Source organism: Asterias rubens, chromosome 9 (assembly GCF_902459465.1).
Source record: "Asterias rubens chromosome 9, eAstRub1.3, whole genome shotgun sequence".
Classification (NCBI taxonomy): Eukaryota; Metazoa; Echinodermata; class Asteroidea; order Forcipulatida; family Asteriidae; genus Asterias; species Asterias rubens.
Window position 1 is genome coordinate 10428777 of NC_047070.1, and position 121896 is coordinate 10550672.

Here is a 121896-nt window from a genome sequence, read left to right on the forward strand (position 1 = left end):
CGCGTGAGCTCGCTCTAACCTTAGTTATTTACGTAATCTAACAATACTCTCAAAAGAACCCGTTTTGTAGAAGAATACTTGAAATATCAAACAGCAAAAGTGATTTAAATCAACAGCACAACATTCAACTTAATAATAGGGCTTCGTTGTTAGTCGAAAATACAGCCGATTATGGCCCATCGGCGCGAGTTTCCTCATATCTTTCCTGTGCAGCTTTGTTTTTCTATAACAAAGTGAAAATAATATGATAAAAAAAATCACAAAAACAAAAAACCTGGCAGAAATGTACAAACAGTTTGACTACATATATTTAAGGGGTCTATGTATGATTGGGTCAAAGGTCACGATAACATATTAAAGATCACGGTACTTGTACAAAAATAGCCATAAAGTTTTAAATTTTGAAGAGCCCAACTGTTTCATAGGGATTCTGATACAGGAAGACATGCTCTATCAAGAGATTTTTATTTCATTGATTTTTGGAATGATACATTATTTCAAAAACTTGGTCAAAGGTCACGATAACATATTAAAGATTACAGTGACCTACATTTCAAAAAAATTTATTTTTGACAAAAGAACTGATTTGAGCATGCAATTCTCATCATTTTGATACCAAATTTGCATATATGTGATGAATATTGACATGGTTATGACATATTTTTACCAAAAAGGTGGTATTTTACCCTACAAATGTCAGATTTTAGTGGTTTCTGCCCTGACCACATGGTAAGTCCAATCGGGCTAAAATATGCTGTGCATTCATTGCTCATAAGGACCTACAATCACAGCAATTTTTATCGAAATGGAATGACCCATATGTTGGTTTTACAGCTAAACAAAGCAAACTTGGCTATTTGGCGCAATTGCAGGGACGAGTTGTTTTCAGACGCAGTGAACCACCTCGAAAATTTCACAGAATCTCACATTATTGTGTGTAATCATTGATGAAGACATTTTAACTCGCACAACAAATTTAAAATGCGACAATTGCCATGCCCTCACGTACAAAAACATAATGCCGTATTGCACTTGCACCCTTCAGCATCTGTGCGCCCCTACCCAGCATCTGCGCCCGTCCCAGCATCTATGGGTGAGACCAGCAAGCTTGAACCCAGCAAACTGTGTCCCTGGTGTGCCAAAGCAGGGGCTTGCTCTGTGTCCAAATGAACAGAGGAAACTTACCAAAGACAAACAAAATTGATCCAGTTGAATATTGAAATAAGGACTTCACATCATTCGGCCATCACAATCCTGTCCACTTGGGTTGCCTTTCTGACCATGATGTTGTCTTTGTTTCCTCGTAACTCAAATGTACAGGTTTTACGAAGAATACCATCAAAAGTCAACCCACGGGCTGGTCCAGGGAGACTGCAAACAAACTAGTGTCGGCACTGAAGGCTTTGTTTTAAAGAACTAGGAAGCTGACCGTAATACATACAGTGACCTCGAGAGCATTCACCCACCTGAAGTACGGTTTAAGATGACCAAGTATTGTAGTAAATTAACTTCGCCATTCTTTGTATGACGAACCACGAATGTTCTTTTGTTAAGGTTGGCATACTGCACAGCCATTTGGTGTTTGAGATGTATGTATGTATGTATACCCCCCCCCCCCGTCCTCATGTGTCTCCATTGTGTTCTGGGATCTCATGAATGAACTCCTTCGAGGATTTTTTAGAGGGTTTGGTATTTTGTGTACAAATGGGAAATAGTGTGTATTAGAACCATAGGGTCACCTTCTGTCACATACCAGCAGTGTTCAGCGTTTGGTTTCTTGCCAAAGTGATAGCAATTCAATGGCGTACGCCAACACAAAATTGTCATGAGTGGTGGACTCCCTGTGAAAGCAATCGCAAGCCCCCCTTTCTTCTTATTGTGTTTTCATTATGTTCTGTGTATGTCGATAATTAATTATTTCCACGAGTTTACAGGTTGTGAATAGATCTGTACAAGAGTAGATAGTATGTTAACTTATGAGATCATTATGGGCACACCTCCTGCCAAATTTCGGCCCGTGCAAAGTGGCGGCATTTCGTGTCAAACGCCACCACCAAATCTTGAAACAGTTATGGTCGACTCATTGTAAAAGCAATAGCAATTACCCCCACCCCTTCAATGCAGAGCCATTCGTTGATTGAAATATGTGTGTCCCCCCATATTTTGTCTTCGCTGTGTTCTGTGGAACTTAGAAATTAATTCTTTCGGGGATTTTAGAAGGGGATTGGGTAATTCTGTACATTAGAAAAATAGTGTGTTAAAGATTTTGAACATTGTGGACACACCTTCTTCAAGGCACACCCCACCCCTTAGGCATGTCGGGCAAAGCTCAACTTGGTTCCGGTTGCTTGCCACAGTGGAGGCAATTCGTGGCAAACGCCGACAATTTTTTTTAACAAAAGTGTTGAATCGGGGGGGGGGGGGCTATAGGCCTCGCCCCCAAAAAGTTTAAGGTTAAGGGGAATACGGGTAAAAAAAAAATCAAATTCCAGCTCTTTAAAATATCTAGCAAAATTCAATATGGCCGCCATTTTAAGTCCTAAATACGTTTTTCCTTGAAGGTTGTGTTTAAGTAGGTTTCCCTGTGCAAATGAATAGTACACACGGAATGGGATACTTTCAAGGAAAATATAGCTGAACTGTTTCACGCATAAATATTACCTTATAGCAAATAGGTAAATCCGATATGTTATGGAAAACACTCGAATGTTGTGATTACCTGGATGCATGTCTTTTTAATGAAGACGGGAATAAAAAATCTATCGCTCTTGCGGGTTGCTCAGAAACGATTTCAACAACCTCCGCTATGATACCGAAAATTAAAAGTAGGCGGCTGTTTTAAAAGTTTTAGAGCGGCTTCCAGACTTCTTGATACCGAAAATTAAAAGTAGGCGGCTGTGCTCCGAAACGAACTCAACAAGCCTCCCTACGGGATTTTTGTGCACAGAGAAAATCAAAAGTACAACGGGTCAATTTGACCCAAAATCATTGCTCAATCTAAAAGAGTATAGCACCATTGTTTGGACAATTTCAAGGGCTTTCCTCTCGTACACAAAATTAGTGCTATGAGGATTTTCAAAGCGACGCTAGAGGCCAAGGAGTATACCCGACACACATCATAAATTTGAGACATTTAAGGCATGAAACACACGGCATGTGGTCATTATTGGAGAAAACAAATATATGCGGTGGAAAAAAAGCCCGGACTTATACAAACTTTCAGCTATGCTTTTGAATCATTCTGGAACTAAAAACGATAGAGAGACGCAGTTTGTACCTGCGTCATCCTGGCATGTCCCTAAATTCAAATTTCAAAGTTTTAGAGCGGCTTCCAGACTTCTTGATACCGAAAATTAAAAATAGGCGGCTGTGCTCCGAAACGAACTCAACAAGCCTCCCCACGGGATTTTTGTGCACAGAGAAAATCAAAAGTACAATGGGTCAATTTGACCCAAAATCATTGCTCAATCTAAACAAGTTTGGACCCATTGGATGGACAATTTCAAGGGCTTTCCTCTCGTACACAAAATTAGTGCTATGAGGATTTTCAAAGCGACGCTAGAGGCCAGGGAGTACACCCGACACACCCCATTAAATTTGGGACATTTAATGCATTTAACACACGGCATGTGGTCATTATTGGAGAAAACAAATATATGTGGTGGAAAAAAGCCCGGACTTATACAAACTTTCAGCTATGCTTTTGAATCATTCTGGAACTAAAAACGATAGAGAGACGCAGTTTGTACCTGCGTCCTCCTGGCATGTCCCTTAATTCAAATTTCAAAGTTTTAGAGCGGCTTCCAGACTTCTTGATACCGAAAATTAAAAGTAGGCGGCTGTGCTCCGAAACAATTTATTCATTGAAAAAAAAGCCCGGACTTGTAAAACCTTCAGCTATACTCTTGAATCATTCTCGAACTAAAACTGCGAGGAAGACGGAATTTGTACCTGAATCATCATGGCATGTCCCTGCATACGAATTTCAAAGTTTTAGGGCGGCTTCCAGAGTTCTTGATACCGAAAAGACAAGTACGCAGCTCTGCTCAGAGACAAACTCAACAAGCCTCCCTGAGGGATTTTTGTGCGCAGAGAAAATCAAAAGTACAACGGGTCAATTTGACCTTTTGTGTCATGACATTTGTTTAAAACAAATCCGTAATTCTCGCTATCGATAGTTGATAGTGTTTTAATGTTTTCTCAAAAAGTAAAGCATTTCATGGAATAATATTTCAAGATAAGTCTTTTACCATTACCTTCTGTAAACCCTGTAAATTATTTGTAAATCTGTGAACTTAATTTGTTTTGTCTGTACCGAAATTGTATAATAAATTAAATATAGTTTTGGTTAAAGGCAGTGGACACTATTGGTAATTACTCAAAATAATTATTAGCATAAAACCTTTCTTGGTGACAAGTAATGGGGAGAGGTTGGTGGTATAAAACATTGTGAGAAACAGCTCCCTCTGAAGTGCCATAGTTTTGGAGAAAGAATTAATTTTCCACGAATTTGATTTCGAGACCTCAAGTTTAGAACTTGAGGTCTCGAAATCAACCATCTAAACGCACACAACTTCGTGTGACAAGGGTGTTTTCTTCTTTCATTATTACCTCGCAACTTTGATGACCGATTGAGCTCAAATTTTCACAGGTTTGTTATTTTATGCATTAGTTGAGATACAAAATTCAATATAGCCGCCATTTTGCATAAACAATTTTTTAGGCAAATTTGATTAGGAACAAACTTGGTTAAACAAAATTGTGGTGAAAAATATACACCCAAACATTTTGACATAAAAATGTGCAATAAGACATGTTGTTCATGAATCAAGATGCTGTAGTGATTGTCACATGTTTATGTACAACTATTCGGATGTGTATTTTCCACCACGTAGTCTGTTCAACCAAGTTTATTCTTAATTTTGTTCCTTCACAAATTTGGAAAAAAAAGATTTTTCCAAAGATTGCGTTTTTCAAATTTTTTATGCAAAATTGCGGCCTCATTGAAAGTTGAAATATTGTAAAATGCAAAATATACAAACCTTATACTTTCAGCCAAATTTGAGCTGAATCGTTCTCTGATTATGTCTATGGAAGTTGTTTATGGTTTCAGGGGGGAAACGTATACACGGAAATTGTATACACCATCTTGACTAACGATCAACATGTCTTACCGCACGTTTTTATGTGTATTTTTCACCACATATTCTGTTCAACTAAGTTTGTTCCTAACCGAGTATGCCTAAAGATTTCCCCAAATTGTGTGTTTTATCCAACATTTTTTATGTAAAATGGCGGCCATATTGAATTTTGAAATATTTAAAAGATTAAATGTTCGAACCTAATACTTTCAGCTAAATTTTGGCTTAATCGGACCCATAAATTTGTAGTTAATGACAATATTGGAGTTTTTAAATAAATTCAGGGGGAAAATGGCGGCCATTTTGTTTTTTACCCAAACATGCACTTTCGCCTGGTCAAAATTTTCTACACCATCTTGATTCATGTCTTACCACACATTGTTATGAACAAATATTCGGAAGTGTATTTTTCACCACATTCTGTTCAACCAAAACTATATTTAATTTTGATCCTGACCAAATTTACCTTAAAATTTTTCTCCCAAAATTGTCTTTTTCCAAATTTGTTTAAGCAAAATGGCGGCCATATTGAATTTTTAAATATTAAAATGTAAAATGTACAAACCTTTAACTTTCAGCCAGATTTGGGCTGAATCGGTCTCTTAATCTTCTAGTTATGTCAATGGGAGTTTTGTTATATGGTTCCAGGGGAAAAAACGGCGGCCATTTTCCAGTTTGACCCAAAAATGTTTTAAAGCATTTTTGTCACTGTCGAGCTTAGACTATAAATAAATAAATAAATAAATAAATAAATATAAAGAGAACATTTATTTTATTTTTTACCCATACACCGATGTGTGTTAGCACTGTATACTCAGTACTTTCCCGAGTCCTGTGACTCGAAAATCACATGCATGTTACTCGGGTGGGATTCGAACCCAGGACCCTTGCAATTCTAGAGCAGTGTCTTACCAACTAGACTACTGAGGTTGCCCGGGAGCTTGAGGCAGTTCGAATCCTATGTTTTGGCAGCGGGTACCGCGATATATTAGAGAAGTTTGAACACAAACAAATAAACAAATAAAGCCATTTATTAAAACAATGTAAATTTAATCTGGTGGAAAATCATAAAAGGTTACGCTCCGGAAGTGTCAGGCATTCAGGCGCCGGTTCAGTTAATGGCACACACTGGCCCCTCCCCATTGCCATATAGAACCCTTCAGGACTTGCATCCGACCCAGAGCACATCCCCCCCTGCCTCGAATCCTAGCCACCGCGCGGGCCCTGTCCCTTTAGGGGAGAAAACAAGGCAGATCCCAATCACACTGTCCCATCAGGGGCAGCAAAAAGCCTTGAATCTATATTAGAGACAGACGGTATTCGAACCCGGACCGGATGATCTGAGTTACTGAGACAGTCCCAGCACCCTTAACCCACTGCGCTAATGTGTTGGTGCTTAAAAACTGGTGTTTTCATGGTCATAATCAGTAGACCGATTGCGCCCCGTGCCTCAGGTGACCAATAGTGGGTAAAATGTAAACAAACACGGCGTACTGCATATAAACGTACGTTAAGAAGACATGGTTACTGTTATAAGGTGATTAAGCTGCGGTTGCTTTGTGTTTTTGTGCTATGGGGTCGGTGCTTAAAAACTGGTGTTTTCATGGTCATAATCAATAGACCGATTGCGCTCCGTGCCTCACGTGACCTATAGTGGGTAAAATGTAAACAAACACGGCGTACTGCATATAAACGTGCGTTAAGAAGACATGGTTACTGTTATAAGGTGATTAAGCTGCGGTTGCTTTTTGTTTCTGTTTACTACTTACTCTCAATTTGTTGTTAAATAAACCCTCAATTCTCGAAATCACTTGAGAGTATTCCTGAGTTTGTTAGATGAGACCTTACCCGTGGCTCAACAATGCCAGTAATGGGTAAAACCAACAGTCCACCAACTAGGAAATTCCACGAGAATGTTCACAAGATGTCATGTGTTTGTGCACGGAAAGTGTGGTTTAACATAGCCCTCATTGCGATGATTTTGTTGCCATATTAAAAAATAAAACGCCTGAAGAAGCTGCAAATTCGATTTATTTTCACCCTCAAATTATTTGATTAGAAGGGGTATAGCTGTCAGCTAGAGTGCGGTCTCCCTTGGCCCAGCCCGACTTCACTCCGTGCACACAGCGTAAAATCCACGGCGCGTGAGCTCGCTCAAACCTCATTTACGTAGTCTAACAATACTCTCAAAATAAACCTTTTTTTTGTAGTACAATACTTAAAATATCAAACAGCAAAATGGGATTTAAATCAATATAACAACATTCAACTTTTATAGAAAAAGGGCTTCGTTTTTAGTACAAGTTTTCTCATGTCTTTATTTTGTAGCTGTGATTTTCTATACCCACTATATAGGTCACTTGAACACATGTGAACATTGATAGCGCAATCGGTCTATCCCACATATTGAGGTGAAGCGCCCAAGTAAATGGGGAGAAAACGTTTAAAGGCACTGGATGCTATTGGTAATTACTCAAAATAGTTGTTACCACAAAAACTGCCTTGGTAACGAACAATGGAGAGCTGTTGATAGTTTAACAAAATGTACAAAAAATAACGAAAAACAAACAAACAAACAAACACCCCAACAAACTTAAAAAACACAAATACGATTGCTTATCTTTTTTTAAAGTTTTTTTAAAAATGTATATTGCTTTATATGTAGGAGATCCATGGAGGTGTGGAATTGAAGAACAAACTCCGTCAAATTCTGTAGTTTTGAATGAAATAACGCCGCATCAATTTTTTGGGTCACGTTTATGAGAAAACATAGAAACACATAACTGTTGACCTATATACGTTTTGCCAGGAATCGAATGTGTTCGTAGAAGGTTATGAAGGTTAAATATTGTATGGCGTCATGTGCGCTTAATTTGAACGATATATAATAGGTGCTGCTTTTCATATCACAATAGTGTTCAATAAAGTCCGTAATGATATCAAGGCTGTGATTTTACTTTTAAAGTATTTCAGACGAAACGATCTCTATGGAGGTTGGTAATGGTAAAACTTCAGATTATTGGCAATTATAGGTCTTACTGCTATTTTTAGGGCAAATAGTCGACCAGGTTTACCAAGTAAGGTTTTGTGCTAATAACTATTTTGAGTTATTACCAATAGTGTCCACTGCCTTTAAGGCAAATTTGCTCAGAAACACAGTTTAGAGTAAACTTTAATGAATATGGGGAAAAATCACATCCGGATATGTTTACATGAACAGGTGCGGTTAGACATGTTGATCTTGAATCAAGATCGTGTATCAAATTTTGACCCGGAGAAAGTGCATTTTTTGTCAAAAAACTTAATGGCCGCCGTTTTCCCCCAAAACCATTACAAAAACTCCTAGTGACATTAACGACAATCTAAGAGACAAATTCAGCCCAAATTTGGCTGAAAATTATTTAGGATGGTACATTTAACTTTTTAATTATTGCAAAATTCAAAACGGCCGCCATTTTGCTTAAAAACTATGGAAAATCAAATTTTGGGTTAATTTTTAAGGCCAATCGGGTCAAAACAAAATTAAAAGAATAAACTGTGTTGAACAGAATATATGGTGAAGTGTGGGCTGCGATAAGAGAGACGCAGTTTGTACCTGCGTCATCCTGGCATGTCCCTAAATTCAAATTTCAAAGTTTTAGAGCGGCTTCCAGAATTCTTGATACCGAAAATTAAAAGTAGGCGGCTGTGCTCCGAAACGAACTCAACAAGCCTCCCTACGGGATTTTTGTGCACAGAGAAAATCAAAAGTACAACGGGTCAATTTAACCCAAAATCATTGCTCAATCTAAACAAGTTTAGCACCAATGGATGGACAATTTCACGAGCTTACCTTTCATACAAAAACTTGTGCTATGGGGATTTTCGAAGCGACGCTAGAGGCCAGGGAGTAGACCCGACACACCCCATAAATTTGGGACATTTAATGCATGATACACACGGCATGTGGTGATTATTGGAGAAAACAAATATATGGGTTGAAAAAAAGCCCGGACTCATAAAAACTTTCAGCTATGCTTTTGAATCATTCTGGAACTAAAAACGATAGAGAGACGCAGTTTGTACCTGCGTCATCCTGGCATGTCCCTAAATTCAAATTTCAAAGTTTAGAGTGGCTTCCAGACTTCTTGATACCGAAAATTAAAAGTAGGCGGCTGTGCTCCGAAACGAACTCAACAAGCCTCCCTACGGGATTTTTGTGCACAGAGAAAATCAAAAGTACAACGGGTCAATTTAACCCAAAATCATTGCTCAATCTAAACAAGTTTAGCACCAATGGATGGACAATTTCACGAGCTTACCTTTCATACAAAAACTTGTGCTATGGGGATTTTCGAAGCGACGCTAGAGGCCAGGGAGTAGACCCGACACACCCCATAAATTTGGGACATTTAATGCATGATACACACGGCATGTGGTGATTATTGGAGAAAACAAATATATGTTGTGGAAAAAAAGCCCGGACTTATAAAAACTTTCAGCTATGCTTTCGAATAATTCTGGAACTAAAAACGATAGATAGACGCAGTTTGTACCTGCGTCATCCTGGCATGTCCCTAAATTCAAATTTCAAAGTTTTAGAGCGGCTTCCAGACTTCTTGATACCGAAAATTAAAAGTAGGCGGCTGTGCTCCGACCTCAACAAGTCTCCCTACGGGATTTTTGTGCACAGAGAAAATCAAAAGTACAACGGGTCAATTTGACCCAAAATCATTGCTCAATCTAAAAGAGTTAAGCACCATTGGATGGACAATTTCAAGGGCTTTCCTCTCGTACACAAAATTAGTGCTATGAGGATGTTCAAAGCGACGCTAGAGGCCAGGGAGTACACCCGACACACCCCATAAATTTGGGACATTTAATGCATGAAACACACGGCATGTGGTCATTATTGGAGAAAACAAATACGTGCGGTTAAAAAAAAAGCCCGGACTTATAAAAACTTTCAGCTATGCTTTTGAATCATTCTGGAACTAAAAACGATAGAGAGACGCAGTTTGTACCTGCGTCATCCTGGCATGTCCCCGAATTCAATGTTTCAAAGTTTTAGAGCGGCTTCCAGACTTCTTGATACCGAAAATTAAAAGTAGGCGGCTGTGCTCCGAAACGAACTCAACAAGCCTCCTTACGGGATTTTTGTGCACAGAGAAAATCAAAAGTACAACGGGTCAATTTGACCCAAAATCATTGCTCAATCTAAACAAGTTTAGACCCATTCGATGGACAATTTTAAGGGCTTTCCTCTCGTACAAAAATTAGTGCTATGGGGATTTTCAAAGCGACGCTAGAGGCCAAGGAGTAGACCCGACACACACCCCATAAATTTGGGACATTTAATGCAAGAAACACACGGCATGTGGTGACTATTGGAGAAAACAAATATATGCGTTGAAAAAAAAGCCCGGACTCATAAAAACTTTCAGCTATGCTTTCGAATAATTCTGGAACTAAAAACGATAGATAGACGCAGTTTGTACCTGCGTCATCCTGGCATGTCCCTAAATTCAAATTTCAAAGTTTTAGAGCGGCTTCCAGACTTCTTGATACCGAAAATTAAAAGGAGGCGGCTGTGCTCCGAAACGAACTCAACAAGCCTCCCTACGGGATTTTTGTGCACAGAGAAAATCAAAAGCACAACGGGTCAATTTGACCCAAAATCATTGCTCAATCTAAAAGAGTTAAGCACCATTGGATGGACAATTTCAAGGGCTTTCCTCTCGTACACAAAATTAGTGCTATGAGGATGTTCAAAGCGACGCTAGAGGCCAGGGAGTACACCCGACACACCCCATAAATTTGGGACATTTAATGCATGAAACACACGGCATGTGGTCATTATTGGAGAAAACAAACATATGCGGTTAAAAAAAAAGCCCGGACTTATAAAAACTTTCAGCTATGCTTTTGAATCATTCTGGAACTAAAAACGATAGAGAGACGCAGTTTGTACCTGCGTCATCCTGGCATGTCCCCGAATTCAATGTTTCAAAGTTTTAGAGCGGCTTCCAGACTTCTTGATACCGAAAATTAAAAGTAGGCGGCTGTGCTCCGAAACGAACTCAACAAGCCTCCTTACGGGATTTTTGTGCACAGAGAAAATCAAAAGTACAACGGGTCAATTTGACCCAAAATCATTGCTCAATCTAAACAAGTTTAGCACCAATGGATGGACAATTTCACGAGCTTACCTTTCATACAAACATTTGTGCTATGGGGATTTTCAAAGCGACGCTAGAGGCCAGGGAGTACACCCGACACACCCCATAAATTTGGGACATTTAATGCATGAAACACACGGCATGTGGTCATTATTGGAGAAAAACAAATATATGCGGTTAAAAAAAAAGCCCGGACTTATAAAAACTTTCAGCTATGCTTTTGAATCATTCTGGAACTAAAAACGATAGAGAGACGCAGTTTGTACCTGCGTCATCCTGGCATGTCCCCGAATTCAATGTTTCAAAGTTTTAGAGCGGCTTCCAGACTTCTTGATACCGAAAATTAAAAGTAGGCGGCTGTGCTCCGAAACGAACTCAACAAGCCTCCTTACGGGATTTTTGTGCACAGAGAAAATCAAAAGTACAACGGGTCAATTTGACCCAAAATCATTGCTCAATCTAAAAGAGTTAAGCACCATTCGATGGACAATTTTAAGGTCTTTCCTCTCGTACAAAAATTAGTACTATGGGGATTTTCAAAGCGACGCTAGAGGCCAAGAAGTAGACCCGACACACACCCCATAAATTTGGGACATTTAATGCAAGAAACACACGGCATGTGGTGACTATTGGAGAAAACAAATATATGCGTTGAAAAAAAAGCCCGGACTCATAAAAACTTTCAGCTATGCTTTCGAATAATTCTGGAACTAAAAACGATACATAGACGCAGTTTGTACCTGCGTCATCCTGGCATGTCCCTAAATTCAAATTTCAAAGTTTTAGAGCGGCTTCCAGACTTCTTGATACCGAAAATTAAAAGGAGGCGGCTGTGCTCCGAAACGAACTCAACAAGCCTCCCTACGGGATTTTTGTGCACAGAGAAAATCAAAAGCACAACGGGTCAATTTGACCCAAAATCATTGCTTAATCTAAACAAGTTTAGCACCAATGGATGGACAATTTCACGAGCTTACCTTTCATACAAACATTTGTGCTATGGGGATTTTCAAAGCGACGCTAGAGGCCAGGGAGTACACCCGACACACCCCATAAATTTGGGACATTTAATGCATGAAACACACGGCATGTGGTCATTATTGGAGAAAACAAATATATGTGGTGGAAAAAAAGCCCGGACTTATAAAAACTTTCAGCTATGCTTTTGAATCATTCTGGAACTAAAAACGATCGAGAGACGCAGTTTGTACCTGCGTCCTCCTGGCATGTCCCTGAATTCAATGTTTCAAAGTTTTAGAGCGGCTTCCAGACTTCTTGATACCGAAAATTAAAAGTAGGCGGCTGTGCTCCGAAACGAACTCAACAAGCCTCCCTACGGGATTTTTGTGCACAGAGAAAATCAAAAGTAAAACGGGTCAATTTGACCCAAAATCATTGCTCAATCTAAACAAGTTTAGACCCATTGGATGGACAATTTCAAGGGCTTTCCTCTCGTACAAAAATTAGTGCTATGAGGATTTTCAAAACGACGCTAGAGGCCAGGGAGTACACCCGACACACCCCATACATTTGGAACATTTAATGCATGAAACACACGGCCTGTGGTCATTATTGGAGAAAACAAATATATGCGGTTAAAAAAAAAGCCCGGACTTATAAAAACTTTCAGCTATGCTTTTGAATCATTCTGGAACTAAAAACGATAGAGAGACGCAGTTTGTACCTGCGTCCTCCTGGCATGTCCCTGAATTCAATGTTTCAAAGTTTTAGAGCGGCTTCCAGACTTCTTGATACCGAAAATTTAAAGTAGGCGGCTGTGCTCCGAAACGAACTCAACAAGCCTCCCTACGGGATTTTTGTGCACAGAGAAAATCAAAAGTAAAACGGGTCAATTTGACCCAAAATCATTGCTCAATCTAAACAAGTTTAGACCCATTGGATGGACAATTTCAAGGGCTTTCCTCTCGTACAAAAATTAGTGCTATGAGGATTTTCAAAGCGACGCTAGAGGCCAGGGAGTAGACCCGAGACACCCCATAAATTTGGGACATTTAATGCATGAAACACACGGCATGTGGTCATTATTGGAGAAAACAAATATATGCGGTTAAAAAAAAACCCGGACTTATGAAAACTTTCAGCTATGCTTTTGAATCATTCTGGAACTAAAAACGATAGAGAGACGCAGTTTGTACCTGCGTCATCCTGGCATGTCCCCGAATTCAAATTTCAAAGTTTTAGAGCGGCTTCCAGACTTCTTGATACCGAAAATTAAAAGTAGGCGGCTGTGCTCCGAAACGAACTCAACAAGCCTCCCTACGGGATTTTTGTGCACAGAGAAAATCAAAAGTACAACGGGTCAATTTGACCCAAAATCATTGCTCAATCTAAACAAGTGTAGACCCATTGGATGGACAACTTCAAGGGCTTTCCTCTCGTACACAAATTAGTGCTATGGGGATTTTCAAAGCGACGCTAGAGGCCAGCGAGTAGACCCGACACACCCCATAAATTTGGGACATTTAATGCATGAAACACACGGCATGTGGTGATTATTGGAGAAAACAAATATATGTGGTGGAAAAAAAGCCCGGACTTATAAAAACTTTCAGCTATGCTTTTGAATCATTCTGGAACTAAAAACGATAGAGAGACGCAGTTTGTACCTGCGTCCTCCTGGCATGTCCCTAAATTCAAATTTCAAAGTTTTAGAGCGGCTTCCAGACTTCTTGATACCGAAAATTAAAAGTAGGCGGCTGTGCTCCGAACTCAACAAGCCTCCCTACGGGATTTTTGTGCACAGAGAAAATCAAAAGTACAACGGGTCAATTTGACCCAAAATCATTGCTCAATCTAAAAGAGTTTAGCACCATTGGATGGACAATTTTAAGGGCTTTCCTCTCGTACACAAAATTAGTGCTATGAGGATTTTCAAAGCGACGCTAGAGGCTAGGGTGTACACCCGACATACCCCATAAATTTGGGACATTTAATGCATGAAACACACGGCATGTGGTCATTATTGGAGAAAACAAATATATGTTGTGGAAAAAAAGCCCGGACTTATAAAAACTTTCAGCTATGCTTTTGAATAATTCTGGAATTAAAAACGATAGAGAGACGCAGGTTGTACCTGCGTCATCCTGGCATGTCCCTGAATTCAAATTTCAAAGTTTTAGAGCGGCTTCCAGACTTCTTGATACCGAAAATTAAAAGTAGGCGGCTGTGCTCCGAAACGAACTCAACAAGCCTCCCTACGGGATTTTTGTGCACAGAGAAAATCAAACGTACAACGGGTCAATTTGACCCGAAATCATTGCTCAATCTAAACAAGTTTAGACCCATTGGATGGACAATTTCAAGGGCTTTCCTCTCGTACAAAAATTAGTGGTATGAGGATTTTCTAAGCGACGCTAGAGGCCAGGGAGTACACCCGACACACCCCATAAATTTGGGACATTTAATGCTTGAAACACACGGCATGTGGTCATTATTGGAGAAAACAAATAATGCGGTGAAAAAAAAGCCCGGACTTATAAAAACTTTCAGCTATGCTTTTGAATCATTCTGGAACTAAAAACGATAGAGAGACGCAGTTTGTACCTGCGTCATCCTGGCATGTCCCCGAATTCAATGTTTCAAAGTTTTAGAGTGGCTCCCAGACTTCTTGATACCGAAAATTAAAAGTAGGCGGCTGTGCTCCGAAACGAACTCAACAAGCCTCCCTACGGGATTTTTGTGCACAGAGAAAATCAAAAGTACAACGGGTCAATTTGACCCAAAATCATTGCTCAATCTAAACAAGTTTAGTTCCATTGGATGGACAATTTCAAGGGCTTTCCTCTCGTACACAAAATTAGTTCTTTGAGGATTTTCAAAGTGACGCTAGAGGCCAGGGAGTACACCCGACACACCCCATAAATTTGGGACATTTAATGCATGAAACACACGGCATGTGGTCATTATTGGAGAAAACAAATATATGCGGTGAAAAAAAAGCCCGGACTTATAAAAACTTTCAGCTATGCTTTTGAATCATTCTGGAACTAAAAACGATAGAGAGACGCAGTTTGTACCTGCGTCATCCTGGCATGTCCCCGAATTCAATGTTTCAAAGTTTTAGAGTGGCTCCCAGACTTCTTGATACCGAAAATTAAAAGTAGGCGGCTGTGCTCCGAAACGAACTCAACAAGCCTCCCTACGGGATTTTTGTGCACAGAGAAAATCAAAAGTACAACGGGTCAATTTGACCCAAAATCATTGCTCAATCTAAACAAGTTTAGACCCATTGGATGGACAATTTCAAGGGCTTTCCTCTCGTACACAAAATTAGTGCTTTGAGGATTTTCAAAGTGACGCTAGAGGCCAGGGAGTACACCCGACACACCCCATAAATTTGGGACATTTAATGCATGAAACACACGGCATGTGGTCATTATTGGAGAAAACAAATATATGCGGTTAAAAAAAAAGCCCGGACTTATAAAAACTTTCAGCTATGCTTTTGAATAATTCTGGAACTAAAAACGATAGAGAGACGCAGTTTGTACCTGCGTCCTCCTGGCATGTCCCTAAATTCAAATTTCAAAGTTTTAGAGCGGCTTCCAGACTTCTTGATACCGAAAATTAAAAGTAGGCGGCTGTGCTCCGAAACGAACTCAACAAGCCTCCCTACGGGACTTTTGTGCACAGAGAAAATATAAAGTACAACGGGTCAATTTGACCCAAAATCATTGCTCAATCTAAACAAGTTTAGACCCATTGGATGGACAATTTCAAGGGCTTTCCTTTCGTACAAAAATTAGTGCTATGAGGATTTTCAAAGCGACGCTAGAGGCCAGGGAGTACACCCGATACACCCCATAAGTTTGCCAGTTTGTACCTGCGTCATCCTGGCATGTCCCAAAATTCAAATTTCAAAGTTTTAGAGCGGCTTCCAGACTTCTTGATACCGAAATTTAAAAGTAGGCGGCTGTGCTCCGAAACGAACTCAACAAGCCTCCCTACGGGATTTTTGTGCACAGAGAAAATCAAGATTTTTCCAAAGATTGTGTTTTTCAATTTTTTTATGCAAAATTGCGGCCTTATTGAAAGTTGAAATAATGTAAAATGCAAAAAATACAAACCTTATACTTTCAGCCAAATTTGAGCTGAATCGTTCTTTGATTATGTCTATGGAAGTTGTTTATGGTTTCAGGGGGGAAACGTATACACGGAAATTGTATACACCATCTTGACTAATGATCAACATGTCTTACCGCACGTTTTTATGTGTATTTTTCACCACATATTCTGTTCAACTAAGTTTGTTCCTAACCGAGTATGCCTAAAGATTTCCCCAAATTGTGTGTTTTATCCAACATTTTTTATGTAAAATGGCGGCCATATTGAATTTTGAAATATTTAAAAGATTAAATGTTCAAACCTAATACTTTCAGCTAAATTTTGGCTTAATCGGACCCATAAATTTGTAGTTAATGACAATATTGGAGTTTTTAAATAAATTCAGGGGGAAAATGGCGGCCATTTTGTTTTTTGACCCAAACATGCACTTTCGCCTGGTCAAAATTTTCTACACCATCTTGATTCATGTCTTACCACACATTGTTATGAACAAATATTCGGAAGTGTATTTTTCACCACATTCTGTTCAACCAAAACTATATTTAATTTTGATCCTGACAAAATTTACCTTAAATATTTTCTCCCAAAATTGTCTTTTTCCAAATTTGTTTAAGCAAAATGGCGGCCATATTGAATTTTTAAATATTAAAATGTAAAATGTACAAACCTTTAACTTTCAGCCAGATTTGGGCTGAATCGGTCTCTTAATCTTCTAGTTATGTCAATGGGAGTTTTGTTATATGGTTCCAGGGGAAAAAACGGCGGCCATTTTCCAGTTTGACCTAAAAATGTTTTAAAGCATTTTTGTCACTGTGGAGCTTAGACTATAAATAAATAAATAAATGAATAAATAAATATAAAGAGAACATTTATTTTGTTTTTTACCCATACACCGATGTGTGTTAGCACTGTATACTCAGTACTTTCCCGAGTCCTGTGGAAAAAAAAATCACATGCATGTTACTCGGGTGGGATTCGAACCCAGGACTCTTGCAATTCTAGAGCAAGGTCTTACCAACTAGACTACAGAGGTTGCCCGGGAGCATGAGGCAGTTCGAATTCTATGTTTTGGCAGCGGGTACCGCGATATATTAGAGAAGTTTGAACACAAACAAATAAACAAATAAAGCCATTTATTAAAACAATGTAAATTTAATCTGGTGGAAAATCATAAAAGGTTACGCTCCGGAAGTGTCAGGCATTCAGGCGCCGGTTCAGTTAATGGCACACACTGGCCCCTCCCCATTGCCATATAGAACCCTTCAGGACTTGCATCCGACCCAGAGCACATCCCCCCCTGCCTCGAATCCTAGCCACCGCGCGGGCCCTGTCCCTTTAGGGGAGAAAACAAGGCAGATCCCAATCACACTGTCCCATCAGGGGCAGCAAAAAGCCTTGAATCTATATTAGAGACAGACGGTATTCGAACCCGGACCGGATGATCTGAGTTACTGAGACAGTCCCAGCACCCTTAACCCACTGCGCTAATGTGTTGGTGCTTAAAAACTGGTGTTTTCATGGTCATAATCAATAGACCGATTGCGCCCCGTGCCTCAGGTGACCAATAGTGGGTAAAATGTAAACAAACACGGCGTACTGCATATAAACGTACGTTAAGAAGACATGGTTACTGTTATAAGGTGATTAAGCTGCGGTTGCTTTGTGTTTTTGTGCTATGGGGTCGGTGCTTAAAAACTGGTGTTTTCATGGTCATAATCAATAGACCGATTGCGCTCCGTGCCTCACGTGACCTATAGTGGGTAAAATGTAAACAAACACGGCGTACTGCATATAAACGTGCGTTAAGAAGACATGGTTACTGTTATAAGGTGATTAAGCTGCGGTTGCTTTGTGTTTCTGTTTACTACTTACTCTCAATTTGTTGTTAAATAAACCCTCAATTCTCGAAATCACTTGAGAGTATTCCTGAGTTTGTTAGATGAGACCTTACCCGTGGCTGAACAATGCCAATAATGGGTAAAACCAACAGTCCACCAACTAGGAAATTCCACGAGAATGTTCACAAGATGTCATGTGTTTGTGCACGGAAAGTGTGGTTTTACATAGCCCTCATTGCGATGATATTGTTGACATATTAAAAAATAAAACTCCTGAAGAAGCTGCAAATTCGATTTATTTTCACCCTCAAATTATTTGATCAGAAGGGGTATAGCTGTTAGCTAGAGTGCGGTCTCCCTTGGCCCAGCCCGACTTCACTCCGTGCACACAGTGTAAAATCCACGGCGCGTGAGCTCGCTCAAACCTCATTTACGTAGTCTAACAATACTCTCAAAATAAACCTTTTTTTTTGTAGTACAATACTTAAAATATCAAACAGCAAAATGGGATTTAAATCAATATTACAACATTCAACTTTTATAGAAAAAGGGCTTCGTTTTTAGTACAAGTTTTCTCATGTCTTTATTTTGTAGCTGTGATTTTCTATACCCACTATATAGGTCACTTGAACACATGTGAACATTGATAGCGCAATCGGTCTATCCCACATATTGAGGTGAAGCGCCCAAGTAAATGGGGAGAAAACGTTTAAAGGCACTGGATGCTATTGGTAATTACTCAAAATAGTTGTTAGCACAAAAACTGCCTTGGTAACGAACAATGGAGAGCTGTTGATAGTTTAACAAAATGTACAAAAAACAACGAAAAACAAACAAACAAACAAACACCCCAACAAACTTAAAAAACACAAATACGATTGCTTATCTTTTTTTAATTTTTTTTTAAAAATGTATATTGCTTTATATGTAGGAGATCCATGGAGGTGTGGAATTGAAGAACAAACTCCGTGAAATTCTGTAGTTTTGAATGAAATAACGCCGCATAAATGTTTTGGGTCACGTTTATGAGAAAACATAGAAACACATAACTGTTGACCTATATACGTTTTGCCAGGAATCGAATGTGTTCGTAGAAGGTTATGAAGGTTAAATATTGTATGGCGTCATGTGCGCTTAATTTGAACGATATATAATAGGTGCTGCTTTTCATATCACAATAGTGTTCAATAAAGTCCGTAATGATATCAAGGCTGTGATTTTACTTTTAAAGTATTTCAGACGAAACGATCTCTATGGAGGTTGGTAATGGTATACTTCAGATTATTGCCAATTATAGGTCTTACTGCTAATTTTAGGGCAAATAGTCGACCAGGTTTACCAAGTAAGGTTTTGTGCTAATAACTATTTTGAGTTATTACCAATAGTGTCCACTGCCTTTAAGGCAAATTTGCTCAGAAACACAGTTTAGAGTAAACTTTAATGAATATGGGGAAAAATCACATCCGGATATTTTTACATGAACAGGTGCGGTTAGACATGTTGATCATGAATCAAGATGGTGTATCAAATTTTGACCCGGAGAAAGTGCATTTTTTGTCAAAAAACTTAATGGCCGCCGTTTTCCCCCAAAACCATTACAAAAACTCCTAGTGACATTAACCACAATCTAAGAGACAAATTCAGCCCAAATTTGGCTGAAAATTATTTAGGATGGTACATTTAACTTTTTAATTATTGCAAAATTCAAAACGGCCGCCATTTTGCTTAAAAAATATGGAAAAACAAATTTTGGGTTAATTTTTAAGGCCAATTGGGTCAAAACAAAATTAAAAGAATAAACTGTGTTGAACAGAATATATGGTGAAAATTCACATCGAATATTTTTACATGAAAATGTGCAGTTATACACTTTGAACATGAGTCAAGATGGTGTATCAAATTTTAACCCGGCGAAAGTGCATTTTTGAGTCAAAAACAAAGTGGCCGCCGTTTCCTCCACGAAACAATAAAAAAAATCGCCCATTGCAATAACTTCAAAATATAAACCGATTCAGCCCAAATTTTGCTAAAAATATTAGGTTGGTACTTGTTACATTTAAAATCATTTCAAAATTCAATATGGCCCTTTTTCATAAACATAAGGGGGAGAAAAATGGGGCAAGTTTTCAGGCAAAGGTTAGAAATAAAATTAAGAATCTTGCTTGGTTAAAGAGATAACGGGTGAAAAATCACATCCCAGATGTTTAAAATGATTGGCAAAATTCAATATGGCCGCCATTTTGAGTCCTAAAATACGTTTTTCCTTGAAGGTTGTGTTTAAGTAGGTTTCCCTGCGCAAATATATAATGCAAACGGAATGGGATACTTTCAGGGAAAATGTAGCTGAACTGTTGATGCAAAGTTTCACGGATCAATACACTAGACAAGCAATTAAGTAAATCCGATATGTTATGGAAAACACTAAAATGTTGTTTTTACCTGGATGCATGTTCCAACATTTGTTGTGTTTCACTTTTGAATGTTTTTGTTAATGAAGACGGGAATAAAACTCAGATTGGGAAAATTAAATTCAATCTATCGCTCTTGCAAGACGCTCTACAACTCTCGATGTGGTTTTACGTGTGAGGTCTCGAAATAAAGTCAAATATTTTACTGAGAAATTACTTCTTTCTAAAAAAAAAAAACACAAAAAACGCGTTACTTTAGCGGCTACCCAAACACAAGGGGGGGGGGGGGACTAATAACGAGCGGCGGCTAAAGCCTGCGGGCGGTTCGTTTGGTGGAGATGTACCACCACCTAGACTTAGATTAACCTCAAATTATAAACGAGCAGTTAGGAAACCTCAAATAACCTCACGAGGATTCATAGGTTCCAAGGCACAATTAAATGGTTTATTTCAAGTACAATAATCAATAGATAATTCACAGGTTTATAATCACAACACAACCCAATAACCTCGCCTAATAATAGTATCAGGCCCTTAGACAATGCAATCAATAAATGCACTAAACCTCATACACAAGTTATACACAATTGGGCCCAAGTGACAGGTGAACCTCACACCTCATACAAGTTACACAATCTTCTCAAATACAGACTATGCCTCACACGGCGTAACTTCTAACCCACAAAGGCTAAGCAGGAGGGAAATTCCCCAGGAACCTTCCAGCAGTGTGCCTCACCGAACCACATACAAGTCGTGAATTCCCCGGGCTACACTCAACCGTTTTCTCTACCCGAGATGCGGTTATTCGCCCTCACACGACCTCAGTATTCGCAGTTCCAACGTAAGGAAACACAACACACGCTCCCGTTCCCAAAATCCCGGTACTCAAACTTATTAGTTACCTCGCTCTTCTATCTATATGGTCGGCGGTTCAATCCTCGATCCCTCAACAACCCAGCAACACGTAACCTCAATCCCTAAATGCTAGACTAGCCCAAGAGCAACACGTGGAGAGATAAACTTCGAGATCAGATAACACAGCACGCCGCAGAGAGAGAGAGAGCACGCCTCCAGCGCCGCCTGTTTTATAGCCAACGCGCAGACCCCACGCGACGCAGAAAGGCGCAGTAGACTGGCCACAGTCCACCAACTACACTCAACTTACACCCTGCTCCGCCACAGTATATTATTTTAAATTTAATTCCAAACACTCGGGTAAAATCAGCCACAACTCGGCAATAAATCTTTGGCAGTCTCGGGGCATGTTAAACGATTTCCTTTTTTGTTTTTAACCTCTTTGTTTGGTGGTTGGTCTTTTAAAACCGTTTAAAGGGCGTGGCAACCCTTTGCTGACGCCCTATGCAGTAATGGGGCAAGTTAAACGATTTCCTTTTATTTCATTTTTAACCTCCGTTTGGTGGTTGGTCTTTTAAAACCCTTGAAGGGGCGTGGCTACCCTATGCTGAGTCTCAAAGGTTTAAATATTGACATCCAATAGCTCTCCATTGCTCGTTGCCAAGTAAGTTGTTATGCTAACAAATATTTTGAGTAATTACCAATAGTTTATTCTTAATTAGTACACAAAGACACGAACACACAAAATTATCAATTACCAATCTCAACTTTATTTCAAAAGTATAATTATTCTCTTCAACTCTTCAGAAGTGGGCAAGGTCTTACAGTTCCTGTCAGCATAACACTAAACATTGATTGATTTATTTATAGGGTAAAATGACAAATAATTTTAATAAATTAAATTGATTGTGATTTAGAGTTTTGATAAATAGCACAGCAGTACAAAAACAGATAAATGACAATTTTGCATTGAGGATTTGTGATCGAGTCTGTGTTTTTAATTTCCATGAATGGTTCGAATTCAAATCAGGGTTAAAAAACAATACAACAAAAACCCATATTATTTCACTTGAAGTGCAGACCAATTACTTTTTAAATCCTAAGCAGGAGCAATTACTTAAGTTGAGGAAACGGTGTTTTTAGTTTTGAATAAGGAAGTGATATTTGAATATTTTAGCTGAACTAACAAAACTGAGGATTTGCGGAAGAATTTTCTGTGGCCTTTGTCAGGAGACAAAGAATGCACTTCGGAAAATGTTCAAGAGATCTTTTGATATACTAATTAATTATCTTGATGTTTAAAAGGGAAGCTAAAATAGTTTGTTCACACATCTTTGTCTACGATCAGAACTCTACGATCAGTTTCCTTCCTCCATGTTTGTTAAAGGCACTAGACACATTCAATAATTGTCAAAGACCAGTATTCTCACTTAGTGTATCTCAACATGCATACAATAACAAACCTGAGAAAACTTCGACTCAATTGGTTGTCAAAGTTGCGAGAGAATAATGGAAGAAACAAACACCCTTGTCGCACAAGTTGTGTACTTTTAGATGCCTTGAATTTGAGACCTCAGATGAGGTCTCGAATTCAATTCAAATATGTTAGTGAGATATTACTTCTTTCTCAAATACGTTACTTCAGAGGGAGCAGTTTCTCAATGTTTTATACTGTCAACAACTCTCTATTGCTCGACACCAAGTAAGTTATATGCCAACAATTATGTTGAGTAATTACCAATAGTGTCAAGTACATTCTCCATGCTTTAAACAAAGGAAAAACGATAGATGTTATTGTTGTTTGTAAGAGCAGTGTCATATATTGATTATTGTCAGAGTCATGCTGATTTTTTTGGCAACTTTGTATCAAGAAAGATAACAAAACATTTTGTGAACGTTCCTGAATCAATGACTTGCTTTGAGGAAACGAATGCTTAAAGGCACTGGACACATTTGGTAATCAGATTATATATTAGCTAAACTTATTTGGTTATGAGCAATGGATAGATGTTGATAGTATGACACTTTGTGAGAAACGACTCCATCTGAAGTAAAGTAGTTTTTGAGAAAGAGGTTATTTGTCACTTATTTATTTGAATCTGAGAAAGACTTCAGGCCTGATGAAGCCTTCCTCAGACATCTGAAAGCAACAATTTCATTTGTGCAACGAGTCTGTTCAACAAAGGTGTTCCTATTACTTTCTTGCTACTTCGATGACCAATTGAGACAAACTTTTCACAATTATTTTATTGTATGCATATGTTGGGATACACCAAGTGAGAATACTGATCTTTGACAATTGCCAAATGTGTCCAGCGCCTTTAATTCCAATGAAAGTTGCTTATTTTAGCTGAGTTGGCATACAATTATCTGGGCCCTTTATCCAACAAAAGGAATTGACCCTTGTTATTGTTATTTTAAAGGCAGTGGAGCTAATATCGACTAGTCATTCTCAAACCCTGTTATATTTGTATATTAGCTCTCCAAGGTATTGGAAGTTGACAAACTAGTTCCCGAGGCGAAATAGAAGCCGAGGGAAATAGTTTGTCAACTTCCAATACCGAGGGGAGCTCATATCGACTAGTCACCCGAAATAAACCATGTTATATTTGTTTTACTATACTTCATACATAATTCAGTTATTTGGAGCAAGGGAAAATTACGACTGTGAAACAAAATGACCCATGAAACGTTTGTTCATGCGATGGATGTCGCTAGAGCGGTGTTCGTGCGTGTGTACAACAGCACCACGATCGTAAAGCGCATGACAAATTTAATAGCTCCCCGGTGTGGCGGCCTCAGCGCTCCGGCGGCACGCCAGAGATCTGAGACCGTGATTACTGCGTGATTACATGCGCTTTACGATCGTGGTGCTCTCCGGGATGACGTAGCATGCTGTCGTTGCGGGCGTGAGTCCCCGCCACCCCTACCGCCACGAACAAATCTTCGAGACCTGTTTTGTTATCGTACGAGTGCTTTTCCGATGGGCAACCCAAAACCCTTTTCTGGCTTTCAGAAGAACCTTCTTTGTAATTTCCACTCCTCAAATACTTATTATAAACGCCGATTACTTTTTTCACAATACTGTCGCATACGCTCCACTCGTTCACCACACGATATGGACGCCGACATTACAGCTACGAGAGTAGACATGTGGACAAGTCATTTATGGTCCCACGCGGTGAGATAGTCGAGTTGCAGCGAACTGCTGGTTGCGCGACTACTACGAGCTGCCTGCGGCATGGAGTCGGGCAGCGCAGTAGTTGCGCAACCAGCAGTTCGCGCGCCGAGAGCACCGTTGCAACTTGACTATCTCACCGCGTCGGACAATAAACGACTTGTCCCTAAAAGCTACTACGAGAGTGTACTCGGCACAGCGCTGACTACTTTCGCTTGGTGTGCGCAGGCACGGCATGACGTAATACTACCGTATTTGGTAATCTGGAGCTCTGAGACCGCCGGAGCTCCGAGACCGCCACACCGGGGATGACGTCGCACAAATGATAATGCGCATGACAAGTCGAATAGCTCCCGGGGATCTTTTACTTGTCGTGCGCGTTTACCACTTGCGTGAATACTCACCTGCGCGCTTGGTTATTACCTTGCACGTGATGATGAATGGACCAATGAGAACTCGACTCTCGTTCATGAATATGTATGAGGTATAGTATTAGTATTATTATTATTATTTATTCGACCAATACAAGGTACAACAAACAAGTTACAATAGCACAAGACAGAATTAAATAAAGGAACAAGTACTTAAATTAAATTAACTTAAATAAATTATTTGAAAAAGAAAACAAAAGCAAAAAATAAACACAATAAGAGGGCGGCTGAGGGCGGAGCATGCAGGAGGAAAACAGAACCAAACTGTTACTATAATACTATCCACCTCGGAGCCTCTTTAGTTTCCTATCGGTGTTTTAATTAATAACTTGTTCAATTTGTAAGTGAAAACCCTTCAAGTTCTATGAACAGACATGCCCGATTGATTGCCGACCATTTTAGGACCTCAGAGTTTGAAATCTCCAGTTAAAAAACACGTTATACAATAGACTTGTGCGCAAACAAAATACAGTGATTTTTTAGTGTAAACACGTTTTAAATAAGCGCGCCGCAAATTTGCTTAATTTAAGATCATGTTTAAGAAAATTACAATCGCAAACTACGGTTTAAATTTTGGCAAGAAGTGCCCATGAAAATATTTGGTTCACCTCCTATTGGCTAAAATTTAGAGCGATCATCCACTTTTAAGTCCCCGTACAATGGACCGATCCGGCCTGTCAATCAAACTGTGCGCGTTTACCCATTTGACCAATCACAGCAATGATTGTGGTCGGACATTCGGTCATGCGTGGGCGTAATATTTGGCACGCGCGGCAGAATCCTGCAGAATGTCATTGGGAGTGCTCGTACACGTGTCTTGCTCACGTGCGCGGTGGGCGGAGCTAAGTGGAAAGCCGGAACGGTCCATTATCTCGTTGAGTGTGGCTGACGCTGAGCCACTTTATATTCTGTAATGTGCTTACAAATCTTTGCAAACTTTTTCCATGTGAAGACTCTCCTTTTCGTCTTGATGTGCTAGTTTTTCCTCTTCAACAACGGTAAAGCATTTGAAGAAGTCACATTTCATTGGTATTTTATTGTTCCTGAATAAATAGTCTAGGGAGTAAGACACAACGAGAATGGTCACGAAGGACACAAGCATTGCCAAGGTCCTAAAAGGGAACAACTGCCCGTGGGTTTCATCGAAGAAGGGGTACTTAATAAGCGGCGGGATCATGAGGGTTGGATCCCCACCACCCAGCCGTAGAAACAGCCCAATGATGTAGCCGAGTAGAGAGCCGTATGTGTTGCTTTTGTAGAAATACACAACGCAGAAGAGCTGAGGAAAGAGGACCACGTAGACAAAATCCGAGCACAGAACGAAGAGGTCGTAAATAGAGGTGATAAGAAGGCCCAGTGTCGTTGCTAGAGTCCCAAAGACAACTATGCCTCCCCGCATTACCCAGATCAACTCATTCTCACTCGCCTGGTGGTTGAAAAAAGACACAAGGCTGGCATGTTATCGTTACCAACTTCAATACTGTTTGTCTCTTTTAGTGGGTCAGATAGGGAGACAATTGAGGTAGTTTCACAAGCATCTTGCTCTATAGAACACAGACATGTCAAGAACAGGTCTCGGACAGTTGGTCTATTAAAAAAAAAACAGCCTGAAGTCCGATGTGGACACACCACACCACTCAAGACTATCACATTAAAAAAATCTTTCACATTTTTCACAAAATGGGTTTGTCGATAGAGCTCAAGAAGTCTTTAAATCTTTGATAACAGTTACCCCCTCGTTTGCAATCTTTAGAAAAATTTGTGAAAACCGTTAAAGATATTTTGTGTTCCGTCTTGAGATTTGTCAATCACCCCGGTTGTATACCTTTGGTCTAAAGATCAATTTGTAGACGTTACGGGAGAACATGGAACTGGCCGAGAGAAGAGACGAATCTGCCGATGACATAACAGCAGCTGCCACGGCTCCCAGTCCGATAAAAGAAACGATTGGTGGAGTCAAGAACTGGATGACCAATGGCAGCACTAGACTGCTTTGATCGTACGGGTTCATAGTCTCCATATTCAACCCTGTTGCATTCCAATCTGAAAGAAAGATTTATATGATCTTACTCTTCCAAAAAATGTAGCACACTTTTAAAAGTTAATACTTTGAGATTGAATGATTCCTTTGTTTTCATGTCTAGATGTCAATGACTTGAATTAACGGTCAGCATTCTTACCTGTACTTGCACCAACAGCACCGATAAGAACAGAAGGAATGGACATGACGATGCAACCAACGCCTGCCGTGAAGGACAGGATTTGAGCCCCTTTAGCAGTCTTAGAAGACAGCACCCGTTGGAAATATGCCTGCCATGGAATACCTCCAAAAATCTGCAGCAAGGATTGAAAGGAAGGTAGTTTTAACCTGACGTCATTGGAACCATACTTTTAAACGTGGAGGTACACCTCCATTACAAACTGAACAATTAAACGCATGCCGCATGCTAGCCTGGAAGGTACGGCTTGTATTCCCATAACAAATGAAGATGGGATTCCTGTGGGATTCCTGTGGGATTCCTGTGGGATTCCTGCGGGATTCCTGTGGGATTCCTGTGGAATTCCTGTGGGATTCATGTGGGATTCCGCCGGGATTCTGCTTGGATTCCGACTGGATTCTGCCGGGATTCCGTCTGGGATTCTGACAAAAATCCCAGAAATATCCCAGTTTCTTTCCGGGATCCAAGTAATGGGGAGAGGTTGATAGTATAAAACATCGTGACAAACAGCACCCTCTGAAGTGACGTAGTTTTCGAGAAAGAAGTAATTTTCGACGAATTTGATTTCGAGACCTCAGATTTAGAATTTGAGGTCTCGAAATCAAGCATCTGAAAGCACACAACTTCGGGAAGAACCGGAATTCCTGGCGGAATTTTTTGGGTGGGGAGGGGGGGGGGATTTGTTGACCTATTTAGAAACTGCATTGTCATTTTTTATTAATTGAAATCACAGGGTGGAAGGTATGGTACTTTGTGGCAGTCAGTGGTTCCAGTGCCAGCTGTACAAACAAACAGAAGAGACCCATGATGCACCCAATGCTAGCTTAGAAGGTATGGTACTTTGTGGCAGTCTGTGGTACCAGTGTCAGCTGTACAAACATAAGAAACCCGTGTACCAATGCTAGCTTAGAAGGTATGGTACTTTGTGGCAGTCTGTGGTACCAGTGTCAGCTGTACAAACATAAGAAACCCGTGTACCAATGCTAGCTTAGAAGGTATGGTACTTTGTGGCAATGTGTGGTACCAGTGCCAGCTGTACAAACATAAGAAACCCATGCACCCAATGCTATAGCTTGGAAGGTATGGTACTTTGTGGCAGTCTGTGGTACCAGTGTCAGCTGTACAAACAGAAGAAACCCATACACCCAATGCTAGCTTGGAAGGTATGGTACTTTGTGGCAGTCTGTGCTACCAGTGCCAGCTGTACAAACAGAAGAAGCCCATATACCCAACGCTAGCCTGGATGGTATGGTACTTTGTGTCAGTCTGCGGTATAAGTGTGGAAGGGAGGATCGTTTTTAAATGACGATAATGCTTGAGACAAACAAATCTCGATAGATGTTGAAGGTCTCCAAACTTACACCTCATCAATGCAATTTTACGAGAGAAATAGAGTTAATAATAAACAATGTTAACATCTTCATTACATGAGCTCCATAGTGGGCATAGGCCTACTGTACACAAACATTGGTTTAGCGTGACCCGAGGTGCATGACGTCACCACGAGAGGACGAGTGGAATCGTTCGATTAGCTCTTGTCATGGGCTCACCCGAGTGAGCACCGCAGGGAAGCTAATCGAACGCACCCCATGGGCAATGAGGATCAAACCACACAATGGAATGGGAGACTTTTGGGACGCTTGGTGGCAGCAGACTTACCAGGTAAAGTCCATTGTTCTTGGTAATGTGCGCTTGCTCAGAACTACATAAACAATGGAAATTTACCTAGTAAGTCTGCTGCCACCTAGCGTCCTAAAGTCCCCTATTGCACTTTGTTTCCAAACCTAATCCAGGTAGGCCGTTGCGTATAAACGCAGACCATGGGGCGTCCTACCAGAGCTAGAACAAACCAGGGTGATCACATGGTATTGAAACTTACCAGAAGGAGACCGTGGTCGACCCAATTCCCGGCTAACTTCGGTTCCAAGGTTCCGACCCAACGGTCAGTTGTGTTCATTATTGGTTCCACTGCCTCATTGGTCATTGCAAATGGCACGGTTATCCACTGAAGAGAAATCAAAAATGTTTTTAGTTAAAAATCGCAACAAGCTTGAACCATTGCCCTAATAGATGTATAGCCTGAACATCTGACGTCACCCTTCGATGCTTGTGAATTACGCCAGATACCAGCCTTGAGCCTTGTATGTCAATCTTTTTCCAAAAGCACCTTTGACCTCTTATTAATTTCACATGGAGATGTACAAAAAATTACGCACATGTATGATGATGCACGTGCATTATGTACACACATTAGGGAGGTTTAGCTTCACGTTACGCGAGCAAAAACGTGAACGTGAACGTCAGAATTTTTTAAACGTGCAGACGTCATACGTGAGCATGAACTAAGCCCAAAGTGGTGACGTCACCTAGAAACGACACAATTGTCTGACAATCACGTTCACGCTTTTGCTCGCGTAACGTGCAGCTTAACCTCCCTATTTAGCACCCTGCATGCAGACGACCGAAAGTGCAGCTGAAAACATCACCTCGAACCAATCCAGACACAGAGATACAAAGTTGACGTCACTGCATGTTTATCCAATGGAGTCATTGGGTGCGTTTGATTAGATTCCCCGGGTCGACCCCAGTGTGCTCATCCGGGTGGCGTATTTTTTTCCCCAGGACGAACGTGGGCAGATAATACCCCGCTTGTGTATCGGGTCACTTGGGGCTGGCCCGAGCTCGAGGTGTACTGACGTCACCACGAGAAGGATGCGTATTTTTTTCCCAGGAACAAAACAGGCGACTTTTCCAGAACGAACGTGGGATAATTTTTTCGCCCACGTTCGTCCTGGAAAACAAATTCGCCACCCGGATGAGCCTTTTGGGGCGACCCGGGGAAGCTATCGAACGCAACCTTTTTTATCCAATGCAATCACTGGGTCTGTAAAACCAGTGCCCATACCTTTCTTTCGGATAAATACAGGGGACCAGTACACCAGACAGTATTAAATACACTCGACACTATTGGTAATTGTCAAAGACCAGTCGTCACAGTTGGTGTATCTCAACATACGCATAACATAACAAACCTGTGAAAATTGGTCGTCGAAGTTGCGAGATAACAATAAAGAAAAAACACCCTTGTCACACGAAGTTGTGTGCTTTCAGATGCTTGATTTCGAGACCTCAAATTCTAAATCTGAGGTGTCGAAATCAAATTCGTGGAAAATTACTTCTTTCTCAAAAACTACATCTTCAGAGGGAGTCGTTTCTCACAATGTGTTATACTACCGATCTCTCCTCATTAATCGTTACCAAGAGAGATTTTATGCTAATAATTATTTTGAGTAGTTACCAATAGTGTCCACTGCCTTTAAACCTAAACAGTGGCCTTAGAGGTAATTGAACTCCTTATTATAGTCCCCTGTCTTTGTCGCGAGGGTAAAGACGGGTGTGCGGCACCATAATCTAGGAGTGTGGAGTGGGTCACTTGGGGTGACCTGAGGTGCATGCCGTCACCACGAGAGGGCCCGAGTGTGATCGTTCGATTTGCTCTTGTCAGGGGGCTTACCCGAGTGAGCACTGCGGGGTCGGCCCAGGGAAGCTTATCGAACGCACCCTATGATTTCATTTGACACAATGATTTCATTGGATAAACCATGGAGGAGGTAGACCGTGCTTTCCATAAACTGTGTTTTGACTGGTCCGAATATGTCAGCTTAACTTTCGATCGCCGTCATGCATGCCTGTTTGCATTTGTTTGGTGAACCACCTAATGTTGTTTTTAATCAATATGTACAAAGTCGTCTATAATTATTTTTTTAAATAAAAGTCTCAAGGAGAAAACAAACAAAACTTACTTACCAGGCCAACAAATATGCAAAATAGCTGCACGACATCGGTGTATGCAACTGAGTAAAGACCACCAAAGAATGTATACACCACAGCAATACAGGCTGAAACAATAACCGACAATGTCCTGTCAAGATCGAGCACCACACTAACTGTTGATCCTAAAAAGTAGAAATACGTGAAATTGGTTAAAAACACTGTTCACATGACAAACCCTTTTGTGGGTGCATGCGATGACGTAATATGACGTATAAGCCCTTAAAGGCAATTACTTTTAAAATGATTGTTAGCAAAACAAAAAATTACTTGGTATCAAGCAGTGGAGAGCTATTGATAGTATAAAACATTGTGAGAAACGGCTCCCTCTGAAGTAACGAAGTTTTCGAGAAAGAAGCAATTTTCCACGAATTTGATTTTGAGACCTCAAAATTACATTTTGAGGTCCCGAAATCAAGCATCAGAAAGCACACAACTTCGTGTGACAAGAGTATTTTTTCTTCCATTATTATCTCGCAACTTCGCAGGTTTGTTATTTTATGCATGCAGTGTTGAGATACACTAAGTGAGAAGACTGGTCTTTGACAATTACCAATAGTGTCCAGTGTCTTTAAAGACAGTAGACACTATTGGTAATTGTCAAAGACCAGTCTTCTCACTTGGTGTATCTAAACATATGCATAAAATAACAAACATGTGACAATTTGAGCTCATTTGGGCGTCGAAGTTGCGAGATATGAATGCAGAATTCAATACCTATCTTTCTGAAAGTTTGTATATACTCAGCGCCTTGAGTACCTTGTTTGGTAGATACGTGCGCTATATAAGACTTCGATATTATTATAATTATTATTATTTTTAAATAAAAAACACCCTAAATATGGCTGCTAGCTAGACTGGTAACTCGGTCACCCAAGAGCTCACACATCACCCCTATCCTAAAGCAACTCCATTGGCTTCCAGTTGAACAAAGGATAGTCTTCAAACTCGGTCTCCTGGTCTTCAAATCATCGCACAACATGGCTCCATCCTACATCTCAGATCTCATCACTCGCGGGGGAGGTGTGGAATAGTCTTCCCTACCACATCAGGACTGCAAATACAACATCTTCTTTCAAAACTGTCCTCAAAACCCACCTCTTTGCAGTTAAACAATGACCAGCGACTCTCTACAAACTTTTTCTGTTCCTTTCTTTTGAACTGTTTTATTTTGTATCATGAGCGAGCGCCATGAGCGCCTTTTTTTGTGGCGGATACCGGCGCTATATAAGACTCCATTATTATTATGATATTATTATTTTTACGAGCAGATTGTTGGATTGACCCTACCTAGGGCATTCAAAATGGCCGCTGACCAGAAGAGCTCTCCGGTGAGGGCAGGAAGGAACAGAAGGCCTCCCATCCGGGACCCATATTTCAGCTGGAACGGGTCTAGCATGGTGAAGTAGCCTTGTTCCCGCATGGTTTTGGCAAACAACAACCCACCTATATGGGTAAGGTACAAAATGGTTAATTATGAAGTTTTTTCAACAGTGAATGGGAAAACAATTCAGTTCAAAAGTGAGCATGTTTCAAAAGTTAGCAACGGCCAAATGTATTTTTGTTATGAGGGAATAAAAGAGCAATGACTCGTTCACGGCCATTTAAAACCGGCAGGGTCGTGGCCGTTCGATAAAGGCCCTAGCCGAAAGCGAGGTCCTATCCCACGGTCACGACCCTGCAACGTCATATAATCGGGGAATAACAAGAATGACGACTAGTTCTTCAAGGCAGTGAACACTATTGGTAATTACTCAAAATAATTATCATCATAAAACCTTAATTGGTGACGAGTAATGGAGAGAGGTTGATGGTATAAAACATTGTGAGAAACGGCTCCCTCTGAAGTGACATAGTTTTCGAGAAAGAAGTAATTTTCCACGAATTTTAATTTCGAGACCTCAAGTTTAGAACTTGAGGTTTCGAAATCAAGCATCTGAACGCACACAATTTCGTGTGACAAGGGTGTTTTTTTATTTCATTATTATCTCGCAACTTCGACGACCGATTGAGCTCAATTTTTCACAGGTTTGTTATTTTATGCATATGCTGAGATACACCAAGTGTGAAGACTAGTCTTTGACAATTACCAATAGTGTCCACTGCCTTTAAACGACCGTTTCAAGCTGACAGGGTCGTCGTGGCCCCAGTCGATACTATTGCAGATTCAATGAAATTCTTTTAAACAAATTCTTTGACGAAGCAAACTTTCAGATGATATATAAATTAAACAAAACTAGGCCTAGATATTCAACTTGTATTGTACAAAAACAACAGCTGAGTTTTGGAAAGTGTGGCTTTATGATAAATATATACCCTACCTAGTATGAGACTCACGGCGTATCCCCATGGCGCTTGAGTCCATATCAACCCAGAACCGGGTGAAAATACGCTATCCGCCGTTCCGTTGATAAAACCTCCTCCAACCCAAGTAGCTGAATAAAAAGAAGCAAAATGGTTTTACTGCTAGTAGGATAAACCCCAAATAAGATAAGATGCTTGGATTCCTCTGCCGATTCCTCTTCCTCTTTGCACCGAAATATCCTAAAAGGTTTGCAGGCAATGAGTGGTATGACACACAATGAATGAACGACTGCAGAGGCAAATCAAACTCAAATTTAGACATTTAAAAATTGAAATGTTTAGAGAATGTTTATAGATAAATGTTTATGTACAAAGAAAGTGACGTTACTGGTTCAATCTCAGTGGGATCGAAAACGAACATTTTGTCTTGAAACTGCTTGGAATTAATGCTCTATCGTACTTGGAAATACAGGTGTTCTGAAATAGAAAATATCACTTAAAACGATTAGGGTCATAAATTGTACATGTACTGTATGTGACATTGTAGTAATAGGCTAGGGTCGATTTCACAAAGAGTTAAGACTAATCCTATCTCGAGTTAGGACAAGGCCTAGCCTGAAAGGAACGTTACTCAATTGGTAAGAAACAACAATAGTGAATATCACAGCTACAAAAAACTTACACGGTCTAATGATGATGATAGTTGAAAACATCCCTTGAAATTCTGTCTGAAATGTCATTATAGCTGTTGAGAAATTGAATAATCTAACTTCGCTCAGTGAGCGTTTTATTCATTTTTGTTTTGGCACCGATGCAATGCAAAATTTGTAATCGTTTTTTTTCACTTTCCTGTCGCGACCCAGAGGGCTGATCGATCTCAAATATCTACAGGTTGGTTAGTGTATGTATATGGTGGATTACATAAAGTGCTTACACTACCAGCAACTGTTTTGTTAGCAAAAGCCAATTCTGTATATGTTCCTTTAAGTTTTAATATCTCATAAGGACTAGTCCTAAATTAAGAATAGTCCCAACTCTTTGTGAAATCGACCCCCTGGTAAGCTTTATAACATGTTGTGCTTATCAAACATGCAGCTCGATGAAATTTGGCCAAATTGGTTGTTAAGGTTCCGTATCGGTTAGTATTTAGCATAGAAACGTGAAAGGCACAGCAGCACTTTGCAAGCTGAAAAGCTTACTACTTGTATAAACTTTAAAAAAATGTGTCTTGAGCTAGAAATACCCCTGTCTGAAAAAGATGAACAAAACATTTAAGTTCCAAATCCTACTTAAAACATTGTTTACTCCTTACTACTTACTCTATTTTGTACTTACTTCGATTTGATCTGAAGAATTTCCTGTGCATAACTCACTGTGATTACCAATTCGGATAACTGATTCTTAGAACCCTTTATATAAAACCTTAAAGCCATTATACACATTCGGTAAACAGTGTTGTCCAAGTCCCACAACGTATATATAAAATAACAAACCTGTGAAAATTTAGGCTCAATCGGTCATCGCAGTCGGGAGAAAATAACGGGAAAACCCACTCTTGTTTCCGCACGTTTCGCCGTGTTATGACATGTGTTTAAAATAAATCCGTAATTCTCGCTATCGAGAATTGATACTGTTTTAATGTTTTCTCAAAAAGTAAAGCATTTGATGGACTAATATTTCAAGAGAAGCCTTTCACCATTACCTTCTGTAAACCCTGTAAATTATTTGTAAATCTGTGAACTTTTATTTATTTTTCATTTTTTATTGTTTGTCACTGATGCTAGACCGTATCTGATTGGTTAATTTAAAGGTTCAATGAATATTTATACAAAATATGTTTGAATCTAGGCTAATTTCTATTGGTCGGTTTAATAACGCCTCATGAAATAGGTCACCTACCCTGGGGTGGTGTACCTTACGATTTTCCCGATAAAGACAATTCTCCTTGCACCCCGTTAAAAATTCTCAACTTGACCCATAAATTCAATTTAAAGGAACATTACAGAATCGGTTTTGCTAACAAAACAGTTGCTGGCAGTGTAGGCACATTATGTAATCCACCATATACATAAACTGACAAACTTGTAGAAGTTTGAGATCGATCGGTCATCCGTCTCACGAGAAAATAGTGAAAACCCGATTACACATTTTGCATGACATTGATGCAGAAAAAAAAATGAATAAGACGCTCACTGAGCGACACTGAACGATGAACTCCAAATGCAAAGTTAAATTATTTATTTCTCATCAAATATGGCATTTCAGGCAGAAATATTTCAAGGGATGTTTTCTACTATCATCATCATTAGACTGTGTAAATTTTATGTAAATCTGTGATCTTCACGATTTTGTTTTCTTACCAATTCTGTAACGTTCCTTTAAAGGTCACTGCTCATGACTAGCAGTCCTTAAGGGACACTAAAATTCTTCCATGACCCACAGAATAATATTGACCTCAAGGTTGTTATGTCGTAAAATCCCTTGAAGGCAATGGACATCTTTGGTAATATTGTCAAAGACCAGTCTTCTCACTTGAAAAAAAAATCGGTGACAATTTGAACTCAATTGGTCGTCGAAGCTGCGAGAGAAAATGGACGAAAAACACACTTGTCGCACAAGTCGTGTGCTTTCAGACGCTTGAATTCAAGAACTCAGCTGAGGCTCGAATTCAATTTAAATATTTTAGTGAGAATTTACTTCTTTCTCAAAAACTACGTTACTTCAGAGAAAGCCGTTCCTCACAATGTGTTATACTATCAACAGCTCTCCATTGCTCGTTACCAAGTCAGTTTTTATGATAGCAATTATTTTGAGTAATTACCAATAATGTCCAGTACCTTTAAGACTATAATATTTATAATTTTACGAAAACATTTACGTCACCCTTGCGGGGTTGGCATAATCAATTATGTTTTCAAAAGAATAATAATAATAAAAGAAGACGAAAAACAAATACAAATCTTGACAAAAAAACGATAATCTGACCTTGGTTGTGATTGATAAAACCCATCAATAACTAAACACTGATATCATTATTATAACCACACGATAAGCAAGCCCCGTCGATAACCAAAACAGACTTTGTATCTTCTTCCAATTCAGTACAATCGAGACGTACCAGTTAGTAGTAGGCCTAATTACTAAAACCAATGTTTAATTTTCTACTTAACAATCGGATTGAATTGTCTGACATAATCTTCTTTCATGGTAAACACTTGATTTGATCATACCCACCTTCAGAGTGAAAAGTAGGTCATATTATTTCTTTTGTCCAGAACAGACCGGCATCATGTGGTGAATTGCCATCGCACTCGCATTATAAACTGCGATGTGCAGGAACTATACCGTTGGGTTTCGAAACCGCCTATTTTATATGATACAAATATCTGAGAAGTTCATGTCAAAAGGTGGTCCAAGGTGGAAGAATGTTCCCTAGTACATAGGAAGCATTTTAGGAAGCACTTGTTATCTTTTACATAACCACATTCATACTTCGAAAAGAAACGTTTCTCAAATTGCTTTTTACTATCGAAAGCTGGTGGCTTCTTATCGACATTACCAGTAATTTGAAGAGTGAGTACCAAACGTATACATTCCTTTAGAACAATCTTTCTGGAGAAAGAAACAATATAACAAGTCGGGTTTGCGGTAACACCATGTAATGATAACCTCTAATGAATTGGGGTGGTTCCGAGAAGAACCGTATAGGTTTCAACTCGACGCTTTAATCAGTAGGCCTATGCTCTAATCGTCTTCTGGAGAGAAGCCTTGAAAAGGAACCGCTCAAACCTACCTGTCATTGTGAAGATACCAACAAAGATTCCAATATTTCTACCAGCCAACATGGTCTCCTCTGGATCCGTAGATCCCTTGCTCTTACGGGCGGCCCATAGTCCCACACCCAGAATCAACAAGTAGAAGACGATGATTCCCGCCACGCCTCCCCAGTTGACGGCCATTTTGTCTTATTGACAGCTAAAGACACTCACTGCGGTGTAGGAATTTAAAACCCCTCTGAAGAGCAAGGCACTGGTTCATGAAATTGCAAAGCATCAATGTTTCGGCTGGTTTTGCTTGGATTATTCTTTGGACTCTGGCCCCAACGTCCTAACCAATCACAAGTCAAAATTGTAATGTCGCGCTGCGTGATATCTGTACACCCACTGGGACCCCGTGCTTGCTCAGTCGAACCTGTGGTGGTGGCAATGTACGGAACGCCGAAAGCCCAAAACTATTTAATTCGATCGGCAAACGTTTAATCGGAGACAAGGAAACGTTCTCTTTTGCCTGATAATGTCTAGTGACAAAATGCTTTCTCTGACTGATTTCCACGAGTAATTCTTGCAATGGCCACAGAAACAATATTCTTATCATGATGACTTTGCCCGCGGCGCTCCATAAGGATTCCAATACAATCAAAACGTGATTCACTCGATTATCAGCACAAACAAACGAATAGAAACTTGTTGGCGATTGCCAGGAAAATTGATTTACCTAAATACACAGACCCCCCCCCCCACCACCACCAAGGATTGGTATAAACAAATTGTGTAAAGGGCAATTAATGGTAAAGCATATAATTATTCTCTTAGCGAATACACTTTAAAGGGAAGGTACACGTTCGATAATTATCAAAGACAAGTCTTGTCAATTGGTGTATCCCAAATAAGCTTAAAATAACAAGCCATCTACAAACATGACCAATTCGAGAAAATGGTGAGAGAAACAACACCCTTGTTGGACGAATTTGTGTGCATTCAGATAGGAATAAAAGACTTCTGGCTATAGAAGTCTGTTAGTATTTTAGTGAGAAATTACCTCTTTCTTAAATTCTATGCTACTTCAGAGGGAACCGTTTCTCACAATGTTTTATACTATCAACAGCTCTCCAATGCTCGTTACCAAGTCAGTTTTTAAGTTAATATTTGTTTTGAGTAATTACCAATGTGTACCTTTCCTTCAAAACAAGATATATCTTTCTCAATTTGAACCCACATACAAGAAGAACCCAGGCGATTATCATAAAACCGTGGTCAATTTCGGTTCATGTAATTATTGTCTCCAAACATTGCCAGCCAATCCTAAGAATATAACACTATTTCAATCATCCAGTTTTCGATAAAAGTACATCCTGAAACAAGAACAACCATTTTTTTCCCAGATGCGAATTTAACATCATACAAACATGACCAAAATTCACGAGGTTGTCTATAAAGTTTTGTGCATGTCCATTTGCTCATTTCTTATAACAAATCGAGTTATTTCTTTTAACAAATCAATTACTCGCACACGGCTGTAATAGAATGTTTCTCACAGCAACGGTTTGTGTATCAATCGAAAAGTTCTTTTTAGACTCCAATAACTTTGTTTTCTACATCAAGCTTTTCACCCATGAGTTGGGTAGATGACAAGGGTATAGGCCTAGTGGTGTAGGAGGTCAGTGTACAGTTGTGCACAATTATTGCGACCCTTGGGTTGATGACTTTGAACTTGAACTATTTTGGATGACCTATATCCTGAAAATGGTCCTATTTGCATTGGGGTGCAGTGTGGGGCCATTGTTAAAGATCGATGCTAAACAAGTTTATGTTTATACAAATGTTGTTAGCCTTTTATTTGAACTCGACTGGCCTTGTGACAACTCATGTAAAACTGAGCAAAATAGTTTAGGATTCAACGGACAATTTGCTCTTTATAGTAAAAAGTAGTGAGAATTCTTAGTATTTTAAACGAATTTCTGAACATTTAGCATTGTTAGCGTTATATAGTACGTAGGAGTTTATTTAGTCCTTTGGTCTACAGTAAATTAATATGGGCTGGAGGCATTTGTTTTAAAAGAGGACGCTACCAGACAGACAGGGGTGGGGGGGGGGGTCTCATTAGCAACGTCAGTTATTTTGACATGTGATTCCGGTATGGGCTGCTTCAAACAGGCCATCGAGTGGTCTCACCTATCCGTCGTGCTCAAATATGATAACATTGCGTCATGCCATGTTTGCGCACAGCACGCGAAACAGTTCAGTTTTTGTGCCGTGTGGACTCCTGAATGACTGTTTCTGCTCGATTAATTTTAGGATTATCGTTAGGATTGCGGTTTGTTCTTCCTTGAAATACACCCCCACCCCAACCTTCAAACGTCTGAGCATCAATCTTGAAAACCTGGCCCTCACTTCTGGGCACTAGGACCATTGTCAGGGCAAAGGTCATCCAAAATGGGCATTTTTCAAGTTGGAAGTCAACAACCCAAAAGTCACTTGTTGGGCAAATGTTTACACATTGGCTCCCAACTGTGTAATATAGAACATGTTGAGTGGCCTACAAAATACTCTGACACTATTAAACATTAAAGGGCCACAGAGGTGCAAACGAGGGTCTTTCGTTCCCAGTCAAACAGATACTAAGACTTCTAATTGTTAAACTAAACTTACTCTGAAATGTTTCTATTGTGTTGTATTTTAGTTTAGTTTCATAAGTGCCTTTATTACTACTGTTGTGTTTTTATCTTATTTATTCGTAAGCCTTGATTGTTTTCAGTTCAGTTCATAATTTTTATTTGCATCTAGCTGGGGAAAAAAAAACGCTTAAAGGGAAGGTGCACGTTTGGTACTTGTCAGACCAGTCTTCTCACTTAGTGTGTCCCAACAAACAAACCTGTGAAAATTTTAGCTCAATTGGTCGTCAAAGTTGCGAGAAAATGATGAGAGAAATAACGCCCTTGTTGGACGAATTTGTGTGCTTTCAGATAGGAGTAAAGGCTTGAAGCCTTATATTATTTTAGAGAGAAATTACCTCCTTTTTGCAAAATCTATGCTACTTCAGAGGGAGCCGTTTCTCACAATGTTTTATATTACTAACAGCTCTCCAATGTTCGTTACCGAGTCAGTTTTTAAGTTTGTTTTGAGTTATTACCAAACGTGTACCTCCCCTTTAACTGCAAACCAAGTGTATTTCCATTTTAGTTTAATTTAAAATGTTTTATATTTCAATTTCATTTTTATTTTATTAATTTATTTTTCATATCATGTTAAACTTCACTTCCTTGTTCATCGTATCGCTTTTTTATCTCGAGAATTACACAACCGATTTTCAATTTGTCTTCAGTTATTTATAGACTCTATGGGCATTGGAGATTAAGGCCGTGTCCGCAACGGCGACTTCGGCTACAGCTACGGCTAGATCGCGCGCGTCTGCCTATTCTTCAACACTGGTAGACGCGCTGATCTAGACATAGCTGTAGCCGAAGTCGCCGTTGCGGACACGGCCTAAGTTTGAGTAACCGTGGTCAACATTGGGGCACGCGTTCCCCCATGTTGACTGTAACTTCCGGGTCAACCGGAAGTGGGGCCTTTTCGAAATGTATTTATAACTGTTGTATTTTCATTAATCCATGAATTTTTCATTAATCCGTGATTTTTTGTTAATGTAAAACTGCACTTCAAATTTTGTATATATTGCTCTCGATGACTGTGCGCTGGCACGGGCAAATAAAGGGATAACTGGGTGTTTAAAAAAAAAAAAAAAAAAAAAAACAAAGCAACTCGGGCATCTATCTTTGTATTTATTTTACACACATTTCTCGTCATCAAACATGGATATTCGAATACTATAGTTGAATGTATATAGACATTGAAGCATAAAATAACATTAATAATTACACCACTTCTTAAACCATAAGAAATATACACCAGAACCATGCTCAGTTATGAAGAATCACAGTTACTTTCACAAAATGCAAACAAATGTTTCCACCCCACTAAAACGAGAGTTATACAATAGACCTTCTTAATGCCGTCACCATTTTTGTCATGTTCACTGCAACACACAGGAAAATTGGTTCTGAATCTGGTTAATCCAGAATTTCACAATATTATTGCTTTGGACTTTAAAATGCTTAACACACACTTTACTCTATCAATGGACACATCACAATAACTATTGTGTTTCTTGAACTAATAAACATTTATTCGATTTAATTAATCTAATTTCAATTGGAAAAATTCTTTCAAATAAGCCTTCTTAGGTGTGCCATCTTTTGCCGAATGTCTAAAATGTCTCTTTTCACTTTGAAGCCAAAAGAAACCCATAGGTCTACCATGGATTTGAAAGGGAAAAGAAATATTCCAATGTTCTAAATCCCGTTTATCAAAACACTTCTTCAACATTTGTCAGTCGACTGTGAAGACAATGGCTGACGTTTGGAAGAAAATAACACAAAATACATTTGCTCAGTAATTTCTGGAATGTTAAAATATCTTAACCTTTTGCAAAAAGAGAACAGACATTTTGAGAGATACTTAAAAGATTTGGGTACTTTGTTTTAACACAAACACATTGTCTACAGATTTACATTAAACTTACACCGTTTGAAGATAATGATAGTAGAAAGCGTACCTTAAAATGTTGTTTGCTGCAGTTTTTGAGAAATGAGTAAAACAATGTCTTGAAAACACGTTTTTACATGCTAAAAATGATTTTCGTCTCATGATCGGTGAGACGAAAATTATTTTCATGACATTGTTTTACTCATTTCTCGAAAACTACAGCACTTCAGCAAGTAATATTTTCAGGGAAGCTTTCTACTATCATTATCTTCATACTGTGCAAGTTTAGTGTAAATCTGTAGACGTAGTGTTTTTTTTTTCCTACAAAAAGTACATAGACCCTTTAAGTTGTATCAATTTAACTTGTGATAGTTAAACATCAATTAGAGTGTGGCTATAACATCAAGCATGGAACCCACCGTTGAGTCTAAAACACAGGGAACAGTGAAACGAGCACCAATAAGATAAAAGGCACTGTTTGCACACAGGTGGAATTAATAGAATAAAGCAGATTTAATTCTAATTGATATAGGGGCTGAATGTATAGATGTCCAATATTTTCAAACTAGACCACGTTTAACCCTCCCATACCCATATGAGCATGTTAGATTTGAATATTGTCAAGGACAATGACGTGCTTGCACGGTCGCAAGTTACCACTTTAATTTGAATTCATGAGTCTATGAAGAAAGTTGCTGTGTCACATGATAAGGGACAAGCTTTTGTATAGTTGCAGACAAGATGGTGAACACCTATACACAGTTCTGAATGAATGTGTATGGGTTAATGGTACCATGGTCTGCTCATCAAGTCATAGTACAGGACTGATCTAACTCCCAAATGGCTCATTGTTTGACTACTCATAAATGAAGCACAATGAACAACACCCTTATAGTATCATCATTATACCACCCTTGAGATTTCAGAGTGTCTTTGCATTTCAGATCTGTACACACCATTTTAAAAGGAACGCAGATATCAAACCCATTTTGAGAATCGTTGAAAATATAACACACAATTAGTCTTGGAATGAAAGATAGTGAACAAAAGTGTAACAAATGCACAAAAGTGTAAGGAACTAATTTTTACAACATAATGTTAAAATGAAGCCAAATACACCTCACCCATGATTATCCAATTTTATATCCATATGTAAAATCGACAAATCAACCCTTTTATTTATTGCAAATATACATAGAGTTTATTGTCAGGGCTGGATTTGTCTTAACCATAAACAAAATATTTATTAATTCGTGTACTGGAATGTTATAGTTTAAAATGTCAATGATCAGACCTTTATCATACAGCCATGCTTGTCCCCCCGATAACATTAAAGTCAAATTATACCTTTGGATTTTGTCACTGTTCTATTGTTTAAATCCTATATAAATGAAGATATACATAATAAAACGTACCTCCAAATTTCATTTCACAAAGAATTAGGACTCATCTTGTCTCGAGTTAGGACGAGTAACTCGTCCTAACTCAGGATTAATCTTAAGGTCTGCATGCTACAGTGCAGCGTTGGGACTCGTCCTAAGTCCTAAGATTAATTTTAAAATAGGAAGAGTTTGTGAAATCGACGGTATAGTATAGAAATAATAATCCGTGATTGAAAAACACAATCTGAGAAATTTCCTCAGATTGAAATGTTTTTGAATCACTCTGTCTGAAACCACATTCCTTTGAAGGCAGTGGTCACTATTGGTATTTACTCAAAATAATTATAAGCATAAATCCTTACTTGGTAACGAGTAATGGAGAGGGTGTACAAAACATTGTGAGAAACGGCTCCCTCTGGAGTGATTTAGCTATCGAGAAAGAAGTAATTTTTCACGAATTTGATTTCGAGACATCAAGTTAAGAATTTGAGGTCTCGAAATCAAGCATCTGAAAGCACACAACTTCGTGTGACAAGGGTGTTTTTTCTTTCATTATTATCTCGCAACTTCGATGACCGATTGAGCTCAAATTTTTACAGGTTTGTTATTTTATGCATATGTTGAGATACACCAAGACGACTTGGTATTTGACAATAGTGTCCACTGTCTTTAAAGGGAATTGTTTCTTGGCTAGACTTGTTTGGAGTAATTACCAAAAGGTATACATGTATATACCATTCCTTCAGTAAAATAAATGTTAACAAGCTTAAACAATCGAACTGAGGGTATAGAAGAATAAAATGGTTAGGATTCTGTTTTTATATATATAGTTGTCCTATTTCTAGTGACTATATTCCTCCTATATAATTAAGCTCATTCATCCCCTATTATAGATTTACTCAATAGAGTGCTTTTGGGGCATTGTAGTAGGTACAATAGCCAACTTTCAACAGATGGTACAATAATTTGTACTTTTTTTTGAGCGGTGGGACTGGTTGTTTTACTACATAATTTGGTTTCCTACACAAGGTAAAACAATGTATGTGGGTTCCAAGGATTTGAAGCCATGGTTCCAAGATTTGGGACTCATGGTTACGAGGTTTGGGACCCATGGTTGTTCCAAGACATTGAACAAAGATTTTGGAAAGATTTGGAACAGATGGTTCAAAGGTTATGAAGCCAAAGTTCCAAGGATAGGTCAACATTGTTCCAAGATTTGGAACTCAAGGTTCCAAGAATTGAAACTCGAGGTTCCAAGATTTGAAACTCGAGGTTCCATGATTCGGAACTCGAGGTTCCAAGACTTGGAACTCCAGGTTCCAAGATTTTGAACTCGAGATCCAAGATTTGGAACTCGAGGTTTCAAGATTTGGAACTCCAGGTACCAAGATTTGGAACTCGAGGATCCAAGATTTGGAACTTGAGGTTACAAGATTTGGAACTCGAGGATCCAAGATTTGGAACCCGAGGATCCAAGATTTGGAGCTCGAGGTTCCAAGATTTGGAGCTCGAGGTTCCAAGATTTGGAACTCGAGGTTACAAGATTGGAACTCCAGGTTCCAAGATTTGGAACTCGATGTTCCAAGGTGTGGGACACATGGTTCCAAAGTTCGGAACCGATGGTTCCAAAGTTCGGAACTGATGGTTCTAAAGTTCGGAACCAATGGTTCACAAGTTTGGAACCGATGGTTCCAAACTTTGGAGCTGATGGTTTCCAAAGTTTGGAAGCCATGGCTACAAGGATTTGTCGACATGGTTCCAAGGATTTGTCGTCATGGTTCCATGGTTCTTGGGTCCAATAGTTCAAAGACTCTGTGCAACAGACTTAATTGGCCTATGGGGAACTATAACAGGAATTTAACAACAAACAAGACTTGTTTTGTTGTAACATAATAACATATATTCGCTGGGTTATAAAATTCTTAACAAAACTATACACACTTAAATTATTTAAAGAAAACAATGAAAGCAAAATGAACCTTTTCAAAAGTTGTATTACGAGTTGACATTAGACCAAGACATGACATAACAAATAAGTGACCTCTTAGGCACAATTTCATTGCTCTGCTTACCACGAAATTTTGTGGTAGCAATGTTCGAAAGACAAACTTGCTTAAGCCTTAGCGTATTTCACAGATTAGCAGTAAAATTGGGCGGCCATATTGCGTGTTTACCGTGGATTTGCATTGTGACGTCATTTATTTTCATGCGGTAAGTACCAGGGCCCAATTTTATAGAGCTACTAAGCACAACAATTTAATTAGCATGAAATTTCTTCCTTGATAAAAATAGGATTACCAACCAAATTTCAACGTGATTTTCAGGGGATGAGCAAACAACAGCTGGATACAGTAACAAGGAATATGCAAGAAATTGAAATTTGGTTGGTAATCCTGTTTTTACCAAGGAAGAAATTTCATGCTTAGCAAATTTTTGTGCTTAAAAAGCTCTATCAAATTGGGCCCAGAAGGTTAGCATGCTTATGGTTAGCAGCGGTATGAACAAGAAATTGCACAGAGAGCATAAAATCGGCCGCTAAGCAGCGCTATGAAATTGGGCCCTAGTCTCTGATGTAAATCAATGGTCCTTTTTGAACCAACACTACTCAGAAGAGTTTTACACACGGTGCTACTGCGAACCTCACCCAATTATACTCCAACCATGCAAAGTTTCAATTCAAGTTAATGAAAAACATTCTCTGTTGTTTTTTGCTTGGTGTTGGGTGTTTTTATCGCCTTTTATATATATTTACATTTTTAACATACTTATTGTAATGTTTGTTATTCAAATACAATTCAGTGTTTTGTTGTGACTTTTGAAATGTTTTTTTTAATAAGCCAATAAACCAATAATTATATAATAAAAGCTATATAAATGTTACAACAATATATATATAAATCAAGGTCCACATAACAATTCTTGTACCTGAAACTGCCTGCTGATCGTTTTGCTTCCTAAATAAGTCCAACAAGTAGAATTTACAAAATGGTAAAATGACATTTTAGGAGGTCTGTGACGATCATTTACAATCCACTGCACACTTGAGCAATCAAACTTTACGAAAAGTCATTGGTAAGTTTGGGTTTATATTTAGTCTTTACTATCATTATGTGTTGCACTTGTGGCAAATGCAAAGGCTGGTACAAAACTTTCTTGACATTGGTTTATGTCTACAAATTAGTGGTCTTGCCGTAACACAATCCTTGGATTAAACAGTAATAGCTCTTCTTAGTTTAGTTTATGCTTATTCCCCCCCCCCCCCCCCCCCCGCACACACACACCACCACACTAACCATATACAAAAATTACATTGTAAATCTAATATTAATGTATTGCCAAATACACTCAGTGAGTACGTTTCAATATCTATCTACATACATGTATACAATTATATGCTGTGACCTGAACATGGTCCTCTTTTTCATTAATGACATCATAAAGAAATCTGCACATAAAAAAGCCAAATAAAAGTGGACTTATTTGGCTTCAGGAATGTTCAGCAACACGTATGGCTAAGTACAAGTTAAAAGGCTAACACCCCGCTTAGCAGAAACAGGTTACCATTCAAAATGCATTAATATTCACACTATTGCAAAGTGGTGCCCTGCTATTTCTATGATACGCCAATCAATTTTCCCAAATGTTGAGGCCGCATGGTCAAGTGCACTGCACTCAAGTTCTGGAGGCAAAATCAACAAGGCTCGGGTTCAAATCCAGTTCATGACAATTGTGACCTTGAGTTGGACACTTACAGAAGAATTGCTTCTCTTCATCCAGGAGTTAATTTAGTCATGTAAGGGCGGAGATAGTTATGGCTTTTGATTGACCTTGATAATCTATTAGAGGGAAGGTACACGTTTAGTGATTACTCAAAACAAGTATTAACTTAAAGGCAGTGGACACTATTGGTAACAACTCAAAATAATTATTAGCATAAAACCTTACTTGGTAACGAGTAATGGGGAGAGGTTAATAGTATAAACATTGTGAGAAACGGCTCCCTCGGAAGTGACGTAGTTTTCAAGAAAGAATTAATTTTCAACGAATTTGATTTCGAGACCTCAAGTTTAGAAGTTGAGGTCTCGAAATCAACCATCTAAACGCACACAGCTTCGTGTGACAAGGGTGTTTTTTCTTTCATTATTATTTCGCAACTTCGACGACCAATTGAGCTCAAATTTTCACAGGTTTGTTAATTCATGCATATGTTGAGATACACCAAGTGAGAAGACTGGTCTTTGACAATTACCACTAGTGTCTCCTGTCTTTAAATACTGTCTGTAACTTAAATTCTGTTGTAATTTCTCACTAAAATATTTAAAGACTTCTAGCTAGAAGTCTTTTATTCCTTTCTAAAAGCACACAGATTCATCCAACAAGGGTGTTTTTCTGACATAATTTTCTCGCAATTTCGATGATTCACAGGCTTGTTATTTTATGGTTATGATTGGATACACCAAGTGAGAAGTCTGGTCTTTGACAATTACCAAAGGTGTCCAATGTCTTTAAAGACACTGGACACCTTTGGTTATTGTCAATGACCAGTCTTCTAACTTGGTGTATCTCAACATATGCATAAAATACAAACCTTTGACCATTTGAACTCAATTGGTCATCAAAGTTGCGAGATAATAATGGAAGAAAAAACACTCTTGTCACATGAGCCTGTGTGCTTTCAGATGCTTGAATTCAAGACCTAAAAATCTAAGTTTGGGAGCCGTTTCTCACAATGTTTTATACTATCAACAGCTCCCCATTACTTGTTACCAAGTAAGGTTTTATGCTAATAATTGTTTTGAGTAATTACCGAAAGTGTCCAGTGCCTTTAACAATGTATCTTTTCTGTAGTTAATAGCCACAGTAAACAGAAGTTGGCATTGTGTTGACTATAATCCAAATTTGCAACTTCTTGGAAATCATATTTGATTTGTGGATAGATCGATGTATATATCTACTGATAAAGGACTCAAATTTTGTTTTCCTTAGTAATACAGTGATATTAGGTAACCACTTAATGATCCTTGTGTTATGCAAGAGGTGTTACATAAAAAATGCATATGCATAAGCCATTGCTTTACAACTAAGCAACAATTTTATGGGTTTGGACCAAAGATTATAGAGCGCCGCAAGGCACAAGATGCAGAACTGAAGCTTTATCTATTGTTGGAACATGAAATACGCATGGGCGCCATTTCAGCAAGTGAATGTTTTGTTTCCCATTGAAAGGAATGGTCATTGTCTGCACTGATCTGCACTGATCTATTGTTGTATCAAAAGAGTTACTTGCCGAAATGGCGTCCAGTGGGATTTCACATTTCAGCCCGAGTTCCGCATCTTGCGCCTTGCGGCGCTCTATAATCTTTGGTTTGGACTAGTGATTAAGGCGACAGGTAGGTAATGGAATTGCGCCTTTGATGACAGATTTGTATCATTAAGAAAAATAAAGATAGAGTAATATAACATACAATGGCAGCCATTTTAAAGGTCTTTAAAATTGCTTATGATTGTTCTATTGACCCAATTCCCCCGACGTCATCATCAGAATAATCTTGAATGCGCCATTTTGGTGGGCAATGTCACTGTGCTTTATTCAATGAAGTGCGCATGTTTTGTTGTTGATTTTGAGAACTATTTAATATGCCGGGGTGAAGAAAACATTACTGATGAAAACTTTTTACTGAAATGATGGAATTCCCACCCAAGGGAAGATTTAAGAGCAAACTAATAGCTATTGGGTGTCACCAAGCAGACGTACAAAATACTGTCATTTCTCATCTCTGTATTATGTAATACTTTGATCTAGCATGCCAAAACATGTTCTGATGTTTTTCAAACAAATCTGCGGCATGGAGAATTACCGCAAATATTTCAGTTAATAGAATATACACGTTAAGATCATAAATTTCATATATTTGTTGTTTCAATCTTTATCAAAATTGTGCCATGGTCTGAACCATGTTACACAATCTGTAAATAATAGCAAACTGGCAGAAAATTAACAACGTGAGAAAACCAAACAATGACTTAACCCCTTCATGTTTCCAATTAAATTAAAAAAAAATTCATCTGTTGCTGACATTGCATTCACTTGATAAACAAAAGCTTGGGTAGGCCTAACTAATTAAACAATCTAACCACTAAGAAAACATTGTGCATTGGGACTAAAACAAGTTGTACGCTATACCCAAATTTGGTTTGAGTGGCTACGACTGATGGCTTTGATGTTAAACACATTGACCAAGCCATAGCCACTGATAACACCCCTTATTTGGACAAAGACGTAAGGGGATCCATGTACAAATACTGTTACACTGTTATTGTATTGCATAAAAAGCCTATGGCTCACTACAACACATAGAGGGCGCTATTCACTAGAAGGGCTGGATGCATAGTCTTCCTGCAGCGGTTCCCTCGATGCCGACTCGGGGATAATCCCGCGTGTGATGTCCAGGAGCTTCTCTCGTTGCTGCGGAGTGACGGCTGTGGTTCCTTCCGCTGCCGGCAGCCCCATGGGATCCAGCTTCCTCAGTTGAAGCTTCTCCCCGTTGACGTTGTCGTATTTGTCTTGACTCTCATCGGCGGGAAGATTGAAAATACAACTGAAGAAGTCGTACTTCATGGGGATCCGTTCACTCCTGAACAGGAAGTCTAACAAGTACGACACCGAAATTATACACAACATTGACATAAGCATGGCTAGTGTCTTAAACGGGAAGAGTTGTCCGTCAACTTTATTATAGTAAGGATAGTGTATGATCGGGGCGATGTTTAATGTCGGATCGCCCCCTCCTAGACGTAGAAACAGTGCAAGTATGTAGCCTAGCAAAGAGCCATAGGTATTGCACTTGGAGAAATACACAACACAAAAGAGTTGGGGAAAAAGAACGACATAGACAAAATCTGAGCAGAGGAACCAGAGCTCGTACACAGAGGTGATGACCAGGCCGAGAATGGCCGCTACAACACCCACTAATACAATACCAATACGCATCACCCACAGAAGCTCAACCTCAGAGGCCTGTCAAACAAAACATAATGAAAAAAACAATGATTATTGACAAATGTTTAAAAGAATTGGTAAAGCCCGGTTCATACTTCATGCGCAGCGAATGTTGACGTCACAAATTCGCAACGAATAATTCGCAGCAGTTGCCCTCTGCTCGACTCACTTGCGAATATTGCTGCAAAAGGAGGGTTGTGACGTCAAATTCACGTCAAATTCGCTTCGCATTCGCATGAAGTATGAACCGGGCTTAACTCTATACATTTTAAAACATTAAACCTCCCAAACAACAGTGGCGTGTCATGGCCGAGCGGTTAAGAGCACCGGATTCAAGTTCTGGTGTTTGATCAGCAGGGTGTTGGTTCGAATCCCGGTCGTGACACTTACTGTGAAAATTGGGGAGGTAGTGCTTTCTGCCCTACCGGCCAGGCTTCGGATTGATGACACACAAACTACATCCGTATGGACTGTAAAAGGGGTAACCCTGTTTCAGCCCTAGGAGTAGGTGGCAACGGCCTCTGGAAATCTGGGATCTGTGATTGGTCACGCAAGTTAATTTTTGTTTTGCCCACCCAGTGGACCAGTTGGTAGGCATGCCCAGATGCCCTATTGTTTTTATTCTTGCATACTGGGAATGTATGAAAGCTCTTTCAACTAAAAGGATAATTAACTCCTTGAACATTTTAAACTGTGCGCAGTTGATGCACAAGTTTTGTAGTTGAGTGTTATAAGCAGCGAAAAAACAGTCAATTTTGCCTACATGGATTTTTTAAATTTTTATTGAATCCAATTTAAGCTTGAGCTACTCTACTATCCAAGGCCCTGGCAGTCAATTTCACAACACACTATGATTAATCCTATCTCAAGTTAGGACGAGTAACTCGCTCTAACTAAGGATGAGTTCAATGCGTCCTAACGACTATGGTAACAAACTTAACTCATCCTAAGTCCTAAGATTAATCCTAAATTAGGAAGAGTTTGGTGAAATCAACTGCTGCTCTTCCCTTAATATAGACCTAACTCACCGACTGTCTGAAAATCAACTTGTAGATGTTACGGGTGAACATGGAGCTGGCTGACAGGATTGAGGAATCAGCCGATGACATGACAGCGGCGGACACTGCCCCAAGACCGATGAAGGATACGACCTGTGGCGTCAGGTACTGGATGACCAACGGCAGCAGCAAGCTGGTTTGGTTATAGGGGTTTACTTTCGACAGATCTAGGGTAGTATTGCTCCAGTCTGATAACAAAGAAGAAACGTTTATAATAAATGAAGAAAAAAAAGGAAATATTGTCAAAATAGAAATTTCAATAGACCTTTACAAATAATGCAAATTAGTTACGATCTTACGCTTATGCTTTAAGTAAAAGGGGCCAATTTCATGGCTTTGCAAAGAATCGGTGCATACCAAATCAGAAAATGTTGTGCTTATGTCAAGCATATTTCACGGGTTAGCGGGGAAATTTGGCTTGTGCACGTGCCTACTCCACGTTACTAGGCATTCTACGCTTACACAAAATCTAGCACAGCCAATCAAGATTAACTTTTTGTTCTGGAGATGAAGCCAACTCAATTTATAGGGTATCAAGTAATAACCCACAAGGTTAAAAATTAAGGAAGTATAGGATGTTACATTTTAGAATCTTTTTCAAACTCTGTACACAATTTCATTTACATATCTTAAGGTATAGGTCATCACAAGGACATCTCTGGGACAGTAATTTCACTTCTGTCACGAAAATCTGAAGGTTCAATTGATATTAGTGAAGAATCCTTACATCAAGAAGAGTCTTGACAAATCACAGGCATGTCATCTTGATTTAGTTAAGGACACTGGACACCTTTGGTAATTGTCAAGGACCAGTATTATCACTTGGTGTATCTCAGCATATGCATTAAATAACAAATCTTTGAATATTTGGACTCAATTGGTCATCTGAGTTGCAAGAGAATATTGAAAGAAAAAACACCCTTGCTGCACCAATTTTGTGTGCTTTCAGATGCCTCATTAAAGGCTTCAGGCCTGAAGTCTGTTAATGAGAGAGAAATTACCTCTTTCTCAAAAACTACATTGCTTCAGAGGGCGCCGTTTCTCACAATAATTAATACCAGTGTTAATAACAACTCTCTGTTGCTTGTTATCAAGTAAGTTTTTAATGCTGCAATTATTTTGAGTAGTTACCAAAAGTGTCCAGTGCCTTTAAAGGCAGTGAACACGTTTGGTAGTTGTCACAGACCAAACACCAAAATGATGACAGAACAAACACCCTTGTTGTGCAAAATAGTGTGCTTTCAGATTGTAATAAAAGGCTTCTGGCCAGTGGTCTTTTATTATTTTAGAGAGAAATTACCTCTTTCTCAAAAACCATGTTTTCAGAGGGAGTTGTTTCTCACAATGTTTTATACTATCAACAGCTTTCTGTTGCTCATTACCAAGTACGGTTTTATGCTAATATATATTATGCGTAATTACCAAACATGTCAAGTGCCTTCAAAGGGAAAGTACACAGTTGGTAATTAACTCAAAACAAATATTAACTTGAAAACTGACTTGGTAACGAGCATTGTAGAGTTGTTGATAGTATAAAACATTGTGAGAAAGGGCTCCCTCTTAAGTAGCATAGATTTTGAGAAAGAGGTGATTTCTCACTAAAATAATAAAAGACTTCTATATTAAAGTATAAAATGAGTGATGGTGTAAAACAAAACTTAAACAATATTTATGAACCATCTGCTAACTACACTACCTACAAATGTTGACCTATTTTAATTTTGTTTCCTTTTTTTCTTTCAAATTTCATGGACAGCTTCATGAACATTTAAAATATTACCTAAATTACTACTGTTGCTGGTAGTATTATATCTAACAAATGATTTGTAAATAAGGGATTTTTTATTATTTGGTTTTTACATCATAAACACTCGTTTCCATTGTGAAAAACAATGAAGAACAGTATGTTTTTAAGCCCTTGCCAACGGTAAGAAGTCTTTCATTCCTACTGAAAGCACACAAATTCATCCAACAAGAGTGTGTTTTTCTCTCATCAATTTCTCGCAACTTCGATGACCAATTTAGCTCAAATTTTCACAGGCTTGTTATTTTATGCTTATGTTGGGATACACCAAGTGAGTATTCCCAAACATTTACCAAACGTGTACCTTCCCTTTAAAGGGTTTGGATACCTTTTCAAAGTGTCCATAGATTTACATTAAACTTACAGGGTTTGAAGATAATGACAGTGGAAAGCTTCCCTTCAAATATTACTAACTAAGGTTGTGAAGTTTTTGAGAAATGAGTAAAACAAGTCACAAAATAGTTTTGGTCTCATGAGACCAAAACTATTTTAGCATGTAAAATCCCCTTAACCAGTTATGATATTATACCAAAACCATAGCATAACTGGTTAAAACGTTTTTACATGCTAAAACTGAGACGAAAATTATTACTTTTACTCATTTCTCAAAAACTACAGCACCTCACGACCTGCAGTAAGTAAAATTTCAAGGGAAGCTTTCTACTGTCATAATCTTCAAACTGTGTAAGTTTAATGTATATCTGTGGACATTGTGTTTTTTGTTAGGAAAAAGTACATATACCCTTTAAAGGGAAATAAGATCTGGGTATGGGGGGATGATGTTTTTCACACCGTAGTGTAATTCTCACGGAAGTATTTTCTCTAAGCAATTGGGACTGTGAATTGAGGAATGTAAATCTAACCTGTACTGGCTCCTATAGCACCAATAAGAATTGAAGGAATGGCCATCAGGATACACCCAAAGGCTGCCACAAAGGACAGAGCCTGAGCTCGCTCTGCTGTCTTAGATGACAGGACACGCTGGAAATAAACCTGCCATGGAATACCTCCAAATATCTGCGTTGGGGGGGAAATTGAGAGATTAGTTTTAGATATGATTACAGCAGAGAGAACGATCAAAATACATAGAGGCATACCATTAGCTGATGGTTTTAAATCATGTTGTAGGGATTGGTGTTGAACTCAACAAAATCAATATTAATATACCCTTTCGGCACAGAAAAAAAAAAAAAAGTTCACAGATTTACAAATAACTTACAGGGTTTAAAGAAGGTAGTGGTGAAAGACTTCTCTTGAAATATTATTCCATGAAATGCTTTACTTTTTGAGAAAACAGTAAAACAATATTAATTATTGATAGCGAGAATTACGGATTTATTTTAAACACATGTCCTGACCACGGCGAAACGCGCGGATACAAGGGTGGGTTTTCCCGTTATTTTCTCCCGACTCCGATGACCGATTGAGCCTAAATTTTCACAGGTTTGTTATTTGATATAGAAGTTGTGATACACGAAGTGTGGGCCTTGGACAATACTGTTTATTAATTTGTTTACACCAATGGTCCTTTTTGAATCCATGGCTTTGGCTCAAGACTCGGCTTAGGCTAGCTAGGACCCAACCTCGCTCCCAGGGGTGATCAATCTCACCGCGCCAATTTTTCCCAGCATGCCTTGCTCGATCATAACCCCTGGAATTGGCAAATTTAAACGTGCTTTATGCTAGCACATTTAAATGAGCCATAAATGAGTGTACATATTCATTATTCAATCTTTTCTACACTCGCACCCATGTCTTTCGTCTCAAAGAATGTTCTTGTTTTTGTTTTTAAAAACGTGTTCGTGTCATAAAAAATGCGGGCATGATCAACATACAAATATCTTAAAACTACCGCGCACGCACTTGACATCTAATGCATAACCATTTTCCTGAGCCAATCAGAGTTGTTTCCCAGTACATGCCTCCTAGTGGTTAGTGACGAGAGGTATCAATACGGCCCGCTGCCCATGGTAGCGATGCTGGCTAGGACCCTGCGTACGTAATCAGGACTTCAGATGTGAGAACGGAGCCCGATGCTGAATCAAAAGCCGTGGTTTAGTAAAGGGCCTATGTGTATCAACACTGAATACTCAGTACTTTCCCGAGTTCTGTGCATTTATTTTCACAGAACTCGTGAAAGTACTGAATATATAGAGCCTAATACACATCGGTGTAGGAGTAGAAATAAATTATAAAATAAATATTCCTATTTTGTGGTGATCGGATTGAGTACATGTAGTGTGACAAATTTGATTTCAGAAACTTGAGGAAGAGTGTCATGTTATTGTCCGAGGAACTGTCACTTCAGGACACGACTCTGACAGTTTTATACTTAAATATTTTACAGCTGAATGCGACTTAGGTGAAGGTCAAACAGTGTGGTTCCGACTGCTACGGCCTCCCAATGAATTTACACTTTAGAGACCATACTGACCGTCAAGTGGAATGTTTAAAAAAACGCCTGCAAACGGACACAAACTTAACCTTGTTCTATTCTATTTGCATCTTTGATGAGGATAAACTCTGATCAGCACCCAGCACTGTTTTGTTATTGAAACACTCAGTACAAATACAGTTTTTTGTTATATAAAAAAAATACATTTTCCGACTTAGCTTGAACAGCCATAATTAATTTGATCGCATAAATGAATTAATACATTATTCGGTGCAGAGACCCAAAGTCAGCTGAGCCGTAATGCTTTATACATTGCCCAAATATTTTCTTTATATCGCCCTTTGCCGCTCGTTTGTTTCGCATTGATGTTGGTTAGACAAAAGACGAGAAATTGCGAGGTTTTCTTTTTACTTTGCATACTAACATGGTCGTTAATTTTATGAAGTCAAAAACTTGACTCCACAATATGGCGTGCCGTGTTAGGTCAAGACCTACAAGGAAAACCATGCAATTTCGAGGCATATTTGTGTGGATCATTATATTCTACTTTTAAAACTTCTTTTCATAGACCAACTCGATCGATCCAAGACAACGTGTTTCTTTAAGACTGGTCTTTACTTACAAGAAGAAGAGCAGAATCAACCCATACTCCAGCATACGTCGAGTCCCATTTACCCAGCCAGGCGTCAGATGTCAGTGCAATATTGGACACTGCAGAGTTGGTGAAAGCAAAGGGAATACAAACCCACTGCAATAGAGAAAAACAGAAAACTAAAAATGACTTTCAAAAGGAAAAGATGGAACAATGGTTTTGGAAAGGGTATATTTATCATCAAACTCAAGTTTTTATTGTTCAGGAAATATGAAATGGGAATACCGTCATAATAATAATAATAATAATAACATACGCGCACGCAATCACTAGCCTATATGAGTTCATCCCACGTGACTGTGTTTCAGCCAACCAGTTTACAGAACAAGCAAGAGGTGTAACCTTGGTGTAAGAATAATAACCAGATTTGTATAGCGCCATTCCATCTAGATCATGGCAGTCAACAACAACGAAATCCAATGGCATATAAATTTGCACAAAAAAGATTGGACATTGCAAACGCTTTTTGTTCTACCAAAATTACCTTTGTGTTGTATTAATTTTTTTTAAATGTTCAAAGGCTGATGTTTGACCCTAGCAGTCTTTCTCATAGCCCTTGAGAAAAAACTCAGGTCAGTTTTTTTTTTTCGGAAGAAACTTGTTAGAGTACTGAGTCATGTTTGAAGTTCAGCTGTTGAGGGTTACACAAGTAGAGTAGCTACACTGCCTTTAAAGGTAGTAAACTCAATTCTCCAGTTGAACTATTTGATTAATGTCCTTATTCATCAAGCTTATTTTACTTGACATTTGAAATGCATGTACCAGTTGTTGTTTTTTAGGTTGAGAGTTCATACGGTGTACATTGTAAATATGCCAATTGATTATTTCAACCTGTATAGCTGTTAGCATTTTATCTTATCAATTTTTTGTTATGATTTATGAAACCCACCAAAAACCAACCACCCAAAACACTACATTTCAATAATGTGATTTCAGACCACCAAAAGCAAACGCTTTTGTAATGTAGCCTTACCCATTTTAAGACCAAGAAAGTCATAATTTGAAATGCTCACAATGATGACAACGTTAGACGACGTTTACAGTCACTACATTTCTTCACGTTAACTCCAGAAATGCATTCATCCCATGGAGACAAGTCAAGATTATTTGTCCCTGCAATTTGATACAGTTAGCCTTCATTCAAGGCACTTACCAGGCCAATAAATATGCAAATGAGCTGCACAACATCAGTGTAGGCTACAGAGTACAGCCCGCCGAAGAACGTATAAAACACAGCGATGCAGGCGGAGACTATGATGGAAATCTTGGTGTCCAGTTCTAGCACCACGCTGATGGTTGCTCCTGTTCACAGTAAAACAACACAAAATCACTTTAGGCGTTATCTGGTTGCGATATCCATAAACAAAAAATCACTTGGCCTGAACGGACCTTATGCACTGACGTCATGATGCCACCATCTTAGAAACAAGGAAACAATGGTAACGCATACATGTATCCATGTATGCAAGGTGGGATAATAGAATGGGTCATTGGGCAACCTTCTTTTGACCTCTAGCTGGGGACGAGGGTAAATTTTTAGAAATATGAAAAAACTTTCTTTCGATTTGATCATTCTTACACCTGCTCAGATTTAAAAAGCTCTGTGTTTAATCCACACATTATGCTCAAGGGCTCTTCAGGTGAAGAAATTCAAAACATCATCGCAGGACTGAAAAAATCTTTTAGTAAATATTCCTCTTCACAAGGCACCCTACCTAAATGACGTCACATGCATAAGTTCTATTCTAACACTCAACAAAATTTTGGATCAAAATATTTATCTTTATTGCTCTTTGTTAAAGAAGGTCAAAGTAACAAGCTTTAGGCACTAAAAATGTTCCTCAAAAGGCGGTTTACATGGAACATGAAACTAAATAAACCGGTAAACTGTAATAACAAGTGGTTCTCCATATTTTGAACGGGCCTCTTTGTGACCTACCAGGAAAGTTTGTCTTTCAAAGACTTTTCAAACAAATTTTTGTTCATTAAAACAAAATCGAAGCCAATTAGAATGGGTAAGCTAAATACATACCATGTAAATCTTTGAGGATTTTGTACAACCATACAGAGATTTCCCGATTTTATAAACTTGGTACTCATGAATTAATGTATCTACAAAACTCTAATGGTTTGTCATTATGAATGCTTAATGTATTAAGCGCTAATGTTGTAACTATGTAACTACTATTATTTTTCATGCTTGGCAAATTGGAGGCTTTGTAATTGGATAGAAATTAAGAGAGTAACCTTAGATTCTTCAGTGCAAATAAATATACTTTGAAATGCTCAAATTACACACATAGGACATCTTAAATCAATGGTAAACCAAATCCTTGTTAACTTTGACTAAAATGAGTACAATAAAATTGTTGCTGTAACATTTTATTGACTAAACCATCAGGTATGTTGTGACACAACTGTCAAACACATTATTGATCCAGACATGTAGAAAACTCTAACCACCCCATTAACATTAAAAATTTATGTTTTTTTTTATTCTGTTCGACCGAGGACTACACTAATAAGGCTGGTTTATAGTCGGTCGCATGATGGAAATCTTGACGCATGATCATCCTAAAAAAACACAGTTTATAGTCATCGCTGAGGCATGTAAACTACTTTTTTTTATGATAGCTGCGTCAAGATTTCCATCGCGCAACCATCGCACGACTGACTCTAACCCAGCCTTTACATGGGATTAGGCATACCACAAAAATCGTAGGCGTGAGATACCATATATTTGGTTTTGATTTAAGGATGGACCCAAATTACATAAAGGCATTGGCATAAATGCAACAAAAATTTTGAGGAACAAGGTTCAATATTGCCCTGTCAGTTGTTCATTCTGGAGCAACATCACCCCCTAAAAATCAAATTGAAGGAAACCTTCAACCGTTAACCAGAGACGAACAGGCTTTCCTTACCAAGAGCGTTCAAAATGGCCGCCGACCAGAAGAGCTCTCCGGTGAGGGCAGGGATGAACAGAAGGCCTCCCATCCGGGAACCATACTTCAGCTGGAACGGGTCCAACATGGTGATGTAACCCTGTGAGCGCATAGCTTTGGCAAACATCAAGCCTCCTAAAAATGACAACAAAAGTGGAGTAGCGGGATTTAAAGTTTTATCAACAACAAAAACCAAACAATTTAGAATATTCTAAAGGCAGTGGACACAGGTATAATTACTCAAAATAATTATCATCATAAAACCTTTCTTGATTACTAGTAATGGGGAGAGGTTGATAGTATAAAACATTATGAGAAACAGCTCCCTCTGAAGTGACGTAGTTTTCAAGAAAGAAGTAATTTTCTGTGAATTTGATTTCACACCTCAAGTTTAGAATTTGAGGTCTCGAAATCAAGCATCAGAAAGCACACAACTTCGTGTGACAAGGGTGTTTTTTCTTTCATTACTATCTCGCAACTTCGACAACCGATTGAGCTCAAATTTTCACAGGTTTGTTATTTTATGCATATGTTGAGATACACCAACTGTGAAGACTAGTCTTTGACAATTACCAATAGTGTCCACTGTCTTGAAAGTTGTATAAAATAATAAAATGAAACAATTTAGAATATTCTTAAAGACCCTGGACACTATTGGTAATTGTCAAAGACCAGTCTTCTCACTTCTCAACATATGCATAAAATAACAAACCTGTGAAAATTTGAGCTCAATTGGTTGTTGAAGTTGCGAGATAATTATGAAAGAACAAAACACCCTGGTCACATGAAGTTGTGTGCTTTCAGATGGTTGATTCAAATCAAATTCGTGGAAAATTACCTCTTTCTCGCAAACTACATTACTTCAGAGGGAGCCATTTCTCACAATGTTTTATACTATCAACAGCTCTCCATCACTTGTAACCAAGTAAGGTTTCATTCTAATAATTATTTTGAGTAATTACCAATAGTGTCCACTGCCTATAAAACAAATATTGACAGATGAGGTCTCAGAAAGAAGAACCATAATATGTCATGCACAGTGTCAGGTCCTTCAAAGCACTGATGATATAACTTTTGCTTAATAAGACAAACATTCCACCACTCACACGATCACCGCATCGGTGCGCCACAGCAGGCCTAGACAATAGAGGCCAAAAGCCTTTTTTGAGATACGGCGGACACAATACCTATAAAGGTTTGGGTAAATTTGTCTGTATACACCCAAACCAAACAGTACACTCCTATACGCCTCTCTTGGTACGTCACAATGCTAACTCATTTTGGGTAAGAATTATGACGTTATGCATAAGTATTAAGAGAGGCGTATCACGTCCGCCTTACCTCAAAAAAGCGTATGGCCTCTGTTGCCCTGGTCTTGGCCTTGGTGCCCCTTCAAAGGTTTCCCATACATTTTAAGATTTTCTAATGGAAGTGCCCTTTGCAAAATGAGAATGGCCTTGCCCTCTCAAAGGTGAAGTTTTAGACCTGCCACAGAACAGTCACGGCCCATCTCCATGGTACCAGAGCTGCCTAACGATTGATTTTGTGCTTACTGTACAAGTTTCAGGATACAGGAGAAAACATAAAGCTTGGACTTTTTTTAGCCTTACTTGTGTGCACGCCTACATAGTGCATTGCGACAAGTTGTCAGAGATCTTGGTGCTGAGTGTCTATTTCTAGCACTACAGAAGGCTGTTATTACTAAATGCTGACAGATTTGTTGCGGTCAGTGACTCAATGGAAAAGTCATGCGCAATATGATCGACTAACAGAAAAATAGCCATCTAATATTTACATCATTTCTCTACAGTAAATTTGGCAAGAAAATCAGACGATGTATCTTTAAGGCAGGGCGGCAAATTAAAATTTCCAAACTGTGGTCCTGTTATTATACAATCTAGGCTAAACCAGTTTGAATTCTTCAACCCTAAATCTACGCTGCAGTCCTACACTTTTGGTACGACCTTTGCAATGGAAAGAGATTGCAAAAAACATCATTCAAAAACACTACAGGCCTGTATGCTTCGGGGCAAGGGCACCAAGGCATTTTCTCCTTGGTATAAAAGGGCACCACCCTGTGAGGAAATTGTAAATTTTTAATGGAGCATTTCAAGAGCACCAAGGCAATAACCAGGGGCAATGGGGACATCACCTTCAATGCCTTCATTGCCTCCATGAAGTATTAGGCCTGCACTGGTTTTTGCATTTGAAATCAAATTCGTGGAAAATTACTTCTTTCTCAAAAACTATGGCACTTCAGAGGGAGCCATTTCTCACAATGTTTCATACCATCAACCTCTCCCCATTACTGATCACCAAATAAGGTTTTATGCTAATAATTATTTTGAGTAATTACCAATAGTGTCCACTGCCTTTAAACAAGGACACAGTCAAACAAAACAAAATCACAAATAAAGCCATTGTACAATGGATGCTTGTTCTGTTATACCTAATAACTTTAGGGAAAAAATGAAAGCTATTCCAAGCTATGAAATGAGAATGGCATCCCTGGTTCTAATATAATTTGGTTCTCTACTGACCTTGGACACGGCCATTTTGCTCTTTTATCATGCATGCACCAAAGCGTGCCATTTGAGTGGTAAGCCGAATTGCTTGGTCACAAAGTGAACACTACAGTTTGAATTTCTCACAATAAAGACAGTGTACATGGATGGCTAGCCAAATGTATATAGGTCACTTGGGCCCAATTTCATAGAGCTTCCTAGAGAAATTAACGAGTTGTAAACAATGAAAAAGTAACTTGGCTGGCAACCCTTTTCTGGTAATCACAATTGTTTGCAACTTTTTGTTCATATGCATCTCTATGACATTGGGCCCTTGGTTCAATTTCATAGAACTGCTTAAGCAAGAAATACTGCTATAAATGTCTGCTAAGCAAAAATAAGCAGGGAACCAGTCACAAACTGTAGACATAATATGGTATTTTGGCTGGTAACCTCTTTCTTATCAACAAGATTGTATCCAAAATCCAAAGGATAAATTTGCCTTTAAGTTTGCTTTGTATACATTTTCCCTGCATAACTTTACAAAGCACGACTGATTTTAGTCTGTGAATTGAAGTTTTGTGACTTTTGATCAGGCACAAGTAATTTATTGTCCCATACTTTACACGAGTTCATTATTGAGGCTTACAGTAGAAACAGACCGTCTGGTTTTATTACTGCTGAATAAATTGTAGTTAAAACCATTACTGGGTATACAGGAAACCTGAAAGAAACAAAAATGGCTACTGTTTGGCGATGGAGTTTTCTTACACTCTCCGTTACTTCAAGCTGCACCAATAAGACTTCCTTACCTAGAATAAGACTTGCTGCATATCCCCAAGGTGCCTGTGTCCATAGTAACCCATAATCAGATCGGAAGACATATTCTGCCGTTCCATTTATGTAACCTCCTCCTACCCATGTGGCTGGAAAGAGAAAGACAAAAACACATAAAAAAAATTTAATAGTGGATTACAAATTATAATCAAAATTGTTTTGTCCTATACACTTAAAATTGATAACACTTTTAATAAATAAGTACCTTGTAAACATAGCCAACACAGGCCTGTATGCTTCGTTTTTGAAAGGGCAGGGGCACCAAGGCATTTTCTCCTTGGTAAAGGGCACCCTATGAAGAATTTATTTCAACTGAAGCATTTCAAGGGCACCAAGGCAATGACCAGGGGGCATGGAGGAAATCGCCCTTGTTGCCTTCGTGCAGTATCAGGCATGCCATCAGTGTACACACACATAATACCTGCACAATTCCAGACAGCAAATGGCATACACACCTGTAAAAATCCAGCACTTTACATTTTTAATCAATAACATTTTCCATCTATGGATTTTCTTAAAACCTTACTTCCTTATAAGGTCAACCACCTCAAACTAATACATATTAATTTGATTTCTGTTTTATTTTTCAACAAGAGTATGGAATAAACGTTTATTGAATTGAATTGAATTGAATTGAATTGAATTGAACCACACACCTTAGATTGGGGGTTATAATCCACACTGATTTCTTTTCCCCATCTGTCAGTCTGTCAATCTTCTATTATTAATCCTTATTTCAAAACCGCTTAGTAGAAATGTTTAATTCATACCAATTGTGTGATAAGCTTCTCTGAGTGAATTAAATCTAAGTAATTGCTTTAAATAATGGCGAATCACTGGGATAATTGTCTCAATTTGACTGACAGAGTCAGATGCATTTTCCAATGAGAGATTAGCAGGTGATTGTTTCTAGATTAGTTTCGAGTGTTACTACATAATTCATAGCGCTTTAAGCTTTATCAAATAAGGCCTTTTTTTCTACTCCCATTCAAACCCCTGTAACCATCATGAGGCTTGAAGGGCTAATAGTCTGGTTCTATTTTTTGGTAAAATAAGATTCAGTATCATAGTGCAAGTCTTGTAGATAGATTTAGACTGCATAATTCATACAGGTCTTCATCATATGCGGCCATTTTTTTCCTTCTCCCATTCAAATCCATGTTATAGGTTTTCTCGGTCAAATTCGGCAAATGAGCAGTTAGTTTCGTTTTCATGCGTTCAAATTAAAGCTATTTTGCCTCTCCAGTTGTTACTACGTTTCAAATTCAGAATTCGGCCATTCAATTTCATTTTGAATCAAGTCAAATCCCTTTAGTACTCTGTTCAATATAGCGTAGCGTCATTCTTTTTCGTGACACACACGCCTCAAGAAGCGTCTGCGAATTTGAATGCTGCTTTGGTGAAGTGTTAAATTGAATGATTATTTTGTTAAATCGAATGACGCAACATTACATTTGACCAATCAAAAACAAAATCGAATGACCCATTTTTAGTAGGATTCGTTTTCGCGCGAAAAAGAATAGCTTGGTGGTTAAATTGGCCGCTCATTTGTCAAAATTGACCGAGACAACCTATATTAAAATGAGGCTGGAAGAATGGCTACAGTGTTGGTAAAACAAGACTCAGTATAATAGACTGTGCAAGTCTTACAGATATTAAAGACATTGGACACTTGGTGTATCTTGGTGTTCGCACTTGGAGTATCTCAACATATGCATAAAATAACAAACCTGTGAAAATTTAAGCTCAATTGGTCATCGAAGTTGCGAGATAATAATGAAAGAAAAAACACCCTTGTCACACGAAGTGTGTGCATTTAGATGGTTGGTTTCGAGACCTCAAATTCTAAATCTGAGGTCTCGAAAACCAAATTCACAGAAAATTACTTCTTTCTCGAAAACTACATGACTTCAGAGGGAGCCGTTTCTCACCATGTTTTATACTATCAACCTCTCCCCATTACTCGTCACCGAGTAAAGTTTTATGCTAATAATTGTTTTGAGACATTACCAATGGTGTCCACTGCCTTTAAGACATTTCATGAACCTCAGGTTCACACATGTTGCTTTGGAACAGAATCCTAAACTTAATAGCAGAACCAGCTGCTTGAATCAGCACAAGACTAGCACCAGTCTATTTGTTATTGTAATAAAATAGCATAGAACTTGATGAATTGGTAGTATACATGGTAGTATACATGGTAGTATACATGGTAGAAGGCAAAAGGTTGTACATACATGTACATCTTCAAATGGGATATAAGTAAACGCTCCTTGCTACACAGACACAACTTTCAATAGAGGTTCCCCACGGTGTTATTAACTAAATAAATTTGTGATAGTTGTTCTATGACTGACTCAATGGAGGTAGCATTGCAGGTAGCTTGTCTGGCTCTTACTTAGTCAATAGTGGTTCCATGCAGTGTGGCCATGGGATGCTAACGACCCCAATACTCTAGAAATCGGTGTGTTTTTGATAGCTACAATCCACTGCAAAATACTGTAAGTCTTTCACAGAGCAGCCATCTCCTTTTACATGAATGATAAACAACAGACCTTACTGTTGTTGATAAACAAACCGTGCTGGTTGGCATGGACGGCCGAATGTCAGTAAAAGTTTGATCATGTTAGCATAATGTTGTAGCCAACAGCAACATTTTCTCCAAATGTTCAATTAAATAAAATAGGGGCCTACCTCCCATCATTTTGTTGTTTTGTTTCCAACAAATTCAACACTATTTTTGAATATTTGTGTAACAATGTCACATACTGTAGCTATCTGTTTTTGTTTTGCATTTTATGGCGTTCTTTAGTTTTCCAACCTCGGTTGGCAAAAACTTGGTCTCTGGGTTGCAATAAAAAGGTCTATATAACCCAAATGAGGCTTGAAAGAAAATAGTCTGGTGCTAACATTACACTCGGAGCATCAGTATTCAATCATTATTGAGCAGCATATACAGGCAGCAAGCTTGATACTTCACGGAGGCAACAAAGGCGATTGCCTCCATGCCCCCTGGTCATTGCCTTGGTGCCCTTAAAATGCTCCAGTAGAAATTAACAATTTCCTCATAGCGTTCCCTATACCAAGGAGAAAATGCCTTGGTGCCCTTGCCCTTTCAAAAATGATAAGAGGCAGTATGACCCCCCCAAAAAAATGTCTCTTGGAGACTGGGTCCCTTAGCCAGTAATCCGTCCGAGTGAGTGTTTTCCCCATTCCTCCCTATAGTCTGGCCAACCAGGCGAGCCAAGCAAGCAGCTGAGGAGTGGTGGATCAATACACGACACTTACAGACCCGGTTCGTGACATGGCGTTGCGATCGATATAGCCTTCATCACAGATCCAGTCAGTCTGCAGAAGGAACCCAAAGCAATCACAGAGTAGATTACTCTTGATAGGTTTTTTCAGGCACTTTAATTCCCCGCCGTTGTCGATGAGAGAACCGGCTGATTGAAAGTACGATTACTCTGACACTTGATGCACAAATGGTTGAAAACACACAAACACTTCAAGTGCAAGCTTCGCCTTTCAATTATTACCTAAAGGCACTGGACACCGTTGAAAATTGTCAAAGACCAGTAGTCTCACTTGGTGTATTCCAACATAGGAGCCTCTGCATCAAATTAATAACAAACCTGTGAAAATTTGGGCTTAATCAGTCATCGAAATTGCAAGAGAATAATGAAATAAAAAACACCCTTGTTGTACAAATCTGTGTGCTTTCAGATGCATAATAAAAGACCTCAGCTGAAGTCTTTGATTATTTGAGTGAGAAATTACATCTTTCTAAAAAACTACGTAATCTTCAGAGGGAGCAGTTTTTCACAATGTTTTATACTATCGTATCAACCTCTCCCCATTAGCTCCCCAACAGCTCTCTATTGCTTGTTACAGAGAAAGTTTTTATGCTAACAAGCGTTTTGAGATATTACAAAACATGTCCAGTCCCTTTAAAACAACAACTATAGTGACAAATAACATCAAGGTGTCTCTGACCCCTGAGGGCTGCTTCATTTCTATCAATTTAGTGGACAAAGCTGGTTTTTGTTTATGTCAAGCATTTATTATTTACTTTCTGAGACAAGAATCAAAATGAGTTGAACAAAACACTAAAAGAAGATCTAGATACATCTCATTTGTCCGATTTGTGTAAAGCATATTCAAGAGGGATAAGTTTCCGCTTCCTGCCACCACTTTTCCCACTATTTTTTACAAAAGGAATATCTCATTTGAGTAAATTATATACCATTTTATTTCATAACGAATTAAAATATTGTGGCAGAATATGAACACTTTTTCTTCAAGAGATTTGAAGATATTACACAATGAGGCAGCCTGTTCCTACTCAGTTAATAATAATATAATAATATCAAAGTCTTATATAATATAATAATATCAAAGCCTGCATTGTTGTCGAACAATACATTTACCACTTTTATGGTCCAGTAACCCTTCCTTTCATTCTAAACACCCTTTGTCCTCGCCACTTCACTTCTATTGGTTCATAGCCACCAATATTGTCTCTGAAATAGAAACTTTGATTGGCTGTTATTTTCCCGCTTCTTCCTGGATCCTTTCCTTAATCCCTTTCCCCCTCTCTTTTCCTATAAATGGATATGTATTTGTTTGTACTTGTTTTATGCCTCTGAAGAAGGTCCGGATTGGATCGAAAGCTAAGGCCATCTACCCTATTCATTATATAATAATATCAAAGTCTTATATAGCGCACGTATCTACCAAACAAGGTACTCAAGGCGCTGAGTTAAAAAACGCAAAACCACAGACTTGACCATTTTTAAGATGACTGGCCCGAGGCTACAACCACTGGCCTCAGGCCCGCCAACCAGTGTTAACTTTGAGGACTGGCTTCTTAGTATTTTCATTTTTGATATAATATTTCGTTGCCTTCATCTTTCCCATCACAACGATTATAAAACTAGATTATAAAACTAGGTTCTTAGTTGAACTTCTACAAGATGATTAATATTCAACACAAAAAAAAAAAACAATAAAGTTTTAGTATTCAAAAATACTTCATGAACATTTTTCTGAAGTCATGAATTGGAAAGGTACACTTGACTTCTCAGATAACCCTATACAAGAAACATGACTTTTAACCACTATGGCCATGATCATGGTGTGGTGTGAGTGTAGATACTAGAACTCCCACTTCTCTGACTGGCCATCTATGGCCAGCGGTGCAAACAGTCATGAGTACCACTCCAAATGCCCATCTGCTTGAATATATTCCATTATACAGCACACTGCTGTTTTATGAACCCAACTTTTTTTCCAGCTCAAAAGGGTTGGCATAGAGACTGGTGAAAAAGTACCTTCATGTCACGCTTGCCTTTTAGTTATGGGTCAATTGTTATCCCATCAAGACAAGATAGGAACCAATGAGAACAGAAGAGAAAAGCATCTATCTCAAAATATAAAGATATTAGCAACAACAAAACTAAAATGACAACACTTAAAATTAGCATGTGAGAGTGTTACAATGTCTGTTTGACTTGTTCATTCTTGGTTAAAGTAAAACTCTCTAAAAAACAAATACAACAAAAAACAGTAAATAATCTATGCACACTGTAAAGACAAAAAGAAACCATAAAACAAACACCAAAATCTAAATGGAACAGTGAGCAACCTGAACAGAACAGTGAGCAAACTGAACAGAACAGTGAGCAAACTGAACAGAACAGTGAGCAAACTGAACAGAACAGTGAGCAAACTGAACAGAACAGTGAGCAAACTGAACAGAACAGTGAGCAAACTGAACAGAACAGTGAGCAAAATGAACAGAACAGTGAGCAAACTGAACAGAACAGTGAGCAAACTGAACAGAACAGTGAGCAAACTGGACAGAACAGCGAGCAAACTGAACAGAACAGTGAGCAAACTGAACTCAAAATGTTGGCATAACTTCTCATCAGGAGGAAGGATTGAATTTTGTTCTGTTATTTAGTCTTACCTACACACACACACATTTTAAATGGGAAGGGACTTAGTAGGGGGCAATGGTCAGACAATAAGTGCCACTTAGTATCTATATAATATCTGTGCCTTTTTTGCCAAAGTCTTGGCATCCATCTTTGACGTGGTTTATATATAGTTCAAGGGCCCTAAACGATCAAGGGTCCAATTTTGTAAAGCCTGTACAAAAAAAGTAAGCACAAAAAACTTGCTAAGCTAATAATATGATGCAAACTATTAGCTCTGCACAGTTCTGATAAACCAATCAGCTGCGCAAAAAGTAGCGTAGTGTTGTCGGTATCTGAAAGCACACAATTTTTTTTGCGTTGTTATCGTTCTCGTTATTGCTGCAGTTGGACCGGGCCTTTGTTGTTCATTTAATTGAGCTTTATGAAACGACAGTTATGTACTCTTAATTTTCAGTTTACACCATCTTTGCTTTTAGTACTATGATGGATATAGTTTAAGAACGGATTGATTGAAACTTATTGAAATATTTGACAACTGGGTTGAATTGAATCAGGTTTGTGGGGCTGTTCAGTGACAAATTTACGACAAGATCTGAATAGTGTGACTACAATGTCTTCAAAACCATGCAAAGCCTTCAGAGATAAATGTATCAAAAATTAAAATGCAGTATGGCCATTGAGTGTTTTAAACAAGTTGAGTGTTTTTACCATTATGTGCATTGCTTTTAAACATGTTAAAAGAAAGAACTTGTGCCCGAATGGAAATAATTGACAAATTTTAGAAAAACACTTTGCATTACTGGCAGATGGACTCCTCATGAAAAACAATACTGCACAATTTATATACATTTGATTTTCATGTCAACAGAACATTACAAATTGAAGTGAAATCTAAACACACCCCACAATTTCAGATTACTCAGGTTCCACAATTCTAGAAGGCATGAATGTTCATATTTTATAACGAAACAGGACAATTAAGCGCCCTATTGTTCCGGTGTAACCAATGCGTCTCTCCATCATACATGTCTTTATATAAACACCCGGTAAACTAAACCAAACAACCCATAACGAAATCAAAACAGACCCACTTTGCAACGGGACACCGACGGAAAGCCAGGATTCACACTAGAAAAAGCAGGCAAAACAAAATGTTGACACCTGAGGTGCTGAAAAAATTACAAGTCACTGACGCTGAAGGTAGAGGACAGACAGATCGTAAATATGCCTTGCGGGGAGAAACGGAGACCAAGGTGTATATGCAGATACAGTCGTCTAATGTGATGCTGTACGAGGGTAGGATGCTGGCATGGAACACACTACTGCGATAGATGAATAACCCAACGAGACTCTACTATCCCTAACAAACATGCATTGCATGCATACCGATATTCATTCGATTGTAAGACAGATTGGCTGTATAGGTACAATACAGGTTTTCTCCGATCATTTTCAGCAATTTAGCGGCAATTATAAAGATTATGCTATTCTATTTTGAATTTTATTCACATGGTTAAAAGACAGATTGGCTGTATATTGGGTCCCCCCCCCCCCCCCACAAAGGAAAACACTTTTTTCATCAAATTAGCGACAAATTTAAAAGATGCGTTATTCTACTTCAAGCAAAATTGAAGCTCCTAAAAACAGGTAATAAATTTACACTTTTAGGTTTTTAAAAAGCAACTGTTCTTTTGCATCATGTGATGAAATAAGATAACCATTCAATTTAACAACAATCCACTCAAACATCAGTTAAATACGCAGAAATCTACAGAAGCACATACTCCGCGAAATTGAATGCCGATTTTGCATGACTGAATAAATATAGTGCAATACAAATTTGTCTGTATATGTTTTAGTGTCTCTTAAGCATGTAGTGGCAGACAAAATTTAGTTAATTTAATTTAATATGTTCTGTAAGAAGTTTTAATGTTGTAGAGTGCCTTGGGGTTGGATTAGCATGAGGTTCTCAATAAATCTAATTGTTGTTATCTTATATTAGTTTGTATTCGGTGCCCACCATTACAACGATGTGTGATGAGCACAGTATACAGTTTCTTATTGCTTACCAAGTCCTACTGGAAAATATTCCATATGTGTAGGTTTTCGAAACCATAACCCACGCATTCTCAAGTAGATGTCTTAGAGGGTCTGTATTCCATTGGTATTACTCTAAAAAATTAATGGCAATAAAAACTTATTGGTTAGAAGAACTGCACCTTTGGATACAGAATACTGCATTTTGAGAAACTTTTCACTTTTAAAGGCAGTGGACACTATTGGTAATTGTCAAAGACTAGCCTTCACAGTTGGTGTATCTCAACATAAGCACGTAATAACAAACCTGTGAGAGTTTGAGCTCAATCGGTCATCGAACTTGCGAGATAATAATGAAAGAAAAAAACACCCTTGTCACACGAAGTTGTGTGCGCTTAGATGGTTGATTTCGAGACCTCAAGTTTTAAATCTGAGGTCTCGAAATCAAATTTGTGGAAAATTACGTATTTCTCTAAAACTATGGCACTTCAGAGGGAGCTGTTTCTCACAATGTTTTATACCTTCAACCTCTCCCCATTACTCGTCACCAAGTAAGGTTTTATGCCAATTGTTTTGAGTAATTACCAATAGTGTCCACTGCCTTTAAGTACTGCGATTATGGGAAAAATATATAACTTGTTATCCATTAAAAATTTCAATCTGAAAAGAGTTACTGACAACTATAGTATTTCAGGAAAAAACATTGCAAGGGAAGTTTTCAAGCACAACTATCTTTATACCATGTTATTTGTAAACCAATTTTTTTCAAAATTGTTGTTCTTCAATCCTACCAACAACGATCACACCCATTAAGTTAATTAAAAAGCATCATACTGTACACAAATTCACTAAAATTGATACAAGAATCATTACGTCTCAGCAAAAGAGTAGTTGGGTAGTTGCGAAGGCCCAATATCATGTCTCTGCTTACATAGTAAGCAACACAATCTGTGCATACAGAAGCAGAAGATCCATGTTTTAATGTAAGCCTTATTCACAGGATAGCTTGTAAGCGGAGAATGATGACCCTAAGTGCATAATTTCATGGTAACAAGGGCCTTGAAACCCGCTAAACTGGGCCATATATTCAAGAAGCTTTCTATAAACAAACACTCTTCCTACATAAGTATGTACAACGTGAAATACAGTGCTTAGCAAATACAGGTGTGCTGTACAATTAGCTCATCATCAGCACATTTTCGCATTCTCACCCCTGTTAAATTTTTGCTCTGTTATGATGTCTTTGCTTATTGTTTTTGTATGTCTAGAGCTGTAACCCACAAGCCTTGGCTTATTTGAACCATACAGCCTCCTAACCCACAGCTTATCCTGTTACATTTCTCAGTATTAATATCATTGGTCATGTTTACTCTTGGCTTGTATTGTACTGCTGCATAAATTTTGTCCAAGTGATTCTGTCTTTTCTTTAACAAAGGTAAAATTGAATTGAATTGAATCAAATTTATTTGAATTGAGGTTACCAACCACTAAACCATGTATTATCCAATGCTGGGGACTAGTAATTACAAGAATACAATTTGCATTGCCTTGAATTGAATGAGAGACTTTTGAATGCTACGTGGTAGTAGACTTAGCAGGTAAAGTTCCATTGTTTACACCATTCAAAGGTGAACTCTGAACATAATCACATTTCCTAGAACGATGGCTTTAGCTAGGCCCAATTTCATATACATTTTGTATTCTGTAAGAACAAACACTGTTAAACACAGAAACATATTGCTAAACAGAAACGGGTTACCAGCCAAAATTACATTAAGTTTACAATGTTGTGTCCCACTAAATGTTTGCTTAGCTAAGAAATTTGTCAAGCAGCATTTTCTGCTTAGCAGCTTTATGAAATTTGGCCCTGGTAAGTCTGCTGCCACCTATGGTCCAAAAAGGAGTCTCCCATTGAATTCAGGTTACCAACCACAAAACTATACTATGCTTGGGACTGTTTCCCAGCATCGTTCTGCTTAGTGGGAATTAAGTCTGCCAAGCAATAATTGCATTATTGGTTCATGAAATTTCAGCCATGATCCACGGACAGACTTTGCTTAAGAGCTCTTCACGTCCGTGTGTCCATGGTTATCATGCTTTGGGAAAAGACACTTAACAAGATTTGATCGTTTATCCAGAAACGTAATGTAATTACGCAAATCCACTTTGCTGCAATTAATTACCAGGGGGGGAGTAAAATCAAGAGAAAAAAAAGTACCATTCAGGGACGTAATGGTCACAAATGCAGTCTGATGAATTCAGATGAAATTATGTTCAATTAACTCTTCATTGATGAAAAAGGTTCACATTATATTGTTAGAATGACCGAGGGAACATAATGTTATTAAAGTATATGAGAATACGATTAAATAAAATGAACTCTTAGCGCACTTATATCCCTCAAAAGACAGAAAAACCATAAGTTTAAAGGGAAATTACATTAATGGTAATGGCTGTATTGTTTAAGAAAATGTGGGCTTGTGAAGGGTTTGATTAAATGTGAAATATTGTTCCGAAACTCTTACATTTGTCAGTCAGTGACTGCCAAGATTTTAAACTGCAGTCACATGTTGTTGGCAGTCACAGGGTTTATTGGCCGGTCGACCAATCGACCATCACTTCAAAGTTCACAAAATCGCATTTTTCATTATCTGGCAAAATTATTTCACTGAATCCTTTGGAATAAAATGTGTTTTCAGTCAATAAAGTTATTTAGAAGTAACTTGGGAGAACATCTTGTTCATGTCTGCATTTGATTTATAAGCCAAAAGATCAGATTTATGTTAATCTGTGCACCAATGTGTCTTGAATGTGGGACATCAAAGTAGGACACAAGTAAATTTGCACAACCCTTATTTCAGTATTTAGTTTGGCTGCCTACTCATAATGATTGTCTAGTGGTTGCAATACTTCATGGAGACAACAAAGGCAATCACCCCCCTTTCGATCCAGTCTTGCCCCATGCTTTGGATACATTGATTTGTACAGAAGAAAAACAAAATGGCTGAAACCAGTCATGGCAGAAATATGGATTTTTACTTTAAAAGGCAAAGTAAATCTTTGGTGTGTTTTTTTACAGTTCAATTTTTTTTAATGTGACACTGAGATTCAACACTTACAATTGTTGTTAATTAATTTATAGTAACTTGAATTATCACCAAACTGATGGTTTTCAGTGAATTTTTAACACTTTCATTCTATAAATATGGCCATATTTTGTTAAGATTTTTGATATTATTATTACATTTATTATCTGTTGTTTAGTCAACAACCAAGAAAGATAGAGTTCCTTTGAAGTGTAACACTACATGTATCATGGCATATTTATTCATATTTGTTATAGTTACTTGTACATATATTCTGTGATGTTTGTTGAGAACCAAGAATGGGGAGATAGGTGAACAATTCCCTTGAGCGCAACACCATCGGGGCTTGTTTATTAAAGGCAGTGGACACTATTGGTAATTACTCAAAATAATTATTAGCGTGAAACCTTCTTGGTGACGAGTAATGGGGAGAGGTTGATGGTATAAAACATTGTGAGAAATGGCTCCCTCTGAAGTGCCATAGTTTTCGAGAAAGAAGTAATTTTCCACGAGTTTGATTTCGAGACCTCAAGTTTAAAACTTGAGGTCTCGAAATCAACTATCTAAACGCACACAACTTTGTGTGACAAGGGTATTTTTTCTTTCATTGTTATCTCGCAAGTTCGATGACCGATTGAGCTCAAATTTTCACAGGTTTGTTATTTTATGCATATGTTGAGATACACCAACTGTGAAGACTAGTCTTTGACAATTACCAATAGTGTCCACTGCCTTTAATATTGTGTACAATGTTGTACATTTTTTTTGTGAAGACTGGTGAAAATCAAATGCCCTTTTCTCTAACAAAGAAAGTGGATCGAAGTGTACAAATCCTTCAAAGTTAAGCATCTTCAGGGCTTATTTATTAATATTTTTTGTAATACTAGTGCACTTTTTGTGAGTTTTTTGTAAACTTTTCAATAACAAAGAAAGAGGAATAAAGTGCACAATTCCTTTAAAGACAGTGGACACTATTGGTAATTTGTCAAAGACCAGTCTTCTCACTTGGTTTATCTCAACTTATGCATAAAATAACAAACCTGTGAAAGTTTGAACTCAATTGGTCGTCGAAGTTGCGAGATAATAATGAAAGAAGAAAAAAAAACTTGTCACACTAAGTTGTGTGCTTTCAGATGCTCGATTTCGGGACCTCAAAATCGAGGTATCGAAATCAAATTCATGGAAAATTACTTCTTTCTCAAAAATTATGTTACTTCAGAGGGAGCCGTCCAGTGCCTTTAAAGGATTCGGGTACTTTTTCAAAATGTCCATAGATTTACATTAAACTTACAGGGATTAAAGATAATGATAGTGGAAAGCTTCCCTTCAAATATTACTTACTGAGGTGCTGTAGTTTTTGAGAAATGAGTAAAACAGTGTCATGAAAATACGTTTGTAACTGCTTAAAATAATTTTGGTCTCATGAGACCAAAATTATTTTCATGACATTGTTTTAGTCATTACCCAAAATCTACAGCACCTCAGCACGTAATATTTTCAAGGAAGCTTTCTACTATCCTTATCTTCAAACTGTGTAAGGTATGTGTAAATCTGTGGACATTGTGTTTTTTGTCCAACAAAGAGTACATACACCCTTTAAAGTGTAGAACAATAAATTGTATAATAGGATGAGTGCAGACCCAACATTAAGCATCCCAGCCAAGGGACGCTACATGTATACTCCCTCCAGAAACACTCTTATTACATTCAAATACCTACATCTAGGGATACGTGATCTGAGAAGGCATGGCTTCTTCAGTTATGTTCTCATCCGTTGCTATGGTAACTAGGCCCCTTTTATCCGCCGTCGCATGAATTGTACAATCGACATCAATGCTCCAAAGAATCTCAGTTTTTGGACGGGTAGATGTCAACCATCTTAGATGAAGTGTTTGCGATAGAAAAAAATTGAGCGACGACTGACGATAATAAAATGTTCTTATTGCATAAACAAAAACCATCCCTGAAAACCCCAACCAAATAACAAAGAATATTAAATTTTGGTTTTAACCCTGTACACCGATGTGTGATTAGAACTGTGAACTCGCTACTTTCCTGAGTTCCGTGAACAATATCACAGGCATATTACTTCAACATCTATAAAATGAAAAAAGACCACAGTGCAGCAAGTTGAGATCAACCAACCAGCTCATGGAAAATTGTATTAAAATGAAAAAAAGAAGGAAAAAAAAACTGGTAACCTACAGAAATGAAGCCTGCTAAATTTACAGGATGTTCCATTGCAGCACTTTACAGAAATTTGTTGAGGGTTGTTGTCAAACTTTTCAATAACAAAAAAAGAGGAAAAAACAGTGGACACTATTGGTAATTGTCAAAGACCAGTCTTCTCACTTGGTGTATCTCAACATATGCATAAAATAATTTAACCTGTGAAAAAATGAACTCAATTGACCGTCGAAGTTGCGAGATAATAATGAAAAAACAAAACAAACATGGTCACACGAAGTTGTGTACTTTCAGATGCTCGATTTTGGGACCTCAAAATGGAGGTCTCGAAATCAAATTTGTGGAAAATTACTTCTTTCTCAAAAACTATTTCACTTCAGAAGGAGCCGTTTCACAGTTCTCAAAATGTTTTATACTATCAACCTCTCCCCATTACTTGTTACCAAGTGCGGTAAGTGTACTTAGTTCTTTTACGTACATTACAGAACACACAGGCCCTACGGCCTTAACGTTCCATCTCAAGGACGAAATTGAAGTGTCTTGCTTAAGGATCAAGTTGGACTCAAACTGATGAGAAACACCAGAGCTTGAATCCACTGCGCTTGACTGCTCAACCACAACACGCCAAAAGTTGTGCATAATTTCAAGCCTAAATATTTTAATAGAGGCGCATGACCAGAAATGTTTTGAGGGTTGTTGTCAAATACTGCAGAGAAACGAGTACAATTCCTCATCTTGAAATTGGTAACAAATGCCTCTACCCCATTCATTTGTAAATACGCCTCAAGTATCGGTTCATAATTTTACTCATTTATCCTCGTCACATTCCGACAGACCTAAAATGCTCAGTGCCGCACCATTCCAAAAAGTTCCCATGCAGTATAATGCAAACCACTTGTCACAAAAGAAAATCTCCTTGAAAACATACTAAAGTAATTGAAGCCATAATTGCAAAAGTAAATCTGGTTTAACGACAAAATCCTCTTTTGTTTACCCAGGCAAAAAGCAGCGTAGTTCCTCAAGAAACAGAGCAAACAGAAATGTCATCCATCATAAAAACTTGCACCAGAGTGGCACTTTGGCATGATGTCGGCAGTAAATTTACAGAGCTGAATGTCGCGGGTATAAAAACCGACAGCTCCGAGTGATAAAAATGCCACACTTGTGCATGGTGCGGCGACTAATTAATAAAAACCAATCCACAGTGTTTGCCGGATGCAATTAACAGAGTTAATAAAAGAGAAAGAAAACCTTTTTTTTGTCTTAGGTGGTATCCCATTACACACCATAAAGATTGAAACAAGGGCAGGCATGGATTGCTAGGATGGCCTCCATAAATAGATGCTGTCATTGATTTTTTTTTTTTTTTTAACGTTACAGTAGGTCACTTGCCGAAGTCACTTTAACCAAACTGGATCGTAATCAATGTTACAGCAATGCGTTCCAATTTTCAGGAACTACAGGAGGCAATTGAGTCAATTAACGTAATGGTATTAGAATACTGCACTGTGGGGCTTGCACTCTTTTTCCACCCATGGTAGAGTACAAAGATAAGCAATAAAAAAAGGAACTACGCTTCAGCCCCTCTAGAAGGAGACAGAAGAGAGAGAAAAAATACAAGAGGAAGGGAATGAAAATCAGCTAGATGCCAGTGCCTAATTGCTGGAAAGAAATCTTTCCAGTCTTGCGATGATGGATACAATTTTTATTGAGTGAGGATTTAGCCAGTCTCCCTATGACGTCAAATACTGCTGTTGACAGTCCAGCCGAGAAAAAAAAAAGAGAGGGTGATAGTTAACAGAGTGTTTTGCGGGAGTATGTTTGATTTATCCACAAACAGTGTCAACCTGATTAAGCTTTTAGATATGTGGGCGGAGGTTTTTAAGGGATTTTTTTGATATATATTTGTTTATTGTGAAATGTTAACACAAGCTCGAGGGGGTTGTTTTCTCAAGTATTTTTGCTTGGGTTCTCTATTCAACATTCAGGATTTAAGTTGTTTTTCCGGTTCAATCCCAAAAGGAATACGAGTGGGTGTCAAAGAGCTATCTTTATCCGTCTGGACGGTGTTCTAGCGCCGCAAAAGGGTTCGCTCTGTAATTTAGTTTGCATGCAACTAAAACCCACTTTTTATTTGAATTCTAGACACATAAGTACGAGCGATGATACATTGAACCAGAATCAATGACATTCTCTGTCAATGGTAGACCATTAGGATAGGATGGATCAAGGAAGACTGATGAAGCAACGATAGGACGGTATTGAATCTACATTCATTTAAAATGCTCCTGATCAAAAGAAGGCAGTCATGTCTTCTTTATAAGCAGGATCCAATTTCATGACACTTTTTTTTGTTTTGTTTGTTTGTTTGTTTGTTTGTTTGTTTGTTTGTTTGTTTGTTTGTTTGTTTGTTTGTTTGTTTGTTTGTTTGTTTGTTTGTTTGTTTGAACGATCTTCCCATTAAGGGAACTCCGCAAACTCCAACAAGGGATATAAACACCAAGCTGGCAACAGCAAACCTCTCTCATACAAACATTGGTTTAACGTCTTTGATTATGAATTACACAAATCAAGAAATTGTGATTCATTAACTAGACGACAAAATTTATTCTAGTCATTGTGAAATCAGCGGTTAGCTGGGTCTTACCACAGCATTCTACATTGTCCCTTACTTAGGACCGCAAAGTTCCCCACCTAAGGAACACACTCCTTGCCAACCTGTGTATCATACTGTATGGACCCAATTTCATGGCTCTGTTTACCGCCAAACTCTGCCATTACTTACAATCACATTTCTCCGCTTACTGCGCTAGCTGTGTAAGTTTGTTTTGACTCAACTATCCTCAATCCACCCCGATTTTTGAATTTTAAATATTGACGGACCATTTAATGAGCCCTATTGGGCCTGGGATTGTCTCCCGTACTAAAATGTCTGTTAGGCCATTCTCATCAGTACACAGTTGGCCCGTTGGTCCCTACCAACGGTCCAATAGCAGCAGGACTCAGTTGGTCACCAATAGGCAAACAGAGTCCTGGCACATCTGGCCTGAGACGAGGGAGGAGCTGCGTACAGTAATGTAAGACCAAACAGTTTGGAGGACCATTATCCGATGATCCCCATCGAGTGAATGAACTCACTGATGAACAACAATGTCACACCTCTTATCAAGCAACTACTTTGCCATCTACCATCCCAGCCAAATAAATGCTTTGGCTAACCCCTGTCCACTTCCCCTAACAATAAACATTCTCTCCCCCATCTCCCCCACCCCCCCGCTAACATTCGACTGGAACAAAAAAGAAAACCGTGCAACAATGAGAACCAACATTGAAAGGGGGCAGGGGGGCCCAACGAGATATGGCCGGGATTGCAGCATCGGGTATCAAAATATGGTTATGACCGCTAACAATAGACAGCACAGATATAATTATTATTAACAGAAAATCTGGAAGAGGCCAGCGGGTATTTTCCCCATTAAAAATGTGTGTGTTTTTTATCTTGTGATTTTTGGGGTTGAACAAAGAATTGACTAGAGTGGGATTCGAACCAACGACCTCCGGATTAACGTGTAATTGTGCACTGATTGGTGTTTTTCAATTTCTTTTGCCCCTTCAACCCACAGAAAAATCCTAATGGCCCCTAACAATAGGAAACCGACTGCCTACTGATGCGAAGGACCTAACATGCGAATGGCCTAACATGCGAATGGCCTAACAGCCATTTTGGTACGGGAGATAATCCCAGGCCATAGTAAACTGTTGAGTGAATTGTTGCTTTTGTTACCACTTATAATACTACATAATAGATACCTGTTCATGTGTGTTCTGTTGTCCTTTAGCCTTTGAGAAAGACTCTGCTAGGGTCAAAATGTCAGGCCATCAACTATTTTTGTGCATTTGCACCATAATCCTTTAGGTTGGTGAGCAGTTTACAACAGCTTATTTTATTTTCTTATTTGAATTCCCCAAGAAGAAGACATGATAAAAATGCCCTGTTCAATGGTATGCATAAAATGAAGAGCTCAGTTGATACTAATGTATCCCATACATTGCATACAGTACATCCAATAAGCATACAAGATGTCAAAACAAAATGAGAATATGTGTCTGTATGCTTGCATTGTCCGTCTTTATTTACACAATCACTCAAGCACACAAAGCTGAAGCATTAAAAATACATTCATCTAGAAGCATGTTAAAACAACACCATTTTCCCGAACCATGTCAAGTGAGTAGTGCATTTATTGACACCCTTTGTTGACATTGCTAAATTGTTTAATTTCTGTCCTCCATGCCCAGGCGAGAGACTTTACTCTAACACAGCGCCCCTAAGTGGGTTGATTTCCGTCACACTTGCATTCCGGTATCTCAACCATTTAATTAATATTGATCCTAAACTGATTCAGTCTTCGTCAAAACGCTGGTTACACACCGACCACTTTATCAGCGAGTGTGCCAGCAATGCCACAGGCACGGCAGCCGTCGACGCATAAATTTACAGCGATTGGGAAATGTCTCCATGTTTCAACAGTCTCGTCTTTCCACTGCCCAGTGGGGTAAGGAATGTTGAAATTATATGTAATTCATCACTGGGGAGCACTTGTGCATTTAAAATTTCTGTATACTTAAACATTTTGTGAGGAAAAAGCAAAATGTGACACGAAACCTCAAGGTTTATGTCATGGAGCACACATACATCCTTGCAACGTAATTGGTGGAACACTTGGACCTGTGCACTATAAATTTAAATATAGGAGTCCTATAATAATAAAGAAGTCCTTTATTGATAATTAAGTCCTATATTGATAAATATAGAAGTCCTATATTTATAAATATAGAAGTTCTATATTGATTTTAAAACTACATGTAGGAGTCATATATTGAGAATTGTACACCACAGGATGCTTGGGACACTTTGCGGCGATTCTTTTGCAGTGTGGTTTTAAAATTAATCGATCACGCCCCTTCGTCCAAATAAAACAATAGTTCATGGTGGACAATGTTGGTGTCTTTATGAAGACATCCATGTTGTTAACAATGTCTTTTATGAAGAATGTGGGGAGGAGAAATTTCTGTGTTTATTGTGTGTTTGTTGTGAAAAGATTTCGCATGAAGAGGATCTATGTGTGTGTGTTTAAAAATAAAACCAATATTTGCTGCAAATGTGTGCGTTGTTGCACAATACAATCACATGGTAAAGTCTGAAATTCCAATTTCTCTCGGCTTTTTATCGTAAAAAGTGAATAGTCCAGATTTCCACTCAGAAAATTGAATAGTCCAGATTTCACCTCTTGATTGAATTTTACATTGCACTTAAATGCATCCAATATTTGTGTATTATCTTCAACTGAAAACTAGAACATCTAAACTTTTTGGGGGTTGTTGCAGTACAAAGCTCTACATACTCCAAAAGTATTTGACAAGAGAATATCGTGTTCCAATTACTAGACACTATTCAGCACGCTTATTCAGAGTTTGCAGGTTCAAGTCCAACATTACAAGACACTATTCAGCACGCTTTATTCAGAGTTTGCAGGTTCAAGTCCAACATTACAAGACACTATTCAGCACGCTTATTCAGAGTTTGCAGGTTCAAGTCCAACATTACAAGACACTAGTCAGCACGCTTATTCAGAGTTTGCAGGTTCAAGGTTCAGAGTTTGCAGGTTCAAGACACTATTCAGCACGCTTTATTCAGAGTTTGCAGGTTCAAGTCCAACATTACGAGACACTATTCAGCACGCTTATTCAGAGTTTGCAGGTTCAACTCCAACATTACAAGACACTATTCAGCACGCTTATTCAGAGTTTGCAGGTTCAAGTCCAACATTACAAGACACTATTCAGCACGCTTTATTCAGAGTTTGCAGGTTCGAGTCCAACATTACAAGACACTATTCAGCACGCTTTATTCAGAGTTTGCAGGTTCAAGTCCAACATTACAAGACACTATTCAGCACGCTTTATTCAGAGTTTGCAGGTTCAAGTCCAACATTACAAGACACTATTCAGCACGCTTATTCAGAGTTTGCAGGTTCAAGTCCAACTCTTGTTAATTTTGTTTGTCGTGGAACTAATAATATTCAACATTTTCTCAGTCAGTTTACCCTTTTGGTTTGTTACACGATATTACAAAGTTATTACAAAATCAGAAAAAGAAGAAAATATGTCATTCACCTTAAAAACAAATCCAACCCCACATCAAAAGACCTTGGGGATATACCAGGAAGCGGAAATAAGAGTAACATTCAAGAAACACACAAACAAGAGGAAGTCACATAAAACAATGGGACTTCAATTAAGAACAAAAGGTAAGACCGTCGACCCTGAGTTGAAACCACAAGAAAATGAAAAACATATTACCAACAAACAATAGACCTTTATCATGGTGCAGCCATCTTGGTTTTCTCCCATTGATATCAATGTTTCCAAACCAAGGCTGGAAGAACAAAATAGCCTGGTTCCTATTTGCAAAATGATTATTAGCATTCATTATTGTTATTCGATACGAGGAACATGACTAAGATGGAGGCAGCATGACAAAGGTCCAAAAAAAATTATTTTACCTGAATAAAACAATCAAACAGTCTAAAGGAAATCCCAAAAATCAAGTTGAAAACCTTTCCCCTTCACAAACACAAGGGCCCAATTTCATAGAGCTGCTAAGCACAAAAATTTGCTTAGCATGAAATTTCTTCCTTGATAGAAACTGGATTGCCAACCAAGTTTTTATTTGTTGCATATTGCTCATTACTGGCGTTCCGCTGTTGTTTGCTTATCCTGAAAATCACGTGGAAATTTGGTTGGTAATCCTGTTTTTATCAAGGAAGAAATATCATGCTAAGCAAATTTTTGTGCTTAGCAGCTATATGAAATTGGGCCAAAATTGCAAGATTGTTCAATAACAGCAAAAGCGACTTGAGTGAATCTCAACTCCCATTGGGTGTACAGGTGTAAGTACTTAATAAGACATGAATGCAAACAAATAGTAGTGCATGTTTACATTAAGTATTATACCATTGTGTCACACTATTACCAACTCCCATTATGAAAGGGGCATTCAACCTTCAACTTTCTTCTTTATTCTAGAAATACCCCTCCCCCTGCTGTTTTAAGGCAACCAACTACTGTGATATTTAATCTAAATTGGCAGGTTGGTTTTGAATAAGAAGGTAGAACTAGCTGTTGCAAGCTGCTTTACCAACCAAAATGATCTATGGTAGATGCACAAAGTTTATTCATGGCCTTTCGTTTTGACCCTAGCAGAGTTTTTCTCAAAAGCTAAAGTGGTTGGTTTGTATATTAAGGTTGGTTTTGAGTATTAGGATTTGACTCATTGCACTTCTTCCATATGTTCCCACTTTAAGTGCATCAACGCAAAAGAGTAATCCTACCTTGAGGGTAAATTTTAGTTTTGCTGTAATGTTTCTCCACACTTGAATGTGATCAACCAAGCTGTCTTTTTTATTAAACTGGATGGTCTAGAAACGAAAATGTCATCCCCATTCTGCACTTTGTGATTTTCATTCCCTTTTGGAATATTTTGACATTATTTTCATTTCTGGTTCAGAGTGCCTTATCTCCATTCCTCAGCCCTTAAATAAACCCCACTGTATTATAAATGTTAATTGCAATTTTTATTTACATCATGGGTACCATCTTGATGTATTGATTAGTGAAAGAATAGTTCTTTAAACCTATTAATTATTTTATTAAGAGTAACTATAAATATAAATATGAATAGTACACTTGCGATTACAACCATGTGTTAAACATTCTCTACACCATGTAAAGCTTCAAAAACCATTAAATTCTATTGTTTAAATTTGACATTCATTAAATTTTTGATTTTTTTTTTTATTATTTACTTTTTAAAATTATTTTTTTATATTTCTTTTTAATTACTTTTTTTTTTTGGGTGGGTGGAGGGGGAATCAGAAGACGAAGTATGCATTGATGAAGAGCAAAACAAAATAAACTTTTAACGTTTCGGATACAATAACTGAAAAACGATGACTAGAGTAAGCTATAGTCGAAACGTTGAGACCAATTTAAGAACTGACTCCACGGTAGTACAGTTAATTTTGATCCTGTAAACTAAATTCATAAATACCTAAGACAGTTTATCCATTCTGATTGGTCGAGAGAGCATCACTAGGGGTTGTTTGAACGGATGATATAACACCAGTAAAAAGTGTTATAACATGGGCGTGACACGCAAGCTTGCACCAGCGCTTATAAGAATGTTTCTTCATTCCTATTGGTCGAGAGCAACGGCTGAAACAGTTGTGCCACATCACGCGATACGCGCGACGCGCACATCATCTCCTTATAAGGAGTTGTTTACCCGAGGGCTTTACCATTTCATAGCTAAAGGGGTGTTGTGTTGAAAGAAATCATTGAAGAATTATAATTTTTGCATTTATTTTACCTTTTGACCAAGAAGTGTTGATTTTTTTTGACCGAAAAGGTATTTATGACTGGGAATCAAAGTGTGTTAAATCAGTTTTCAACTAGTGGTTTAAACCCGCCGAGGCCTGGTTCTTGATAATTTACCTCGACTTCGTCTTGGTAAAATTATCAAGTCCAGGCTTTGGCGAGGTTTAAACCACTAGTTGAAAACCTCTTCACCACACATTTAATTCCCTTAGTAATAGTCCCAGCCTATCTTCTTTACCATCCGCCCTGGTAATAGTTAAAAGCAGGACAGTGAGAAGTCTCCCGGACACCCGAACATTCTACTCCGCGGTAGTAGAATAAAGAAAGAAAGTTCTCTAAGAACAAACTCTACCTGACAAGTAGATACACACAATGGTGTTACCGCAAACCAAATATATATTGATACCTCACCATGCAATTGCCTCAAATCCTATATATACATGTATGAATAAATACTATTCAATCAAGTCTTCCGACAAAACAAACTTGGAAGGGTTATAAACAGCCATACTATGCACACTTCCTTTTTGGACAAGTGTAAAAAAAGGAAAGAAACAATGCACTATCTGCAAAGACTAAAAGTCTATTTAGTGTCACTGGAAAAGCGGATCGATGAAAACCGACCTCCCATCATCCGATTACGACTGCTTTCTTCTCAAATTTGGTCCAAGCCAGACAGGTGTTACTTGAAGCCCAGTCAGCCAGCTTGCTGACGGTCACTACCCACCGGAAAGGGACGATTTAACTGACGACAGTCGAGGGAAATTTATGTGAGGAGATTGGTGTGGGGGGGGGGTGGCAGGAGTGGGAGGGGGAATTGACTTGGAGGGCGAAGCACGTGAAACAACTGCCCTATAAATTAGTACTGCTACATGTACCTACTACTGATTTAAAGGAACGTTACAGAAATGGTAAGAAACAAAAATCGTGAAGATCACAGACTTACATAAAACTTACATGGTCTTATGATGATGATATAAACATCCCTTGAAATATTTCTGTCTGAAATTTCATATTTGATGAGAAATATATTATCTAATTTCGCGTTAGGGGTTTATCGCTCGTGAGCGTTTTATTCATTTTTGTTTTGGCATTGATGCAATGCACAATTTTTAATTGTTTTTTTTCACTATTCTCTTGTGACCTAGACGGCCGATCGATCTCAAACTTCTACAGGTTTGTCAATTTATGTATATGGTGGATCACATAACGTGGTTACACTGCCAGCAACATTTTTGCTAGCACAACCAATTCTGTAATGTTCCTTTAACTGTTGACAGCTGAGGAAAATTTATGCGAGGAGAGTAGTACTGGGGTGGAAGGAGAGGGGTGTGTCTGAGGGGGGGGGAAGGTCAGCTGCTTGATTAGTCCTGCTACCTACTACTACTCATCAGCAAATGGATTCATCAATTAGGAAGATAGAGTTTCAAAGGTTGTAGGAACGGCTGCTAAAGAGTGACAAATATCGACTTGTATTCCAAGAATAGCCACCCACAAGGATGACAAGACTCGTCTGACAACCACAGGAAGAGCAATTATATTCGCTCACATACAAGTGCATTTGTCAATTTTACTATGATTTATCTAAAGCTACCTGATGTCTGAAGCCTTTCTCAAATTCAAATATTTTAGTGAGAAATTAACTCTTTCTCCATAAAGAGCAATTATAATTATTCTCTCACGTACAAGTGCAATTCTCAATTGTACTAAGATTTAAAAAAATTAAAACCCAAAACCAACAACAAAAACACTAAGACATAAATATATTCGATGAAGATATTTCTTGATTTCTTTCCCTTAAAAATTGTTCAGACTCGTTTGGTAATTGTCAAAGACCAGTATTAACCATACAATTTGAGTAATTTACCAAACATGTCCATAGCCTTTAAAGACACTGAACACTATTGATAATTGTCAAAGATCAGTCTTCTCACTTGGTGTACCTCAACATACGCATAAAATAATAACCCTGTGAAAATTTGAGCTCAATCGGTCGTCGAAGTTGCGAGATAATAATGAAAGAAAAAATACCCTTGTCACACGAAGTTCTCGAAAACTACGATACTTCAGAGGGAGCCGTTTCGCACAATGTTTTTTATTATCAACCTCTCCCATTACTCGTTACCAAGTAAGGTTTTATGCTAATAATTATTTTGAGTAATGACCAATAGTGTCCACTGCCTTTAAGAGCAACTCACATCAGTCAAGAAAAAAAAAGCGGGGAAAAAAACATGCACACTGAGTGAGAAGATGATGATAGTCCAGAACAAGCCAAGCTCTGTCATAGACTGGCCCATCTTGAAAACTTCCTCCCTGACACTCTGGTTCAGGTTTAATATGACTAATGGATTCCAAGTCGTGTCTTCTACACTCCAAATATTTATCAAAAAGACGGGACATGTTGAAGCAGTAAACCTACACTAATCACGGTAGATGTATAATTTGCGACGGCGCGAGGCAACCACAATTTTGCAAGGAGGGTGACATTGATTTTTTTAGAGGGGGAAGTCTTCATTAAAGCCACAGAGTGGTCAAAATATATCAAACTAACTTGAGGAAAATTAAATGTACTCTGTTTTGGTAAAAAAAAAAATCATTTTTGTTGTGTACACTTTTCCTCTTGCCTTGCAAACAAACATGTTTTTTTCAGCTTTCTAAACAAATTTCATGAAGCTGACAATCTTTCTCAGTGTAATTTACTTTTCTAATACTATGGTATTTTGTTTTTAAAGACACTGGACACAATTGGTAATTGTCAAAGACTAGTCTTCACAGTTGGTGTATCTCCACATATGCATAAAATAACAAACCTTTGAAAATTTCAGCTCAATCGGTCGTTGCGAGATATTAATGAATAAAAAAAACAGGTCTCAAAATCAAATTCGTGGAAAAATACTTCTTTCTTGAAAACTATGTCACTTCAGAGGGAGCTGTTTCTCACAATGTTTTATACCATCAACCTCTCCCCATTACTCGTAATCAAGAAAGGTTTTATGATAATAATTAATTTGAGTGATTACCAATAGTGTCCACTGCCTTTAACTAAGCAACATTCATAACACAAAAACTTCAATTAATCTATCAACAAACAGAAAAAACCTATGCCTGTGTGCACATCAGTCTTCTCTCTAGCTTTCTTTACTCTAGCTCTCTAAAATTCCGAATTTAGATTTACAGTATATTTATCAGAAACACATTTCAAGGCCCATTGGACCAAATCGTAATTTTCAACTGAACAAAAATCAAACGCAAGAGAAAATTTAAAGAATACAGGTCAAGGTAACGATACTTCACATCAATGTTTGTGAAAACTTTTGTAAAAATGAAATACACAGTATTGTACTTGAACAATGACCATTTGGTTGGTCAGTGAAATCATTTCAGAAGGACACGTTTTACACTTGTATGAATTCCAGGGGTATCTAGTGTTAGGACACAGAGAACGAATTTAGGTTGGGTTCAAATGCCCTGTAGAACAAATTCCCTGTCCAATATTTGTTAACAGAAAAAATACTGTTTGCACAGCACTGGCCGTCTCTTTATGTTGTCAATATCTTTGACCACACAGCAGAACAGTTGCATGGCTTCTGCCTAGCACCCCTGTATAAAATTATTGACAAAATAGAGAGACCACCAACTTACGGCTAGATAGCTCAGTTGGTAGAGTGCCAACACGTTAATCGTTGGTTGAAATCCCCAAATCGTTTCTATATTTAGTTAACTTTGAAAGGATCTACATGTATTATAGGCCCTTGGGTTTGAATAGGGAGTAAAGAGTGATAGGGTGTCTACACCTTCAGCTGTATCTGATTTAGTGGCTATGGCTTGATCGTCGTGGTAACATGTGTTGAAGAATAGGGGCTCCATAGCAACAGCCGTAGCCACAAAGTATGACATGGCCCCTATTTACATTTAATGTTAAAGCCATTGGACACTTTCGGTAAACAATGTTGTCCAAAGGCCCACACTTCGTGTATCCCAACTTTTATATAACAAATCAAACCTGTGAAAGTTTAGGCTCAATCGGTCATCAGAGTCCGGAGAAAGTAACGGGAAAACCCACCCTTGTTTCCGCACGTTTCGCCGTGTCATGACATGTGTTTAAAATAAATCCATAACTCTCGACAACGAGAATTGATAATTGTTTTAATGTTTTCTCAAAAAGAAAAGCATTTCATGGAATAATATTTCAAGAGAAGTCTTTCAACATGACCATCTGTACACCCTGTATGTTGTTTGTAAATCTGTGAACTTATATATTTTTTTCTGTTCCGAAAGTGTATAATGGCTTTAAAGGAACACGTTGCCTTGGATCAGACGTGTTGGTCTTCAAAAAGCGTTTCAAACCGTTTGTCATTAAATGAATATGGTTGGAAAGATGTTTTAAAATTAGAATAAAATGATCCACATAAGTATCACTAAAAAATGCACGGTTTTCATTTTACGTCGCGAACTAACCCGGTCGGCCATTTATGGGAGTCAAAAATTTGACTCCCATAAATGGCCGACCGTAGTACTCGACGAGGTAAAAAGAAAACCACGCAATTTCGAGGCATGTTTGTGTGGATCATTGTATTCTACTTTTACAACATCTTTCTAACCATAACGATTTTATAACAAACGGTTACAGAACGCTTTTCAAGGACCAACTCGACCGATCCAGGGCAACGTGTTCCTTTAACCTGTGTGTTAATAATTCTAAACATGTAACACCTGTGTCTCACGAGACCTTTTGTATCCTTCCAATGGATTACACTATGGGACCCATTTCATAGAGCTAATTTAAAAGCAGAAAATAATGCTTAACAGTTTTAAGCTCAGTATAAACATGGAGGTAGAAATAGAAAAGAGCAGGGAACCAGCCACAAACTGTACCCTGTTCTTGTTGGCATAATTTTGTTGTGCTTAGCTACAATGACTATTCTTTTCACTTGGTGTATCTCAACGTATGAACGAAATAACAAACCTGTGAAAATTTGAGCTCAAATGGTCATTGAAGTTGCGAGATAATAATGAAAGAAAAAACACCCTTGGGACACGAAGTTGTGTGCTTTTAGATGCTTAAAATTGGGGACCTCAAAATCTAATTCTCAGGCCTCAAAAATCAAATTCTAATATTTTAGTAAGAAATTACTTCTATCTCAAAAACTCTCCAAAGCTCTCCATTGCTCGTTAACAAGTTAGTTTTAATTCTAACAATTATTTCGAGTAATTCCCAACAGTGTCCAATGCCTTAAACGTCTCTATGCAATTGGGCCCTAACTATTTCTGAAACATTTCCCTTACCTGTCATGGTGAAGATGCCAACAAAGAGTCCAATGTTTCTACCAGCCAGCATGATCTCCTCCGGATCTTTAGATCCCTTGCTCTTACGGGCGGCCCATAGTCCAACACCCAGAATCAACAAGTAGAAGGCGATTATGGCAACCACCCCTCCCCAATGGACGGCCATCTTGGCTTCTTGGTGGAAGAAAGACTGCTCTCTCGCTTAGTCTAAAAGTTAGTCTGCAAGGGAAACAGTTGTGAAGGACTGCTCAGTCCACATACATGTACACGTATATACACTTATTTATAGCGCACTGCACAATAACCTCTCATTTGCTTTACCTTTAGTGCTCTCTTTATTGGGCCAATAACACCAGGGTAATCTTTCTGAGCTCCCTGGGAAGTATACAATAGGCTTTTTCAAACACAATATCAAACTCTACCCTCACAGGTACTGGGTGAATAGTGGCAGTTTATAGTAGTATAAAACGTCTTGCTCAAGGACACAAGTGGCTCAAGGACACAAGTGACACATGGACACCAGTGACACACGGACACCAGTGACACAAGGACACCAGTGACACAAGGACACCAGTGACACAAGGATAAAAGTGTTATGACCAGGACCCAATTTCATCCAATGGGGGTGGGGGGGGGGGGCAGAAGAGCCGTCTGCTTTACGTGAAAGAAAATATACTAAAATTGTTCATTAGGTAATTCCTGCAGGGCCCAATTTCATAAAGACTGTAAGCACAAAAACCTGCTTAGCACAGGAAAATCTTGCTCAGCAAAAAACAGGCTACCACTACCAGCCAACATTCCATTCAGTTTATGTTCCGACTGGTGCCCCACTCAATTTGAGTGTGCTCAGCAGAGAAGTTTGTCAGCAGAATTACCTGCTTACACCAGCCAACATTCCATTCAGTTTATGTTCCGACTGGTGCCCCACTCAATTTAAGTGTGCTCAGCAGAGAAGTTTGTCAGCAGAATTACCTGCTTACACCAGCCAACATTCCATTCAGTTTATGTTCCGACTGGTGCCCCACTCAATTTAAGTTTGCTCAGCAGAGAAGTTTGTCAGCAGTATTACCTGCTTAACAATTTTATGAAATTGGGCCCCAGGACTCAAACCCACATCCCAAAGACTTAATTAAAACACCAGAAAAGCAGAACTTGAATTAACTTTTACCCCCATAATTGCTTTTATCAACTTTCTGGCCAAGTACATTAAAGGATTTGGGTACTTTTTGTAACTCAATGTCCAGAGATTTACATTAAGATAATGATAGTAGAAAGGGTACCTTTCTTAACCAATTCTTATTGTTAGTTGCTGAGGTGCTGTAGTTTTTGAGAAATTAGTCAAACACGCTAAAATAATTTTCGTCTCATGATCACTGAGACAACAATTATTTTCATGACATTGTTTACTCATTTCTCAAAAACTACAGCACCTCAGCAAACAATATTTTCAGGGAAGCTTTCTACTGTCATTACCTTCAAACTGTATAAGTTTAGTGTAAATCTGTGGACATTGTATTTTTTGTCCCACAAAAAGTACATAGACCCTTTAAGAGAACAAGAAATTAGTTGCAGATTCACAAATTAATTGTTGCAGTTCTCTAATGAGCTCCTACTTTGAACAAATCGCGATATATGCATACTGCTGTTATTTATAACTCCACCAAATACATCTTAAAGGCAGTGGACACTATTGGTGATTGTCGAAGACTAGCCTTCACAGTTGGTGTATCTCAACATATGCATAAAATAACTAACCTGTGAAAATTTGAGCTCAATCGGTCATCAAAGTTGCGAGATAATAATGAAAGAAGAAAACACCCTAGTCACACGAAGTTGTGTGCGTTTAGATGGTTGATTTCAAACTTGAGGTCTCAAAATCAAATTCGTGGAAAATTACTTCTATCTCGAAAACTACTCCACTTCAGAGGGAGCCGTTTCTCACAATGTTTTATACTGCCAACCTCTCCCCATTACTCGTTACCAAGTGAGGTTTAATGCTAATAATTATTTTGAGTAATTACCAATAGTGTCCACTGCCTTTAAGCGCAATATGAGAATGACAATTTGCCAGATGTTGTGTGTATTCATTGAGTTGGATGGGTGCAGAATGCACAAATCTATATTAAGCAAACACCAGAAGTGACATTCATGTCTCACAAATGAGTCAATGCACTTGAGTGCCAAAAATCAATAGAAATTACAAAGTACAGTTCAAAGTAATTTATCACTGTATGAATATTATAATGCTTATAAAATCCATAACAGTCATGAAAAGGCCCATGATTTTGTTTTCCTCCAGGTAAAACATTAACAAACAAAACATAAATCCAGGCTGGAAAAGCAAATGTACATTTGAATACAGTTGGTTAAATTGGGTTTGAACTATTTCCCCACAATCCCTTGAATGATCTTCATATTATATGATTTATATTTGAACTAATGATACAATGTAATCTTACCCAGAACTGAGGTGATCCAATCAAAACAGGAAGCCCATTAAAGTCCTTGCCTGTCAAAGGAGTTGGTTTCGAGCCTCAAAACGTGACACAATTGTTTCCAGAGATACTCTGTAATTGAAGAAAAATACAAGTGTCTTTTAGAGGAAATTTTCATATCGCCAGTTTCTGAAGGTCTACACTGAAATTGAAGCTTTCTTGCCTGTGATAAATGTTGTCCCTTGCTCCAGGAAGTCCTAAAATATCACGTATCCTAAAAATAAAAATAAACATCACACAAAAACACTAGAGAAGAGCCTCATTTGAAGTGTGCTGATTTACAGTACAAAAGTTATTTGCCTCAAAAGAACAGTTGGATTTGAAACTTTGCATGGTGGAAATCCAACGGTTCTTTTCAGAACCACCCCAACTCATTTAGAGAAAGTCATTACATGGAGTTACCGCAAACTCTTCTATATTTCCTCAATAGAGTTGTGTCATCAATGAGAAATTCCTCATTAAACTCATTGGGATCCTTGCTTGAAGTGTCCTGATCTAGTGACCAGTTGTGTCTGGTGTTTTGCTTATATTAGCTTAATAGAACAGTTTTAAGGTTTTTTTATTATTATTTTTTTATCAAGAAGCTCAATTGAATGGGGTCCTGGGACCAGTTTATAGAAATGCTTAAAATAATAAACGTAGCTTAGCACAATCAAAATTATATTAACCAGAATGAGGTTATCAGCTAATAAACCGTTTAACAGGTACCATCTAATCTGCAACTGGTTTTCAGCTCATTTTTGCTAAGCAGAAACTTGTTAAGCATATTTTTGGCTACTTAAGCAGCTTGAATCGGTCTCAGGTGTATGGGATACATAGTATTACAGTAATACACTTTCAAAAAGTCCATCAAAAAGCTTTTCCACAGACAAATAAAAAGAACAAAATATCTCGATTTAAACATCAGCACCGTCGGATCGTAGACCTCAGTATCCCCAGCAGAGTCATTGCCACTAACTCGCTGTGTCTAAATTCATTAAATCTTTCCCTTGATCTACAGGGGTTTGGGGACTGCCACGCAGTTAATCGTCCGTAGCATTTGGAAAATTGGCTCCATTAATCTAGGTACGGCTGGCGCATTCATTAATTCAGTGGAAAGTTTGCAGTTAACAGTGGGTGATACAATAAGAAAATGCAATTTGCAATGGGGTGCTTTATGTGTAAATAAATTAGTAGTCAATTTATCTTTTTACAAATTTGACTGATTCGTTGATGGAAGGTATGCCATGTGGAAGAGAGAGTAGGAAATATGCAAATTATGTTTTTGTTCCTTATTTTGATAGTAGTTAGTTTTGCATCGGGATAAAGAATGCAATTTGATCTCAGCCTTATCCTGATACCCTGTATTAAGCACTGTATACTCAGTACTTTAAGCACAGTATACTTTCCCAGAGTTCTGTGGAATAAATTCCACAGGCAAAAACTAACATCTATGAATTCGTTGCGTTACCCGCTGCTAACACATTGGATTTAAACTGCCTCTGGTCTGTTGCCGATTGTTACTTGTCCATTTGTGATGCCATTACTTGTTTGTTTGTGTGTTGGGGGTTTCCATTTGTAATTGTGTTTCAGACTGTATCCTGTGTCCGCCATCGACAGAAATGAGAGATTAACCAACTTACTGTTCAGCAAACTACTACTTTTTGTAGGACAACAAACATAATTTCCACAGATTTACATTAAACTTTACAAAGTTTGAAGATAATGATTGTAGAAAGCTTCCCTGCAAATATTAATTTCTGAGGTGCTGCAGTTTTTGAGAAATGAGTAAAACAATGTCATGAAATTTTTTTTCGTCTCAGTGATCGTGAGATGAAAATTATTTTAGCATGTAAAAACTTATTTTCATGACACTGTCTTACTCATCTCTCAAAAACTACAGCACCTTAGCTACTCATATTTTAAGGAACACTTTCTACTATCATTAATTATCTTAAAACGGTGTAAGTTTAATGTAAAACTGTGACATTGTGTTTTGTGTTACAAAAAGTACCCAAATCCTTTAAGCCCTATGTTTTAATAAAATTTGCATCGGGATAAAGACTGGTTTTTGTTTGTTTTACCCTCACACATACACATTGTGTTAGTACTTTTTCAATAAATGTTAAATTTGCATCAGGGATAAAGAATGTTAATTTATGTTTAACCCCTTTACAAAGATGTGTTGTACACTCAGTACTTTCCCCCAGTTCATCATGACGGCCCATGTTATTGTCTTTCCATTATGCAAACGTCTTATTGATCTAGTACACTAAAAATACATTAAATTAAACGTGGTCCCATGCGGCCCATTTGGTCTTCCCCATAAAAAAAACTGGTTGGTGGCTTTGCTCGCTAACTCCTAAAGATGGCCATACACAGTGGTTGGGATGGTAAAAGCTACAACTCGTCTTTTGATACAGAATTAATTCTCATCGTCAGCACCTGGCAGTTTCACAGGAAGGAAACATTTGACACTGAATGGATGACAGCCATTGCTTCTCCGACCCCCAACACAAGGAGTGACAAGAAATAATCAATAGAGGCAGTTGCTACCATGTGCACCTACGCAAAAACACAAGGAGATCACAGTGCAGTTAATTGCTCAAATGGTCCACCAACATGTTTTCTTTTTGTCTGTTTTTGTTTTCACCGAACTCGGGAAAGTACAGTGCTAACCCACATCGGTGTAAGGATAATACAAAAATTCATAAATACCCCAGACAGTTTCGCTATTCCTGTTGATGGACAGCACATCAGAAGGGGTGTTAAACGGCTGATAAAGACCAGCTTTTATTTCCTTATTAATATTCTTAATCCCGATGCACAATCAAAATCTTTTAAATCATTGCTATACCAGCTGATAAAATATAGGCTTCAAACTGCCTCTAGCCACTGGGAAATCCCACTAGTCTAGTTGGTAAGACACTGCTCTAGAATTGCAAAGGTCATGGGTTCAAATCCCACCCAAGTAGTATGCCTTTGATTTTGTTAACTGAACCCACCAAAAACATACTTAGTGTACGGTGCTAACACACATCTGTGTAGGGTAAAACCAAAATTAACAACAAAATCACAGATTTCTGTAGATGTTGCAAGTGCCTATAATTGATGAAAGTGGTTTTGGATGAGGGGCCTTTCACAACAATCAACCTCCTCCAAACACCAGGGCAAAATTTCAAAAAGCAAAAAACTTGCTAAGCACAACAAAGTATTGCTTAACATAAACAGGTTACCAACCAAAATTCCAGTTTAAGGTCACATCGTGATGACTGGTGTCTGACTAACATTTTGCTAAGCAAAGAAATTTATCAATTAGTATTTTCTGCTTAACAGCTTATGAATTTGGGCCCAGGCCTTCACAAGGAGAGCTATACACTGCTCCCTTTTTTAAACACTGAGAAGACTTCTCTGCACTCAGTTCTCAGTACCAAATTTCACTCTTGCCTAATAAAGTTTACATAAAAACCGAGTTGATTATTGTAAAATCCGACTGTTAGGAAGGTTTAATTTTGCAGAGTCATATCGCTTGTGCTGGTTTGCAGGATTAGTTTGGTGGATTGCTATTCTTTGTTTCAAGTTCAAAGACAAATAAATGACAAATTGGTAGTTCTGCTGCATGAATAAAATTATATTTTTCCTTCAAAAAACAAATCCACTTCAAATTTTACAGAGTGCTCTCCTCGACCAAGGTCTGGGACAATGATGAAGTATCTTCAGCAAATTAAGACCTCAGACCTTGGAACTACATGTTTTATTGTTTATCCGAAGACCATTGAAAGAAAATAGAAGGAATTCCACATGCTGTGAAAAGCCAACATTGCTGTAAGTAGTTCAAGGCCACTTCTTAAATGAATTCAATCTAATGCGATTCCTGGAAAATAAAGCACACATTCTTTGTATTTTATCAAAATAGTTTTTAAATAAATCAAATTTAATATTGTGCTCTCTAACCCAACAGTGAACAAGGAGAAAAAATAAAGGCAAGGTTCTGAACGAATTTGGCAAATGGTTAGAAATGCATGCAAGTCAAAATTTATGAACTTGATTCCGAAGACAACAGACTACGGAAAAAGACCGAATACAAAGGCAAGTATAAATTATAAATGTGAAGTTATTTATGAAGTGAGAGCATTGGTAGAAGTTAATGACAAATGACAATTAAAAAAAAACAATTAACCTTAATAAGGTATTACCAACCACCATTTATCTAGACAAATGTGTACTTTTAAAAATGCAGAAATGTTTCTCAACATTTTAAGATTGTTTTGGGAAAAATTTATCGCTCCAGACTCATTGAAAGCTTTCAGATGTAAAATGTACAAATATAAAATGTTATTTTTTTTTATCTTTCCCTTAATCCCTTTCCCCTCTTTTTTTTTTATATAAATGGATGTATTTGTTTTACTCATTTTATGCCTCTGAAGAAGGTCTGGTTTTGATCAAAAGCTAAGTCCATCTACCCTACTCATCATAATATCAAATGTTAAAAATATACAAATATACAAACAATTAGATATATACAATCAAAATTCAGTATTAACAAAATGTGGTGGAAATGACATCCAGATCCCTGTAAAAGTAAAAAGTTCAATTATTTAACACACATTACGAGCGAAACCGCCTCGTAAGAACCCCTAAAAGCATCAGATCGGGTATTAATATAAAAGCAGACACAAAAATAACAATACTGAGTCATTGTTGACACAAACCTACTTGTATTCCACCGCTGTTTTTGCCGAGGCAGCCTTTCTAGTTTACCGACTCCTCCTATTCCCTCCTTAAATAATCATTGGCATGTCTTCAGGAGGAAATATGAATACCTTATTACACAGACATTTCTTGCGAGACAGAAAACCTGGCAGGCAGACGACTTGAAGAACGGTATCGCTGCTTTCCAAGGAGAGAGTGGGCCAGAGAACGAGGGCGAGAGAGAGAGAGAGTAGTAGACAAGGCAGAATTCAATTTTGTCAAGCCCCTTGGCCAACCACGTCAATATCTATTCCTACTTGACGTCACAGCAATTGCATCTCACTCCAACAAATTGATTTCCACGTTGGTGGAATATGACGAAGGATCCACTAATCAGCCACTAATGAATTACTGTGCCAATTGGTGATTCCGCCAATAACTTAATACACCGGGCAAGAAATGAACATTTCAGGGAATGGTGGTGGATGTTTATTGTTGACAGAAAAACCCCAAAACAGAGAAACCTTGAAGCAGGATAGTATCCTCTAACTAAATGACAGAGTATCAGGCGTGATATTTCATGGAGGCAACGAAGGCACTCCAGTAGAAACTTACAATTTCCTCATGGGTGCTCTTTATCAAAGAGTAAATGCCTTGGTGCCCTTACTCTTTCAAAAACGAAGCATACAGGCCTGGAGTATAGAATACTGCAAGGTGTCGATAACTCTCAAATGAGACGCTCTACACAAATTCTGCTAATCTAGCATGCCACCTGACACTATAGATCTTTGCAATCTGCAATCCAAAACTAATTGTACATTTAATATTGTAAAGTGATATTTATTGAAACGCTGCGTGAAAACTCAATTGGTTAACCCTAAATATTTGTTATGTGTACCCAAGCCATGCAAAGAACAAACCGGCAAAGTATCTTAAGCCCTGCGAATGCAAATGCGATACGAATGTTGACGTCACAAATTCGCAACAAATAACTCGCATGGGTTGAGCTTGTGTATATCACAGCAAAGACAAAGCTGTGACATCAAATTCACATTAAATTCGCATCGCATTTGCATTCTCAGGAAGTATGAGCCGGGCTTTTCAAAGTAACAGATATATTGCCCCCCCCCCCCCACCCACCAAAAAAGGAAGAAGACATCCAAATGAAAATATTGGATTTTACTAAACAGTGACTCTACTAACAAAAATCCATCTCATCTCTTTCCCTCCCCAGCTTTTTTTTTTTTTTTTTTGTACTGCATACAAAATGAGAAACATGGCCGTAAACCTTTCCTTGTATTCAATTGATCCGTCTGACTTCGTTGACGGATTATCGTGTGTCGGTTTCGTTTGGAAAAATCTCAGTAAATTATGGGGAAAAAAGGCTCTGGTGAGCCGTAATCCAATTACGGCCCGAGCGCCAGTATGATAATCCAAAGTTAAATTTAATCAACCAAGCAGTCAAGTACACCGGTCCATGCGCAAGGCTTCATCGGCTGCTAACAATATATGTAACCCATGGCGGGAAAATAAAAAAGTGCCAATCAATATGCACTATTAAAATGGATCGACATTTTAATAAAAAGCCCTTGATTTTGAAATTTTGAAACGTTTTAAGCCAATATTTTGGAAGAACTGATTTTGTAGCGGCTGTTTTAATAACTTGAGGTCTCGAAATCATCCATCTAAACGCACACAACTTCGTGTTACAAGGGTGTTTTTTCTTTCATCATTATCTCGCAACTTCGACGACCAATTGAGCTCAAATTTCCACAGGTTTGTTATTTCATGCATTTGTTGAGATACACTACGTGAGAAGACCGGTCTTTGACAATTACCAATAGTGTCCACTGCCTTTCAAAGCACTGTAACACAAAAGAGACTACATACATTTATACCTCATGCTCAGCAAAATATTTCAACCGAACAAAGATATTGACAAAATAGAGACATCGTCAACATAGGGCTAGATAGCTCAGTTGGTAGAGTGCCCGCACATTAATCCAAAGATTGTTGGTTCGAGTCCCACTCTAGTCCATTTTTTCTTTATTGACCCCCCAAGTAAAAACATTTCTGATGAGCAGGAAATCTTGCCTTTTAGTCAGAGAGTTCCATCCCCAAAAAACATCTGTCAACCAATTATTGTTTGTAGTTCTGGCAGAACTTTGTGCTAGATATAAATTTTTCCGAAAGAAAGGAAATGTAAAAGAGCCCCCCCCCCCGAAAATGGCTCAGATTGTTTCACTGGGTCCCTTAGGCGGGCCAAGCAAAGCTCACCACCTGTTTTGAAAAAGCAGTAATCAGTATCCTAGGCAAATTCAATTTATGTTTTATTATTTATTTTTGAACTAAATATTTCTTTAAATAATATAACAAACAGATGGTGGTCATAAAATTATTACTAATAACGGCTCAGTAACTAACTTTAACAAAAGCAACACATTTCTAAGGAATATTTTGAGTGAACCAATTAGTATATTCTTCAAATATTTTTCAAAATATCCACAGATTTACATTAAACTTACAGGGTTTGAAGATAATGATAGTGGAAAGCTTCCCTTCAAATATTACTATTTCATTGGAAAAATTTCATATCGCAAACTAAATTTTCTCAGTAAAAATTTTTCAACAGAAAACACCAAAAAACAAAACAAACTAGTGTTTAGAAATTGGGAATTCTTTTAGGTAGTCATTGGAAAAATTTCATATCTGGCCATAAGCTTTGCTTTGACCTCTTTAAGTGAATGGAAGTAGATCAAACCTTGCGATCGTTTGTGGAACCTATGGGCATTTTGTTACAAGCCGGTTGCGGCCGCTATGGATAACTCAAAGGAAATTAGATTTATTGGATTAAAATAAAAATGATCAAATTAAATAGGTGAGTATTTGAGACTAACGCAAAGTCATCCATTTTAGCATATTTTGAAATTTTCCTACACTCAACTTGGGCGCAATTTCAAAAAATTCTGAAAAAATGGAGGAAATATGTCCACGCCGGAAGAGTAACTCTTTTTAGGAAAACACATTCTGAGAAGCGTTTCTCACATTATGTCTACACAGGAACAGCACTGCACAGGAAGAATAATCTGTAAATGTAATACACAATCTGTGCAACAGTACTGTCACTAATGCTTCACGGATTCAAATTTTGGGGATGAAAACTTAGATATTTATACTAAAATTAAGTGAAATGGATCACAAAATGCTTTATAAAAACTATCCAAAGCTGATGTACTTCCTTCCACCAACTAAGTTTTCAAATTTTAAGACTGATTACCAAACGAATACCTTCCCTTAAGAAATACTTCATTTTCAAGGCACTGGACAACTTTGGTTATTGTCAAGGACCAGTACTCCCACTCGGTAAATCCCAAAATATGCATAAAATAACAAATCCAAGACAGTTTGGACTCAATTTGTCATCAAAGTTGGAAGAGAATTAAACAAAAGAAAAAAACATCCTCGTCACACAAATTTGTGCGCTTTTAGAAGCATAAAGAACATTAAACTACTTTAGACCTGAAGTCTTTTAATATTTGAGTAAGAATTTTCTAATTTCTTAAAAACTATGTTACTCCAGTCTCACGATGGAGCCGTTTCTCATAATGTTTTATACTGTCAACAGCTCTCCAATTGCTCATTACCAAACGGGTTTTGATACTAATAATTATTTTCAGTATCTACCACAGGCCTGGAATTCCACGCAGGCCACGGCCTCCGTTGCCCTGGTCTTGGCCTTGGTGCCCCTTCAAAAGTTTCCCATGACTTTAAGATTTTCCAATGGAAGTGCCCATTGCAAAATGAAAATGGCCTTGCCCTCTCCAAGATGAAATTCTCGGCCTGCTACGAATAGTGTTGACAATTGACATTAACTGTGTGCCTTACAACATCAATGTTTTCTTTATAGAAGTTTAGTTATGGGGCAGTTTCATCACTTCTCAATTATTTTGATTAATAACCACTAGTGTCCAGTGCCTTTAACGTGGTGTTTTCTTCATAGCAGTTCAGTTAAGTCATGGGGCAGTTTCATCCCTTCTCCATACAATAACACATTGTGTGCCGTGTTTCCATCCATACATGTACTTGTACTGTATCTCTACACTGATCAGAATCTATTTCTCAACCAATCCCAATGTGAAAACTTCTGTGTTAATTTTTTTAAAGGGAAGGTACATGTTTGGTAATTACTCAAAACAAATAATAACTTAAAAACTGACTTGGTCTTCCTATCTGAAAGCACACAAATTCGTCCAACAAGGGTGTTTTTTCTTTCATCATTTTCTCGCAACTTCTATGACCAATTGAGCTCAAATTTCCAAAGGCTGGTTATTTTATGCTTATGTCATGTATGTTGGGACACACCAAGTGAGAAGACTGGTCTTTGACAATTACCAAACGTGTTCAGTGCCTTTTAAAACCACTGTGTAAAACCACTGCGTACTAAGCAAGAAAAACGAATTAATCAATTTCCATGTGCCTTAAAGACAAACATCCATAAAAAATCAATCTCGATGGATGGATGATTGATGAACCTGGCTTTAATTAAATTTATGTGAACAGATGGTTAGGCTACTCGTAGTTTGTGGTAGTGAATAGATCCTTCACTGGTGGTGTGTGCGTACACACACTTGAGCTACATCTTGGGGCTAATTTTAGGTGGGTGGTGGTTACACCAACGCGCGTATTTGTAGTGCAGCGATATGTTTTTTTGCCTCCGAGCAAAAGGAGGTTACCAGCCCGTATCGCATGTCATGTTTACTGTATTTGGCTGGTTCTCTGTTCACCAATTCGTTCGTCAACAGTTTCTCGCATGATTAAACTGTCGGCAGTTATAAGTGTAAAATGTACCTGAAAATCTAATTGCTAACTAATAATGACGCTGCCTGATCCCAAATCGTTTTCAATTTGCAATCAAAAACTAATTGCAAATTAGACACAATGCTATTAACAGTGGCAATACAAGTTCGTTAACTTCAGCGCATGATGGTAAAGAAAAATGAACATGCTCACAGGAAATGCTTTACAACCACTTCATGTTGGATGACGTGTTTTCCTGCCAAACTTTTTCAAACTGAATTAAAGACACTGGACACTATTGGTAATTGTCAAAGAACAGTCTTCTCACTTGGTGTATCTCAACATGTGCACAAAATAATAAACCTGTGAAAATTTGAGCTCATTTGGTGGTGGAAGTTGCGAGATATGATGATAGAAAATACTTTGTCACACTAAGTTGTGCGCTTTCAGATGCTTAAAGGCACCTGGAAATAGATTTTTTTTTCTTCAAACATTAGAGTATATGTTCCTGAACAATAAAATAATTTTTTTTTAGTAATTGTTTTTGACGATTTATATGTTTAACAAATTAAATAAAGTTGTGTAGGGGGTGACTCCGCCTACCCTTTTGTGACGTCAATCGAGGAAGACTTTGCCTCGATCGAACATCGAACACACGTACGTGCAAGTACATTCAAGTCCTAGTCGTGAGTTTGTACGTTTTGAAAAAGTTTTTTTTCTTGCATTTTTCCGGCAATGTCGACCAGGTGTATTGCTGCTGGATGCAGCAAAACAACTAAAGATGGTGGCAGTTTGCCAGGTTGTCCGGTCCGACGTCTTTTCCAGCGCTGTGCGGCAAACACTTCCAGCCGTCGTGCCTCGAGAATCCGGAATACACTACAAATTTTGTCATGAAGAGAAAAGTTCTTTTCTAAAACATGACTTTCCCAATAATTTTTCCAGCTAGTGGTGAAGTCGAAGAAGGTACATGAAAGACGTAACGAACCTAAAGGAGCATTTGCCTAACGTGAAAAAAATCAGGTATTGTTTCAACTTTGAGGGCATGTTTTTAGCTTGCGCCGAGCGTCACTATGCTGTGTTGGCACTGCATGCGATTCATCGCACCTCGATTGACGTCACGAACAGCGCCCTCTCGGGTCGGGCTTTTTTTCAAATTTGTAAGTAACATGGAAACTAATTTTTGGAAACCTTAGTTAATTGTTTATTCATATTTAGTCTTGCTCAAGGCAGTCGCATTATTTGCTCCGAAAAGATGCCGCTGTAAACCATAGAGAAAGGATGTGTAAACCCACCCGTATACCCTCTGCGTGGTGCGTGCAATCACACCGCATGACCCACCCGTATACACACTGTCACATTGTACGACTACTGTGCACATAAGTCATCCGCACTCGTACCACTAACCGCATGCAGAGGCCGTCAGGCCGACAGTGGAAAAAAAATGGGGGGGCTCTCGGATATGCTAGTATGCAGCCCATGAATATGTATATCTTTCGTCAGACCTATCAGACAACACAGGATGTGAGGCAAATGAATTATTCATTTTGACGTCCAATCACGCACTTCCCTTATCACGACCTTTGGACCCTATAGGGCGTCCGTGGTGGTGGTGTGTGATGTAAACATGTCTCGTCTTTCGCGGGCATTATGGTAATGAGCTGACCGTGGGAACTCTTCGTTTATTATAGTAATGAGGTCAGTGGCTTCAACACAGACCCTACAAGGCTGTCAGCCTAATGGCCGACGCATGCGGATAGTGTACGGGGGCATCATGTCGTGCGATGTTACGCACAGTGAATACGGGTGATTTTTTATACAGCGCCAGTCTTTTTCGGAGTGAATAATTTGACTGCCTTGATTCATATTCAACTCATCAAAACACATATTTTAAGTGACAAAAGCTTTATTTTGACAAAATACCACTTCCAGGTGATTTCGAGACCCCAAATTCTAAATCTGAGGTCTCGAAATCAAATTCGTGGAAAATTACTTCTTTCTCAAAAACTACGTTATTTCAGAGGGAGCCGTTTCTCACAATGTTTTATACTATCAACCTCTCCCCATTACTCGTCACCAAGAAAGGTTTTATGCTAATAATTATTTTGAGTAATTACCAATAGTGTCCACTGCCTTTAAGGTGGATGTTTACGAATGCATGGAACAACTTCAAAGCGTACATTTTAGGTTGCGGTCTCTGTTTAGTGGCTGATGCTCACAGACAATCCATTGTATGCACAGGCAAATCTATCTACAATATGCTTGGTTTCCACTGTACAAAAAGGACAAAGGGTACTGGAATTCAAGCTCAAAATCTCCCTTAAGTTGATTCAGACCTTCATCCTTTTGTTGCACAAGCAAGGATTACAAGAGCAAGCGTTTCATATGGGAGGCAGATCCGAGATCCCAGTGTCAAACAAGACTCTCTTAATGTAAAAGAGTGAACATTTCACTCTCTTGTCCGAGTCGCGTCAGTTTCGCTCTGTTGAGACTAAAAGTCAATCTGTGTCACTCTTATTGTGTGAAACTGGAACAAACTTCATTCTAAATTGAGTTGAAATGAAAGCACCTGTCTTTCACTCCAAAAAGAGTTGTCCGGCACATGGCTCTTTGCAAGAGTGGTATGGCTGACAAAACAAGAGGGTTTTCACTCTTTTACATTAAGAGCGTACCATGGCTGATTAGGTGCCGTGACTAACGGTCAAGGTTCTGGCCTTCAAATGTACTTGAGTACTCTTGGTAAGAAATATTGTTTCCTGAAAGAGAACGACAAATCCAGGTGCCTTTTTATGCTAGAACATTTGTTGTCTTTACAATATACAGTCAGAATTTGACTGTGATATTGATCATCTATCACATGTACCAGGCCTACAAATAACCCACAGCGCCCACAGCAATTGCCAATGTTGCTGGGGTTTCCTTTGCAAAGTTCCAATGCAAATTTACATTTTCTTCATAGAGTGCCCCTAAACCTAACCCGAGGAAAATGGCTGTGCCCTTCAAGAGTGGAGTTCAACGCCTGCTAAATAAAGATTCTAATGGGAAGTTCAGAGAAATAACACCACGGAGAGGCAATGTAATGATTTTCTGAATAGAATTGTTTAGCAACCTTTAGTAGACTAGTCAAAGCACATTGTTTTACTCATTCTTAGACCAGGAAGATTAAAGTTGATACTAAATTTCCCCTTGCCCTGTAGTACATCACTATACCAAAAACTTTGGGTCAATGTTAAACCATTGCATGTTTGTATCCCCGGGGTGTTGTGTTAGTTGCTTTTGCAATCACAAGTCCACCATGCTAAGAAGTCAATATTTAATTGCATTGTAAACATCTCAACATACCAGAGTTGCACAAAACCACTTTAACAACCTGTTAGCTGAACAGAAGGTAAACACATAAAAGAGTTTGCATTATAAAATAGCCTTCAATGCATCCACACATTTCTAAATACACCTGGACTTTGATTTTAAGCATACGTACCATTGACCCCCACCCACACCTTGTAAATTGAAGGAATTGAACTGAATGGACAGAATGGTCACCAAAAGAAAGAATTTTAAAAGACCTACCCGCGCCCCCCCCCCCCCCCCACGCTTCAGTAAATTTGAAGGAAATGCATTCACAAGCGAAATGATAATATACATGTTTCCTATAGGGGGGGGGGGCCTAAGGGGTTTGTTGTACGTAAAGAAATTGGACACTATTGGTAATTGTCAGAGACCAGTCTTCTCACTAGGTGTATCTCAACTTTGAAGTTGCCAGATAACTATAAAAGAAAAAAACACCCTTGGGTGACTTGAAGCTGTGTGCTTTCAGATTTTGAAACCTCAAATTCTAAATCTCAGGTCTGTTGAAAAATACTTCTTTCTCAAAAACTACTTCACTTCAGAGAGAGTTGTTTCTCACAACGTTTTATAATATTATCAACCTCTCCCCATTACTTGTTACCAAGTAAGGTTTTGAGCTAATAATTATTTTGAGTAATTACCAATAGTTTTCACTGCCTTTAATTTTTAGTGAGGAAAATTAATGCAATAAGAGTCTGAAGAATTGTTAACAATCAAGGATTTGAGCCATTGCATGGCGAGGTTCACCACACATAGGCATGATAAATTGGGGAGGTAGTGCTTTCTGCTCTACCGGCATCAGATTGATGATACCCAAGCCTACATCCGTATGGACTGTAAAAGGGGTAACCCCCTGTTTCAGCCCTAGGAGTAGCATTTAAACAAAAAATAAATAACATCTACTCCGCCGTAGTAGAACACAGAAAGACAAACTCTACCTGGCAAGTAGATCCACCACACAGGGTGTGACCGCAAAAACCAAATAATATTAATTGTAAACAAGCAATAGAAAATAAATCGGCCGAACACGTCAATAACAGAAACTATATGTCAAGGCCAAAAATACATCCAACTACACATTCTCAGGTCTCATCAAGGTAGCAAAAACTGCTTTGGCCTACATATGTTTTGTACTTCCACTTCTCAACTTGCCCTGTGGTCTGCCAAAAACAGAAAATACTTATCAACAATGCTCATATTTTTACCTTGTCAGGAGTGAATAATAATTTGTAAAAGTTATTTTGATTGTGTGTATGCAAATTTCATTTAAAGGAAATTACAGAATCTGTTTTTGCTAACAAAACAGTTGCTGGCAGTGTAAGCACTTTATGTAATCCACCATACATAAACTGACAAACCTGTGCAAGTTTGAAATCGATTGGCGATCTGGGTCACGAGAGAAAAGAGAAAACCTATTACAAATTTTGCATTGCATCGATGCCAAAATAAAAATGAATAAACGCTCACTGAGCGATTAAACTCCAAATGCGAAGTTAGGTTATTTGATTTCTCATCAGATATGACATTTCAGGCAGAAATATTTCAAGGGATGTTTTCAACTATCATCATCATAAGACCGTGTAAGTTTTATGTAAATCTGTGATCTTCACAATTTTTGTGTCATACCAATTCTGTAACGTTCCTTTAACCACTAGTTGCCATCGATACTTAAAGCCATTGGACACATTCGGTAAACAGTAATGCCTAAGGCCCAAACTTCGTGTATCACAACTTATACATAAAATAACAAACCTGTGAAAATTTAGGCTCAATCGGTCATCGAAGTCGGGAGAAAATAACGGGAAAACCCACCCTTGTTTCAGCACGTTTCGCCTTGTCATGACATGTGTTTAAAATAAATCCGTAATTCTCGATATCGAGAATTGAAAATTGTTTTAATGTTTAATGGAATAATATTTCAAGAGAAGTCTTTCACCATCACCTTCTGTAAAACCTTTAAGTTATTTGTAAATTTGTGAGTTTTTTTTTTTTGTTCTGAAAGTGTACAATGGCTTTAATATCAGAAAGATTGACAATCTACAATTGAATGATACGGTGTGGGAGTGGACAGTCGATATTAGCTCCCCAAGGTGTTGGACATTGACAAACTATTTCCTTCAAGGCGAATCTGACGGAACTAGATTGTCAACTTACCCTACCACGAGGGAGCTATTATCGACTGTCCGCCTTCAATAAAAACCATAATGTTTTACTATACCTCATACATATTCAGTGACAGTTGCGTCTTTATTAAATCCACAACGTTCTCTAGTTGGGTGAGGCATTACTGAACTTTGCTAAAATGTGGACTGACTTTGACATGTGTTGCCATGGAATTTTTACTATAGGGTCATTCCGTGTCAAATCACCCAATGGGTTAAACCCTACCTTCTTCAAATTGGCTCAAATTTGGTTTATGGGGTAATCGTGGCTCAACAAGCTCAAATTTCAAATTTCAGATCCATCCGATAAACTGTTTTCCCGCTACGGCATGCTCTTTCTCGTTGATTTCGGTCAAAATGCGCCTGACCTCTGACATTCAAACGACCACAAATCGGTAACCTTTGGGTCAAATTGGTTGAAATTGGTGTCTTTGGAAAGGAAATTGTGTAAGCTTTCCAAATATGTCTTCTTTTTTGTAGGATTATGTTTAGGTATGATAACCTTTTGACCTTGAATTTGACCTTGTGGATCATGTGACGTGGCGACGAACTTCGGTGAAAATTTACCCTTATACGTTTTCTACACAATATAGAAAAATTAGAAATACAATAGTTTTGACTTGCCTTCAGGCTCCACGCAAGGTTGCCCTACTTGCCTATTCCTATGCAAATCATTGAAAAAACATATAAATCTAATGTCCTCCCACAGACAACTCACAACAAATTCCTTGCTAAGAATCCTTCTCAGAATTCTCCTTATATAATATGGATATTACTAAAGTCAATCAAATGATTGGTGCCAGTAACACTGAGTTTTACAGGTCTTCTCTTAATAATTCTAACAAAATATAATTTTTTCAAGACTGTGGATTCTCTGCTTTTAACAAAAACAAACAAAATTCTCGATGTGATTCTTCCCAGGTTCTTGCAAATTACCTTGAAATGTTTTTCATAAATAAGGTGGATAATATTTGCACTGCGCTTAATGGACACAGGGCTAGCCTAATCAAGACTGCCATACAGTGACTCTACTGTGAAGGCAAAAAGGGTTGCACTATTACTATTTTCTGACTTTGAACCAAGATCAGAGGAAGTTGTTAGTAAAAGAGGTTTTGCTAGTAAATCCCTAAGACACACTTTTGTTCCCACTGTCCTTGGTCTCAATCAGTCACCTCACAAAATCTATATTTAGCCTTTGAGAAATATTTAACAAGATCAAAACATCAGGACATTTAAAGACAAAAGATACCTTTCACTTGTGGAACCATTTTGACTGTTTTAATCATGTGAATGTAACTTTTATACACTAAAACTAACCTGTGAAAATTTCATTTTGAGATATTGCTGGGAAAAAACAGGGTGCTTACGTCCAAGCAATTTGAACGACACAATGTGAGAACAGTTTCAAGTTTTCATGCATGAAACTCACATTTAACTTTTTTTTATCACTTTTAAAAAACCAGTCTTTGGAAGAGAATCGTTTCTCAAATTGCTTCTCACCAGGTAAATATTTATGGGCATTTATTTTAGGAGTCATCACCAACAGTGTATAAAATCATCATCATCCTTCCTTTAAAGGCAGTGGACACTATTGGTAATTACTCAAAATAATTATTAGCATAAAACCTTTCTTGGTAATGAGTAATGGGGAGAGGTTGGTAGTATAAAATATTGTGAGAATAGACTCCCTCTGAAGTGCCATAGATTTTGAGAAAGAAGTAATTTTCCACGAATTTGATTTCGAGACCTCAAGTTTAGAACTTGAGGTCTCGAAATCAACCATCTGAACGCACACAACTTCGTGTGACAAGGGTGTTTTCTTCTTTCATTCTTATCTCGCAACTTTGATGACCGATTGAGCTCAAATTTTCACAGGTTTGTTATTTTATGCATATATGTTGAGAAGACAGGTCTTTGACAATTACCAATAGTGTCCAATGTCTTTAATACAATAGGCCTTTGTTTCTCATATCATCCTTCACTTATTTAGTGTCTGCTACCATCCTGTACTCAGTTTATTTTCGAATGTTGTATTTTCTTTTCTTTTCACCCTGGTTTTGTATGTCTATTGTTTAAATTTCCTGTCTGTCCGATAGAGAAAAACCTCAAAGACATGGGCTTTTTTCTTTCCCGACATACTGATGTGATAGGATACAATATAAATATTTGTCTGTACAACAGGGGGTAGTAATGTGTTTACCTTGCAATGCTATAACGTAATTGTATCTTATTCTTTATATTAATACACCTACATAGAAACAATTCTAAATGCTTGTTCCTCTCTCTGTAGGCTCATTGTGTCAACTGGAGATGTATTTATAAGAATATTTGACCTAAATAAAGGGAGTTAAAGACAAAGTAGTCTTTTTAATTTTAGTCAGGTGCAGCTTGGTGCTGATTTCTTACGAGTGGGCCCCATTTCATAATGTTTTAAACAAACCTGTTAACATTTTGTGCAAGAGAGAAAACACCCTTCCAGCAAAAACTGCTGACACAACAGCCCCCCCTCCCTTTCAAAAAAACTTCTTGTAAGTAAAATATTTTGATGGGAGTGTCTGAACTGATTAAGTTATGTTAGTTGGTTTACCCTATTGAAAAACTGTTAAGGTGCAGGTCAGGGTTACAACCACAAACTCATGCAATACCAACTTACATGATCACGTCAACTCAAGTTTTATTTACCATAAAATGGTTTAAAGGCACTGACCACATTTGGTAATTGTCAAAGACCAGTCTTCTCACTTTGTGTATCCCAACATATATGCATAAAATAACAAGCCTGTGAAAATGTTGCAAGAAAATGATGAAAGAAAAAACACCCTATTGGACTAATTTGTGTGCTTTTAGAATCAGAGGGGAGTAAAAGTCTTCTGGCTAGAAGTCTTTTAATATTTTAAAAGAGGGAGTCGTTTCTCACAATGTTTTATACTATCAACAGCTCCCCCATGTAATAATAGATGTTAAATTTGCATCGGGGATAATAAGCTTCCCAATGCTCGTTTTTAGTAATTACCAAACAAGTACCTTCCCTTTAATGGTCTAACCTTGACCCACTTAGTGGAGGCACTGAACTCCTTTTTTTTAATTTGTCATTATATCGGTGGGACTGATAATGACAAATTTCCAGAGTACAGCGCCCCAGTAACTGGCTCGGGTCTAGGTTTTTGGAGGAAGTTCCAACTCCATCAGGTTGTACCATAGGGTTTTTAAGCCACACACTCCTCGTACGACTAGACTCCGAGTGTAAACATAGACCAGGGGCGGGTTGCAATAAAACTAAGTCTAAGTCAGCAGTCTAAGACCAGTCAGTTATAGCCGGCTATCTGCCTTAGACGGTCTGAGCTTAGTCAGTCATTAAGCCTGTTGCAATAAGCCGGTCTTAGATAAGTCGGTGAAAAATAATGAAATACGAACAAATGTCCGATAATACTTAGCACTCTGCAGGCACTGGTGGTACGGCTTTGTTCTTATTGCTTTGGTTTAAATCATCGGATATCAAATCTGTGAGTTGTATCATTTTTTACTTTTGGTAACAAACGTTTACGATACAATCACCTTGATCATCATCATAATGCCTCCCATTGATGTAATCTATTTCTAAAATAAAATCTAATCCTATAGAGCTCTTTGTATCAAATCATCTACAACTAACAAATGTAGTGCCATCTTTAAAAACAAAAAAACAAAGACCGATTACAGCCAGATCAGCGCAAACTTCAGATTTAAGACTGGCTATAATTATAGACCGCGCTATTACAATCGGTCTAAAATTAAATACTGTCTAAGCGCGTCTCAAGTTAGCCGGCTATAGCGCAGAGACCAGTTTAAGACCGCTTGGTGCAATCCGCCCCAGGACTACTTCTGGAAGCTAAGGGAGCCTTAGTTTATATGAAGTAGGCTAGGACTACATGTAGCTGGGATAGTAATTTCGTACTTCTAGAAACTAAGGCTCCCCGTGAGCGGGCCATAGTTTCTACAAGCAGTAATTTCGTATCTAAAAAAACCCAATGGCTTTTAAAAACTACACAACGCTGATAACCCTATACAGCTGGGAGACCCACTAATTTGTTGCAAATTTGAAGCCCTTACAGATGACATCAAATTCAAAATAAAGCTATAAATACTAATACTATTTAAATTTCATGAATCTGCCTAGGGTCCAATCCAATCCACATATCAGACCCCAAAATGGAGCCAACGTAGACCCATCTGGAGGTTTGGACGTTTATACTACGGTCCCAGTGGCGGTGGTTTGTGCAGTAAAGACAAGACAAGATCACACAAGGCCGATGTACTTTTTTTTTTTTTTGTCGAAATTTGTTATTCTCGAACTTCGAAAAAAAATGGGGTTTGGGGCCAGTCATTAAAAAAACAAAGTAGGTTTTTATCACAAGGGCGTGAAGTTCGAGGGTTATGCATGGAAGAGCCCTTTCAGACTATCGCAACCACTTCCCAGTGATCCTAAACCATTACTGTTCGAAATAAAATCTTCAAGAAACATAGAAAGTAACGGATTTATAAATTCCTACCTTACCACTTCACGATCCCACGTTGTTGTTTTTACTTCCACTGTTTACTACAGACTCCAGAGCAGAAAAACCCACACAGTCACACACACAGAACACCTGCGATCTGCAACCATTGAGCGTCTGTGTCTGTGTTATCCGAGATACAGCAAGTATGAATGGAAGAGCAAGAACAGAGTAGACAATCGGGAGCTCCCGCAATCCAAGTGATTTGTGTGGCATCGATCGAGCTCTCAAACAAAACAAGTGTGTACGTCGACACGTGGTCAGTGATATCACGCCCTCAAGCGGCGGTGTGCGAGTTGCTACAGCAACCACTGACTGTTGTAAAGTGTCATGGCGCTGCCCATGTAGCGGTAGTTGGTTCATCTGTCTGCAGTGCAAGCAACCGACACTGGACCGACACGGGCCTCCCTGTGCAATTTCAGATTTATTCTACACGGACTTATGATGGACAGCATGACAGTGATGCACACATTGCACACATCCTAGGTAATAATGGAATAACGGGAGTTTAAACTTTATTAACTACATTGATTGTCAATAAAATAAAAGACATTAATAATTAGGCATAGCTTTAAAGAAAATGAAATGGATTTGTTTTAATATAATTTAGTTTTGAAATTGAAGGAAGGAAATTAGAATCTGAAGATGAAACATATAAAAACCAGACAACAAGCAGACACTGTCAATGTCATGCCTGTAGACAGTGACATGACAGATGATGTTTGGTCACCGTGGTCAAGTGGTGGTCTAAAAAGAGGATATAGACAATTTTGGAGGGTGAGGGTTTATGACAGAAACTGTTACTTATTGGTACACAAGCAAAAAAGGGACGAGGGGAAAAGAAGACTTGAATTTAAAGTTGAAGCTACATCTGTTGGTTTATTACTTGCTATTATGAGCATGGTGCTGAACTGTTATTGGTCAAGAACCAATCACAGGATGTCCTACAAAGACGCATGTACATGGCTCAGGGAGACATGAGTGATGTACTGTACATGTATCCCACAGGGGTTATCATTTTGTACAAGGCGACTGTTGGTCGGTTCCATTGTGGTCCAGCGGTCAGACTGCTAGACTTGTAATAACAAGGTTGTGGGTTCAAATCTCCCAAGCTAACCACTGATTTCATAATGACTAAAGTATTGTCGTCTTGGTACTAAATCACAATTTCTTGATTTGTGCAACTCATAATCATAGACGCTAAACCAATGTTTGTGAGAGAGTCTAATTTATTCCTCCATGGTTGTTGCCAGCTGGGTGTTTATATCCCCTTGTCATTGTGGGAGTTTGCTGAGTTCCCTTGATGGGAAGATCATCTAAACAAACATACTCTTGTTATTTATTTACATAGCGTAGTTAGAGGAGTTACCAGGTTACTAATTTATCAAATTTAACTAAATGAATTCTGTATTTTGTGCATAAACCTCCACAGAGTATGCACACATGTATGATGTAGTGGGTCGTATGTAGGGAATCAACGGAAACCAGTCATCTCGCCCCCCGCAAAGTCACACCCTACAAAGTCGCCCCCTGCAAAGTTGCCTCCTAGCAAGCTCGCCCCCTCCGGGTACAAACTGGCCCCCTCACAATGTCGCCCCCCAACACAGTCGCCCCTTACGCATTATTTCATATTTGGCCGTGTCCAAAACGACGACTTCGGCAATGGCTAGCTACAACAAGCTAGATCAGTGCGTCTGTCAGGGGTGTTGATGCTGTCTCGCCGTTTCGGACACGGCATTAATTGAGTCATGGATGGTGTATATTATTTGAGGTAATGCTAACTGTATTTGTGTTCCTGTATCCGTTCTGACCTGTTATCGTTGGGCGGTCTTTTGCGTCATTGCACGATGTAATGAAAACGAATATTCATGCAAACAACCCTTAGATACAAAGTTGCTTTTTCAAGGGCCTATTTCAAATGATGGGAAAATAAGAAGGTCTACACTTGTTTTAATTAAATAATTGCAATTCCAAGAAAAGAAAAAAACCTTTTCAACAACACCATAACTTTTGTCAAAAATTGTGGTTTTTCAATAAGTTATCCTCAGCAATAAGGTCTTTAAGGAGTCCCTTTTTTGAATCAAGTTAAAAACAATAAAAAATTCCCTTTAGAAAATCATTGAAACAATTTGCAAAAATGCGTAGGGGGTGACTGTGTTGGGGGGCGACTTTGTTAGGGGGCGACTGTGTCGGGGGCGACTCTGTAGGGGGCGACATTGTGAGGGGGCGAGTTTGTACCCAGAGGGAGCGAGCTTGCTGGGGGGCGACTTTGTAGGGGGCGACTTTGCAGGAAGCGACTTTGCCAGGGGGCGAGATGACTGGCAATCGGATGTAGTAGGCCTACTGACCATGCTGACTAAACAATCATCATCATGAGTCATGACTTTTATTGCAATTACATTTTAAATCATTTGCTAGACCCAGTAATTGGGGTTGTACTTGTATTGTACTCCTTCAATCATACATAAATATCATGCCAAAAAATTATTTTTAAGGAGTACGCACGCCCCAGCCCAGTGAGTTATTGGTTCTAGCATTAACCCTGTTTCACTGATGATATTTAATCAGAGTTTTATCTCAGTCTGATAGTGATAGTTGAACTTTTATTTTCACAGATAAGCCATTCCACCACCCAGTATTCCAAGATAAAGACCTATCCCTCTCAGCTGTTCCTCGGGGCTGGTACCTACCATGGAGCACCAACTGAAGGTCGTGCCTCCTGCTGAGCCCCTTCCACGCGTGTCACGCTCCCACAGCCTCGTCAGTAATGACAGCGCACAGAGGAGTTTTCATATCATTGACGATGAGGCTGTCAAGGAACAGAAACAGAAGGAACTGAACAACAAAGTTGAACAGCTTCTTCTTAGTCAGATAAAGCAAGGGGACGCCAATGCACAGTTTCAGCTGGGCCAGTTTTACTTTGAAGAGGTAAAATGCCATGTTCAACCCCCCAAATTATTGTTGAAGAAAAAGAAATTTAATAATAAACCAAAGGGGAAACTGAGTGGGTAAACTTAGTTAGTTCAAGTGTGAAATGAACAAAGAAAAATTGTCTTGGGCAGGATTAGAACCTGTAACCTGCAGATTATTGTGCTGGCACACAATCAACTGAGTCATCAAGCCCTGTGGTCAGCAGTCTCTCCATTTTGTCAATATCTTATTTGAGGTTGCTGGTGAGACCCCCCCCAAAAAAAAAAAAAAAAAAAAAAAAATTAAAAATGTTTGTGTCATCTTCTTAAAATGACAACATCAATTTTTTAGGTTTGGTAAACTCTATATCAGAAAAAAATTATAACATTCTGGTTAAAAAGATATGCCCCATTGTTGTCTGTTACTTTAAAAAAGGGTCGACCATACAAACATTTTTTTCCCATTTTGATTTAATCAGGAAGCTTATGATGAGGCGGCTGTTTATTTCCAAAGAAGCGTTGATCAATGCAGAGACTACCAGGCAATGTTTCAGCTGGGAATCATGTATTACGATGGACTTGGAGTCAAGGAAAACCATGTGAGTTTGTTGGCTTTGTTCACAATTAAAGGGAACTTAGACCATTAGTTTTTGGAACCAATCAATTGTTTTAATCCTATACAAATGTGAATGTAGATTTACATACAATAAGCCAACCTGTGAAATAATTTTCATTTCAAAAGGTGCTGAAAAGGTGGTATCGTTTTTGAGATACAGGAAGAATAATTTGTAATTTGAGTACACAATCTGAGAAATGATACAGCAGTTACGCTTTGAAGACAAACTCTTTGGCTTTATTCAAAAAATCTCTCAAAACTCACTTGTATCAGATGTAATTTGTTGTATTTATAGTTCCATTGGTCTTGCTCTTTCCAGCGCTTTGATCTTGATGTAAAGGCGCTTTATAAATATTTAGTTGTATGTATGTATGTATGTATGTAAGACTCAAACTTTGTGGGGATAAAATGTAACATCTTTTTCCATAACTGCAGTACTTCAAAGTTTCTCAAAATGCATTCTAGCATCCGAAGCTGCTATATATATGTATAGTGCCATTAATTTTCAGAGTCAATACCAAACGTATACAGACCCTTCAACACACATCCGTGCATGGGTTAAACACAAATGATATTCTTGATCCCAGATGTGAATTTAAAATGTGAGGGTGTGTCACTGTTTTTGGCACAAGTTCTTTTGTAGTCGCACTAAAACAAATATTTCTCTGTTGATCAAAACTGCAGAAATTAGGATTTGAGAGCATGATGAAAGTAGCCAGCTCCTCGAGTAAGAGGGCCAAGCATCTTGTTCCCTTTGCCCAGTACAATGTTGGCCGTGCCTACTTTGAAGGCTACGGCGTGAAGCAGTCGGACGCTGAGGCAGAGAAATGGTGGCTCCTTGCAGCCGATGATGGCAATCCACATGCAAGTATTAAAGCTCAGACAGTGCTGGGGATGTACTATTCAAGAGACTGGAGTCTTGATCTCAAAAAGGTAGGACTTTGGAACTTTGGGCATGGACGTGTGGTGGCTGAGCGGTTAAGAACATTGAATTTAAAAATCTGGTGTTTCTGATCAGCAGAGTGTGGGTTTGAATCCCCAGCCGTGACACTTGTATCCTTAAGCAAGACACTTAACCATTGCTTCGTCCTTCGGATGGGACGTAAAGCTGTTGGTCCCATGTGTTGTGTAACACATATAAAAGAACCCAGTACACTTATCAGAAAGATAAGTGTTCCAGGCTGGGGTTGCTGTGTGTGCCATAGCACCTTGCAAACCCTTATACGGTGCTACATAATTGGGTCTCAGAATCCATCACTGCAATCGTTCTGAAAGTTTGTATAAACTCAGCCCCTTGAGTACCTTGTTTCAGAGAGTCATGCGCTATATGAAACTTCTTAAAAATATTAACCTTAGACTGGTCCCCTGTCCTTATCTGCAAGGATTGAGCTCCAGTTCCTGCCTTCATGCAACACCAAGCTAATCAGCATCAGAGTCCAGCTTTCTCCAAAAGATGATCAGAGTCTATAATCGGAGCATACTGATCAAAACATCATGTTGGAACCTACAGTTCTTTTCAGAACCACCCCAACTAATTTAGAGATTATCATTACATGGTGTTACCGCAAACCTTATTTAATCTTGTATTCTTTGAGGATGCAAGTTACATTTCTGTTTATCTAGGGTGCTTTTGGATTACACTACAGTGGCTCTTCCAGTGGTACAAGCTCCACATCTAAGTCTGTCAATCCAACTCAACTATCATGTTAAAAAAACAACTGAAGCCATAACTAATTTGCGCTCTTTAACTGTTTTTGTGTTCTTTGTCAATGCCTTAAATAGGATTAGTGTGGTTTTATAAAGAAGCATCCCCTTGAAGGGTAATCCCCTAGCTGCCAGCTTCCCAGGTTCTATTGTAAATTTGGGTGTGGTCCCTGGATACATTGCAGTTATATGCCATTGGACTGCTGCTACCCTGAACAAAGATATCCACTAACAGGGAGACCACCAACATAGAAAGCTCAGATTGTACTTGGTAGAACACTGGCATGTTAATTCGGAGGTCATTGTGGTCTCGTAGTCAAATTTGTTTTGGTCAAACCCAAGCTATTAAAGACACTGGACAACTTTGGTAATTGTCAAAAAAAAGACCAGTCTTCTCACTTGGTGTACCTCAACATATCCACAAAATAACAAATCTGTGAAAGTTTGAACTCAATTGGTCGTCGAAGTTGCGAGGTAGTAATGGAATAAAAAACACCCTGTCACACGAAGTTGTGTGCTTTCAGATGCTTGATTTCTGGACGTCACAATCTAATTCTGAGGTCCCGAAATCAAATTGAAATATTTTAGTGGAAAATTACTTCTTTCTCGAAAACTACCTCACTTAACAGCTCTCCATTGCTTGTTAACGAGTAAGTTTTTATGCTGACAATTATTTTGAGTAATTACCAATAGTGTTCAGTGCCTGTAAGCACAGAGCTAGACATGTTATTTCGTTTTTTTTTTTTATTAAATTTATATGGATGATCATTTCTGTTTGATTTCCAGGCGTTCTTTTGGCACTCTGAGGCTACTGGCAATGGGAGTCTGGAATCACAAGGTAAATAACAACAACTTAAATAATTTTACATCTTTTTATAAAAAACTTGCATTTATTGATTAGAGATAAAGTACACATTTCACATTCTGCTATACCAGCCAAGCTCCTGGATGATACCCCTGCCTAAATCCTTACGTACTCTGAAGGGGGTATTTACCTTTTTCAGCCCCAGAAGTAGGTAGAAACATGCCCCAGCTGGTGACAAATTATTTGGGTCGACAGCTCAAATCAGTTACTAAAGTGTTACTTGGACTGGCCTTGTGATTTTAGGTTATTTCTGTGAATCATAAAAATTAGTTTTAAATAAAATATGTGACCTGTTCAGTGAAAATGAGTCAGATGTCGCCCAATGCATTATTAAGTTATGGAAAAAAATGTTGAAAAAAACAAAAACAAAAAACATTTTTTTTTTTTTTTACTTTTTAAGATCTTTATTTGCATGGTTAACTTTGAGAACACTTACCTCTAGGTTATAAAGCTATGAGTACAACAATTTTGTGATCATACATATGTCTAATTTGTATCCTTTCGCACGCAATGGTAGTTTAAAACATCACTTTACTTGTAGTTCGTTTTTCAGAAAAAATTATGTATTGGCTAATTTCAAACGGGAGTAACTCAGCAATGTGACACTCCCCAAAGCTTAGACATATACCAAATTACTGCTGCTGGTGTGTTCTTCCAGCCATGCATACAACTCAATTCTTGAAATTGTCAACATTTGACTCATTTTCATGTAGCGGGTCACATATACTCTGTATTTTGCAGAATTAGAATCGCACACATATGAAACTAAACATTGTTGCCGATCAACTTGGTCGCAGAAGTTCAAAATGTGCGCGAGACTTGCTTGCACATGTTAACATGTTAATGGCCTGACATTTCTACCCTAACAGAGTCTTTCTTGAAGGCTAAAAAAGATAGAATCACAAAAAAGCCTTTATTACACTGAGATATTGTTTGTGACTTGCAGGAGCTCTTGGAGTAATGTATGAAACAGGACAAGGATGTTCAAAGAACACTGACTCAGCCTTTGAGTGTCTGAAGGAGGCTTCTGAAAGGGGCAACGTGTACGCTATGGGGAACCTTGTGGCTCACTACTATGGCAAGAAGCTATACACCAAAGCAGCTGAACTTGCAGCACGGTACAAAGAGACAACTTTTTCCCACTCCAGTTTATTTATAAATATATTTTTCAAGGGATGGCCGCTTTTTAAAGTTAGGGCCATAGGTTGTTTTTTTGTCAATGTCATGCTGATGTGTAGACCAAACTGTCGATAAAGAAACATTTGTGAAAGTTTAAAGTGAATACATTATCTATTTGTTGGGAAAACAACCAAAATAAATCCAGTATTTTCACCCAAAACGTCAAACTTGTTTTGATCGATAAAGGTGAACCAAAACAGGATTTTCATTGGTGTCCGTAATATTTGATATTTCTTACTAAACAGGCTGTTTCTCCATTACAGGTCATTTTCAGAATATTACATTCTCAAAAGGTCATAACTTTAGAACAAAAACAAAAGTGTCTAAGATATTTCAAAGTGAAGCTTGTTGTATGCCCTTTTCATCCATGTATCAAACATAAAAAGTTAACCCCACGTGACTCAATTTGAAATCAATTGTGTCTTTAACCCACACTTTTTGTTTCACTTCTTGCTTCCACTACTCAGAGTGTCTCAGCTGGATGATTTTGTGGAGCTGAGTAAGACAACGGACTGTCTACCAGTATTTATTGCTAAGGGTATAGCATTGGGTAGCTTCTTCTATGCTCGCTGTTTACACATGGGCCATGGCGTGAAGAAGGAAAAAGATCTGGCTCAAAAGTACTATTCACGGGTAAGGCATGATTTCAGAATTTTCTGACCATTTTTATTACCCTGACATCAGTGTGTGAAAGCACCGTACTCAGTTGTTTTAAGTTTCTTTGAGGAAAACAAAATGGGCTCTTCTGGTAGGGGTAGCCTTTCGACCTCAGAATTCAGAAAGCATGTTGGCGCCTACCAGTATTGATTCCAAACGGTATATAGCATTGGGTCGCTTTGGGTAATTTTTTACAGCAGAGCTTGGAATGCATTCTGGTGCCTACCAGTATTGATTACAAAGGGTATAGCATTGGGTAGCTTTGGGTAATTGTTTACTGCAGAAATCAGAAAGCATGTTGGTGTTGGGGTAAAAGCCAGACAGCAATATTGACTAAATGACTAACTTATTGTACAGCATTTTTATTTAGGCCAGCTAATGGGTGCAAACAAGTTTGTGTACAGGCTTGTATGTCAAAGCTTGAAGTTTTCTCAAAGCTTTCAATGTTGTAAAGCTATTTGCATTTCAGTGCTTGTGTTCTATGATATTAGAATCTTACAAATTAATTAGTTAGGGTGTATGTGCGCATATTCTGAAAACCTAATATCGGGCTCTACAAAAATGAGCCGCTTGTCGCACAACCAACTTTCCAGTACAGGGCTGTTAAGTGATGGGAGGGTGAAAAACAAAAGTTTGTTAAATTTGTTTTTGTGTGGTTTTATGCTTCTTTAGGATCTGTATTTTCACTTTTTCTATAATAGAAACTGTTTTTGGTCGATCAAGGTGCATACAACAAGTTCTTTTTGGTCATATCTTAGACATCAATGTTTATTTTCAGATTATAATATAATCTATTTTTCAAAAGGTCCTAACTTTTGATCAAACATCACACAAGTGTATCAGATGAAGCTTGTTTTATGCTCTTTTCAGCCATGAATATAAAACCCAATAAGCTAATTTTCCCCCTTGTGACTCAAATATTTTTTTTGACGAATGAACCCCCATCTTCCACTTGTTCCTCCTAATACAATAAATCTATTTTGAATTTATTGTTTCTCTTCGCAGGCTTTTGAGTTTGATGGGTCTACAACCCAACGTCTCCAGGGACGAGTCACCCACGGAGAAATATAAAGATGTGCACATTTTCCTCCTATTCATTAAAAAATCTGTTTATTTATTGTTAACATTTTGAAATCAATTTTTTTATATATATACCACTTATAGAATTCCTCTCCTTTTTTATTGGGGTCTGGGTGGGGAAATTTACAGTTTTTGAAAGATTACACCAGAACAAAAAGCCCCAAAATGCCACTTTAATAACACAACAGCCCACCATTAAAAAAATATGCAAAATAATTAAATAATATGCCAATTTGTGTAACTTCCTTGGGTACAGAAAAATGGCTCTTAATATCATTTTCTGTAAATATTGAGAAAACTCTGCAATGAATCTTGAATTTTGAGTTGTCATGTTTTGGTTGAATTATATTGCTTTAAAAAGTAACCATTGACTCAATCGAAATTTATGGATTAAATAAAATAAAATACGGAAGCCTTTTTGAGATATGGCGGACGCAATACTACACCACTATAAGGTTTTCTTTTGGTAAATTTGTCTGTATACACCCAAACCAAACAGCTATACATTTGTAGACTCCAATCAGGTTTGCCATACCTCAAAAAGGCTTATAGCGTAGACCTACTTAAGAATTTTTACAAGGGATTAATTATTCAGAATTATTCTGTTATATTTTATTGTATTTTAAGTTTGGCAGCGCATCAAAAGGATGGCAAAAAATAATTGTCAAACATTATTTGATAGGACAACTTGCCGATGAATACAAGTCAGGTCCATATTTCATAGATTTGCTTATAATTTTGTGCCCAACAGTAGGATCTTAGCACAAAAGAATTGTGCTCAGAGTCAGAGGTGCAACGTGTTGGATTAGCTCGTAGGGCCTCAAAACTTTTCATAGAAGTTGAGGAGAATTTGATTGACATTTAATATTGTGTGTTTGACATATCTATGAATTCAAGAAATATGTAAAAACTATGTACAGTAAATGAGTTTTTGATAAAAATAAATAGTTTTTTTAATATCAGATTGAAAAATAATACTAGAAAGGTATTTTCTTTTCCTTATTTGAGACTTTGTTATCATTTCTTCGTAAAACAATATCCCGAATTGATGGACCATTGCAAAAGAATTGACGGTTTTGGTCAAGATTCTATCATGGGGAAGAACAGAATTATAAAGTTATGGTGTAATTTTCTGTGACCAACAAAGTTGTGGTGCTTTTTGGGACCAGTGGTGTATTGAAATGCCGCCCTCTTTTGTTTCAAAAGGATTTTTTATATTTATGAATAATCACGATCCTATGATAATTTGACATCCTCATAATACACGGATGCCCAGGAATCTATGCAAAGGTCAGTCGTTTATTCATCTATTCATTAAGCTGGTTTGTCTCTTATATGTCTGTTCCCTGACATAGTGTCGCAACAAAAAACATCCGTCAATCACCATATGGACATCCTTTTAGCATCCACTCTTCCTAGTGCATTTTCTGTTATTGCACGTATGGCACGTGCTACGATGCCTTGTTTTACACGGACATTACCATTTAATACAAAAAATTCCCTTTCACTATAGATAGGGGGGATAGGCCCTGTTCAAATAAAAACATTTTATTTCATTTTGTTT

At 38.2% G+C, this 121896-nt stretch overlaps 3 protein-coding genes and 1 non-coding gene across 4 annotated transcripts; 1 reads left to right on the top strand and 3 right to left on the bottom strand.

Moving 5' to 3' along the window:
* Positions 1–26013: 26013 nt before the first annotated feature.
* On the bottom strand, positions 26014–37407 carry LOC117294852 (high-affinity choline transporter 1-like). Its single transcript, XM_033777394.1, has 8 exons — positions 37242–37407; positions 33466–33579; positions 32435–32590; positions 31121–31269; positions 29193–29318; positions 27275–27428; positions 26920–27137; positions 26014–26520 (listed from the first exon to the last, which is right to left on the bottom strand). The coding sequence occupies exons 1-8, from the start codon at positions 37405–37407 to the stop codon at positions 26014–26016; spliced, it is 1590 nt and encodes a 529-aa protein (XP_033633285.1).
* Positions 37408–48442: 11035 nt separating this feature from the next.
* LOC117294634 (high-affinity choline transporter 1-like) lies at positions 48443–111431 on the bottom strand. Its single transcript, XM_033777135.1, has 10 exons — positions 111320–111431; positions 91780–91887; positions 89321–89539; positions 62322–62435; positions 58985–59140; positions 57214–57362; positions 56031–56156; positions 53877–54030; positions 51180–51397; positions 48443–50169 (listed from the first exon to the last, which is right to left on the bottom strand). Exons 3-10 carry the CDS (start codon positions 89484–89486, stop codon positions 49516–49518), a joined length of 1737 nt encoding a protein of 578 aa, XP_033633026.1. The 5' UTR covers positions 89487–89539; positions 91780–91887; positions 111320–111431; the 3' UTR covers positions 48443–49515.
* On the bottom strand, positions 57641–57727 carry LOC117295193. The gene has a single exon (XR_004519657.1). It is a non-coding gene; the product is annotated as a small nucleolar RNA SNORD36 (small nucleolar RNA).
* Positions 111432–111442: 11 nt separating the features above from the next.
* LOC117294636 (LRP2-binding protein-like) lies at positions 111443–121337 on the top strand. Its single transcript, XM_033777136.1, has 8 exons — positions 111443–111808; positions 113938–114250; positions 114711–114830; positions 115532–115780; positions 117338–117389; positions 118363–118534; positions 119063–119228; positions 120258–121337. Exons 2-8 carry the CDS (start codon positions 114014–114016, stop codon positions 120321–120323), a joined length of 1062 nt encoding a protein of 353 aa, XP_033633027.1. The 5' UTR covers positions 111443–111808; positions 113938–114013; the 3' UTR covers positions 120324–121337.
* The last annotated feature ends 559 nt before the right edge of the window (positions 121338–121896 follow it).

Excerpts from the sequence above, each read along its gene's own strand:
- LOC117294852 (XM_033777394.1), bottom strand. The coding sequence starts at position 37,407 with ATGGCCGTCAACTGGGGAGGCGTGGCGGGAATCATCGTCTTCTACTTG. Across the intron at positions 32,591-33,465 it reads CGCCGTGAGTCTCATACTAG|GTGGGTTGTTGTTTGCCAAA; the intron begins GTAGGGTATATA and ends TTACCCATATAG. Across the intron at positions 29,319-31,120 it reads TTTGCATATTTGTTGGCCTG|TGGATAACCGTGCCATTTGC; the intron begins GTAAGTAAGTTT and ends ATTTCTCTTCAG.
- LOC117294634 (XM_033777135.1), bottom strand. The coding sequence starts at position 89,486 with ATGGCCGTCCATTGGGGAGGGGTGGTTGCCATAATCGCCTTCTACTTG. Across the intron at positions 57,363-58,984 it reads GGCCATTTTGAACGCTCTTG|GAGCAACCATCAGCGTGGTG; the intron begins GTAAGGAAAGCC and ends TACTGTGAACAG. Across the intron at positions 51,398-53,876 it reads TGCTATAGGAGCCAGTACAG|ACTGGAGCAATACTACCCTA; the intron begins GTTAGATTTACA and ends CTTTGTTATCAG.
- LOC117294636 (XM_033777136.1), top strand. The coding sequence starts at position 114,014 with ATGGAGCACCAACTGAAGGTCGTGCCTCCTGCTGAGCCCCTTCCACGC. Across the intron at positions 114,251-114,710 it reads GCCAGTTTTACTTTGAAGAG|GAAGCTTATGATGAGGCGGC; the intron begins GTAAAATGCCAT and ends TGATTTAATCAG. Across the intron at positions 119,229-120,257 it reads CTCAAAAGTACTATTCACGG|GCTTTTGAGTTTGATGGGTC; the intron begins GTAAGGCATGAT and ends TTCTCTTCGCAG.